General features: G+C 39.9%; 2 protein-coding genes and 2 long non-coding RNA genes across 9 annotated transcripts; all 4 read left to right on the top strand.

Moving 5' to 3' along the window:
• Positions 1–21,368: 21,368 nt before the first annotated feature.
• On the top strand, positions 21,369–82,885 carry klhdc8a (kelch domain containing 8A). 2 transcript variants are annotated; one of them, XM_081607473.1, is made up of 9 exons: positions 21,369–22,148; positions 26,741–26,800; positions 47,778–48,093; positions 49,169–49,379; positions 63,828–63,992; positions 64,088–64,306; positions 76,190–76,291; positions 77,530–77,714; positions 80,158–82,885. In XM_081607473.1, the coding sequence occupies exons 3-9, from the start codon at positions 47,929–47,931 to the stop codon at positions 80,209–80,211; spliced, it is 1,101 nt and encodes a 366-aa protein (XP_081463599.1). In that variant the 5' UTR covers positions 21,369–22,148; positions 26,741–26,800; positions 47,778–47,928; the 3' UTR covers positions 80,212–82,885. The 2 variants fall into 2 exon arrangements, with proteins under 2 accessions (XP_081463599.1, XP_081463600.1); XM_081607474.1 differs by having other exon boundaries at positions 21,375–22,148; positions 77,530–77,678.
• On the top strand, positions 56,148–57,324 carry LOC145551768 (uncharacterized). Its single transcript, XR_014087681.1, has 3 exons — positions 56,148–56,445; positions 56,839–56,911; positions 57,198–57,324. It is a non-coding gene; the product is annotated as an uncharacterized LOC145551768 (long non-coding RNA).
• Positions 82,886–92,688: 9,803 nt separating the features above from the next.
• Positions 92,689–136,310, top strand: slc41a1 (solute carrier family 41 member 1). 5 transcript variants are annotated; one of them, XM_008410241.2, is made up of 11 exons: positions 92,689–92,952; positions 98,727–99,845; positions 109,500–109,607; positions 118,167–118,238; positions 122,148–122,292; positions 128,538–128,684; positions 130,756–130,903; positions 130,995–131,074; positions 131,177–131,311; positions 134,658–134,806; positions 135,967–136,310. In XM_008410241.2, the coding sequence occupies exons 2-11, from the start codon at positions 99,360–99,362 to the stop codon at positions 136,150–136,152; spliced, it is 1,656 nt and encodes a 551-aa protein (XP_008408463.1). In that variant the 5' UTR covers positions 92,689–92,952; positions 98,727–99,359; the 3' UTR covers positions 136,153–136,310. The 5 variants fall into 5 exon arrangements, with proteins under 5 accessions (XP_008408463.1, XP_008408464.1, XP_008408469.1 ...); XM_008410242.2 differs by having other exon boundaries at positions 92,690–92,952; positions 99,503–99,845; XM_008410240.3 differs by lacking the exon at positions 92,689–92,952 and adding an exon at positions 95,503–95,718.
• LOC145551767 (uncharacterized) lies at positions 122,303–122,638 on the top strand. The gene is made up of 2 exons (XR_014087680.1): positions 122,303–122,466; positions 122,576–122,638. It is a non-coding gene; the product is annotated as an uncharacterized LOC145551767 (long non-coding RNA).
• Positions 136,311–140,281: the final 3,971 nt, after the last annotated feature.

Below are 140,281 nucleotides of genomic sequence, written 5' to 3'. Positions count from 1 at the left end.
CTATTGCCAGTCCTGACATTGCTTTGACGTTTTGCTTTTCATCCTCTCTGATCAGGTTGACTTGTGTGATGCTTCCTTTAGTCGCTCTAACAACCGCTTTTCAGAGTTTTAGAGGAAAATAAATGCAGTTTGGTCCAACAGGCTAATTTTTTTTCTCATAGATTAATGGCATCATCCTCAAAGCAAGTACAGAAGTTCAATTAAACCACAGCTTGCTGCTTTTCAAGCTTCATCCGTACATCTCCCAACACCAAATAAACTAGAGGTCACTATCCGCGGGATCCATCCGTTCACAAAGAGGCACCAACTTACTTTACTCTTCACATTCCATGTATAGATGTATTATTTTTGATTCAAACCTGGCTGATCAGCTTATTAATTGAGCCTCAAGATGTTGTTTTTCTCGTCGCTCTCTCTTTCTGTTTGAGGTCATCTGATCATGTGTTGCCATGGAAGCGCGCCAAAAAGCAGCACTGAGAAGTAACTGGTGTGTTTAATCCGCTACACTTGGAAAACTAGAGAGAGGAGATGACTGGGACTGTGTTTGGGTTTAGTTTATTGTTGAGCAGTTCCAATTAAATGTGATAAAAGTGTATGTTTTCTAGACGTTTACCTGGTGAAGGCAGTGTATGTGTGCGAGTAAAGAAAGTGTGAATTTTGGCTGTCATGTTTTTAAATCCAGGCGGCGTGAAACAAAATCTATGTCTCTGATGGTTGACAAAGTCCATTTGCTTTCAAAAATGTAAGGTAAATCTTTTATAAAAACATTAAAAACTCAGAGCTATGTAAGTTTTCATCCTCTGCAATATTTTGTTATTTTTGTATTTATTGTGAGTATATTTTAGCCACCTGGTTGACGTCTCTTCAGAGAATAAATGTTTTTACTAAAATGCGTTTTTGGTAGGGCTTCCTTCCCATAGCCTGGCTTCTAATAGCCATGATGCTCAGGATTAATTGTAGATTTTATTTTTACCTGGATCTGATCACTGGCTTCGTTTTTTTCTTGTTCCATGCCGCTCTTTGATCCATTGGAATAGTAGTTTTCTGTTTTCTTCCATGTCTTCTGTGTGTGGTTTGCATTTTGAAGCATATCAGTTTTTTAATCAAAGTACTTTGTTCCTCAGAAACAACATCTGGAAAAATCCATTTTACTCCGATTTTCAGAGTAAATAATAAAACCGTCATGTCCAACATCTGCTGCCTTCATTCTTAAACAACAGCCACCTGGTTGACGCCATTTTTCTTTGTTTTTTACAAAATAAATGATCTCTTTGACCGAACTCTACTATGCTTTTGCTATGCTTAAGCTTCTGTCAGTTAATTGAAAGAGAAACAACAGCATGCATCCTATCACTGTTAGCATATTGGCTTTTATTACTCTACTACAAATAGCTTTAAAAAGCAAGGGTGTAACTTTGTGTTGCAAGTTGATGGGGATGAAGAGGAAGGGATCGCCTGAACACTAGCGGTGGTTGATTAGCCATTGTAACCCTTGTGTGTGCGACTGAGGCAAACGTAAAGGACTATGGCAAATGATACAAGTTTTACGTGTGTGGGGTCGGTTGGACCCCATTTCTACATACAAGGGTGAACCTGAATTATGTGTAGTTGCGCCACTGGCTAGCATAACTAACCTACTCTCCACTTTCTTTGTGTGTGTGTGTGTGTGTGCGTGTGCGTGTGCGTGTGTGTGTGTGTGTGTGTGTGTGTGTGTGTGTGTGTGTGTGTGTGTGTGTGTGTGTATATAGATATATTTTTAATTAAAGCTTTTTACTGACCTGTGAAATGTGATCCCTTTGGACCTTGTTATCTTGCTATTGTAGTGTTGACAATATCAAAACTTTGCGTCCCCTTCTCAGATTCTTTGCTTGATTGTGTCATTTCCCCTACCGTGGATATGTGTAAGAGAGTTTGTAAGTTTTGGCCCTTGGGGCCTCTCATAGATATTCCTGACTCAATGCACAGCAATAGCGCATGTGGCGCACTGCAGCGCACAGTAAGTCACGTAATGTCCAATCCACTAGATCACTGAGCAGACATGCCATTTGCTTTTTACAAAGGAATTTTAAAAAGCATTACCTGTCTGTTAATGCTTTGAATACAACGTGTACGTAACTCGGCATCTATGTTTTATGTTGTGAAGCTGAGCAGCAGACTTCAGAGAGACTATCTTGGTCTTTACTGCAGGTGTCTCTTACTAAAGGAGCGAACAGTCTGAACATGCTCATCATCTGCCACCTCTTTGACCAGGTCAGCAAGTCTGGTTTTATTGACCAGAAATGACCCAATCAAATAATGATACAAAACATACATACAGATTAAATAAAATATTTTAACAAAAAAGGGGGTCACCATTTCACATGAAACAATAAGAACTCTACATTTCCTTAAAAAGTGGTAGAGCCACTTTTTTGTTGTAGGAATTTGTGACTCAAAGGACAAAGCATTGTCAAGTCAGTGAACATGTTAGCTTTCAGTTTGAACTTTAGAATGGACTGACCACACCAGTGAAGCTAACAGGTTAGCTGCCAGACTAGCACACTGACATTAGCGCTATTCAATTCAACAGAAACAAAGAAAGCTTCAGCTGCTAACATTAGAACAATATATTTTAGACACTATTAAATAAATGTTGATCGGGTATCAAATGAGCAAGTTTTATCTTGGACCTTAAGCGTTGCTGTAGCTTAGCAAGGGCTGCATAAAAACAACATATTTCCATCAGTAAATCACTCTGGGGCAAAATAAGGCTTGTAAATACAGAAGGCAGTAGAGATTAATTATGGGCATGCTGGTATTACGAGCCCACAGTGCAGTCATTAAACTCTGAGGTGTTCTGGGTATTTGATTCGCTGCACTATTTGCTTTTAATTGAATTTAAAAATAAAGAATCATTTAGGCTGTTGTAAAAAATCCCATCAGAACATGAAGCAAATAACTTTAAGTAACTTTTATAATAGCAATCTTACCAGGGGGAAAAAACCCAGCAGACTGATGATTTCTTTGAAATATTTCTGCCCTTTTAATAAAAATGAGGATTTTGTTTATTTATAAGTGCCTCAAATATTTTCCATAATTACCTTGAAAAGCATAGGTGTAAGTAACATATTTTGTTTTCTGGGGACTGTGTGGCCACTAGTCAGCTGTCTGTTTTTTTACAATAAAAATAATCAGAAAAGATATTTGCATTTTAATACCTCTAAAAGAAAATCCAGTTAAACAAAATCACTGAACTGTAAGTGGAGTCCTGTGTGTATTTTAATAACAGTTATTTTCTGGAAATGGCAGAGGACTTCTGAAACACAGCTCAGAAAAGGTGAGTTTAAAGTGGAGTTAGATTCAGCCTGGCCGTCGCCCTCCTCCACAGCTCCACTCGATTCTCATCTCCCTTCAGTGCTTCATCTGGGATTCCACCAGCAGAGCTTGATTTCTCCGGATGCATTCCTTTCTGACCAATCACTGACCAGAAAGTGAGGTTGCAAACGATGACGTTGATTTTGTCCATTGTTTTAGAAGTGTACTCTGCCTACACAGGCTTGTAGTTTGCCAGTGGCGGCAGAGGAAGCGAACGGAGCCGTTCAGCCCCCGCTGGCCGTGCTTCCAAAGGTTGAGCAATTAAAGTTGGAGCAAAAGCAACATTTAAAGACATTTTATTGCTGGCAAAGATGTCATTCGTCTCGGCACTGGTGGCAACAGTTGTGTACAGCTCAACCAATCCCGGGTACGCTTTACAGCACAGCTTCCTTTTAGGAGTGGGAGGTGTCCCATTACGGGGAGCGTCTTGACAGTTCATCCAGGAGGTTACAATGGACCTGAGGATAATAGTGCTGCAGGTTTGACATGCCAGGCTTTGTGATCAGGCTTCTTCAACAACAAGACAGAAACTGAGCAAAAACTGCATCTAGAGAGTTCTTGATGTTCAAAAATAACTCTAAGGCCCATCTCACATCTGGACGATCTAAAAGGCTGTAGGCAAAATATTTAGTGGACCAATGAGACAAAGCAGAAATCTTACATTTACACATTTCAGAAAACCAGTTGGACACTGGGGTGGGAGTGATGGTTTTGGGTTTCTCTTCTACATCTTGTCCTAATTTACTGAGCCCGTAATTCTGCTCTGTAGAAGAAAATCCTGAAGAACATCTGATCTGGCGATCAGATCTTGACCTTAACGATCCGAAGGACCCCAGCAAATAACCCTGTTGGTAGATCCAAAGAAGAACAAAATTATTATTTTTTGTATGCTTGCAGTTTTAAAGGAAAGGCATCTAGTTTTCAAATTGTTTTGGCCTCAACTCAATACATTTATTATCAGTTTGAAGAAAAGGATTTAGGTCACTTTCTTGCTAGTATTTAACCAAGTTTAATAAATTAAACAGAAGCTAATTTGGCTGCAACAAAGTCGTCTTTTCAGTAAAAATCTCTGGATAGACTTTTGTGGAACGTATTGTAAAACTTTGGTAATACAAATATTAATGCATTGTCTGGTACTTAAATTTTTGCCATTGTATTAAAATAATGTCAGTAATAATTTTGTTCACAAATCACCACCTGTGCTGGACGGGCCAAATTTCTATTACTTTGAATTCCAGTAGGCGGGGCCTCACAAATTCTGTCCAAGGGCCACAAAGGACCCTGAGCCACACTTAAATCATCATCATCATTCATGTGTTAAACAAAACAAATCTGTAAGGATGCCAATACTCTTTCACAGCACTGTGCTCTTACACTAATAGCTAACAGTGTAAGATTTTCTATATAAATGGTGAAACATGGCAACAGATCTTTTCTTTAACCAAGTTGTCTAATATGCGTATCTTTTAGTCATCTGTTAACATGTATAAAGTTTTCCCCAGTACTGACCAAAGCTCCAAATAAGAAAAATAAACTGATGAGAAAATGTCAAAATGAGAAGTACATTTTTTTCTTCTTTAATTCTATGAGAATTTAAACTATTATTGCCCCCACCCATCCTCAAGACGTTCTACAGAAGCACCATAGAGAGCATCTTGACCAGCTGCCTCTCTGTGTGGTGTGGTGGTTGTAGCGTCTCCGACTGGAAGAACGTGAGGAGAGTGGTGCGGACAGCAGAAAGGATCATGGGGGCCACCCTTCCCTCCGTTCAAGACCTTTCATCCCGGCGCTGCGTGTCCCGAGGTCGAAACATCGTCAGAGACCCTTCACACCCACAGCATGGATGGTTCTCCCTGCTGCCCTCTGGAAAGAGGTTTCGAAGCATCCGGTGCAGGACATCCAGGTTCCGAAACAGCTTTTTTCCACTTGCCATTAGACTGCTGAACTCCCAACCGTATTGCACTTGAAAATCTGGTCTCCACATTATATCTGCCTCTTGCATAGAACAAAGAACTCTTTTACTGTTATTCCTTCACTCTATATTTTCTATATTTAGATACATATTTACTGTCTTGAGCTGTATGCAACGAAATTTCGTTTTGTATTCACCTTGTGTATGCAATATGACAATAAAGTTTAACTAACTAACTAACTAACTAACTAACTAACTAACTAACTAACTAACTAACTAACTAACTAACTAACTATTATACTGCCAAATGCTTTTGCACCATATTGCACAGAGGAAAGGAGAATAAATCAAAGGGAGAGCAGCTGGATCTCATTTAGACTTCAGTCCATTCACCTGTTCCCCCGGCGCCGTGGGAACGGAGAGGACAAAACCTCATTAACAGGGACGGAGTCCACCCTGGTGTTACTGGAGCAGCAGAGACACCGTGTGGCGGCCGGAGGTACTGCAGCTCAGTCAGAGCTTAGATTTTCACTTTGACACTGAAGCAGATTGATTGATCCAAATTCTTAATGATTCAATAAAGATTACCAATCCTAAAAACCCTGAACCTGTCCTCAGCCTCTATGATGCTTATATCAAGCTACCAATCTGCAGTGTCTGTGTGTTTGGATAACGGTCACACTCTGAGTCTCTGTGAGTGTTATCAAAGTCAGGCTGCCTCTGTTATCCTCGTGCTGCATCAGCCGCCCAAAGCGTTGCCGTAGATACCCAGACATCAGGCCAGAGGGGGTTTCCCCTGGGAGATGAGGCGGCTTGATGGCCAACTTCATCACAGCAGCTTTCCAGCCCAGGTTGAGGCGCCGCGCTGCAAATCGTTCCCCATCAGTAGAGCTGAAGGTCAGAAACTAAAGTTGTCTGCTCTCGTGAAAGGAGATTAAATCAAAACGTGACTGGCGTTCACAAACAGCTAAGCCACCATGGTTGTCTCCCTTGGATCTTATTCAAAAGAAAAAAAAAAAGAATACACGTATATCACTTTGCAAAGTATTCATACTTTGGAAGGTATGAATACTTTTTGACAAATGTTTTATCACCTTTTGTCAAACATAATGTTCTTCAGCTGATAGGCTGACTTTGTAACTGTCTTTATGTGGCTCTGATGGTTCAGGTCAGAGTTCAACCGGATCTCTAGTGTCAGCATAAGTGAGACGTGGAAGATAAAAAAAATACCTGGTTCTATAATATTCTACAATGTTTTACAAAATAAATATGTCATATTTTCATATAAGAACAGGATACAAAATCAGTGCAAATCAAAAAGGTAACATGAAAAGTGTGATTTGACCAATATGTAGCTCTGTAGTCCAACTCTGATTAGCTGTTCAGAAAAAACACTCCCACAGCATGGCACTGCCACCACCAAGTTTTAAAGTTAGCTTCTGGTGGCTGGTTACATTTGGAATGTAGGCCAAATGATTTGATTCTGTTCTCGGCCAATCAGAGCTCATCTTCCCCATGTTTACTGTGTTCCATATATGACTTGGTTTTCTTTCTTCTATGGCGATCAGATTTGTGGAGCAGACAACACTCAGATTCTTCCACTTTGTCTTGTGACTTTGAAATTGTTCTATGCTCTTTTTTCATATTCAGATGGACTGAGCTGTGCTCCATCATTCAAAGATTCTGATTTAGTTTTTTACTTTAACATTAACGTGTTTCTGGTACACTCAGACACACGTTATTTTCTTTCAAAAGACGATTCTATTGAACGTTGGAATCGTTCAAAGGAACTATTTTAGCACAACTTTTAGAAGTTGTGCTAAAAGGAGTTAGTCTATCAGCGAAGCAATTCAAGTCTAAAATAGCATCTCAATGCTAAACATGTAGTGGCAGCACAGAGATCCCCAACGCCACAGCTCCATTAAAAATTTGTATCAAGTCTTATCACTAGGAAAATAAATTAAAGCTGAATTAGAACTAGACCCTGCAACATGCCAATGACCCAAAACATATCAGTACATTCACCAAGAACTGGATGAGAATTAACAAAGTTCTGGACTGAGGCAAAGCCTAAACGTAGGTCCCAGTGAGATGTGGTGGAACCCTGGAGCAGCTGCAACATTCAACACGCTGCTCAAAACTCACACAACTGAACGTCAGGAGTGGAACAAACGCTCTGGAGACTGGAAGAAACATATCACTGAAGTTATGCTACTAAGTAGATAACTACATGTAACTAACTACGAAGCTAAAATATGTAGCGAAGTAGCTAAAATGCATAGCAATGTAGCTAAATATGAAACTAAATATGTAGCTATGTTGCTAACTATGTAGCTAAATATGTAGCCAGTGTTTTGTTCAATGAGTAAATGATTTTTAGTTTGTCATTTACATGCAGTTGAATCACTTTCTTTTCCAGAAATATACCAAGTGAAGATAACTTTAATATGTAAACATTGAATTTTGAAGAACTTTATTGACTGAGACATTCTAGGATTTTCACATGAATGCATTCTGTGTTTAAGGAGGTCATGGAATCTCCTGAGACTTTTGAAAAGCTTTTGCAGCATTTCAGTCATGTTCTTGTTACTTGCACAGCGACAGGGACGCACGATGTTTGCAGACCTCTTCCTCTGACAGCCAGATCCGTCAGCCTGTGGACGTGGCTGATATTTGGATTTTATCATCCCTTTTCTTTCAGCATTTATCAGGATGTTCCACCGCTTGTCACACTATGGATTCCAAGGACATGGAAGAAAAGACAGCCTTGGTAATGGCTGCCTCTGTCCTTTGTTCCACGGCACGCCCAGAGAAAGAAGATTTCACTGTCTTTCAAATTCTGATGCAATATCTTATTCATTACAAGACCACTGCAAGCCTTTGGATCGTCTCTGGTTTCTTTTTGTTTCCTAATCCCTCCAGGCAAATCTGCATCTGATATAAACTTTGGATTGGATTTTTTAATTATTTATTTTTTTCTTCTCCACCTGATGATTCTGTAGCGTTGCATGTGGCTGCGCGCGTTTTTCAATGTGTTAAAATGGAAACCGGTCCCCAGCGTTTCCCTGGTACCTGCCTGTTGTTTTTCCCGCTCTTTCATCCTCCCTCCGTTGTGCTGAGCCTGCTTCTCTTCCATCCGCATCTCTGTTCGTTGCGATAGCGAGCAGAGAGGCACGCGGCCTGCCCGTTGAGAGTGCGGCGAAGGAAAGCAGGAGAGAGCGGAGGGATTCTCTGAGATAGGAGGATCCTGGTGTTTCTCTCTGGCCTGTTGCTAGTGACAATCAAGCTCCAGCAGTCTGTCTGTGATGCCTGACTTACTGTAAACTGAGGAGCATCATCACACGTTTGCATAAATGCTTCTTTACTCTCATGCCAAATTTAATTTAATAGTAAAGACACATTTCATCAAAACAGACAGTTATTAAATTTGATTTAATTTATTAAAAGAAAGAAAATTATCAAAACCAACCTGACTCAGTGTGAAAAGGTAATTGGTTCATGTGTTAAATGATTAATTGGCTGCATTTTAATAGCCTGATGAAAAGCAGTCCCTGGTTCTACACTTTGTTCAGAGGATCTGGACCCTCGACTAGTGAGAGATGATTGCTTATTGGATGTGTGGACCGTTTTGAAGTTTTAAACTTATTTGAACGGATTTTAAACAATTGCTGACGTCTTGGTAAAATCGTTTGGCATGTAACGAGCTGGCTCGACCGGGAAGGAAGCTACGCTATGTGGCTTGCCTGATACAGGGTGCCCTGTGAACAACCATCCCAATAAAATGTCTTTAATATTGTTCTTGCTCCGACTTTAACCAATCATTTCCTCTGCTGGCATTGTTAAAACTACAGGGAAACCACAATGCTACAGTGTTGAAACTCAACCTCATCTACTACTCCTCCTTCTGTGCGCTGTTTGGCTGGGAGGAAATGCATCTTGAGAAATCCAGCTCAATGGAAGAAATCCCAGACCTAGCACAGAAGGGAGATGAGAATCAAGCAGGACTAAAGCAGGACATGTATGACTGTAGAAGGCTTTTCTAATGCTAGGTTGGACCAGATGTCCTCCCAACAAACACACAGATGGACTGAAGAGACAAAAGTGTCATTCTGTTGAAAGGTGTAGAAGACCCTTTTTTAAATTTTTTTTATTAAAGATGATATCAAAAGTCAAGCATGGTGGTGATAGTGTGATCATCTGGAGCTGTTTTGATCTTTCAGCACCTGGGATTGTTTGCAGCAGTTTATGGAATAATTATCTTGGTTTAGGGGGAAATTATTTTAGGTTTTTATTGGGGGGGGGTTTCATGCGAACTTCTCTCAGTTCTGTTGATGTGAACTTTGGTGTGGTTCAAATGCCAAGCAGACCACAGAAAGCAGGAAGCAGACTACAGCACAAGGTATTCTGGGTAAATACAACCAAAACAAACCTTTGTGTTGCTTGTGGTCTTTTGCCAGCAATTAAGCAGAAATCCTCAAAAAAAAAAAAAACTTTAAAATTGAATGCCACTCCATTTCTGCTTGCATTTCATGAAGGAGGAAGTTCAGTATCTTCTTCAGAGGATTTTGTGTCTTTTCCTCCATTGACTCCTGGAGCAGCGCCACCACAGGCGAGGGGAGCAACGGGTTTTCCAAAGGGTTTGGTTTGACACGGTGCAGTGTGAAAGCGACCAGCAGCAGTGTGAAAACACTCTAAAACATTTATGATCAAAAACGTGACAAGATAAGACGTGTGTAAGGTCGTCGAATGCTTTTCTTCACCACACTGAATGGCGCTATGTTCATCTGCCAGCTCGGTGGGGTTGCTATGGGAACAACAAAGGGTTCGCTTAAGCACCAAAGATCCTCTAAATTGTTGCGAGGTCACCTTGTGAGAAACCCCAGCAGCCAGCAAGGCGCAACACGGCCAGTTGCACCGAATGTTAGGAAACTGGTTCATCTGACATTCTCACCAGTTCACCCAGTTTATAACCTTCAAACTTATAACTTTTCCCAAACCACTCAGCTGTCACCAGCAGATGCTCCCATCAAACATTAAAAACAGAACCCTCCCTGCCCCCCGTCCCGGTAGGAGGAACTGTTTTCCACCCAGGAGCTCGGCAGAGTGCAGCTTTCCACGCTCCCTGTTTAATCAGAGGCTGATGGAGTGGCGGTGAAGCCAGGTGGAGCCTCTCTCTCTCTCTCTCTTTCTCTTGCTCTCTCTCTGGGAAATTAGTGCCATTAACCGATCACGTAAAGTAGCTGAAATGGGTGACAGCAGCAGCTGTACCGCCTAATGGAGAGAAACTGCAGATAACTGTGTGCCTGTGCAGTTGTGTATCTCGCCCACCCCCTTCTTGTACACATAGTGTGTGCGTGTGTGTGTATGCGTGTGTGTGCGTGTGCGGGTGGGTGTGTGTGCTCATGTCATGGTGCGGCGGCTCGGAGTGACAAACCTGGCCGTGTGTTGGTGAGGCCTGGTGCAGCCTGGCAGAGGAACTGATGTGACCGGAGGAGCAGAGCCACTTGGAGAAACACCCGTTGGTTTGTTTAATGTCAAGAAATATCCACTTAACACTGATCCCCACTCCTCTTTATCTTGTTCAGGTTGACCTTGTGTGCATCGGTGTGTGTGCGTGTGTGTGCACAATCAAGCGCAGTAGCTTTATTGAATGTGCTGCGCTCTGCTCACCTTTCCCTCCTGTTTACTCGCTTTAATGATTACTCTAACAATGGGGGAGCAGAAGCTCGTCGGCGTACTTTAAAATGGAAATTTGCCGGGAAGCCCTCGTTGTGTGAAGGTCAGGAGACATGTGATGAAAAGAGAAGGGGATGGATGGGAGGGTGGGGGGGTCAGATAGCGGAAAGCAGGAGCGCAGAGAGAGAGAGAGAAGAAGGAGGAGGAGGAGGAGGAAGCGTGAAATCCCATGATGGGTTCTGCTCAGCATCCGGAGGATTTACAGCAGCATCTGCTTCCAGAGAACGCTGCTCCCTACCTGCACAGAGGAAATGTATAAACAATAAAACATAGTTATGAAGAAAAAAATCATGGAATCACCTCAGGGTATGGAAATGACCACAAAATGTAAGCTGTTGAAGTATATTCCATTATAGTTTAGCAAAACCACAACTAAAACCTTTAGTTTATCTTCTAAGTTTTTTGTTCTAACTTTCTTTTTATTTCTTTCTGACTTTATCTCTTTCTATCTTTCATTTCTGTCTTTCTCTCTCTTTCTGACTTTCTGTTTTTAGTTTTTCCTTCTGTTCTTCTGTCTGTCTGTCTGTCTTTATTGTTTTCTTTCTCTGTGTCTCTTTCTGTTTTTCTTTCTGACTTTGTCTTTCTGTCTGTCTGTCTGTCTGTCTATCTTTCTTAATTTCTATCTGTCTTTCTTTCTCTGCATTTCTGTTGTTTTTCTGTCTTTCTGTCCGTCTTTTTATTTATTTCAAACAATTAAAAATTGCAGTAAGACAAATGCAGAAAAAAAGATTAAAACCATAAGATAATGTGTAAAACAAAAACAGAATGTGTTTAGAAAGGAGAGCAGGATGAAGCACAAACCTATCCAACACTTTCCAAAGGAACATATGATCCTGATGAACCCGCCGCGTTCGGACGGAGCGGTGAGTAATAAGACCCCTCTGAGTATAAAGGTCAGAACTAACAGTTTATTCACTGTTTCATCCTTTGACAGAAAAGCTGTTATTGTAATATTATGATCTTGATATGCATCCAGGTATAGTTCTAAAAAAGAAAAACAAATGTAAAAAAACCTCTGAGGGTTTCTTTGAACCAACACAGCACTCCCACAGCAAATTACCATACAAAAGTCTCAGAGTGCGTGATGCTGCAGCGCACCGAGTGGCTTCAGAAACACAGCTCTGCTGGATGATTAAACTCTGCATTTCCTCTGATCGCTTCTGTGATCAAAGTGTGTGAAGTCAGTCAGTGAGGGAGAAGGAGCCAAACGCGCCTGAGGCTCATGGGTCTTTGCATCGAAGAAGCAATTTCAACACCAGAAAAAAAAAAGAAAAAAAGATTTCAGTATTGTTTTGAATGTACATCGCAAAGTTTTTTTGCGGTTATGCTGAAGTAATGAATGTCAAAAAGTGGGAAAAGAGTTAAGAAAGCGGCGTCAGAAAGATTCGGCGGCCATTCAATGAGGGATTTTTCACTATAATGTCTGAAATATGTCTCCATCTCTGGCTTAATATCAAACATCAACTTATTTTCCCAACATAAAGTCATCGGCAATCGCCTGGGATGTCTTACTGTGGAGAAACACAACATTTTACCAAGTCGTTTTGGTCTACTTTCTAGTGCAAATATGCTACACTTTAAATAAGACAAAATACATTTACAAGTAACTTTTCACTAAGGTATTTGAGCTTGTTTTCAATAATTACTTACATGGAATTCAGTTTATATACACTGAATAAAAAATACACCTTTTCTCCTTACTGTCTAAAATAAGAGCCAGCTCTTCTTGTTTTAGATCAGTTAGAATTATTTCTGTTTGCTAAATGCCAGAATAAGAAAAGAATATGACAAAAAAAATGTATCCAGGTCTTCAAAATCTAATGTTAATAAATAAGATGTTTACTATCTCTTTAAACAATTAGGGAAGGCTTAGAGATATTGAAGCAACAACAGGCGTGTCAAACTCCGCTCCTGAAGGGCCGCTGTCCTGCAGTTTTTAGATGTGCCACAGGTACAAAACACTGGAATGAAGTGGCTTAATTACCTCCTTCTTGTGTAGATAAGTTCTCCAGAGCCTTGCTAATGACCTAATTATTCTATTCAGGTGTGGTGCAGCAGAGGCATATCTAAAAGTTTCAGGTCAGTGGCCGTCCAGGACTGGAGTTTGACACCTGTGATCTACAGACATCATATTGACTCTGGAGGTGCAGGGCTTTTCCTTCAGACACTGACTGGTTTCTCTAATATCCCAAACTGATGAGAATGATCTGTTGGAGGACTTCCAACAGAATAAATCAGCAATCTTTAGCCGACAGTGTCAGACTTACCCTCGCTATGGTTATGGTGAAACATGGCGGTGTCAGCATCATACCGGGGATGAAAAATTTTTTGTGGAAGAAACCTTGTTAGAGGCAGCAAACAGACTGGGGCAACCCTGAACCCACAGCCAGAGTTACTATGGCAACACTACTGGCAAGCTCTGGCAAGACTTGAAAGTTGATGCTCACAGACGCCCCTCGTCCAGTCTGGCTGAGAGGGAGCATAAGCAGAATGGGCAAAGATTTTAGTCCAGAAAGACTTTGATGCCACCAAGTGTGTCTCTACAAAGTGTTGACTGAAAGCGAATGAAATCAAAGTCATGCTACCGGAGGTTTGTGATACGACGTTTGGTATCGAGCCGATTCTGAATAAAAACGTGATACCGACACCAATACAGATATTTTTTTAATTTAAGTTTGATACGGTTAGCTGTTTTTGTGACTTTCAATTATATCGTTAAACCCTTAGAGCAAATTAAAGACTTTGACAAGAAAAACTTTAACAACATATTAAAAACATTAAGAAAAACATTAAGTGCAATAAAATTATAATTTGAGTGAAAATCAAAACTACATTTTTTTTAGGTAGAGTTGAGAAACTTCAAAACAAAATAAAATACAATTTCATAAGGGAACCTGAGACTAAACGATACAATTCTGAGTTGTCGATATTATCGATATTTTGCATGCTACATCATTCAAGGCGCTGTGTCTGTAAGCTGCCACTAGGAGGCAGAAAGTGCTGCGTTGTGACTGATGACGGGTGTGGATGTGCAGATTCAGGGAGTAGAGACGGTCAAACTGATGATGTCTTTGTTTTATCTCTTCATTTCAAAAGCTTTTCCTTCATCCGTAGACTCGAAGACCCTGACATTTTTGTATTTGCTACAAACTAAAGCTTTTTCTGTAGCGTAGAAACAGCCACACCAATTACTGGACTGTGTAATGTATTGCCCTCCCACCGGACACAGTTCCTGGTAACCCCTCAAATATTTGCAAAGTCTGATTTGCTGCAAGTTTGCCCAGTAAAAAAAACTAACAAAAAACTGCTGCCTAAAGACAGTTTGAGTAGGACTTGAATTATGGATGGACCAGCAGATTCCTTTCTCCGGTCAATCTTCTTTTCCAGAAAGTGGAAAAGAACGTCTGTGATGGGAAGTGACATGTCAACAGCCCAATTATGTGACTGGCCAGCTGTCGTTGGCGAGTCCCCACAGTCGGCTCGGTCTGACATTCTGAGGGTTCAGAGAGACAGAAAGCACAGAGACAGGAGGAGAGCAGAGGGGCGCACAGAAATGCAAGAGGCTTGGAACATAATAAAACAGTTGAAAAGGCATATCTGATGAGCTGCAAAGAATAGATGTGCACCAAGAGAGCAACTGTGTTGGTCCAGAGCTGAAAGAATGCAAACGATGATGCTGTAATCAGGCTAGGTCCCCAGAGATTGGACAGCAGCGCTGACGGCAAATTGGTAGCCATCCTCACTGCTGGGTTTCTGGGCCAGCGTCCTCGAGTCTGGTTCTGAGAATCAACAGGATTATGGTGGGGGGGAGGGAGAGGACAGGGCGGCATTTATTCACTTATATACTGGAGTGTGTGTGGGTTTATCTTTTTTCAATGGGGCTTAGAGGAACTAAGAATCTGGACATCATACAACAGCACTGAAAGCTTTGGAAGTAGACCGGGGGATGTACAGAGTTACCAACGCTTGGTGTTGAGATTGAGCGTCCAGAAGGAATGCTCTGACCTGGATGCATGTTGGTGGACATGCTGGGAAGCAACAAGTTTGTACATGATTGGATTTACCAGGAGCTGGCAGCTCCAGAACGGCCAGCAGAGGGTGGGGAGGGACACCATCAGGAGTGTGTTAGAGACGTGCTACAATCTGGTAGGCGCTCAGTATGACGGTGAGGGGAGGCCAGCGGAAAACGAGTCTCAAGCAATGGAGATAGGATACATAACCAGTTTAATAAAACTTCACAGCAGCTTAGGCAGTAGTTGCGTTTCCATTTGATGATATTCCGCTAAAGTCGAAAAAACACAATTTTGCAAATGTGGTGGTTTTGTTAAAAAAAAAATGCAATTAGAATCACATGTGAATAAGTTTGTTCCCATGATAAATGATTAAAAGACCCACAGCGCCACCATCTTCGTACCACTTCCTGTCGTCTCCTTCATAATTTCTGTCAGTTGCAGCAGCCGGTTGTTGAGCACGACTCGTGAAATAACCACATCTTATGAGCATTCAGCTTCAAACTCCCATACAGTTCTTTTAAATCAAGGCAAAGACCCACCTGGTCAGAGCTGCTTTTGAACTACAAGGAATGAAACGCTGACCATCAGTCTGACATGGAATGACAACTCTTGGGGAAAATGTAATGTTTCAATTGTTGATGACTTTGTATTTAGGTATCATTTTTATGATGTAAAGCACTTTGAACTGCCTTGTTGCTGAAATGTGCCATACAAATAATGACTAATTTATTTGTGGATTAAAGTGTATTTATTCACTCATAGGTTTATTCCCAGCAGGACATTCTAAATTAAAATACATTTAGACAAGGACTAAATTATACATGTGTAGGCTGAAATTGTTATGTATTGAGAAAAATGTGAATATTTTAGAGCATCTAACATTGTTTTAAAACCTTTACCTGAAGTTTAAATGTTGACCTGTTTAAGTCAAGGTTTGACCATAGCAAGAAGAATGAGAATGACCAGGCTTCAATCTTCTGATTACTCAGAGAATTTATTTGAATATTTCACAGATGATATCACAGATAACATACCTTTAATGCTTTTATTGTTGCAGGTAGATGTAGTGATGTAACCCAGTTCAGTTCAGTTTGACTTTTTCAAACAACCACAACTCACCACACGTCGTCTCAAGGCACTTCACACACAAACAATTCAATCACATACATTCCAACTGATCCTGGTTATCAAACAGTGAATTAATCTCAGTTTATTGTTCAAATCAGTTTAAAAAGTTTTCCAAAGAAGGAAAGTCGCTCTCCAAAGTGACGATGATAATAATAATAATGCCTTCATACTCACTGAACGTTTCAACCTATCAGGCGGACACTTGTGTTTAAATTTATCACTGAAACCAAATAATTCAAACTCTAAATTGTGAAGTTTAAAAGCAAAACTATGGCATCCTCTGTAGCAAATCTCTGTGGTTTATTTTTTTTGCAAACTCTCTCTCTCTTCTGTTACTTAATATCTGTGCACCTAATAAGCTTGTTAGGAGAAAACTTTCTTCTCTCCAATTATCTTCGTCCAGTCGCTGCAGATTCCTGAGCTTTATGATTCTTCAAACCATGACCCGACAATCAGCAGCCAATGGCTCCTTTAAGCAGCTGCCTAGCAACACATGATTATGCCACAGGAAGCAAGCGAAGCAGTCTCTCGAGTTTGTTATCTAATTAGGAAATGACAGTAAACAAGAACGTTGAAGGTCGACTTGTGCATCTCCAGATGCAGAAGGATTTGAGGGGGAAAAGCTCAGGAGGTTTGAAAAATCAGTCTATTAAGAAGGATCTATTGGACTGAAACACCTGAATTATGTTTGAAAAACTAAAGTATCTTCTTGTCAGCACCACGAGATAAACGAATAGTGATGAACTAAAGTTCAATGAGCAATTAGTCGTCCAATCTCACACATGAACCTTATCTAGCATTTACCAAAAGTTTCTCAGGGGGTTTTACAGACTGGTTCTGACTTCACATGCCTAATGTTAACCTAAAAGCAGCAGAAGAAAAAGAAAGCAGTTCAAAGTCTGGTGAGTGATATAGGTTATAGTTTATGTTTTAATTGTGTGTGAGGGAACGACTGTGTGACCGATCTGAAATGTGTCACAGTGCCTGCTTCACTACCTCCACTATACCAGGTAAAGTTTGTCAAGTTCAAACCTGCTTGTGTCAGATACAGACCCTCACCACCGAGCGTCTCTCATCTGTTCCTGTTCTGCTCTGAATCAAAGAGCTTCTGGGCGTCCATCCATCATCTGCCTGCTGCGCGTGCCAACATGAGATATTAGCCAAACTGAACTCCGTCCTGCGGTGGAGACCGTCTGTAGCGGGCGATGGGCGAGAGGCCGGGTCGCGCTGTGGCCAGACCATCACACATAGACAGAAAAGAGACAAATTGCAATCTGAACTTAACCCAACATTTTTTGTTTTGGTTTTTGGACAGTGGGAGCAACGTGGACAATTCAAGGATCGTCCAGTTTCCAAGTCTCCAGTCATGGAAACTGGAGACAGAAGGCCTCAGCTGGGGTTTGAGCCAAAGCCCTGTGACCTGCTGTGAGGTGACCACTAAATCCAGAATCCTTTCCCAAGTCAGACACTCCAACTTTCACTGCTCTGTTTACGTCAAATTTATTCGTGTAGCATATTTCAGTAGCAAGGCATTGTGTGACAAGCAATAAACATTACATTTAGTCAAATGCCATCATCAAAATTATCAATATGCACCAAATATATTAATCAGTTTTCGTTCTAGCCTTGATTTAAAGGGGCAGTATTATGTATTTTCTAGGCACATGGTGCCATTCAAAGCATAGTCAAGGAACTGTGTTTACTCCAGTTGTTATAAAAATGCTACAAACATGATTTGAAAGAAATGTTACTTCCTTATTTAAAGCCATGAAATTGAGCCTCAAGGAACTCTTGATCTTTCTGAAACTCCGCCTTCAGATAGTCATCACAACATGGCTCCTCTGTTAACCCTTTTAACAACGTTTTCACCAGCGTTTCACTGAGAAGCTTAATGACTTCAGCAGATGCACTGTTCCACCAAGTGTTTGCTAATTGCTGCTGACTAGTCTGAAGGAGCTGAGTGGGGGAGGCACTGGGGAGGACTGCTCTGGGAGGGGGAAGCTCAGAAACTGCAGCTCCGAGGAGGAGCTGCGCCTCGGAGGCGGAGCTAAGTCCACCCAGTTGCTTTGCACAATTGAATGGTTTCCATGGGGATGAAAGGATTTCTCTGACGTGCATGAAAGAATTAAAGCAACACTCCACGTTTGTTTTAGATGAAGGAATAACATTATAATGTGATGCAAAGATAAAAAAAAGGTTGATTTTACACAATACTGCCCCATTAAAAGAACTGAGTGTTTCAGCTGTTTCAGCTATTTTGCGGTTTAAGATATGCTTTCAAAATGTTTCAACCACAAAGCAAAGAAGCCAAACAGTTTTTCTATCAGTTTTAGAATGGATGCTTGTTCCAATGACAGATCTGCTCACATGTAGAAGATGTGAGCTAAGGGCTTCTCACCTCATGTAACACAGGAGAAAATCTGCTATTTCACATGAGAGGCTGCACTTACAATTTTTTTTACTCCACATGACATTAGATTCTAACTTTTTTTTTGCTTTATGCAAAAAAACAAACAAACAAACAAAAACAAAAAAACATGACATAGTAGACTTCAGGTAATGGCCCCCTGAGCACCACGACCTAATTTAGTCAACTGGTATCAGATTCATCTTCAGTATATTCTGTTTCGGTTCTGTCTTTTCTCTCGGTGTACTTCCCCTCCTCTTCTTTGTGTCTGAACTTAAGTAGAGTGTTTTATTGGAGTTATATAACTTTATACTGACTCTTATATAATGGTACAGTGAAGAGGACCAGGCTTTGTTTGAGTGCCTGGGTTGATGCAGAGGTTGTGAGATCTAACACTGCACTGGTAGTCTGTTGTTCTTCTGACAATGCTTCATGCTAAGATATTTATTATTGAAGTGTTAATGAAAAGAAAGGGACAAAATATAATCCCAGACCTCAACCATTGTTAGATCAGTGTCAAATGCTTTGGATCTAATGACAGTGGACAGCGTTAAATGTGAAAGGAAGTACACTCTGTGTCAGTTCTGGAAGTTGATGAAACGGAGAGTGATTAAAGAAAAAAAAAATTGGTTTTCCACAACCTACATTCAAGCACATAAAATATTCCACACTCTATTTATTGAACAAAATGAAGCTGAAATGGAGAAGCTGTGAGAGGAAATGCAAAGTGCTGGTTGTTCCCAAAGGACTTAGGACGTTAGCAACGAATCCAGTTCACTTCACTAACTAACATCAGAATATGTGATGACCTCTGTATCAGGGATGTCAGCCGCTTGCTTGTTTTAGACTTATATAGGTGGAAATGGCATCATACAGAGGAGGAACGTCCCAAACAAAGAACCATTGCTGCCCATCCACCTGGAAAGAGTTGTGAGCCCACTTCCAAACTACAACACTCTGCAGTGATGATTCAGAAGAATCTGAAAATTCAACAGAGTTGCTGATTTTCCCAGGAGTGGTCGTCCAAACAAAATCCCTCCTGTGGGTGCCGCTTACACACACTGTTGGTTCGAGTCTTCAGGGGAAGCGACTGTGTGTTCCTGCAAAACGAAGAGTTTCTAGGAGTTTTGGTGTTCCGGTTGTAAGCCAGAGGATGAGTGGGATGTGCTAACAACGTGCGATCAGACTTCTGATATGAATACAAGCAGCTACGACTTGTTCCTCAGCCTGCTGCAACATCCAAGCACTGAATGAATCTATTTTCAGATGGAGGTTGTGCAGTACCTGTCTGTCACACAATACTGAATGAGATGCTGATCATTAAAGGAGCAAACATTTAGCTTTTTACGTCAGTCGTTTCTACACTCTATGATCACACTGCTTTAATGACAGTTGTTTACAAACTAGATGTACATCTACTAACCTCCATGAACACTTTCCAATGTTTTATGAATTATGGAAAAATGTGTAGCTTTAGTAATGTTACGGTTTTATATTTTCTGACATCATGGAGCTTTTACCTGAAACATGTTTTAGGTGTTTCTTGCTTTCAGCGCATCTGATTTCAATTGACGTCTGATTAAGAAGCTCAACTTCAGTCAACTGAAACTTGTGCATTAAAGCAGGGAGACATCAAAAACACGCAAGACCACAGCTATGTTTTCACCCGGTTGTCGTGCTAATTTTAAGTTAACTTTGCAAATGTCGCAAAAAAAGAAAAAAACTAAAAGTAAAATGTCACGTAGGTGTGTTTCCATTGACTGGTTTGGAGCGAATCAACCAGGCTAAGCAAAGTGTATTCTTTGTCAGATGGAGATGTTAGGTTTGGCTGTGATAAACAGGAAGTAGAGGTTGAAAACCAGCATGGCCCTCCCCCCTCCAAGCTGGAGGTTTGGATGGGAGAGTTCATTTACATCCGAACTTATTGGGTAAATGTATTTCCATCTCCCGTTTTGAGCATTGACTCTTTTTCAGAAAAGCCAAAGACGAGAATAAAAACCTTTGTATTTATTTTTATTTTTTTTTTGTGCAAAAATGAGGAAGTTGCTTAAATCTTTACTTCAAAATGCAAATGAAGAACATGGATGGAAACCCAGCTAGTGTGCTAGCTGAGCTTCCATCCTGGTTTTAGGAGCAGGATTGAAGAAAACACTGACCCAAAAGACGTAAATGAAAAAATATCAGCAAAATATGGAGAGGGCAGCTGTTCACTAAAAGAACCCTAAATGTTGAAAAGGTTCCTGCTTACTGTCCGGACCTGGACTATCAGGCTCTTGCTTTGTTCTCCTGGTCCCTGCGTTGCTTCTCATCATTTATTCTGACTTTCTCCCAGTCATGTTACTGCTCCTCTGCACTTTCTTTGACTCTATGATGATATCGGCCATACAGTGTTGTTTTTTTTTAGCAGCTGAGAGGAAATGGTTAAATAAGCTCATCAGGAAGGCCAGATCTGTGTTAGGATGACTTTTGACCCAGTGCAGGTGGTGGGAGACAGGATACAGACTAAAACAACATCACTGGTGGACAATGTTCCCACCTGATGCATGAAGCCGTTGTTGAACTGGAGAGCTCCTTCACTGTCACACTGCTGCATCCTAACTTCACAAAGGAGCGTCAGCAGAGATCCTGCAGACTCTACAACCATCACTGCTCCCAACAAGCTCAGTATGTCTTAACTTTGTGTCTGAATTTCTCCACTGTGGGACGATAAGTTTTATTTCTATTCCATTCTATTGTGTTGTCTTTAAATTGCCTTCAGGTGTAGGTGTGTGTTCATGGTTTGTGTCTCTATGTTGCCCTGGAACAGAATACAAAATTAATTGATTAATCACACGCAGACTGACGTTTCCGAGATTTTATTTCTGTTAATGATGGTTACAACTAATGAAAAGACGACATTTAGATTATTACATTCAGCCAATTTTAACATAATGATAATAATAAAAACATTTATAATGCAGAATTGTGGGCTAATTGGAAAGTATGCATAATACCTGCTTGAAGGTGATTTTCATTATTCAAGCTAGCTAGCTAGATAAAGTTTGCAATTTTGCTCTTTTCACCAGTATTTTTATTTCTTTTATTTATTTATTTTTTTTTGGTAAATAAATTAACAATAAAACTTTATTATGTATCAAAATCTCCAAAGAGCGTTATAATCCTGCGACCTCAGCAGAGCAGCAGACACTCGCTCCATTTAACGAGAAGCTTAATCTCTCTCTCAATTGGCAATCTTAAAATAGTGTCAGTGGGCTCCTCTTTACCAAATATAGGTTATCCAAACACTCCGGCTCGCTCCCTCTCTCCCCGGGTTGTACCATCGCAGGCGGGGAATGAACGGGAACTTGTGCACCGGGAGCCGGAGATGAATACTTCATCCCTGACCCACATAATGGCGATATATGAGGCTCGGTGAAGCGCTCCCCGGTGCAGCGGCGGCTCTCCGCGTCTCGACTCCCATCTTCCTCCGCCTGGATCCGACTCGCCTCTCCTCTCCTATCCTCTGCTCTCCCTCTCTCCATCTCGCTTTCCAAAAGGCAGAGAGGAGGGAGGAACGGAGGAGACTTCTGCCGAGGAAAGGGCGACGGAAACGGAAAAAGTAAGTAGCTCCAGAGGGAAAGTAAATGGAAATGTTATCGCTCTCCTTGATAAGACTCGGTTGTTATTGGCACTTCAGCCCGCAGAAGGTGAGCGGAAGCTGTGCTCTAAACTTAGTGGCTGAGACTGACGTAATGGGAAACTATATGGTCTGTTGACACTAAAACTATTTCAAAGAATATCATGAATTTGGTTTTACTTTTGTGTTTAAACTTATTTCAACAAAAATAAATAAATAAATAAATAACAGAGAGTAGGTATTTAGTTCCTGTGTAACTCAAAGTGTTGTTACACTCTGGTTAAATGGTAAAGCCAATATAAAGTAATTTATGCATTAAAAAAGTAAAAAAAAAAAAAAAAAAAGAATCACAAAACAGAATGAAACCAAGAAGATGAAATATTAAAGCAGCAAACTAAGTACTTCTGCGTGATTTAACATGTCAAATATGAAAACAGAAGGCAGCAAACAACATGAGGCAGAGAGTTGCTACTGCATTTATATTTATTGGGTTATTGGCAAAACAATAAGTGTGTAAAAAAAAAAAAAACTAAGCAAACAAGATGCACAAACATGGTGGTGACAGTATCATACTGTAACTGGACAAATTTGATTTAAATACTGCCAAAGCAAAACACAGAGCAAATAGTGGAATGAAATGTATCATAGGCTAGAAAAGACTTGAGCCTGGGGTCAGGGGTCAATTTCCATCAGGACAGAGACCCTAAATGTACAGCCAGAGACACAACAGCACAGCTTGGATCAAAGCGTCTTCTTGTGTTAGAATGGTCTAGTCAAGGTTAAGCTCAGAATCTCTTTAACAGATACTTAGCTTAGCATCTTGTTTACAGATGTGATCTGACTGAGCTAGCAGAAACTATTCTAATGACTTGCAGCTTAAAGGGGCAGCATCATGGATTTTGCGCTACAAAAATCATTTTGTAGCGCAATCAAGTAACTATGTTACCTTCAGTTGTTATGAAAATGTTGTATATATTAAACATGACTGAAAAGAAATTTGACTTTGTATTTTAACACCTTAAAATCAGACGCCTGTCTCTTTAAAAACTCCTGCTCTACCAAAACACACAACAAATTTTACACTGTAGTTTTATTTACTTTTTGTAATAAAATAAGATCTAAATTTCAAGAACTCTACACTCCCTCTAATTTCATAAGATTCAGATGGAAGCAGCAGCCAAGCTCTGGTAAACAAGCACATAGCTGTGAGTTAACACAATCCCAAGGCAGACTGTCAGCTGCTATTGCAGTTAATCTGATAAAGCTTTAATGTTTGGTTTTAATAAGCAAGAAATGAGCTCACCAATGGTGGAAGCATGTTCATATATAGAACGTACAGCAAAAGTATCAAGATTGACTGTTTTGGGGACAAAAGTTGGAATTCCTTAAAGCGTTTAGAGCCGTCCAAGCTGTCAGAGAGCAAATGGGAGTGACCCATCGAAAGCTAGCCAGGATGTTTGGATGCTTGAGTTGACTACTTCTCATTTAATTTAAAGCATAAAAACAAAGTGAAGTTATTGAAAGCACCAGCATTTGAATGAGGGGAGTGAATACTTTAGGCTGTATTGTGTATCTCAGCTTTCAATATGCACAAAGATTCACCAGAGGCAGAACTAAGTTTAGCACAAGCAACAAACTGGTGAAGACCTATTGATTCTCTCCCCCAGGAAACACAACAGCTCTGCAGTCCACAGTTTGGCTATTTAATGTTAAACTTTTATAAAAACGTAAAAGCCATGACTTGTTTGGAGAAGTTGTTTGAGGAAACCCTTATGAAGCCCATCAGCAGCGACTGAAGCACAGTGGTGGAGGGTGATGTCCTGGGCTTGTCTTGCTATCACTGAGTCAAAAATTCAATTCTTTGTATTCCAAACTATTTCTAGAGTCAAATCTGAATCTGTTGTAAATGAAAGAGAAAAGCAGAATCCACCCACCTCACTGTACTAAGCTCTGTCAGACAGGAAGTGAGCTGCCATCTGACTTTTCAAAACAAACTGATTCTAGCTCTGGTTTAGAGACTCAATATTCCGTGTTGTGATCTCTTCCGTTGAGGTTATAGTAGATTTAAATCATCAAAAGACGTCACTGTACGTCTTGAGACAGGAACACCAGGTGTATTCTCTTTCTAATCCTACTTCCACGTCCGTAAACGTAGCCTATATTGGAAAGTTGATCTATGAGGTAAAGTTTAAAGCTGATTGGACTGTTTATGTCGTCTGCCACAGCTCACTGGCTTCTTACAGGCCCCTGGCCAAGCATGAAACCATGATTGATGATGATGGACCTATTGTTGCAGTCCTTCTGACAGTCATGACTCTGAATATAAAGATCTTTCAAGCCTTATCAGAAAGGTCACTTTACTCAATATTCAGCGCGCACGCCTGACTCCGATGTGCCGCGGTTCGAGTTCGTTGTTGACGTGACAGAAGAAGAATGACATTTCTGTTGCATCCCGTCTCCCTGGGGAAAACTGGCCCAACCTTCCCGCCTGCCAAGTGGCTTCATTTTATTCCACAAATTTCAGAGTTCCATTCAGATCAGACTCAAGTTGTTTCATTTCTACAATAAGACTGAATAAGTTCATTGGTTTGGTGTTTATCAAGAAAAGTTGGGATGACATGAATTTCACTTGCCACCGGCCGAGAACCCTTCTATCTGTTTGAATGGGGCAGGTTGATGAAACGATCTTTCACGTGGCAATAAAAGTGCCATGTTTGGTACAAAAAGGTATGTCATCTGTTTGAGGTCATGCTCTAAAAAATCATAAAAGAAAAGAAAAAATGGTAATGTTTACAAATACGCTTGACATATTAAGACAACTTTTGCGTGTTTGCTCTGAGAAGTAGCAACTATAATGAGCTTAACAGAGGCACAGGTGTTTGCTAATTGCAGTTGGCTAGTCTGTAGGAACTGACCGGGTTAGTTGTCTTGAAGGTGGCGCTCTGTCCCACCAGATGTTTTACACAGTCATGGGAAATTAAAGGATTTCTTAAACATGCTTGAAAGAGTCAAGGCAACACTCCAGGTTTATTTCTGATGAGGGGATAACTATAACATGACGCAAAGCTCAAAAAAAGTACATTTTACGCAATTCTGCCTCTTTAAATGTTATGGAGGCTGAGACTATGCAACAGAGACCAGCATAACTCATTTTGATCAATATGACATGAGCGACTGAAAAGGCAGAGACAGAAATGTACATGATCACATGTATCCACGTACAGAAGCATTTGCAACTCGTACAAAGAAAAGAGAAGCAGCTCAAGTCACACAATGATCTGAAGACTGAACAGGCTGCTTTGACAAATTCAATTCTGATCTGAGAAACGTACCAAAGCGTCTGAGAGAACCTGTAATACAAAGAACAAGTAAAGATGAAAGACATGTTGCAGTGTAAATACACTGACTGCTCAGTCTGTAAGGTGTTCATTGTGTTCACAGCCTGGGGGAAGGAACTGTCTCTGTGAAGGCTGGTTTTTAACCAACAGTACTCTGTAACACCTGGAGGTAAAACTAGAAACAGTTTGTGTCCAGAATGTGCACAGTCTGCAGAGATGTTAACTGCCCAGCTCTGTGGACGGTGTTTGATGGATGCTGTTGTCTTTTTAGATGAATAAATGATCTAAATGGAAATAAAGCAAATTTCTTCCAACTGTATTTTTTCAGACGGGTGACCTTGCTTGTTTTATTCCTCCTTTTTTTGTGGTCACACTTTGGGATTTCCTTATCTACCTGCCGATGGATGCTGCTACTGAAATCTGAAGGCAAACAGCCAGGTTAGGGTTAGGGTTAATACCAGGTTTTTATTGTATTTTTGTAAATTAAAAAAGTGTAGGAGAAGTTTGGAATTAGTGCAAAAAGTTTGAGAGAACATTCAAAAATTATCTAATTGCTTTTATTTAAAACAGAAAGGCACAAAATGTTTCCCACTGATGCTAATATATTACAGCAAATTGACCAATACAGTTGTCCATAACATATTTGTGGTCATGTGTATTCCTATATGTAAACTAAACCAAAAATATAAAATCAACTCCTAACCCTAACCCTAACCCTTAAATGTAGCGTTAAATTGTGAGAAAAAGTATGAAAATCTCCTAATATTTCTTGTCAAACTAAAACTATATTTCTTGTCATGAAGCGCTAGCTGCAGCTTTAGACTCCACTGCTGAAGAAAAGGCATTGTGCAAAGTTTGCTGCAGTAAGTCTGGGAGAATAAAATCTCCTCAAATGGTTTCTAAATGTAAGTTTTTAACTGACTGTTGTTAGTTAAAATGTTGTTCCGGCTGTTGTACAGTTTTTATGTCCGCCATTTTGTTGAGAAAACATGGAGTTGCTTTCATACTTATCAGATTTGTGTTGGCGCTAAAGCAGAACTGGTTTGACGTGCAGCCCAGAGCGCTAAAGCTGTGGGGAAAAGAAACGCTACAGACGCAGCATTTGTCTTCATTTGTCACTATACAATCACTCCACCACACACATGGAATTTTTATTAGTAAGTTAAAAAAAGAAAAACATTATCCAGCATTTGTGGCGCAATTTTTATAATGGGCAATTTTCTGCTATTTTTTTAGGTAAAGAAAAGAAAAGAAAAGAAAGGATCAAAGCTCACCGGTGCTGGATTGAACCTGAAGGTACAGTGTTTTGTTTTTTTTAACCATGCTTCACCTTCCCATCCTCTCGTTTCAATGTTTCAACCTCTATTGATTACCTTTGTCCACACACTCATGAACACAATTTGAGCCAATTACTATGCGTAGTGTGTGGCGGTTGAGAGAGCTAAATCGATACCAGCCTCATTCTAACATTTTCCTGCTCGTTCGCTCGTGGGGATGCCTCTCCCTGTCAGTCTTTGAGAGAAGTTGAAACCCAACTGCGTCTACGTGTGTTGTTCAGATGATGGACCATCACTTCTTGGCAATGCTGGTGTCATTTAAATTGCTCAGATTGGCAGCAGTGTTCCACAGTAACAGCTTGTTTGACAGCTGGTGGCAGCATTTCATCCCATCAGCAAACAGAAAATGACACAACGGACATTTCTTGCCTGCTAACAATTCCAGGGCGGACGGTTTATTTCTTTGCTTGTTTTTATTTAAATTGATTTGAACATCATTTTTTTAATTTTATTTTTTATTTGTGGTAACGAGAAAAACAAAAACATAAAGAAATTCAGGCTGGGTTTTCGTCTGCTTGAAAAGAGGCTAACGTACTGCAAGCTAACTAGCAAAGATGATTCTATCGTTGGTTTGGTTTGAGGCGTTTGGGGGTTGATGTGGGTTTTATCATGTTTTGATAAAGACCGCTCAGGTCTTTATCAAAACATGATAAAGACCTGAAATGTGCTTTTAAATATAAAGGTAAAAAAAAAAATCTAATTGTAGATGATGCCTTTCTTTTGAATACCGCTCAGAGTTAAAAGATGTCGCTAGAACCAAACAGAATGGGTCGGCTCAAAGCATATCCATGTTTTAGAACGGTCCAGTCAAATTCCAGACTTCAATCTAACTGAGAATCTGAGAAACTTGAGAATTGTTGCTGACAGACTCTTTCCACCCAGTCTGGCTGAGCTGGAGCGATGTCTCAAAGGACGATGCTGCTGCTCCTCGTTTAATGAGCAGAGAGTTAAACTGGTGGAACAGTAGAAAGGGGAACACAAATAACAAACCAGCTTATTTATGCTCTAGAGCAAAGGTATGTCTTCCAGTACCTCTAAAACATAACCCATGTGAAGTGAGGACAAGCTGTTGCTATAGTTGCAGTTTGCGTGCAGACTGTGATGCAGTGCTTTGGTTCCAGAGTCTAAATGGAAGGCAGAAGACGATGTGCTGCTTAAACACCTCACGGTTTATGAATTCTTGCTGAGGAAGAACAAAATTGGGTCCAACTGGCTCAACTATAACAAATTACAGAAAGGTAAACAAACTTTAATTGGTTCGGGTCAGCTTCCTCAGTCTGGAGAGTAAAAATTGCCTTCTTGTGCACAACAAACTGCATGCTAAATGACCCAGCAGCAGCGCCGCCCTCCAGAAACACTCAGAGAGCGTCGTTTATCTTCCTCTTCTTAACAATCTGAGGGTTTTCAGGTGAGTGGACTGGCCTCTGTGCATGCCTGCCCTAAAACGACCAGCATACTCCTGTCCAGACCTCCTGCCGGCTTGGAATTCACACACACGCACACACTTTCAGGCGTCTATAGAGTCCCATAAACACACATCAGTTGCAGAGGTGTTTGTTTTGGAGGAATGAAAAATGCCCTCAATATCCACAAACATTCTCCACCCTCCAGTCCCCCCAAAGTCAACCAGTCAGGTCTTTAAAGGGTAGGGGCGCAGCAAACACACACGGTCACACACACCAACATGAAGAAACCATTAGGGAGATAATTCCAATTCTGCTGACAGTAGATAGGTTTTACTACTCACTCTCCCTATCACATAGTAATTACTTATAAGGCCACAGGGATTATGATGTCCCCGGCTACCCGCTGTAATAGAGCCTGTGCTCCATATAACCCTTTAGCTTTGCTACCCAGTCTTTATCACCAGCCTAATAGAGCTGTCCCTCCCTCTCATTATCCCACCATATAATAACATCCATCCATTAACTTAGCTCTCTTCTGCTGCTCCTCACCATTACTTCCCTCTCCTTCATCTTTTATTGCTTCTTTCCTCCGCTCCTGTTCTTCACGAGAGAGCCACGGCAGGGGCCCCACGGTGGTGGTGGGGGAGGGGGGTGGCGAGGGGGCCCGGAGTGGGCACGGCCCTGGCCTAATGTGACTTCTGCACAGCAGTGAGTGGAGGGAAGTCAGGAGTGTTAGCACAACGGCCGGAGCGCTCAGGAACATCCCGGCGTTTAGAGCGGCAGAGCTTGAGGGGAAGCGGTTCGCTACAGCGCTAATTGAATACACACAGGTCTTATGTAATGAGAGATGTTCTCTGATGCATTGTGTACGTCCTATTTAAGTCCACATCAAGCATTCTCCTGCCAGCTCCGCCAGAGTTTCTTTTTTTTTTTCTAAGCCTGTATCTATTTCTGTCTCGTCTCCTCAGTGCAACAATGTGCAAAGCACAGCCATGTTGGGTGATTAGAGTCACGCGCTCTCGCTGACTCTAACGTGCGTTGCAGAGCAAAAGAATGTGTTTCCTTAACAGCCTTGTGCAGGTAGACGTCTGCAGGGAGTGGCGTGAAAAAGGTTTTTTTTCTTTTTTACTTAAAGGGACAGTGTTTTATGTTTTCCAGGAACATAGTTCCATTTTATTGCACAATCAAGTGACAATGATACCTTCAGTTGTTATAAAAATATGATCAAAAATGACTTAAAAGAAACTTTGTATTTTAATACCTTAAAATTGGGCTTCTGTCTCTTTAAAAACTCCTGCTGTTTCTGAAACTCTGCCTTCAGGAAGTCATCACAACATGGCTCCTCTATTAACCCTTTAACAACATTTTTACCAACGTTGCTCTGAGAAGTAGCTCCTATAAAGAACTCAGCAGATTCACAGTTCCACCAGGTGTTTGCTAATTGCTGCTGGCTAGTCTGAAGGAGCTGAGTGGGATTTCTCAAACATGCTTGAAAGTATCAAAGCAACACCCCAGGTGTGTTTTTGATGATGTAATAACCTAAAAACATGATGTAAAACTCAAAAAAAGATTTTGTTTAACACTGCCCCTTTAAATATTTCTTCTGTTGAACCGTTTTAGATCTTTAAACACGTTTTAATATCAGATGACGATGAGCTGTGTGAAAACACAGGCCGTTTTTACATCATTTCATTTGCGATGTGTTATTGTCTGCTTCCTGTTATCCTTGCTGTCTTTGCGAGTGTCTGCAGGCTTCTGGCTTCTGCTGGCCTGTTACATTGCTGCTGAGTTTTCCCACCGAGAGACAATGGAATATGTTTCTGTTCTGTTCTCCGAAGGGGAACGAGCAATCCAAACCGACCCGTCTCCGTGAGAAAACTAATAAATCTCTGAATGATTTTGGTACAGCGAGCCTCTCCTTAGAAGGTTCTGGATTGTGTTTTATTTGTGAGTCAGAGTAGAGCAGGCTGGATATGATGAAAGATTCCAGTTGTTAACTACGACTAGAAAAGAGAGTAAAGACATAAAGTCATACACTGTAAATGGTTTTACATAATCTACCATCAGACCAATTTCTCTGAAGAGGAGGGTTTGATTTTTTATATTTTTGATTGTTTTTCAATAACTAATCACCACACACACCAATGAACAGCTTGACAACTTGACACCTTGACACACGATCACAGCTCACAAGTGGAGAAATCACGGAGCTGGTGGAACGGGGCCTGGTGAGATGTTCCGTCAGGCTCATGGTGACGGTCCAACGTCCCCGGTGTCCTTCTGGGGACAAAGTCCAGACAGCCTTCAAGTTGGGAACTCATGAAAACTTGTCATGCTCCTCTTGGCTTTCACAATATTCCTCCTGATGTCCAGAGCTCCCGGAGGAGGGAATGTGCAGCAGGTGATTAGGAGCCGTTAAACAAAGATCAGTTCCAGAATATATATTTATCATAGAGTCCACACATCCCCGATACAACGGCGGGTTTAAAATGAAACCATGATAGATCGTTTCAAAACTTCTTTGATTTATGATGTATAGTTCAACTGAAAATAAGAAAACAATCGTTTCAGAGGAAAAATTAAAAGGTGCAATAAACTGAATGCTTTGTTAACGTAGTGAAAACCTCCTAACCCAACACCAGCATGACAAATGACATGACAATAAATGATCAAACGTCATTCTCAAATTGATCTGAAAGATCCACGTCGTCAAAAAAACACTAACAACATTTTCACAGAAATTTGTTTAACTCTGAATTACAACAGGCTGCTCCATCACGTGCCTAACCATTCACACACCATTGTTGTTTTAGACAAACAAAACCTGTAAATCCTTTTGAAATACATCTCTGATGTTCTTTCTCTCACTGTCGTGGCATTTAGCAAACAGAAATCATTTTGTTAATTCTAACTGGCCTGAAACAAAAGACGTTTGGTCAGATTTAATTTCAGACAGAGAGAAAAAGATGTGGGTCTTTTTGTCTGTAAACTTCTGGATTCAAATGTACATTTGAATTTTTTATTTTTATTTTTGCTTCATTTTTCAGGTGCTTCATATTGAGGATAGAAATCCGCAAAAGTATCTTTAGCTTCATTTATAATAGTGTAAATTTGACATAAAACTTAGACTAGTCATCAGAAGTCGTATCCTTTATTCTTGTGAATGTTTTACACAAGCCTTCAGAAAAGGGAGGATGAATTTTTTTTTAATACTCTCTGTTGATGTTGGACTCTGAACTTTCAGCTTGTAGAATAATAATACGGGTCAAGGTGAAGCTGTTGCACCATTTTGTCCTCAGACTGAAAGCGAACCGGTCAGCAGGCCCTGCAGCTTTAACAGAAACCTACATAAATATGGAAATGGGTCAGTGGAAACTCTCCAGTTTTACATGAAGGCTTTTGGAAATAGATGTGTGGAGAAGCAAGTTAAAACCTCAAAAGCACCAACACTTCCTTGCCACACTGTCACACAGTTGGGTATCTGCGATGCATTTCAGTTGCATTGACCACAAAAATGCACAATTTGACATTTTAAAAATGAATGTAGACACTGCAATTTCGAAAGAAGTCATTTTTTCACACAAAAAAAGTTTGCTTCCATTCACAAAACTGCAATGGGGACACTTTTTCCACATCACACGAGTCACATGATCAACAACCAGATGTTGCTACTGATAGAAACCACAAGGAAGACAACAGGAAGTAGTTGGAGGACAATGGCACAGTGTGTTTTTTAAAGACTTATCAAGTGAAGAAACTTATTCATGCGTGATTTTAATTGTGGTTCTTATTTAATGGAAACACTGCAAGTATAAAATTGTTGTTTTTTTTCAATATTAGCAGAAAATACATAAGTTAATATAAGTTTTCACATATTTGAAATGAAAATGCAGCTTGTGATATTCCTGCTTGACTTCCTATGTAGCATTTGGATCTTCAGCTTTGCTTTGTGTTATCTGGTATTTTTTGGACAGTGAAAAATTATTACAATTAATAAACAACAGCAACGTTGTGAAGTATAGTCTGTTGTTTTCCCTTACTTTGCCTCCACAATGTGAGGTTTTTTTCCCCTTATCATATAAAGCTCTTTGAATTGCCTTGTTGCTGAAAATGTGCTGTACAAACAAACCGCCTCGCCTCACCTTGAATCTAATAACTGTTTGTACCTCCCCTGTTTATCACGACTGCAAACAAACATTGGAAAGATTTAGATTTTTGGCCTTATTATTATTTTTTTTTTTTTTTTTTGCAAAAGTGTGTGGATTCAGCCACACTGGAGGGTCAGCTGTAAAGACTTTAGGATTAAATGGTACATGGAACATTCTCCCTTTCTCCAGCGACTACACACACTTGAGTTGCTACGGTGACAGTGTTTTTGCTCTTACAGCATCTGCCAGCTGAACATACAGACACCGAGCCACACACACTCAAAATACTAGACATGTAGCAACACAGAAGGGAATCCAGGCGAAGAAGGGAGGGAGAGAGAGGAGCTGTGTGAGCTGTTTGCCTTTTAAAGGCAGATAAGAGAAACACCAACTGCTCCACAACAGCCTCGGCCAACAATCAGCCACAAATGATTCGGTCTCAGCTGTCTCATTAGAGGGCCCGGAGCCCGCGCTATCAGATTAAGTCTGTTAATGCACTTCATCAGCACCAATAAAGACAGAGGAACAGCAGTGCTGGTGCATTTGCCATTTTGGCGTTCGATGCTCAAATGGCAGCAAGTCCTGGCGAAGAGACACGGAGCAGCCATGTTTCATCAGCAGTAGCCTCAGTCTGCAGCGTAACTCGTTGGTGTTTTCGTGTGCAGGCAAGTAGCTGCGACCCAGCAGAGACCCCGTAGCTCAGGTGAGCATCTGTTGGCGAGATAAATATTCGTAATACTTGTTACAAATCTCACCTTTGTGGAAGAGTGTCGAGCACAAAGCCACTGCTGAAAGAAAACCACAGAGAGTCCCAATCAGGCTGCGTTTATGTGTTGTTGGATGTTGATTGGAGAAAAGTTCCAAGATTAGACGGCACTGCCGAGACACCGTGAGTCAGCTGTGTTTGTCATTCCAGGCCACCGGATGGCACTGTGATTTTAGCATGTAGTTGAAACAGGCGTGAGCTTTTGACCCTCAGCTTCAACCTTTTTTAGAAAATGGTAACCAAGTGCTCATGGAACATATCATTTCTTGTCGGAGGTTGTGTTAAACTGAACAAGTCGAGTAGCACACACAGCACAATGATTGCCGCCGTTGTTTTTGTTGTTGCCTGCAGCCGGGCGTTCTGCGCTGTACTTCATAACTCCACAGGAGGTTTTCCCAAAAGTGTTCACTCTGAGACTTGGTTTCCAAAGACTCCCATCACAGGAGATGTGTAAAGAAATGGCTGAATCGTAACAAAAATGAAACACTTTCACCACGGAAACTGTTTGCCACGTAGTGCTGTTTAAAACCATCTGCTCACATCTTCAGGAAACATGTCAACAGAGAGTGCTCCGGTCAGATGACACCAAAATGGAACATTTGGGCCAACATGCAAAATGGCGCTTGGTGAAAATAATACATACCCATGAACATTCCCCTACTGCTTTGAAACTTGGTGGTGGCAGTGCATGTATGATGCTCTGGGGATGTTTTCCTTCAGCAGTAGCAGAAGTTGATGGGAACATCAGTGCAGCACAACCCTGGCAGAAAACCTCACACTGCAGATAAATGTGAGCCGAATCCAAATATTTTTGTCCAAACACGGCCCTTATTTGATCTTTTCACAGCAGCTGGACAGCATAACTCTGATCTCTTAAACCCACAACAATGTGATTTGAGCCACTTCCGATCTTGTGACGATGCGGTCGGCTCTCGTTGCTAAATGTTAAAATCCATCCATTGTTACTGCCGTAAACAGAGCGCTGTTGATGACGTCGACGTTCTTCTCCTGCTCAGCGTTGCTTTGGGATTGTAAACAGAAGTCACACAGAAGTCTGACTGTGGTTACATCATTCAGTAGTATGAACAAGAACAACTACAAAAAAAAAAAAAAAATTTTTAATTGGATTTCAGTAAAAAAATTGAAAATTAGAACCAATACCTGCTGTGTGAATTTGCCCTTAGAGCCTGTTAAAGTCCTGACTCAGGACCTGACGCTCACCTCCCAGCAAGACAACAACCCTATACATGCAGCGAGTGCTACAGTAGAGTTGTTTAGGTCAAAGCATATCTCTTAGTTAGAATGGCCCAATCAAAGTTCAGACCTAAATGTCATTGAACGTCTGTGGCAAGACTTGTCCATAGAAACTGTCCATCCCATCTAACTGAACTGGAGCCATTTTATAAAGAAAGTTTCTAGAAGCAAACCCTAAACAACATGTTCCTGTAACTACAGTTAAAACCTTCCACGTTCATATTTATAAAAAAATGAAAAAGTTACTCATGTAATTTTCCCCCAACTTCAAAGCGATGCTCTCCTTTGTGTTATATAAGTATCACAGTTGTTCTCTGGGAATGAAGGAGCTCTGACCTCAGCAGCTGATGGAGCTGTTCTCGTGTAACCATGGCAGCATTGTTACGTTTCTCTGTAGAGTTTCTCTGCGTTTGCTTCTTTTCATACATGATGTGTTTGTGCTGTGATGGGAAACAGGCTTCATGGACAGAGCGGCACAGGCTATTGTTTGTCCAGAGACCGGCTCAGCTCCACGGGAGACTTTTAGGGGAGCAGCTCTCTGCAGCCCACTGGCTTTCTTCTTCTCCTCTCTGCTAGCGCAGCACTTTGGCCCAGTCCTGTGAGGAAACGCAGATCAGCCGGAGCCTCGTGTTATCTCCAAGCTGGATGTCTGAGCCGGGGCTGGGAACAAGCTGAGCTGTTGGTCTGTCAGCCAGGCGGGCTGAATATGCTAAGGCAGGAATGTTCACAAGGAGAGGAACAGCCTCTGCTCCTCCAGCTGCTGCTGCTCAGAGCCTGTCTGAATGTCATGTACAATATAACAGGTTGGGCTTTAGCAAAGTGCGCAGTGGGGATTTTTTATTTTTATTTTTATCCAAAACCGTTCCTTAGATACCTACAGTAATCATACCTTTTGAGCTTTTTCACATGTATTGAAAATTGAAATGATTTTTTTTTTTTTGTAGGATATTACTTTTGATTAATAAACCACGGATACATCCATTTTAACAAATTTTAACATCCGTTTCTTTTTTTTTTCTTTGTTTTTACATATAGGCCGGACATTTTGTATTTACGTGTTTCAGGTTCGCCTGTAAATCTGATGCCCACAGTGATAGACAGTGGCTTCCCTCGGACTACTGGGAGTTCAGTTCTGCTTCAAAATACAATCTCACGGGACTCTGGAAAAGACTGTTGTTGTGTTCAAGTTGTGCTAAACGTAGCTAGCCTATCAGCAAAGCTATTCAAGCCTAAAAAGCATCTCAATGCTAAACATGTAGCAGCAACACAGATGTCCCTAATGCTAATGTCAGCGTCCACAGCCCACATGTCTAAAGACATGTGGATGTCAGGCTGGTATCAAGTTGCCCTGGTGGTCAGAACTTAAAAGCTGAGGGATGGCAACGTGCAATCTGGCCTGGTGAGGTAACTGTAGGGAGGTCAAGAGGTCAAGAAGAAGGGATCCCTCCAGAGTCCTGCCCAGGAACCCCCCATGCTCTGACATGGTCCCTCTCCATGCAAACAAACATTTTGATTAAAGGGGCAGTATTATGTAAAACTGACTCTTTTTTAGCTTTATATTATGTTATAATGTTTTTCCCTTATTAAAAACATATCTGGAGTTTTGTCCTGATCCTTTCATGCACAGGCACAGCTTCTCCTCAGAAAACTTCCAAACTTCTGCCTCACAGAGCAGCTCTGCCCCAGAACGCCTCCACTCCGCTCCTTCAGACTAGCCAGCAGCAATTAGCTGACTAATTTGGTGGAACTTTGCATCAGCTGAGCTCATTATAGGAGCTACCTCTCAGAGCAACACTGGTTAAAAATGTTGTTAAAGGGTTGATAGAAGAGCCATGTTGTGATGACTCCCTGAAGGCGGAGCTTCAGAAAGAGCAGGAGTTTTTAAAGAGACGGAGGTTCAATTTCAAGGCGTTAAATTACAAAGTCAAAGGAAGTCATATTTGACATATGCAGCAATTTTTCATATCTGAAGGTAACATAGTTACTTGATTGTGCTACAAAATGGCACTAATACTGTCCCTTTAATGTTTCTGCACGTTGACCCACAGCATACTTGGCTGTCAGATCTGCTTCTCTCCATTCCAAAGAGGAAACAGGAAATATATCCTTGAAGTAAAATTATATTCTCAGAAAAAACCCCAACAACTCTGAGTTGTTTTTAAGCAGTGGCTCTTTGGTGCTGTGGTTTCCTCTAGCTAGGGATACCAATTTGCTGAAGTGTGAACTAGGTGTCCAGGGCTTTATGTAAATATTCCACAGCTGTGACGGGACATTTGGAAAAAGATGCAGCGCCCGCAGAATATTTGACACCTTGTGTGTGAGAGGAAGCAAAGAGAAAGGTGTTAAGATGAATGGTAATTATCTCAAGGAAGGAAGAGCGCTTCCTGAGTCTGCGCCAGTGATTGGTCTGAAAATCATTTTCCTGTGGAAGCGTTAATTAATGACCATCAAGAAGGACTGCCCTGCTGCCACAGCAGACCCCGCTGTGAGCTGTCTCCTCAAATTCAGCTATTTTATCTTAAACCAAATTCTTCCGCTTCCTTCCTAAAGTCAGGTGGTTCGGCAGCTCAGACTAATGAGATTTTAGGTTGGTGTTCATGTTTAATCACCATCTGTTCAATATGCAGGGCGTTTTTTGTTTGTTTGTTTTGTTTGGTTTACACAGCAGGTTTAATTAAAAATTACGTTTTTATGGAAGGAGAATTTTACCATGATGATATTCTAGAAACTAAATTTAAGACAAATGTTTATATATTGTGTTTGTATTTTGAGCATCACTCCCAGTGATTGTCTACACTTCACTTTAAAAGCAGCCTCTGGTTCTACAGTCTGGACCCACAGCTCCTCAGAAACAATCACTTCCTGGAGGCCTGGACTCTGCTAAGGTTTTCCCCAGTCCCTTACGTTTGGACGTGATTTATGTAACGTTCAACACTACACTTCGTAAACCCACTTATTTCATTTTTCTCTCACCATTACATCTTGGTGTGAAGGAGCATTGTACCCAGGGCGCGGTGGGTATGCAGGCGCTGCCTGGGCTGGCTGAGTCCAGCTCAGGATGGGAGGTGGTGGCCGGTTGTGTGAGGGTGGGCTGTGGATGGTGAGCCCTCTAGGTTGGCCCAGTCCTGCTGCTGGCCAGTGTGGGTGACTCTGGGCCAGGTGCTGGGTGTCTGTAAACTTATTTTATTTAGCTTTACGTCATGCTATAAAGTTAGTCCCTGATCAAAAACCTTCCTGGTGTTTCCTGGATTCATTTGTGTATGTTGGAGAAATCTTTTAATCTCCATGGCAACCATTCAGATGTGCAAAGCACCTGGACCTAGCGCCACCTTTGAGACAAAGCTCCTCCTCACCTCACAGAGCAGCCCTGCCCCTCGGCTCCCCACTCAGCTCCTTCAGACTAGCCAGCAGCAATTAGCAAACACCTGGTGGAACTACAGATCTGTTGAGTTCATTATATGAGCTGCTTCTCAGTGAAATGCTGGTGAAAATGTATTAAAGGGTTAACAGAGGAGCCATGCTGTGATGACTTCCTGAAGCCAGAGCTTCAGGAAGAGCGGGAGTCTTAAAGAGACAGAGACCCAATTTCAAGGCGTTACATTACGTAGGCAAATTTCTTTTAAGTCATATTTGATATATACAGCATTTTTATAAAAAACTAAAGGTACTTGATTGTGCTATAAAATGGCACTATGTGCCAAAATGTCACACTGCCTCTTTAAACTCAAGTATCAGAACAAGTTTCTAAAAAGCAATAAATGCACGACTTTTAGATAACATTAAGCACTAAATCACTTAATTCTTTGGGAAACTCTTTGTTGTTTTGCTCAATGTTTGACCCAGATGGTCTATAATTTCAGTTGCAGTAGTGAGCTGAGATTTTCTTGTTCTGTCTACACATTTTCTCAGTTCTCACATGAAAAACTACCTGTCTGTTTTACAGAATCGCCCACAGCGCTGCACAAGAAAAGGTGTCTCCATTTTTCTACGTGTCCGCAGTCTTATCCCGCGAAATCTTTATTAATAGATCGTGACCTATGCTGAGGAGCTGAAACTGTATAAAACAGAGCCAGTGATATCAAACGACGGGCAGTGGGGGGGGAGGAACTGCCGGTGGGACTAATGTGGCATTATTAAAACCAGGCTGGTGTGAAACGCTGTCCGTGTGATAAACCTCACCGTCCACGCAACTGCACACGCATGTACGCACACACACCCAGGCTCCGCGCTGATTTTGGCAACTGTAGTTGCGCAGCGAGGTCAGCTACAGACTGCAGCACAGATGCCCCATTTGAATACTGCAGACTAATTAAATAGAAGCCAATAAACGACCCCTTGCTGATCTGTGTGTTCCCCAAAAAAAAAAAAAAAGCCCGGTGAGAGAGGGAGCAGAACAAAGCACACCAGGTGTTTTATCTGACCTCTGCAGGAGGAAAAATAGGTCACCGTGTTTTAGAGTCTGACAGAGAAAGTTACTGCAGCTGTTTTTTTCTTCAAAGCTCATCCGCAGTCAGACCCGTACGACTGACTTGAAAGGAAGATTGCTGGAGATTTGTTTGGGTTTTAAACCATTCAACATGCAGCAGGGTTTAAAGGTTTGCCCCGGAAGGAAAAATAAAAAAACTCCCTTACTTTCAGACCTCAAGCTATTCAACAAAAAAATAAATAAAAAATACTCTATAATAAAATAGAGTAATAAAGTTTTACTGCAGATCTTCCTTACCTAAGCAGGAGCTGGACCAAATGGACACATGTGAGCCACATAATTTTCCCTTAAGAATTTTTTTCTGTTCTTATGCTTGCATTTTTTTAATTAAAATGGATTTTTGTAGAGGTTGATATGTATTGATTGAGTAAACACACCTGCTTCTTTGAAGCTGCAAAACCTTCCTGTGAATGGCGGTAGCAGACAAAGTCGATGTTAGGCAAAGCTATTTCTTAACCTCGTTTGCAGCGGCAGGCCTCTGGGGTTTGGCTTTACATGGCTGGTCCTCATTACCTGCAGCGACTCAAACAAAGCTCAGCCTCAGATGTGTGGCCCATGCTAGTTTGCCACCTCAACTTCCTGTTTATTGCCATGTCAACATCTGATGAAATTGTACTTTCCGTAGCCTGGTTGATTTGCTCCAAACCATTAAATGGAAAAACACCTAAGTCACATTTCCTCTGTCTTCTCTTTTTGTGGCATTTTAAAAGTTTGCTCAAAATTTCTATAATAATTAGATGGAAACAAACGTTATAGTGCCAAAAGTATTCGCTCACCTGCCTTGACTCACAGATGATGCAACAGATGATGCAACAGATGGGCGACTGTGGCTCTGCGGGTCGTCTTGCGATCGGAAGATTGTAGGTTCGATGTCCACATGCCTCTGGGCAAGGTACTTAACCCCAAGTTGCCTACTGATCTGCGTATCGGTGTATATGTATGTGTGAATGTAACTCTAGTGTAAAGCACTTTGTTTGGTCAAAATGACTGGAAAAGCACTGTATAAGTTCAGTCCATTTACCATGCTATTAGGAGACTTCCTAATCCATGGGGTTCAATATGCCTTTGCAGCTATACTGTCCACTAGGTAAAACGTCTTTATGGGGATTTGTGAATTGGCATTCATTACCATTCACAGGTAAGAATGAAACAAAAAATGTAGAATTACTTGAGAAACTAGCTTCTAAATATATTTCCTATGTAACTAAATTGAGCCAAAGTAACCACTGATTGTTATTTTCCTAGCTTAGCTAACTTTTTCATACTGCACAGTTTTATAATGAGATGAGGAACCAATGTTAGAGGGGCAGTGCATCACAGAGCAGAGGATCAGAGCTGCTGTTCTCCAGATTCACCACTGAGCTCCACAATGCTGGTGTTTAACTAAGCTTTAAAGATGCTACAAGTCAATGCCCCAATATGCTGAAAATATATACATTTTTCAGAATGTAAATAAATCACATATGTATTTTCTATTACACTGATGGATAATTTATCTTGTAAACTTTTAAAATATTGACAGTTTGTACAATTCTGTGATCGTATATTCGCAATAAACTCTTGAAAAATGTGAGTATATTGAATACATAATGTAATTTATTTCACCTGGAAAGTGTGTTGTAATTGATCCTTCTATGTTCTGGTAGCCTGGTGTGTTTGCAGTACTGATTACATTACAGGTGTATGAAGCATGTAATGTACAAAGTGGCAAAGCAGAATAATAAAAGACATTAAGTAACTAAAAAGTTACTTCATTAGCAATTATAATAAACCAAACGTGTAATTGTAGCATTCTGTGATCACACTACTAATATATAAAATGTCTAATGCTCATATATTTAAAATACATTCTAAATATATTTTAAATGTAATTCAATCACAAAAACGTACACTTAAGATATACTAATCAAACACTTTTATATGACATAAAAAGCCTTATACTTAAAGTGTATAAAGTATAACGTTAGTTGTTCCAAAAAAGCATGTGATAGTACACTTAGTACACTTTAAATTGTGATTTACTATAATTTAATTACAATTAAAATACATTATGCACAAAATTAGTTGTTTCAATATAACATACTTCAAATTAAATAATCCTTAACTAATTTAACATATGCTGATGATTAATCTGGCTTCAAGTATGCTAAGAGTTAATATGCTTAATATATTTATTTTTCACAAGGGAAACACTTTTTTATTTCTATCAGTTTCAGATCGAATTGATGGTCTGTAAATACTGAAACAGTGTGGCTGCATCACAGCTTGAGGTCTTCTGAGGATAGAAAAAGTTTTCTAACTACAGCTAAAATCATCATTATAGATCATCATCTAGTCTATTACGCACATGTACATTATGGGGTCTCTAGTGGTACTGAGATTTAACAAATGACTTATGACGGTTTAAAATCCCGTCCTCTGATTTGCTTCACGTAAGACTTTAGGTGCTCTATTGTCCCCGGTTGCCTTGGTAACAGTCTAGTAGTGGCGGGAGCTGCTTGTCTTCTCTCTCTACATGCAGATGGTGTTTTGTCACAGTCTAGAAAGTGTGACGGTGAGGACTTCACTCATGTCCGCATTTTGTTGCACTTCACAAAAATCACCAAACTGAATCTCTCCCAGTACAGCGGCTCCTCGTGGCTCACCCTGACCGGCATGTTGTCTGGAGAACAGAGACGCCGTATCAACTTCCTGCAAGTTTGATTAAAAACAGTTGACGTCAAAAGAAGGATCCAGTTCCGTCAGTTCAGCTATTCCAACACATTTATGTCAAATGTTATCTCTCACTGAGCTTTTTCAACCGCTGCTCCTGGGTAAATGGGTAAAATGTTCAATAACTGTTTATATTATTGGAGGTTTTTTATACACTGATAATGTGCTGGTCCCTCATCTGCCTCCACAACAGCCCCGATCTGGAGTGCAAACCTCAGTTTGGGTTCAGTTAAAGTGAACTCTGGTTCGGTTCCAACGCATGTGAAAGCAAACTGACCAGAGACCGCTCAAAAAGTAGGAAGCAGATAACAGTGCAGGGCATTCTGGGTAAATACAACCAAAACAAACCTGTGTGTCTAGCGCTAGCAGGAGAAATGGCAGGAGTGTTTTACCAAAGACAAAAAAGAAATCCTACAACCGCTGACATCTGACACTGCTCCATCTTTGTTTGCAGTTTGTGAAGCTGTGGTGTCTTCTTCAGATGTTGCTGTGTTGTTTCCCTCATTCTGTGGATTGACTGCCACCACAGGTCAGGAGGGAAACAAATTTGTCAAATTGTTTGGTTGGTCTCGACAGTCCAGTGTGAAAGAGAACCGCGTCAGCTGAAAGTGTAGAAAATATTGTAACTTTGCTCCCCAATCGAAGCGAGTCTACTGGACTGTCAGTTGTGAAAACAGCCTCAGACTAGAGTTATCCCTCCAGCCGGTTCTGCTGCTCATCCCGCCTAACGTTCTGCAGCCACTCAAAGCTGGAAAGACGGTTATAAATGTAGAGAAGCTTTTCACTGTGCTTCGTTTTCCAGAGCGAGTCTTCCCCGTTTAGAGCGCGAGCGGAGGGAGGGCGGAAACACGGCCTAATTAAAAGTTGCAACTTGGAAACATGCTGATTGTGAATCACTTCAGAGGATACTGGTGGGCTTACTGTTGATCTCAAGCTGCTCAAGCAGTTAATTAAAAGAAAGAATAAATAATGACACGGCAACCTAAATTGGTTACAGATTGCCGATAAACGCACCCTGCGAGCCGGCTCCCGTTCCTTAAGCTAGCTCCGGCGCGGCCTGTCGGAGGGCAGTCTGTCTGGCTCAGCCTGTCGGAGGGCAGTCTGTCTGGCTCAGCCTGTCGGAGGGCAGTCTGTCGGGCGCGGCCTGTCGGAGGGCAGTCTGTCGGGCTCGGCCTGTCGGAGGGCAGTCTGTCGGGCTCGGCCTGTCTGAGGGCAGTCTGTCGGGCGCGGCATGTCGGAGGGCAGTCTGTCGGGCTCGACCTGTCGGAGGGCGGTCTGTCGGGCGCGGCCTGTCGGAGGGCGGCCTGTCGGGCTCGGCCTGTCGGAGGGCAGTCTGTCGGGCGCGGCCTGTCGGAGGGCGGTCTGTCGGGCTCGGCCTGTCGGAGGGCAGTCTGTCGGGCTCGGCCTGTCGGAGGGCAGTCTGTCGGGCTCGGCCTGTCGGAGGGCAGTCTGTCGGGCTCGGCCTGTCGGAGGGCGGTCTGTCGGGCTCGGCCTGTCGGAGGGCGGTCTGTCGGGCTCGGCCTGTCTGAGGGCAGTCTGTCGGGCTCGGCCTGTCGGAGGGCAGTCTGTCGGGCTCGGCCTGTCGGAGGGCGGTCTGTCGGGCTCGGCCTGTCTGAGGGCAGTCTGTCGGGCGCTGCCCGTCGGGGGGCAGTCTGTCGGGCGCGGCATGTCGGAGGCCTCGCTCCTTTGCTTTTCATCTTTCTTCCTTATTAACAGTGAACCGAGCAGTAAGCAATCATGTGCAAAGAAAAAAAAAACAAAAAAAGATTTGTGTGGGGAAAAGAGAGAGGAACCCAACTGTTGCTATGGCAACCTGTCCTCGCTCGCTGAAAAACACCCAAAAAAAACGAGGGAGATTTTATTTTGAAGGACGCTCTTCTTTGTCTTCCCTCTTTGTTCTTTATTTGGGCGCCTGAGAGGTGATCAAAGGTGCGACAGGTAGATGAAGCGCAATAATAAAGCAGACAGAGTGGGAGGAAGGGGAGCCGGGGGAAAAGGGGAAGTTGGGGGAGGGAGGATGTGGAGCTCAAAAGGACAAACTGCTGAAAGACTCTTCTGTCTAAATCACAGAAGTCCAATTTCAGTCTAAAGTCCTGAAAAGCCGCCCGACTCCGGCGGTCATGGTTAGTGTCGCTCACCGTCTGCGTGACAGAAGGTTTTTTTTCACGGCCACAATTTAAGGTAGAGGCAATAAAGCCCCGCGATGCATTGTGGGTTTATTCTCCACGCTTCCTCTCTCTCATCAGTGATAAACCTCCACCCCCGTTCCTCCCTGGAAATAAAAAAAAAAAGCAAAACACGCATGTAGGCACCAGAAGTGGGTTACGTGCAGGAAACAGAAAGCTCTTGAGGGATGACAGGGTGGGAAAAAAATAAAAAATTAAAGATACAAGCGCCTGACATCACAACAACAAAGATAGGAAATTTAACAGGAGAGATGGCAGATCAGTCTGCAAGGCCACAGCTGCTTTTTATGAGGAGGAGATGAAGACTTCAGGTTGGAGGAAAACAAACAGATTGACGGTGAAAGGGAGAGGTGTGCAAGTTAAAAACACAGCTGCTCTGATCCGTCCTGTGTGTTATGGTAGGTTGTGTTAACTTTTACTGTGTGACGAGATGATTCAGAGTGAAAAGAAAAATGTGTACGAAGATAAAAATTGACGGATACCTAAATTAGCTGGTTAAATAAATGTCGTCAAAGTAACAAAGTTTTCCTGGAGTGAGTGGAAACTCAGATTTTAGCTGGAGATCTGACAGTCAGTCAGCCAGTGACCGTATCTGAGCTCAAATACTGAGAAATTGGATTCTCCTGTGTTACCGAGCTGGAAAAGGATTCATGGTTTTCGATTTCGCACTGTGGCATGTTGTTTCACTCCTGCTGCAAACCTAAAACCCCAACACAAAATCCACAGCAAGCAGCTGCATTCAGAGGTTTCATATTTAGTAGAATTCACTTCAATCCAAATTCAGAAGTACTTCATTGAACCCAAAGAGAAATTAAATGATGTCATAACTCATACATTGCACTGCAAAAACTGAAAATCTTACAAAGGATTTTGGGTCTATTTTCTGGGGCAAATATCCTAGTACCCTGGAAATAAGAAAACACAAACTTACTAGTAACTTTTTAGCGAGATAGGAGATTGGTTTAAGTCAATAATTCCTTAATTTTGATGAAAAGGTTTTTGTTCCAGTGGCAGAACATGGAAAAAATTGGAATAATCTGCCAGTGGAACTAGTGAATTTTTAATCATTATTAAGAAATTATTTACTGCTGCATCTTGCTAAAAAAGAAAGTCACTTGTACGTCAGTTTATTGTATTTCAAATGTACTAATATTTTTACACTAGAAATTGCAACAAAGTGATGACAACTTAGTTTTTGGTTTAAATTAAGTTAAAATGTACAAATCTAACTAACTTAAGTTAAAACCCTCCTGTTGTCCTCATTTTCTGTGTATAGGGAAAACACATACAAATCTCGGTCATTTTGACCCGAGGACAACAGGAGGGTTTTAAAGCAACGTTTTACTTTGACTTTACTTGAAACAATTGAGTTAAAACCAGTTTCCATCCTATGTCTGATCAACTCCGTTTATTATGTTCATCCAATTCAGTCCGTTAAGTTTATCCAACTCAATTTACTAAGTTTTCATAACTTAATTCACAAAGTGTTTAATATGACAAATTTAAGTCACTCTTACTCAAATCATTTATTTGTGTCTAATAAATAATTAAAATCAACAGTCAGATCTGTCTTCAAGCTGAATCTGACTGCAAAAAGTTGCTCTATGACGATAAAATGACTGTGATGACATGATATAGGCTCCGTGTCTCTGCAGCAGAGATGATACAGCAGCGTGTCCTGCATAATGCTGTTGGTTGATGGAAAGCTCAAGCTCTGCTAATCAACCTCACCTGCTTTTGCTGCTCCTCTTTAACAGTGTTCTCACAGCATGTAGTCCGGTGGGCTCGGTTCGGTTGGGGACAAAAATTGCAACATTTGTTACATTTCAGCTGCTGTGGTTCTAGTTCACACTGCACTGTGTGAAACCAACCAAACTCTTTGACAAACCTGTTCCCCTCCTCACCTTTGGTGGCGCTGCACCAAGTGAAAGAAACTGCACAAAAACATCTGAAGACACAGAGTGCAACATCCTGCTAAACAAAAAAGTCAGATTTAAGCAATTGTAGGATTTCTCTTGTCTTTGGTAAAAGGCCATGAGCCATCTCTACTGGCAGCACTAGACTTGAGTGTCTGTTTTGATTGAATTTATCCCAGAAATGCCCTGCTGCTTCCTGCTGCAAAAGGAAGCAGTCCAAGTGTGCATGTGTCTGCTTGGTGTTTACATCATGCATTGGAACTGCACCAGAGTTTGCTTTTTTTCGATCCACATCAGATTTTGATTTTGCATTCACGCTTCCCGAATGAACCGAACCTTTTAGGCAACCAAGCTGGATAATAATTCCTCTTTTGTCTCCTATAACTGCTAAAATGCTCTAAAAGTATTTATTGTAATGCAACAATAAATCAAAATCACGTTTGTGTGTGTACTTCATGACACACAAATGATGTGACATGCAGAAATGACGCCACGCTCCCGTGAAATCGTTAATATTGCTAATTCTTGTTCAATATATCACATAAGTGTGTGTGGGGGGGAGGGGTAGATCAGCAGAGCTAAAAACACAGGCAGACGTTTTCAATTTGATTGTAAAATTCAAAAGTGGAAACAGAGGATGGTGAGCAGAGCGTGAAAAAGAACTATTCCCTCCACTGACAGATAGCTGACAGCCCGCATCCCAGCCGGATGAAGGGTTCCTCCAATCATCTGTGGAGAGACAGGCCTGAGTCTCTGAGGTGAGCGCTGGACGACACAGGCCAGCGTTTCTCTGGCTGACTGGATCAACCTGCTGAGCGTCTGCAGGAGCAAGAAACCAAAGAAAGGAAAAAAGAATCAGTCTTTGTGCTGTTTTAAAAGGACTTTATAAAAGAGTGTTTTGTTTAAAACGTTAAGTTACAATAGTACTTTCATTTACGTTGAATAATTAAAGGGGCACTGTTATGACAAATTGACTTTTTTTTACTTTACATCTTATGTTATTCTCTGATCAAAAACATAGCTGGAGTGTTGCCTAATTTTATGCATGTTTGAGAAATCTATTAATCTCCATGTGGAAAATGTTTATATCGCACCGCCTTCAAGATGAAGCTGCTCCTCTGAGCTGCAGCTTTCAATCTTCTGAGCTTCCACCTCACAGAGCAGCGCTCCCCCAGTCAGCTCCTTCAGACTAGCCAGCAGCAATTAGCAAACACCTGTTAGAACTGCACATCTACTACATTATAGGAGCTACTTCTCAGTGCAACGCTGTTAAAAACATTGTTAAATTGTTAATAGATGAGCCATGTTGTGATGACTTCCTGAAGGCGGAGCTTCAGGAAGAGCAGGAGTTTCTTAAAGAGGCAGAGGCCCAATTTCAATGCTTTAAAATACAATGTCAAATTTCTATAAAGTCATATTTGATAAATACAGCATTTTTATAACAACTGACGGTGACAGATACTCGATTGTTCTTTAAAAAGGCACTCTGTGCATGGAAAACACATAATTTTGCCCCTTTAATAATTGTAGATACTGACTTGTAGCTTTTTTTCAGAATCTTTAAACCCTTTAACATTTTCTCATATTTTCATTCTACAGAACAAATTACCCAGTAATGTACTTAAATGTATTCATTTCCAGTGGTAGTTCAGCTTTTGAAGGCCGTCCTGCTGCAGCTCTGGTCAGTGCTGTCCTGCTGCAGCTCTGGTCAGTGCCGTCCTACTGCAGCTCTGGTCAGTGCCGTCCTGCTGCAGCTCTGGTCAGTGCCGTCCTGCTGCAGCTCTGGTCAGTGCTGCATCCTTATGCTTTTTAAAATACATGTATTGTTTCAGGTGAAGCAACAATTGGACTGGAAGTTTAATGCAGCATAAAGTTGGAGCTCAGATAATGCAGATAATGTCTGAAAACAGAGTTTAAGTAGATCTTCATCTTTACAGAGTCTCGCTGCGTTGCCGTGGAAAGCGCTGACGTTGCATAACGGGAGGAGCCGGAACGTCACACTGTGCCGGGATGCATGTGGGAATACTAACAGGCTTCTTCCTCCTCCTGCTCTGTTCTGCAGGGCCCAGCACAGTGAGATGACAGAGTGTCCAGTCGGCCTGAAGTTCCCCTGACTCTTCAGCAGAAACCTTCAACAGAACCTGAGGTCCAGCTTCGCCCACTCCTGCTTCCTCCAGCCCCCTGTTTCCTGACCCCTCCTCTGGTCCCGGGTCATGGCGCTCCCCAGTGCCAACGAGTTCCACTGGCAGAGCCTGGCACGTCTGCCCTGCGGCCGCGTCTACCACTCCCTGTCTGATGTGGGGGGGCAGATGTACATGCTGGGGGGCTGCGATGCTGCGGGGCGGCCGTGCCCCGGACTGGACCTGTACTCCCCTGAGGTACCAATCAGTACCACCTGGATGCTGATGCTGCATAATTAGACATATTTAACTTTTTTAATCATTTTTTTATGTTCTCTAAAAATGAAGATGTTTTGGTATGATAATCATATTAGGAATGATTTCTTTTTTTTTTTTTTTTTTTTTGCTAAACTTGATGGGTTTTTATGCATATTTTTGTAATTTTTTTACAATAGAATACTGTACATTGAGAAACTTCTGCACTCTTACACTGTTTACCTGAAGTTCTCTGGGTGAAAACTACAGGCCCAACATTCCTACATGTGAACAATATCTGGCAGATGGTAAAAATATAGTTAAAAAAGTAAACCTTTACACTTTTGATGTGATAATATAATTCAGGCGGGGAGGGGTCAGTGGCCACGCCTGCCAAGGGATTGGTTGTTTCAACAACTGTGGAACAAGCAGTTCCCCTCCAAAAAGGTGGTGACGGCAGTGACAATATGACTCTATACTCTTATATTTATTAACATAGCAAGGCTTTAAAGAATATAGCATTTGAAAAACATCCATCCATCCATTTTCTTGCACCCTTGTCCCTTAGTGGGGTCAGGAGGGTTGCTGGTGCCCATCTCCAGCTAACATTCCGGGTGAGAGAAGGGGTCACCCTGGACAGGTCGCCAGTCTGTCACAGGGCAACACAGAGACACACAACCACGCACACACACACACACACACCTAGGGACAATTTGGAGAGGCCAATTAACCTGACAGTCATGTTTTTGGACTGTGGGAGGAAACCAGAGTACCGGAGAAAACCCACCATGCACAGGGAGAACATGCAAACTCCATGCAGAACAACCAGGGCCGGGAATCGAACCCAGAACCTTCTTGCTGCAAGGCAACAGCTCTACCAACTGCGCCACTGTGCAGCTCATTTGAAAACAAAAGAAAATAATTATTTTGAAAACACAGATGTTTGGAATCAAAGTGGCTCAGTCTAGCCTCCACAGGAAATCAGCACAGGTGGTTGATGTAGATGGAGACTTTATTTTTATTGTAATTATTATTTATTTATTAGGGAGAAATGATCACCTCGTTACCTTGTGTTCAGGGGGACCGCTGGATAAGCTTGGCCCCCATGCCCACCCCCCGCGCAGGCGCGGCTGTGGCCGTGCTGGGGAAGCAGATCCTGGTGGTGGGCGGAGTGGGGGAAGACCAGCGCCCTCTGAAGGTGGTGGAGATGTACAACACGGAGGAAGGCAGGTGGAGGAAGAGGAGCGCGCTGCGGGAGGCCCTGATGGGCGTGTCAATCACTGTGAAAGGTATCCACGGTTACGCAGTAACTCCTCTGCATTTATCTTCTTACTTGCTGTGAATCCTGTGAAAATGAAACATCTTCCAAAGAAGAAACAAGTGCAGCTCTTCAATCAGATAATAATGATGAAAAAGGAAAGATGTCCACAATTTTCTCATTTTGTCTAATTAAGGAGCTGCTTTAATCAAGTCCAATTTGATGTGATTAAAATTAAATTGCCCAAACAAAAATCACCATCAATCATCTCACATTTGTTCAATGGGCTTGTTGCTGAGCAGAAATAAACTTGGTAATAACTGCCATGCTAAAGTTTAGCTGCTTATGTTCTATAAAGAAAAGTGCAGACAAACAGATTCATGTAAAATAATAAGAAAAAACAACAAATGAAAGGGGAAGAACTGGATGAAATATGGTGTAGAGCTGTAGCTGAATTGAAGAAGTGTCAGGTGTTTGAAGCCCCGCTGGCAGCAGTTAAAGCTCTCAGTCTTCTTGGATGAGTGTGTTGAGGCTTTTCACACCTGCAGTTTATCCCGTTCATCCCAGCAGATCCTCCCAGGCTCTGTCGCTCCCGTGAAACTGCCGTCTTCAATTCATGTCGAGCCAAACAACCCAGATTTAGTTCCCGTGGAACATCTGTGGACTGACCTGGATGGGAGGGACGCTTTAAATTTTTTACAAATGCTTGTAAATCTTTGATGAGCTTAAAATAAAAAAAAAACAAGGAAGCGTAGGCATAACATGTAATGAAGCCGTAACAGGGGTTGAGGTAATTTGTTAAAATATAACCACAAAGACACATGTGGACAACATTCTTAATGTTTGAGACGCACTCAGTTTTGTTTGCTCATCACTTCTCTATTAATTCTACGCCTGAAAAGTACCGAACATCTGAGCTGCAACACAACCACACAACATGTGAAGCATTTCTTGGACCAGGAGGTCCGCCCATAAAATGTTACTGAACTTTTAAACAAAACGTCAATGTCACTAATGCCTGGATCACACAGCAAGATAATTATGATGATTTTTGACTCAATTCTTTCCCCTCTGAGAGGCTTAAGGACGCACAGATTTATCAGGATGGCTCTTAAGAGACATTCCTGCTGTGTGTGCGTGCGTGCGTGCGTGGGTGCGTGCGTGCGTGCGTGCGTGGGTGCGTGCGTGCGTGCGTGCGTGCGTGCGTGCGTGCGTGTGTGTGTGTGGGTGTGTGCGTGTGTGTGTGTGTGTGTGTGTGTGTGTGTTAGGAGCGTTCACTCAGAAGGACGTCTGAACCACGCCAACCCAGAATGAGACATCCGGCATGCTGAGTTGTGTTTCCCAGAGGACAAATAAAAGCTGTGCATGTTGAATGTCGTGTAGCCAATCAGAACGCGAGGTGACCAAAATACAGCGTATGTATTGTTTTTATCTCTTAAACACAGTCCACAAACTATCACTTCTTCTTCCAACACATTACTCTGAACTCATGTTTGATCTGGAGAGATTTTCCATCTTGAGTCTGAGTGTTGCTCAGAACTCTTACTATGGTTGCCATGTTTTTATGGTCCTGTGTGTGTTTTGAAAATCAGTCAGACTTTTTTCCTCTTGCTGTGTGAAGCAGGCATCACTCTGTGGCCGATGGTGGTGGAGTGGACCGTGGTCTGCTTCCTTTTACACTGCCTGTGTGCTTGTGTGTGTGTGTGTGCGTGTGTGTGTGTGGGGAGGGGTGTGCGTGCGTGTGTGTGTGTGTGTGTGTGTGTGTGTGTGTGTGTGTGTGCGTTGGTAAATGTGGTTTAGCAGGACATTTCGTCAGAATACACACAACACTAGCAGGACATTTTGAATTAACGGGACAGGAGCGGTGTCCTGCTAATTTTGACAAAAATCTAAAAGCGTAGAAAGGTTTCTATTGGTCTAATAACCCCAAAAATGCAAAAAAAACGAGATGTCCGGTTAATACACATAAACCTGATTTTGTGTATAATCTGTGTATCACCACAGCGCCCCCTATGGCAGGTTTGTGTAATAGCAGGACCTCATGAATATTCACACAACCTCTCATTCTGATTGGTTGTCTGCCGGAAGGTCCTGCTAATTACTACAGTGTCTTTCTAATTCACGTGTCGCTGTTTACACACATGAATTGTGTGTAAATTGCCAACTCTTACACTGGGGATGAGATGGCAATATGATTACTCTGTGCTATAAGACTGAATATTTTATAAAGGTTAGTTGGATGCCTAAACCCAACCTTGGAATGTATGTGGCACCTAAAAATATACAGAAATTAATATATATTTTGATCAAATTTTGTTTAATTAAAATATTATGAATAATAAATATGTGGAATAAGTGCATGGATTAAAATAAATATAAACCATAATAAAGCAATTTTTTCACCAAACTATTCCACTGCTAACAGTTTGTTGATTCTGGTCTGCTCTGCATCCCCAGAACCAAGCATTTTGAAGCAGAATTTAGCTTCAATGTACCACAAATCTTGAATAAACTTCCAGAAAATTGCAACACAGTTGAATTCCTTTAAATCAAGGCTAAAACCACACCAATTTACAGTTGTTTCTGAATCTTAATCATTGGTAGATGTATCAATATATTTTATGTATATGATTTTAATTTTGATTTTACTTTGAATTTAATTTCTTTTTTCTTTTTATGGTGAATGTATGTTATTTTTATTACTTTTTAGTTCTTTGATGTAAAGCACTTTGGCCTTGTGGCTGAAATATGCTATACAAATAAAATTGACTTGTCAGCAGTTTTCAGATCTTGCCAAAGAATCTCTGCTGAGTTTATGTCTAGACTTTGACTTTGCCTTTCTAAAACATAAATATGTTTTTATTTAAACCATTCCATTGTAGATCTGGCTTTATGTTTAGGGTAGTTGTCCTTCTGGAAGGTGAACCTCTGCCCCAGCCTCAAGTCTTTTGCAGACTTCAGGTTCAGGTGTGTTCAGGTTTTCTTCCAAGATTATCCTGTATTTGGCTTAGTCCATCTTACAATCAACTCTAACAATTTTCCCTGTACCTGAAGAAAAGAAGCACCCTCAGAGCAAGATGCTGCCACCACCATGTTTGTCAGTGGGGAAGGTGTGTTCAGATTGATGTGCAGTGTTTGTTCTCCACCACAATTAGTGCTTTGCATTTTTGCCAAAAAGTTCATTTTGGTCTTGTCTTATCATTTTTGCTGTATCCCAATTTAGCTTTTGGCAAACTGCAACTTCTCATAGTTATAGGGACTTCTTATAGTTTTCTTTATACCATGGCTTTTCTATTGCCACTCTTCCATAAAACCACATTTTTGCAGTGCATGACTAAGTTATAATGTGGACAGATTCCCCCACCTGAGGTGTGGATATCTCTGCATTTCATCCAGATCCACCATGAGCCTCTTGGCTGTATCTCTGATCAGTGCTCTTCTTGCTCAGCCTGTAAGTTTAGGTGGATGACCTTTTCTTGGTAGGTTCACAGCTGTGTGATTTGCTCTTTCCATTTCCAGATGATTAATGGAACAGTACTCTGTGAGATGGCCTAAGCCTGCTTTAAGCTTCTCCACAACTTTATCCCTGTCCTGTCTGGTGTGTTCCTTGGACTTCATGCTGTTTGTTCCCCAATATTCTCTTAGCCAACTTTTGTGGCAGTCATAGAGGAGTTGAATTTTTTACCATTAGCAGTCAACTTCTGAAGACAATTGGTTGCATTCAGGGGACGGGGGCTGAATACTGGACTTTTAGCTTTTATTTTCCATAAAATTCTGTGAAAATATATTGCAGTTGTGACAAAATATGGAAAAGTTCAAGGGCTATGGATACTTTTGCAAGCCACTGTACTTACAAATAGTAAGGCAAGTCCAATGACAGAAACAAGGTCCAGACAATCAACAGGTATGCACTGACAGCTCCATTTGACAAAGTCTTAGACTGAACCACAGCACAGAGGCAGTATTCATGATGGCACATAAGCAGGTCCCTAGAACCAGAGCAATAACGACCCAGATTTGTAATACCAAGCAAGATATTCAGTGAATGCTATGCAATGAGTCCCCTGAGACAATCTAGTAGCTAACACCAGGATGCAAGATGGTAGCATGATAAGAATACATGGAACGCCACAACCAAGTACCCAGAATAGTGTGAAGAAACATCTGAAGGGAATATAACCTTGAACACACCTCTTTAAAATGGGAAATGCCACACAAGGTGGTAGAAAACGAACAAGCTAAGATTCTGTGGGCCTTCCATATACAGGAAGACAAAACAGGAAAAGCAAACCAACTGAACATGGTGATCATTGAGCAGCAGAGCAAAGCAGTTGTTATGATGTAGCTATCCTGAATGAACAGAAGGTACAGAAAAAAACTAGAGAAATACCAAAGACTAAAAAGAACCATCATCCTCCTAGAACCTGAGAAAAATTTGTCCACATAAGTGGATGACTTATTTTGGACTGTCTAGTCCACAATACTAAATTTTGCTCTAGATGGGTCTGGTGTCCACACGTTAGGCCATTATTTTAAGACTTAGTGGTGGTGGAAGATTATAACACATTACAGGTTAGACTCAAGATGTCCAGTGTTTCTTTTGTTGTGTAAGTTTACAAAAGTTAGCAACTGTATAGCTTTACCATGGTGCTAAACATGGTGATTTAAAATGAATAAGTATTTTTCTGAGAAAAATGATGTCCAGATATCATGTAAAAAGATAATTCTTTGTTTTTGCAATCATTAGGTCCCAATCAACCCAAATATCAGACGAATTAATAATGCATGCCATGCAAGAGTTGGGTCTTAGGTGGTTACAAAGAATGTGGAAGTTGAAGTCAACAGTAGTGCCTGTGGTCACTGAAACCCTCAGGGTAATGACCCCTAAACTGGAAGAGTGACTCAAACAAATACCTGGAGATACATCAGACCTCTTGATACAGAGAAGCACACCTTTGGGAACTGCTAATATACTGTGAAGACCACTCACGCTCCAAGGCTTGTGGTAGAGGACCCAAGCTTTTTTTTTTAAATTTAATTTCCCTTTTAGGATCAATAAAGTATTTTTGAATTTGAAAGAAGGATAACCAGTCATGGAGTAATACAGAATTACAAATATAAAAATAAAAAGCATTTATTTAAAAATATTTAAAGTGCCAAAAATATCATGATTACTTATGTTACTGTTAGCACAAAACTTTTAAAATGTATATTTTGTCGTTATCTCAATGTCGCTACTCTGCATACATGTAGATTGTCTAGGTAGTCTAAATTGTCTATTGGCAGGTACATCAGCCAACCTTTTTCTGCAGGTGTTGTGTCTGCCATTAGACAACAGTTTATGTTGGATCTTTTTATGATAGTGTTTGGAACTGCCCTGCTGCTGAAATGTGCTATACAAATAAACATGATTAATTGATTGAACAGAAATGATTAAAAGAAGTGACAACATTGCTGGTGGGAGATACCATCTAACTGTTGCCTCTTAAATAAAGAAAAATGTATGATAAACTATTTAACTTTGAAATATTGAATGAAAGTTACAAAATATTACTCAAATAGTTTTTTCTTGTTCCTGGAAAAAATCAGACCTTGTGTGCTTCAGAAACAAAATGGAATTCTCCTTTTGTTGTATCCCTCCTCCTCTATCAACTTGGTACAATCCGACAAGTCCAGGTGCAAGCCATTAGTATTCATTTAACTTGTTTCATTTGTTTTGCGTGGAGAAAGAGGTAAGACTCATACAGAATCTCTTAAGACATTTAAGTACATATAGTTTAGTAATTTTGCAGAATGTTGTAGGTTACTTGATGCTTGGATACACCAAAGCATCTGATTTGCAGCAGTTTAGCTAGTAATTACCAACCATGTTAGCCAGTGTACCAGAGTTTAAAGGGAAGGTGGCTCACTCCAGAATTAGATAAAACTGTATTTGGTCATTTTCTGTACATCAGTGAGTGATATTGTTTCACAGGCACAAATTATCCTAGATAGTAATCATTAGTATTAAGATGATGTTTTAATTTTTTTAAGATTTTGAGAACCTGTCAATAGAAAGTCAATTATGTAGAACTGTGTACTTCAGTACATCATTTTCGCATAAAATAACACCAAATCATATTATGTACAGCAGGGGTGTCAAACTCAAGGTCTTGAGGGCTGGTGTCCAGCAACATTTAGATGTGTTTCTGATGTCACATGGCTGGATCAGATGGGATGGTCATCAACTTGACTGCACTGAGAAGCTATTTCAGTAATATACTTAAGGTGTTTTAGACCAGACAGAAATGTAAAAGTTGCAGTACACTGGCCCAGGAGGCCTGGAGTTTGACACCCCTGGTGTACAGTATCATGTTGGAATCATGTTTGCTCTCTGAGACCTCTTTGCTGACATCTTCTGCAAAGATCAGAGAATGTGTTGCTGAGTAACAATTGTTATTGCTCCTTAGGTGAAGATAAAGAAGGATTTGATGTAAAATACCCCAATTCATTTAAAGGTGAGTTGTGACTTTATTATGCATAGGATTCCAGTGTTTATTAAAGGATTGTTTTTTCCTTTGTTTTGCTTTTTCACTTTTAAACTATTTTTATACTACACATTATTAGCATAGATCATGTTCGATGATCATTATAATCAGAATACCTTTCTTTTTCCAAAGGAGACAAGCAACTGCTCAAAATACAAAAGCTTATATTATATATATATATATATATATATATATATATATATATATATATATATATATATATATATATATGAGGACTGAGTTTTGAAATTACAATTACAAAATAATGAGTTGCATTCAGTTGGTTTAAGTAACCACAGAAAGACATACATTTAGATCAATTGACTGATTTTGAAAAATTTTCATTTCATTTGCTACTATTTGATATATCTGCATTGTTTAAAGTTTATCCTACTTATTATGTGTACCTACAGGTAGAGGTGTGTTCAGCTAAAGGTGCTTTGCTCATACAGTTGGTGGACTTTATTTATGGAATAATTCAGTGTACATCCCTTCATTTCAGATTTCCAAAGTTGAACCGTCAGGCTGGTGATGTGGACATGCGGATCCTGTTCAACCAACCCTCCAGAGGTAATTTTGGTCTCCAACGACCAACTTATTCTCTAAAATAAAGTAATTGAAATGATATTAAATATTGTTCAAACACACATGTGTTGTGTAATACTAGATATGTTAGCTGCATAAAAAGGAGGACTGAGTTTTGGAATGACAAATATAGAAGAATGAAATTACATTTAGAAGCGCACATACACACAGGTCCTGTGTAATACTCAAAATGTAAGGTGCAGGAATAGGGAGGACTGAGTTTTGAAATTACAAGTATAGAAGAATGAAAGTTACATTGAGGAGCACACATACACACAGGTCCTGTGTAATACTCAAAATGTAAGGTGCAGGAATAGGGAGGACTGTTTTCTACATTGGGAACAAACTCACATATAGTGAGTGTTCTTTACATTTCAGATTTCTAAAGATGAACTGTGTCAGGCTGGTGACGTGGATGCATGCGGATTCTGTTCAACCAACCCTTGCAGAGGTAATTTTGGTCTCCATCGACCAACTTATTCTCTAAAATAAAGTAATTGAAATCATATTAAGTACTGTTCAAACACATAGGTGTTGTGTAATACTAGATATGTTAGCTGCATAAAAAGGAGGACTGAGTTTTGGAATGACAAATATAGAAGAATGAAAATTACATTTAGAAGCGCACATACACACAGGTCCTGTGTAATACTCAAAATGTAAGGAGCAGGAATAGGGAGGACTGTTTTCTAAATTGGGAACAAACTCATATTCAGTGAGTGTTCTTTATATTTCAGATTTCCAAAGATGAACCGTGTCAGGCTGGTGACGTGGATTCAGGCGGGTCCTGTTCAATCAACCATCCAGAGGTAATTTTGGTCTCCAACGACCAACTTATTTTCTAAAATACAGTTTTTGATATGATGTTAAGTACAGTTCAAACACACAAGTCTTGCGTAACACTTGATATGTAAGCTGCATAAAAGGAGAGAACTGAGGTTTGAAATTACAAGTACAAAAGAATGAAAGCTACATTTAGAAGCGCACATACACACAGGTCCTGTGTAATACTCAAAATGTAAGGTGCAGGAATAGGGAGGACTGAGTATTGAAATTACAAGTACAGAAAAATAAAAGTCACATTTAGGAGTGCACATACACACTGGTCTTGTGTAATACTCATCATGTAAGTTGCAGAAATTTGGAAACTTGAATTTTGAAATTACAGGTAGAAAGAATGAAATTACATTAAGAAACGCACATACACACAGGTCCTGTGTAATACTCAAAATATAAGGTGCAGGAATAGTGAGGACTGAGTATTGAAATTACAAGTACAGAAAAATGAAAGTCACATTTAGGAGTGCACATACACACTGGTCTTGTGTAATACTCATCATGTAAGTTGCAGAAATTTGGAAACCTGAATTTTGAAATTACAGGTTGAAAAGAATGAAAATGACATTTAGAAACGCACATACACACAGGTCCTGTGTAATACTCAAAATATAAGGTGCAGGAATAGTGAGGACTGAGTATTGAAATTACAAGTACAGAAGAATGAAAGTCACATTTAGGAGTGCACATACACACTGGTCTTGTGTAATACTCATCATGTAAGTTGCAGAAATTTGGAAACTTGAATTTTGAAATTACAGGTAGAAAAGAATGAAAATTACATTAAGAAACGCACATACACACAGGTCCTGTGTAATACTCAAAATATAAGGTGCAGGAATAGTGAGGACTGAGTATTGAAATTACAAGTACAGAAAATGAAAGTCACATTTAGGAGTGCACATACACACTGGTCTTGTGTAATACTCATCATGTAAGTTGCAGAAATTTGGAAACCTGAATTTTGAAATTACAGGTTGAAAAGAATGAAATGACATTTAGAACGCACATACACACAGGTCCTGTGTAATACTCAAAATATAAGGTGCAGGAATAGTGAGGACTGAGTATTGAAATTACAAGTACAGAAGAATGAAGTCACATTTAGGAGTGCACATACACACTGGTCTTGTGTAATACTCATCATGTAAGTTGCAGAATTTGGAAACCTGAATTTTGAATTACAGGTAGAAAGAATGAAATGACATTTAGAAACGCACATACACACAGGTCCAGTGTAATACTCAAAATGTAAGGTGCTGGAATAAGGAGGACTACGTTTGAAATTACAAGTACAGAAGAATGAAAGCTGTTTTAGAAGCGATCATACACACAGGTCCTGTGTAATACTCAAATGTAAGGAGCAGGAATAGGGAGGACTGTTTTCTAAATTGGGAACAAACTCATATTCAGTGAGTGTTCTTTATATTTCAGATTTCCAAAGATGAACCGTGTCAGGCTGGTGACGTGGATTCAGGCGGGTCCTGTTCATCAACCATCCAGAGGTAATTTTGGTCTCCAACGACCAACTTATTTTCTAAATACAGTTTTTGATATGATGTTAAGTACTGTTCAAACACACAAGTCTTGCGTAACACTTGATATGTAAGCTGCATAAAGGAGAGAACTGAGGTTTGAAATTACAAGTACAAAGAATGAAAGCTACATTTAGAAGCGCACATACACACAGGTCCTGTGTAATACTCAAATGTAAGGTGCAGGAATAGGGAGGACTGAGTATTGAAATTACAAGTACAGAAAAATGAAAGTCACATTTAGGAGTGCACATACACCTGGTCTGTGTAATACTCATCATGTAAGTTGCAGAAATTTGGAAACTTGAATTTTGAAATTACAGGTAGAAAAGAATGAAAATTACATTAAGAAACGCACATACACACAGGTCCTGTGTAATACTCAAAATATAAGGTTCAGGAATAGTGAGGACTGAGTATTGAAATTACAAGTACAGAAAATGAAAGTCACATTTAGGAGTGCACATACACACTGGTCTTGTGTAATACTCATCATGTAAGTTGCAGAAATTTGGAAACCTGAATTTGAAATTACAGGTTGAAAAGAATGAAATGACATTTAGAAACGCACATACACACAGGTCCTGTGTAATACTCAAAATATAAGGTGCAGGAATAGTGAGGACTGAGTATTGAAATTACAAGTACAGAAAAATGAAAGTCACATTTAGGAGTGCACATACACACAGGTCTTATGTAATACTCATCATGTAGTTGCAGAAATTTGGAAACCTGAATTTTGAATTACAGGTTGAAAAGAATGAAATTACATTTAGAAACGCACATACACACGGGTCCTGTGTAGTACTCAAAATATAAGGTGCAGGAATAGGGAGGACTGAGTTTTGAAATTACAAGTATATAAGAATGAAAGTTACATTGAGGAGCACACATACACACAGGTCTGTGTAATACTCAAAATGTAAGGTGCAGGAATAGGGAGGACTGTTCTCTACATTGGCAACAAACTCACATTTAGTGAGTGTTCATTACATTTCAGATTTCCAAAGATGAACTGTGTCAGGCTGGTGACGTGGATGTATGCGGATCCTGTTCAACCAACCCTCCAGAGGTAATTTTAGTCTCCGACAACCAACTTGTTTCTTATATAAAGTCATTGAAATATATTAAGTACTATTCAAACACACTGGTCTTGTGTAATACTCATCATGTAAGGTGCAGAAATTTGGAGGACTGAGTTTTGAAATTACATGTAGAAAGAATGAAAGTTAAGTTCAGATGAGCACAGACACATGGATCCTCTGTAATAAACTGGATAGGTTCATACATTAGGTGGACATTGTTTATTTTTAGAAACAATCATTCAGTGTGTATACCTTCATTTTAGCTCTCCATAGAGATGCCTTGTCAGGCTGCTGAGTTGGATGCATGCAAATTATTTCTGGCAACTCACCTGACATAAGTTTTATCTCAATGACCTTTTATTTTCTAAATAGTCATGAGAATACTAAGTACTGTTCAAACACATGGTTATTACGATTCAAAACAATTAATCATAACAATTCATTGGTTTTGATACCTACACAAGTGTCAGGATAAAATTCTTATTTTAAGATTACACTTTTTTGGTTAACAGTGGTTAACTGTGTGTGAGATCATGATATCATCCATGATGAAATGTCAAGTTTAGAAAAATGTTTATGTGAAGGACTGTTTTCACCTCTGAAATGGAGTGGTGTGTGATGTAAAGGTCATTTTTTTGAGAATGGGAATTGGGTTCATCTTTGAATATGATCTTCCATGTCTAGTTGTGCTGTATGTTGAAATTGAGTCATAGTGCAGCACTGACTTTTAATACTTATGCTACTCCCTTTGTCAATTCTTACTTTTCTCTGTCTAGTTTGCAACCAGTCCCTGCACAAAAGTGTTATGTAAATAAAAGGAGGACATCACTGGTAAGCTTTTAGTAGAAATATCTTGCTGAAACGCTTTCAATGTATACAAATATGTTTTTAATCAACAGGTCTGTCCAGAACAAAGTTCAAGTGAAGCGATATCATCAGAAGAGGAGTATGCTCCTGATTCCGTAGATGATTCAGACATCTCATGGGATGACAAATGCACTCCACAGAAATATGGACTAGTTATAGTCCATATTTCCATTTTGGACTTCTTAATGCACATAAATTTATGTTTTTGTATGTGTATGCCATGGTCCTGATAAATAAAATTGGCCCTGACAATTACTGTTGGTGTCATGGCGAGCCAAGCACCTCATTATCGTTTGTCCTTTTAATACAGCATTGGGTCACATTCTTGTATTTGAGTTCTGAAGTGTGTATCTAAATTTTAAGTGAGATCATGTTGTGTAGCTCTAACAAGATTTTGACAACTACTACGTTTTCTAGCATAAGTGGAAAGGGGTGTCCGTTAGTGTTGCAAAAAACTGGTTTGAAAAAAGTGTCCTGCTAGTACACCAAAACCAGTATAGGTGTGTGTGTGTGTGTTGTGTGTGTGTGTGTGTGTGTGTGCGTGTGCGTGTGTGTGTGTGTGTGTGTGTGTGTGTGTGTGTGTGTGTGTGTGACTTGTCTCCTGGCCTTTTCCATGACTTTGTTATGGATTGAACATAAAATGTCACAGTTCTTCCTTTTTCCAATCCTCCAAATAACTTCAACCCAGGTTATTAGGCTAATCGAGTTTTGACATTTGTAAATCAATCCTGAATTGTCCATGTCGGCGTCTCAAAGCATTAAAACTTTTTAAAGATTGATCGTCCAGCTCTGCTGGTTCTGGACGTTTTCTAGTCTTTAGGCAAGAATTTTGTCCGAAAGGTTAAACTTAGCATTCAGAAGTGAAATAGGTTTTTATGGCGCGTTTTTATTGGCTGTGGGAGTTATTGATGCGTCACACCGGAGATGTGTGATTAAAAAAAAAAAGTAATGAAAACATTTTGTGTTGAAAGGGAACTGATTTATTTATTAGCCAGGTATATGTGTGAATATTTTAGCATCAACTCAACGCTGCACTGAGCTTTGGTTCACTTCCGTTTCCACCTGAAATGTTGCGTTCGCTGTGTGTTTACAGTGTTTGGTGCTGCATCTGTCAGCGTCTGCTGGAACACAGATAGACGGCGTTCACACACTGACGTCTCGGCGGTGCTGCTCTCTGGCTCCCTCAGTGTGTATGCTCAAATCCTCCTGACCAACAGAGCAGTCCGCTGTCTGACCAAACGATCGGCACAGACAACTGGAAACAAATACTACTTTTTGTGTTGACTAGATTAAGCATTTGTTATTAATATTTTTGAGAATCTTTATTTATATTACACAACAAACTCCAGGTAATTAGGTATTGTTTCTGTTTTCCCCAAATAAATCTAAAGTGTTAAGGAAACTTCTCCCACCCTGTCAGTTGCATCTTCATAGTTAGCAGCTTTTCCAGCCCAACGCAGACACGTGAAAAATGAGCAAAGTTAAAATATAATAAGAATGCAAATTCTTCATTTCCTCTGCCATCTGATGATTAGTGCTGCGTCCTGTCTTGCTCCAGCCCTCTTCCCGCTTTTCCTTTCTGATGCCTGATGTGTCATTCCAAAGTGTCAGACGTTGGACTGCAGCATTTATATTCAGCAGCAGAGCCGCCTGTCCTCCTCCCGTCTGTCACAGGCTCTTGCTTCGTCACGAGTCAACTCACCGTTTCCACCAGCGAATTGAAAGTGCAAATTTTTAAGAGAAGTTGGGAGCGAGGCAACCGGTTTTGTGCGATGCTACGTATTTTGACATTGGTCTCCAGCGCAGTCACCGGAGGAAAATCCTGCTGAAAACAAAGACTGTTCTTAATCTGTTTATACTTTAGCGTCCATGTGACCAGAACCAGATGGATTTCAAGACAAGGCAGCGGTCCTGCTGTGTCCAAAGTGCTGTTACCTCAAAATGCTGCAAGACACGCAAAGGTTCCAAAATCAAATTTTCAGCCGTCTGTAGTGTGACCAAGTCAGAAAACTGTGAGAAACCTTCAAGACACAGCAAAGAAAGGAAGAAAAAAGAACTTTGGATGTTCAATAGGGTTGAAGGAGATTGGGTCCAGCTAAGCTGCTGGCTTCAGGTCACTGCTGGTGAATTTAGTGGATGAATTTGTTGAATTTGGACAGGATGGACAGATTCTGTACCAATGTGGGAACATTGGGCCATCTGTGCTGACGAGATGAGAAATCTGTTTTTTTTTAGAGCGACTTTGTGGTTATTACTGCACATGCAGCTTGTGCAAACCTAAGAGAACATAAATCTACTCCACACAGTTCAGATTTTCAGTGGTTCAGCATATATTTTTTTAATTAACTGATTAATAGCTGGATGGAAAAACATGCTTAAAAGGAAATTTTTTTGTTTGTTTGTTTACATACCGCATTTTCCGGACTATAGAGCGCGCCTCACTATAAGCCCCACCCACAAAAAAAAACTGAAAACGTACATATATAAGCTGCTGGTATCTCCTCCGCTCTCGGTTTTCCATAAGGATGCAGCAGAGGGCAGCAGAGGACTGCCTCCTTAATAATCTGCTATTAAGTACTTATCTGAGATAAGTACTGATGTTGGGAGTGTCATGAATGCTTCAGCGGCCATCTTGTATCCTGGCTCTGATTGGTTGCTTCTAGGTAGAAGGCAGAGGAGCTGGACTGTTTTGTGTAATTCATAACAAACCGTCACAACATGGTGACAATTTCAACAAATAAGTAAACAGATCTTATTTTATTTTATTATTTTAATAAAAGTTACATACCGCAGCTTTACCTCAAAAACAACATTGCAGAAAAACCAACGCTGCTGGATTGTCTTTTCAATATTTTAGACACGCTCCATGGAAACATTTGTGAACACGTTGATTTTCTGGGGGGGAAAAAAATCTGCGAATCAGTGAATCTGCCAATACTGACCAGGAATCTGTTGTACATTGATGCTGTTGCATCCTTTTTTATTATAATGACCAGTTCTGATCAACTAAAGAGAGGTTTCCTAAACCGTCTGTGTGTGGCAGATAGCCGTGCTCTGGCTGTAGGAGGAATGGCCGCTGACCTGCTCCCTCGCAGCGTCCTGCAGCAGTACGACCTCAGGAAGGACGTCTGGGCGCTACTTCCTCCCATGCCGACTCCTCGCTACGACGCCAACTGCCACCTGCTGGGCAGCAAACTTTATGTTGCAGGTAACGCTCCAGAATAAACAAACTTTCTACTCTGTTTTTGGCGTCTTTTCCAGAATAAAAAGAACAAAAAAAAACATGCAATTGTTTTCCTGAAGGTGGTCGCCAGTGTAAGCGGCCAGTGAAAGCTTTTGAGGTGTACGACACAGAAGCACGCTCCTGGACCTCGCTGCCTGTTCTGCCATGTAAGCGCACCTACGGGGGTGTGGTATGGGACTCTGCTGGGAGGCTGTGTCTGCTGGGAGGATTACGGCAAGGCGGAGGACACCAGAGCTCCAAGTTCACCAAGAACGTCAATATTTTTGATACCAATCAAGGTACAGAAACACACCTGTTGTCTTCAGGGGTTTTTGTTTGTTACAGTGTTTTGGCCGATCTCCAATCTTTAAAAAAAACCTGACCTTTAAAATCGCCATTTCCTATTTTGGCCGATACCGATTTTTTTTTTTTTTTTTTTGTCTGAAATGTTGCTAAATAGGGCTGCACAGTGGCGCAGTTGGTAGAGCTGTTGCCTTGCAGCAAGAAGGTTCTGGGTTCGATTCCCAGCCTTTGGTCTTCTGCATGAGTTGCATGTTCTCCCTGTGCATGTGTGGGTTTTCTCCGGGTACTCCGGTTTCCTCCCACAGTCCAAAAACATGACTGTCAGGTTAATTGGTCTGTCTAAATTGTCCTTAGGTGTGTGTGTGTGTGTGTGTGTGTGTGTGTGTGTGTGTGTGTGTGTGTGTGTGTGTGTGTGTGTGTGTGTGTGTGCATGGTTGTTTGTCCTGTGTGTCTCTGTGTTGCCCTGCGACAGACTAGCGACCTGTCCAGGGTGACCCCGCCTCTCACCCAGAACGTTAGCTGGAGATGGGCACCAGCAACCCTCCCGACCCCACTAAGGGACAAGGGTGTAAGAAGATGGATGGATGGATGTTGCTAAATATAGCAAGTGGCTGAGTTGGCAGTGGGGTGACTGTTGTTAACTGCAAACATGTTGACATGACCTGGTGGGCGGGGCTAAATCTCTCAGGGGAGAGCAGAAGAGGACAGAGACTGATTTTTAGACTTTTACTGAGTTAAATAAGATCAGCTTCACATGTATCGGTTGATCACCAATCTCCCAAAATGAAGGAAATTGGTACAGATTGGCCAATAAATCGGTGAACTGCATATGTGCCCTACTGGTCATGCAGTTAACCCCAAATTATTCTTACATCCTGGAAGATTTAGGTGTTAAAGTAATATTTAAATTTTATCAATATATATATTTTTAATGACTAAAAGTAATAATAAAATGTCCCAGTTTGAGTACTTTGAACTTGAACTCAAGCAAGAGTAGCACTATTTAGCATATTTTTACTCTGATCTCTGGTGTTAAAGCAGTATCAATGATATGATAAAACAAAAATAGTTTAAAAAAATACAATTTCTTAACACAGAAAACATGTTTGTAGGTTATTTGTTGGTATTAACCTTCAGATAAATATAAATTTATCTGCAGATTTTCAACACATCTTCACCTTTTTTCTGAACATTCAGTTTGAATCGACTGGAGAAGTGGGATCGTATTGAACATTGTCGGTGCTTTGCGGCCAGCCATGATAACCACGTAGAGCAGCAGAGTTCGATCAGCGGGGCTCCACTTCCAGGAGTCGGTTAGCTTGCTGAGATGTGGGTGGCAGCCTGTCTCCTTCGGCGTTTTCTCCAAAAGCTCAATACGAAGCCTTCTCCCTCACTCTGTTTATTCTGTGAAATGTCTGAAACTGACGTGTTACTGAAAAACGCTGAAAATGACTCTTGCCTTGTTTTGTTTTTTTTTATTGACAATTACAGAATCTTTGGGACCTGCTGATGCACACAGCATCATCTCTGAGTAGCTTGTCAAAATTGTGTTATAAAATAGCTGAACTTAGCTGGGGGCTCAAACATCGTCGTGTTAAGGCTTTTGTTCATGAATGTAGCTTCATTCAAATTCTTACAAAAGTTTTCAGAATTCCCAAGGTTCCATCTGTGACTCACACACACACACACACACACACTCGCACGCACGCACACATACACTCACACACACACATCCAGGTTACCTTGTGTGTCTCTGGGTTGGTAAAATCCTCTGAAGTGCATCAGGAACCTGCTGCTCAGAAGGTCCCACATTTATCAGCATTAATTCCACAGAAGAAAAATTGGGCTGCTGCTGCAGTCCCAGAGAAACGTCAGCTCAAGTTTGGGATTTTCATTTTAGTTGGACGAGATGCAGCCTCAGCAGGAGAGATGAAGACGACCTGTCGGAGGCATATTTACATTGTTCTGCTTGAAGCTGCAGGATGTAGCAGAAATACTGATAAATATGAGGGAAAAAAAACTTATTAAAAGAATATGGTTTGACATATTTGTTAAAATTATCATTATGTAGTGGTAGTTTGATTTAAGACAGATAATCTGAAAAAATGAAAATAAAATAATCAAGCTCCTCTGGCTTCTCCCAGTGAGAACTGCAGAAATACACGGAACAGTCAGAAACAACCATTGGGAGCCAGGGTAGGGGCTTAGCGCTGCCAGTCACTCTCATGTTCATTGTTACAGCTGCTTCACCACAACATTGCCTCCCACCAATGCTAGGCTAGTTAGCATGGCAGCCGATGTTGGTAGATAAATAGCTGTAACAGTAAGTTGTTTCTCCAAATGCCCATTGAGCATCGTGTAGTGTGCTCAAATGTGATTGACAGCGCTAAGCCCCTCCTCCTGGCTCTGATTGCTTGTTTTGCTATCTGCTTGTCTTCAGATAGCAATAGCAGCACTAGGAGGAAGTGGAGGACATAATTTTTTTCACAGATTATCTGTTTCATAGCACACTCTCACAACATGGTGACAGTTTTAATAAATATGGAAAAACCATATTTTGGTTAAAGTTACATACTGCGACATGACACACACGTGCCATCGTTATGCTCTGAGTCTGGAATATCATTGGTAAAAACCAAGAAATCACACAAAGAATATTCATAACGGTCATCATAGCAGATAAAATATCCATTATAAAATGTCAAAGATAGAGAAATTCATTTGGTATCTTAACAGAGATTGACAGAAACAAACCATTTATAGATAATCAAAACACTGCTTTGATTTTAGGCCGATCCTGTTCACTTTACTTTGCCTGTATGGTTTATTTTCAGTCTCGTTCTTTCGACCAGTGATTAAAATGTTGTCATTGTTTTCCTCAGCAGTCAAAGGTTTAAGCTAGATGGTTGAAGGAGTCACTTCCTTCCCCTCTGTAGATTATTTAATCCAGCAATGGAGGCATTTAAGGTGGTGACAGATTGTTTTTTTCTTTTCTTTTCATCTTCTCTCCTTAAAAAATACAGTCAAAGAAGAAATGGGCTTCTTTTTCAGTCAAAGTGTATTTACAAACAAATTTGACATTCTCCTCTCGGTAACGTTTTTAACTCCTACTTACCGTACACGAGGAACGAGGAGAAAATCCCAGAGGAGATGACATTGATTAGGACTCACATAAATCTGATTAATGAGTAAAGCTCTGGGCACAGAGCCATATTCAATTATTTAGCTGAATGTGCCAACAACTCCAACAGTTTCCCTTCCCTCTGATCCAAACTTCGAGCTGCATTTATGCCGTTCGCTGTCAGCGTCTCCCCCAGTCCAGTGCAATCAGCTTTTTAACGTTGAGTTTTCCCACCGTCGTTAATAACGGCGATACTGTGAGCATGGAGCAGATTGAGCACACGCAAGAGAGTGTGTACACAGTTTGTACACAACAGCAGTGTGTGTGTGTGATGGGGGCAGCTCAGGACTTTTCTGCTTTGCAAGATTTTTTTGCAAAATGAACGTGACTTGAGGCGAATTCTCCGACTCGAGATGCCATCTCTGGGAGGCGTCGCTGTGAAACTGAATATTTTTGCATTTTTCTCTGTTATAGCATTCTGAATGTAAGAAAAGGAATATATGGTTGTAAAAAATAAATCTTACAGTTTTCACTGGTGACGGTGTATTTCAAAAGGCTTTGACTATCAGTCTGTGTGACAGACAGGATGGTGTGTTACAGGTTACCATGACACTGACATGCTGGCTGCTAGAGGTGTGTGATACCGAATATTTTAGTGTCAATCTGATACCAAGTAAATACAGGGCTGGCACGGCCGATACTGATACTTTTTAAGTTTGAAATATCATTAATTTAATTCAATTCATTGTATTTATAAAACATCGAATCCCCAACAAATGTGGCCTCAAGGTACTTTACCAAAAAAGATACTTCAATTCAATCTTACATACATTTCCATTGCAGTTTTTCAAAATATTATAATTTTGATATGAGCAAAAAAAAAACTTAAAAAGATTTACATCAAAAAATGAGTTTTTTTGGGGGGGGGGGTTCAAAATCGGTATGTTTTCATTAAGTGGATTTATTTTCGAAATGTCAATTTGCACAATTTTAAGGTTAATGAAAAAACATGGCTGCGACAGACTGGTGACCTGTCCAGGGTGACCCTGCCTCTCGTCCGAAACATTCGCTGAAGAGGCACCAGCAACCCTACTGACCAGGATGGATGGATGGATGGATTTAAAATCATGACAATGACGAATGTAAACAGTTACATAAGATATATTCGTAATTCGGTCATAGTGGTAGTGCTCGTCACCTATCAGCCAATCAGAGGAGACGTCTGTGTCTTATTCAGGCGTTGGAGCGACAAGCCCCGCCTCCTTGGGAGCGGCTATTTATGCAACGTTTTGGGGAATTGTAGTCTGTGATTTTACAGACGTTATGGAGCTATGGGTTCAACACATTCAAATGAAAAACTCAAGTTTTGATGAACTTTGAGAAGCAGTGAGAGTTCTGGTGGAACCAGCTGCATAATATCCAAGGAGGCCAGTGCCGACAAATAAGCACATTGCTGCTGCAAACAAACTGGCATCATGTGAAAAAGTGTTTCTGTTACGTACAACTGTGTGAACAACAAAAAACACACATTTCAGTTCAATGAAATTGAAATACCACCTCAACTAAGCACAAAAATGTTATCAAAAACTTTTTTTCAAAATTGCATGTTTAATTAAGCCTTTTTTTAAATCCCAATTTGTGCAAGTTAATGACCAATTAAAATGCACCTACAGAAAGAACGTCACTAGAATCATTGACAAAGCTCAACTTTATGCTTATGCAAGGTTAGAAACATGTTTGAGAAGCTTTCACATTCATAGTGTTATCATAGTGGCTCACAAACATTCTGCAACTCAGATAACGACATCTGTCCATTTTGCTAGGACTTGATACGTTCTCGCTGATAGTATTCGCCTTGCGACGCAGCTGTTAGCATTAGCCTCATGGTAAAGCGAGAGAGGTTATGGTGCAAACAGGCTGGTTCCTTTAGACTCAGCCGACGCGCCGCAGAGTAACAGGTGAACAAATTGAGGGGGGAATGGAAGAAGAAATGGGAAAGAGAAAATCAATAAGTCATTCCAGACAGCCGGGCATCCAGTCACACTTTGGGATCGGTCGAATGGAAGCCGAATAAAGCAGAACACGGCTGCGATAACGTTAATATATGATAATAGGGGGGGAGATTGACTTGTGTGTTTGGAGAGAGAGAGAGAGAAACGGAAAGGGGAAACGCTTCCCAACACACACAAACGTCCCAGCATGCCCGCTGACGAGCGCACAGCCACAGTCGCTTTCTCCAATCTAATTCTGCCTGAGATGAGATGGGAGATGAGCTGCTGGGGGATGAGGACCGTTTCAAATTACAAGATCCAGAAACAGATTACTTTATTATCCATCTGCAGCAATATTCCTCCACACAGACACACTGCCGTGCAATCTGCCGTGACACATTGATATTGTATTACTGTTCCATCTCTCCAGCATTAAGACGCATGCCTGTTAGCGGATGTTGTATTCTGGGTTACACCAAAAAAAAAAAAAAAGAAACACCCAAAGTCTATTTGTGGAGAGGAAATTGTCACACTTTTAGCTTTTTGAGACCAAAATCACAGTAGAAATATTTTCCAACTTTCTTCTGTTGCAGCTTGTCTTAGTTTATGAGCTTAGATGGAAAAAATCAAACAAAAAAACTATAAAACATGTTGCACATTTTGGTCTTTTTTTTTTTTACAGCAACTTTTTCAGAGACAACTTGAATGTTTATTTCCCGAAGCTTATACTGTTTTAAATTCAGCCAGTAACGGCTGAACAATTCAGAGACAAAAATGAATAACCTTTATGGATTTGAGCGCTTTCCTGTCAGCAGAAAAATCGGCTGCTGAAATAATCATTTGTTCTCCTCCCTCAGTAGGTAGACGTTGATAGATTTGGAGAAATTGAAAAGATTACATCATTGGGTTCAGCGTAAAGAACACTGCCCAGCCTGAAGAAAAACAGTTTATACCATATAAGACCATTCTGATTATTGTCAGCAGAAACACCCAAATCTGCTTTAGTCGTTTTTTCAGTTAATTAGTTTAAAAACATGCATTAAGAAAGACGCCTTTGTTGAATAAAATAAAATTAAATAAAATCTACAGTTGAATAATTAATACAATTTAAAACTTCTTACCACAAATAAGTAAATTAAAGAGAAAAGACAACCCCTACATCTATATGTAATCAATTATATCTAGATAGAGGTGAATGGTATTCTATAGATTTAGCTCAGAGTATTGGTTGTTTTGCACAGAGAGAATCAGGTGACACGTGTTATATGAAGGGATGTGCATAAGACTGACAGGAAACTATGACATAACAGCTGTTATGAACATATAGGAGTCTTCATAAATGTTCATGACTCTAGTCATGAAGTGTCCTTTGGTAAATAATAACACTTTTAATGCAAAGTTTACATTTTTAATTGACTTTTAATGCAAGTTTTAATGGAATTTTGAATTAAATATTTCATTATTTACTAAATAATGCAAAGTTGACACTTTTAATTCAACTTTTAGTGCAACTTAGCGCTAAAAGTGTCATTATTTTGCCGAATGACACTTCATGAAAACATTCATAAAGACTCTTTCATGTTTATAACAGGTGTTATGTCATGTTTATGTCGGTCTCATGTCAGTCTTATGTTCACCCCTTCAAGTGTTGCAGAGAATCGATTCTGATTAGAGGCAGACTCTGCAGAGCAGCAGGTTATCAGTGTGTAAAGTCTCACATGGTCAGTGGGTTGACCAGACGTTTTGTCTTTCACATTGATCTGCTCTCACATCGTAGTCTAAAAGTTTTTATTGTGTCTAACTCACTGACACGTCCCTGAAATCCGAACCAATCATCTGCTCACGAGTTTCTTTTTGTCGTCTTTATGTACTGAAGAAAATAAGAAGAGTGGCCATGATTTGTTCTCTTCAAAAACAAACAAACAACAACAAGAAACCATAGAAACTAAAAAGCTTCATAGTTACTGAGCAAAAAAAACACATCCCAATATTTAATATTGGCTTTGTATCAACACTGAAATGGCTAAAAAGGACAAACAAAGGACTTGAGGAGAAATGAGAGATTAAAACAGTCTTTCTGTACCATTAAGTCCTAAAAACCCACTGAGGTAGGAAACGTTCTGTTCAAAAGCGTCATCTCTCAGTCAGAGGTATTTGAGATTTCACATGTGACAGGCACAATCCATCAAAGCCCAAGAACTAATCACCATCCTTCTCTAGTTTTAATCACCAGGGAGAATTACAGAGGAGAGCTGCGAACGAAATTAAAACCAGGCAGACTACAAAGCCCGGTCTTCAGAGAATTCCTCATCTCCTTCATGCTTTTGTCTTACCTTCTCTCTGCCATCATCCCCCTTTTCCTGCGCTTCATCTCCGTCTCTCTGTTCTCCTCTGTCGTCTCTCCTGTCAGAACGGCACGATGCAGGCTGCTGTTTGGCCTGCGTCACACGACGACCGAAGACCTTAATGTGAAGACTTGTGTGGTTCTTTGGTCCTGCTTAGCAAACCGATGGAGCTCAGTTCTAGAAGAGTTGGGCCGTTCTTATAAAATAAAGATTTACGCAGAGATTCGATTGGATCAAATGGTTTTTTAGACACGTGGCAGAAATCGTGTGATTTAATTAGAGAATACAAGGGAGGTTTGAATACTACAAATGTGGGTTGATGTACATGCCTGTCATACGCTAGAAGTACTTTTATACCATTTTAGAGGTAAACTGTGATCTACTGGTTGCTAATGGTCGGCCGACCGCATGGAGTTTCACTGAAAAACTCAGTAGATAATCTTAGCAATAATGGACCAGTGTGTGCAAAACATAAATATAAAAATACGTAGATAGCAAAGTGGCTTTAAAAAGCAGACATTTGTTTTTATTGGACTAACAAAGCAGGTTTTTGTACAAACCACTGACCAGAATTCAGTACTTGTTTCCTGTGCCATTCTGATTTTTATTTGATTGTTTTACCCATAAATGAATTTGTGCAGTTCTTTTGCTTCGGGTGCATGTGTATTTGGGTTGCTCCGACATGTGGTGTCAGTTAATCGTCGGTGACCCCACGCCGTCAGGATGCCGTGTCCAGATATTCTGTTATAGAAGCTGCCCAGCTTCTCCATGTGGTCCGGCTGACACACCGGAACAGGAAAAGGGAAGAAAAACAAGGAAACAAAGAAAGATTTGAGCAGTTGGAAAAAAGTCGATGTGTTCAAAACTCACTTTACCTGCTGCATCAATTTGTACTAAACTATACATCAACAAATCGGCCCTCATCACGAAGGTGGAAGGTGGAAATAGTGTTTGCTGACATTATACGCACTCACTGAAAGTGCTACACATAATAAGTGCTGATTTTCATTAAAATGCATCCACTGATTGCACATGACATCACAAAGAGAAGCAGCTTTTCCCCGGAGAGGAGCAGAGCAGACAGCCAGCTGGGAGTTCTCCTGGTTCTCCTCGGCAGAACTGAACCAGACTGGAAGACTCTGGGATGACTCCCCATCTGGCCTCTTATCGCTCTCTCTCTCTCTTTATTTATTTATTTTTTCATTCTCTCCACACTTTGTCTGCTGCTGCTGTTTACTCTCTCGCTGCTTGTTTCAGCAGCAGACTAGAAATTAATCAAAAGAAAAGAGGGATGAACTGCAGAAAGGGGTTAGAAGAAAAACAAGGACTGAAGAGCACCAGTGAGATAAGCACACAAAGAGGAAAATCTTCTTTTTTCCACCCCTGCTCTATCGCTCCATCATTCTAATTCTCACTGACTCCCTTACATCCTTAATGAAGTTATCTGTCTTCCCTTGTCACGATTTTCTCCTGCCTGGCTTTCCCTCAGATAAACAAGATTTGGCAGCAGCTATAAGTCTGAAAGTAGAAAGAAAAACTTTCCGCTGGATCTGCTGGAAAAGGAGAAAACTTCATTTTGATGGTTACATTTTCATTTAATTATTATTATTTATTTAGTTAGTTTTTTTAATCATCTGGAGTCTTTCAGGTGGCCGTAAATGAAATGTTTTGTCATTGTTAAACGATGTAGATTTAAGGAGATTAAATATCAGATGTAATATCTTCCACACCTGCGGCTCTGTTCAATATTTTTAATGGGGTTACAGGTATGTTGGGATTTTAGCGTTTGGTAGCTGCTTCAGCGTTCAACAGATTTCACTCCTGCTTGTGACTGCACCTGCGCTTTGCTCCCATTAGTGTGGCTTTACTGGGGCTGTGGCGGCGCACCAGGATGCTGCTGACGCTTCTGATGGTACCTGGTTTTACTAGAGAAGCAGATTCGCCTGTTTGTGAATATATATATAAATATATACATTTTAGAGTGTATCTAAAACATTCTGAATAAGGTACGGCTTGGGATGAGGAAATACCTCAGTGCAATGCTGTTCATGGTATTATATTATAGCAATCCAGGAGAGCTGTTCGTTTTTTCTCAGCTTTGTCCCCAGGAGTGGACGTAAGGCAGACTGTAAATCACATGTCAAACTCTCAAAAGTTTGACATGTGAAACTTTTGAGGCCCTTCAGACTCCAGATCATGTCAGTGAGTCCAGTTTTACACAATCAGATCAAATTTTCGCAAAAATCAGCAGATGTCTGTATTTTTTCACACTGATGCATACTTTATGTAATGCGGAGACAGCTGTTAATACTTTACCAGTTCGATGAAGGGTTTTTATCAATCCACTCTGGCACAACTAGCCCTTGAGAACATTCATGATTTTGATTTGGCCCAAAATAAAAATGAGTTTGACACGTCTGCTGTGGAATGTCTGAATGAAAGCAATCAGGGTTCTCACTTGTAGTCTTGTAGGGCAAACAGCTTCTTCTTAAATTCAGTAGAATGGGAAACTTTTGTTGCTGTTTTAGGGAATTCTGCCAAATCAAAGCTCACAGATTATGGGAACAGAAAAGCTGCCCACATTGCAGCACAGTGTACAGTGCTGCCTACAACTCTGTCAAATTTTAGTCAGATTTATGCTTCATGAACCCATCGGCGCCGTTGTTCCTCCAGTATAGTCTAGGCCCTAGGCCCCGTTTACACGACAACGATTTCGGGGGAAAGCGGAACAGTTTTGTTGCGTTTGTAGTGCGCATTTACACGAAACCACCGAATGTTTTCTCTAACAACGGCACAGATTGAAAACGGGTTCCAGAGTGCGATGTTTCTGATACATAACGTTTTCCGTTGTCGTGTAAACCTAGAAAACGGATCTTTTCTTCCAGAGAATCCCCAGCTCATGCATAGTATGACGCAAAACATAGCTGCTTCCTACAATCCACAGAAGAAACTACTCACAATGCTGGTGTTACTGTTTCCCCATCAGATTCGGTTCCCTCAGCGTCTCTTCACCGCTCCGCACCGCCCAGGTGGCAAAATACACGGCTGCTTGTTCAGCGCTCTTATCTAGAGAACTACGGACCAGGACCAGCCCGGCTCCAGACGAGTTTAACAGGGGGGGCATCGACTTATTTTGGGGGTCAAAATGAATCTACGTTGCTGAACATAGACAACAACATCAGTAGCCTACAGGCTACTTGTTAACAAGCTTAGCGTGCTGTATTGATATTAGCTAGTCATATTTTAGCTATCATCCCCTGCATCCAACAGCTTTACTCAACTCAGTCGGTTAGTTCGGGGAAAAAACTGTGCAGTTATTTACGTTTTGCTGGTTTGCTGCCATGATTCTAACACACACCTGCGCAGCAGCATCAGGTCTCCTTCGCTGCCTCACAAGTGTAAACCCAGTGCAAGCGTCTCAGCGTTCATGTTGCGTTTGAAGGCGGCTCGGAAAAACAAGTTACGACTTGTTAGCAACGGATTAAACTGTTTTAACTGCTGAAAAAGGTAACAGAGGACACCGATATGGGACGTGCGGGAACTCCTATTTTATCAAATTGATATAGGATTAACAGACTGTTGGCCATTCCAAGGTAAAAACAATAAACAGCTTCCAGTCCGGGGCTCGCTACAGACACCGTGAAAGCTCAAAGTTATCCCACTTTTTCCAACTGCATGCGCCCTAATCAGACGCACACAATGCATGTTTTCTCAGCAAATCCACATGCCTTCAAGTACAACTGTTTTTTAAACACATGCGCACTTTCAAAGTTTCAAAGAACCTAGCACCAACTAGGCGCAGCGAGAGCATTACACGTTTTCGATGTGTACCGTTACTGTGTAAACACAGATGTAATTAGAACGTTATCGTGTAAACGATCCAACAAAAACGGAACAAAAGTGCCGTTTTTGTTGTATCGTTGTCGTGTAAACGCCCCATAGACGTGTTCAGGAATCTCAACAGGCATCAGCTTCACCACCACATGGCCATCTTTGACTTGACCTGCTTCCTTCCTTTGCCTGTTTGTTCTAACCTTTTTTAGTACTTGACAGGTGTGTGTATATGTATAAATATATATATATATATATATATATATATATATATATATATATATATATATATATATATATATATATATATATATATATGTTTGTGTGTGTGTTGGAAACAGTGTGCACACCTCTTCTAACTGCAGCTGCCTCATGGGTGACCTGTTTGTGCAGGTCACACTCTGAAAACTCAGCAGCGTCCTGTCTGTCTGAAGGTGGACTACGCTGCCTCAGGAATTCACCTCGGCTACTTTGTGTGACCTTGCGCACACACGCACGCACACACACACACACACACACATATGTACGCGGGCACGCATGTTTGCTCACTCCATCTGTCCTTTTTCTCTCTCTCTCCTTGTTCCATTCCAGGCGCCTGGCTGAAGTCCGAGGAGACGGTGGCGTTGAAAACTAAGAGAGCAGACTTTGCTGCCGCCTTCTTGCGCGGCAGGATGGTGGTTGCAGGTGGACTCGGTAAGACGGAAATAGAAGCTCTGCTGCTCAGCTATCAACAAAATCACCGAACCATGATTGTATGGAGAGTTACCACAAATCAATAACTTTTGACATAATTATTTAGATGTGTCAATTTGTTAAAACTCTGGGTTCGATTCCCGGCCCCGGTCTTTCTGCATGGAGTTTGCATGTTCTCCCTGTGCATGGTGGGTTTTCTCTGGGTACTCCGGTTTCCTCCCACAATCCAAAAACATGACTGTCAGGTTAATCAGCTTCTCCAAATTGTCCCTAGGTGTGAGTGTGTGTGTGTATGGTTGTCCGTCTCTGTGTTGCCCTGCGACAGACTGGCGACCTGTCCAGGGTGACCCTGCCTATCACCCGGAACATTAGCTGGAGATGGGCACCAGCAACCCTCCCAACCCCACTAAGGGACAAGGGTGTTAGAAAATGGATGGATGGAATTTGTTAAAACTGGAAATAAATACAGAAATAATTGATTAAATATCAACACATGTGCATTGAATACATTGAATGTTTCAATTTCAGTTTAAAATCCAGATCAAATTATGTTGGAATTAAACCCGGTTCTATCGTTTTTGCAAACAGAACAGTGCAGGGTTTTTATTTTGTTCCCCCTCCATCTTAATGACTGCATTTTGTGTTTACTTGTGTTGTCTTTGACTCATATTGAAATTGGTTTGATGTTCTAAAACACAAAAGTGTGACAACATGCAAAACAACAGGAAGGGAGAGGAGACTTTTGCACACTACTGTACTGGAACGGACTGAGTCAGAATCTACAGTAACTGAAGAAACCTTTTTGTCATGAATAAAGTCTCCTTTTTCATTATTAAATTTAATTGAACAGAAATACGCTGATAATTAGAGTCTATTTGTTCAGCCTTAAACAAAGAGCTGTGATAACATCCCGTTTAACCCTGTTTATATATATTGCAGGCAGAATTCACACATTGCATCATTTGAAGGAAGGTGGATAAAGTCAAAACAGCAAACGAGCTGTGACACAGCTTCCTCCAAACCTTCACAATAAGAGCCTGAAGTAAAATATGCTGCACTCTAATTTTCAAGTAAAACATTTTAAAACTAGTTTAAAAGGATTACAGCATCCTCTCCTAAACTCATAACCATCATGCATTTAAATACAAAACCATAAATAATAATTAGATGTTTTTTGTTGCTTTTGTTGGCAGATATGGACGCATTAATAAGCGTTTGTCTCTACGTTTCCCCTTTAGGTCACGAACCCTCGGCGTTGGACACGGTGGAGGCGTTTAACCCTCAGAAAAAGAAGTGGGAACGTTTGGGTCCCATGAACTTCCCCAGATGCTCCGCCTCTTCCATTGTCATCAGAGATCGCCTCCTGGTGGTGGGAGGAGTTAACCAGGTTAAAAACTACTCCACACGCTACTCTCCGTCGTGTGTAGGTTAACGGGATCTTCCTGATTTTTTTTTTTTTTTTTTTTTTTAAGCAATGTTTTGTGAAGGTCTTTATCTTTCCTTATCTCGAGTAGGAAGAAGTTTTGGAAAAGTGAGGAAATCTCACAGAGCAGGAAGGCCGACAGCCGGGAGGATTAAAGCCATTTAATGCAACACAAATTGAAAACCTTAACAGAAGCTTTGTGATTTAGCCGGGTTCTGACTCCAGCTAAACAGTAAAAGAGAAAATGTCATAAATCTTCAGCAAGAACAGCTAAACTTTAACCAGATGCAGTATTTTCAATAGTGTGACTTAAAGAAAGACATGAAGTGAAGAAAACTGAGTGTTATGGATTTTTGTAATCATGTGCAAAGTTGAACATTTTGCACACACGCTACTATTTTACAGCTGAACTGTAAAATACTGTTGGAATAATTCCTCTTACTAAACATTACATCAATGTTTTCATCATTATCTAACATTAGATCCAAACAGAATTGGCTGAAAACTTCACCTTTCTCCCAGCAAAGCATAAAATCTTCATCATAATAACCCCAGGATTTATAGTTCAGGTATTTAATTTTTTCTTATTCTGCGATGTCTTCTTTGGTACATCAGTCTTTGGTCAACTTTGGTTATTTTAAAATGTTTTTTTTAATCATATTAATTTGAACACAGACGTTTCTGAAGAATGTCATTTGAAAACTAACGAAGCTGAAAGAATCACAGAAGACTACAAATATTTCTCGGAGCAAGGCTGAAGCAGAAAGAAGTCTTCATGTCGTGACGCGGCCGGTTTGCTCCTAACAGGAGACGCCGTCTGCTGCACGCCGCTTTTCTGGATTTCTGGACATCCGATGTGGTGCAACGCTGTACATAATTTCAATACTTCTATTTATTTTTGTCATTATTATTGAGCTTCTTTTGTTTAACCTTTTGTTTTATCTGCATTTTGTCCTCTTGAGTTGTCGCTGTAAGCAGAACAGCTGAGGCAGAACGCGGCTGTGGTTTGGCCAAAGCTTCTGGCATTAGTTGAGTTTGAAGACATTGTTCCAAGAAGACAGATTGTGGTGTTTAATGCTTGTTGAGGGAAGCTTAAATTCAGTTTGCAGAAGAAAAGAAACAAAATGGAAAACAGCAGGCGAGCAGCAATTACCTCCCAAAATATCATTATGAATTAATACAGATAGTTACGATAGATTTTGACAGAACTAAAGTCATGTTTGCTGATCATTTTTGGCTTTTTTTTTTTGTCATGCTGATCAGCTCCTCCTTATAAACTTTCCTTTATGGCCATTGAGAGTGTTTTTCAAAATGAAATAGGATTGCTTAGAAAGTAGTTAAAACACATTAATTAAGTTGTTTTTATGATCTTTCATTGAATATTTTGTGATTATTACTTTCGTTTTGATTGCTTTTTTCCATGTGGGTTTTAATTCTGCTAGTTTAACCTGATGCCAGAAGATCTGAGTCTCAGTAGCAATAAGGACATTACTAACATGCAGTACCTTAGAAAATCTTAGTTCTTCATATTTTGTCAAATTCCAACTCCCCACATTCAGGGCCTGCCCCGGCCTGTTTGACGCATATCTTAATTTATGATGATTTCATGTGATTTACAGTGCAAATCTTTACAGTTACATTGTGTTAGCATGTAAAAGCGGGATGCAATATGAAAACGTTTGTTGGGTGGGAATACTTTTACAATGGCCATGATGAACAGGGAGGAGTCAACAGCACTGAAGTAGAACATTTTACCTACAGACCCATTTTAAGAAATTAGAATATTATAGAAAAGTTCATTTATTTATTTAACTAATATCAGCTACTGTGCTATATAGGTTAATTCTATACAGATTCATGTTTCCAATTATTTATTTTTGTTCAAATTAACATATATATATATATATATATATATATATATATATATATATATATATATATATTTTTTTATTTTTTTTTTTTTTTTTTTGTTCAAATTAACAAAAAATATATAAATTATATATATATAAAAAATAAAAAACTATGAAAGTCATCATAATTTAATGATTTTTTCTGCTTATGAAATTGTTTAAAATTAGATTATTACATCAGAGCAATAATAAGAAAAAATTTATTAAACAGATTCAAAAGTTTGCAATTATTTTAAATATGTGTTCATCTGAACACGTATTGGAATTTATTGAATACTGGTTTTAAATATATATATTTGTCTTTCGGTATAACTTAGAAACTTTGAAAAAGTAGCTGATAAAAATGTGTGTCACTACGAAACGTTTTTCGGCCACGACAGCAGATAACCTTTAACTACAGCTGGAGCAGCTTGTCGGGGACTTTAGTGTGAGTGTTCACTCATTACAGAGCCGAAATATCGACCTCGGTGTCCGTGGGGAAATATGCGAAGCCCCTGACTGCCCGTCTTTTTCCTCATTTCTGCCTCCGTTAGGTTCCTAGCTCAGCCCATGAGATCCTCTACGTCAAAGAAGAAGAGTATCTGTAGCGCGGTGCGACCGACGGCAGGTGACTGCTGCGGATTCCGCCTCTTTCCTCAATCAGACTCCACAGCACAGAAAGCAGCATGCGATGTAACAGGTAACACTGCCCCCTGCTGGAAGTAGCTGAGCAACGCGTCTGCGCGCGCATAATGGAGCGCCTGACTCCATCTTTGGATGGAGATTTAGTTCCTGTAAAGGTGGAATTCTTCTGGAAGTTTCTGTTTCCCCTCCCCCCCCATGCCTGGTCTTGTAGACGAACCAATATGGGAGATCTGTTTTACTGCTGATATGTATTTCATCTTGTGTCTTCGTTCTTTACTTTATGTGATTTAGGAACAATAGATAAGGTGGATTTTACAAAACATTTGATCTTAGTGAGATGATGTGACAACAATATTTGTAGATTATTTAATCATACAGATAATACAGGGTTTTTTGTTTGTTTGCTTGTTTGTTTAAGTAACTTCCAGGTACTGTTAAAGGGGCAGTATAATGTAAAATCGACTTTTTGGAGCTTTATATCATGTTATAATGTTATTCCCTCATCAAAGTCATACCTGGAGTGTTGCCTTTATTTTTTTCATGAATGTCTGAGAGAAATCACAGATGAATGGCAACCATTCAGCTGTGCAAAATGCCTGGGTGGATCTAGCCTTTGAGACACAACTCCTCCTCAGACCTGCAGTTCCCAAGCTTCAAATCTTCCACCTCACAGAGCAGCTGCACTCTGAATCTCCCCCACTCAGCTCCTTTAGACTAGCCAGCAGCAATTAGCAAACACCTGGTGGAACTGTGCATCTGCTGAGTTCATTGCATCTGCCTGAAGGCGGGGTTTCAGAAAGAGCAGGAGTTTTTAAAGAGACAGAGGTCCAATTTTAAGGTGTTCATTTAAAAGATAAAATGTATTTGAATGATTTGTCATATATAAAGAGAGAGCATTGTTAAACAATTGAAGTTAACATAGTTGCTTGATTTTGCTTAAAAATGGCACTATGCGCCTGGAAAACACATAATACTGCCCCTTTAAGTGTAGTATTATAGTCTTAGTTCCTTTAAGATAGTGTTTTCTTATGATATGACTCCTGTGTGGTGTACCACTTCCTGTTTGTGAGTTATGATCATGTATATGAAATTAACCATGTGTGAAATGCTGTTCTTTTCCGAAATTTCATTGTATATCATTGGGATTTCATGTCATAAGACAATATAAATCAGTGGATAATTATTTTGTGGAATGGAAGTGACATATGCTTTTTATTATCATTTATGTTTATAAATCTGAAAATTGTGGTGTGCATTTTTATCTATCCATTCTTCACGGTGCATATTATTTTACTAGAATGTTACACTTTAGGGTCATATGATCAGATCGTCTTCCACACTTTGGCTCTGTCCATTAAGCCACATGTCTGATTGAAAACTGTAAATTTGGACTTTTTATGGTCTCTTCTTTGTCTCTTTCACAAAGACCAGATTTGTGAAGTCCACAATGAATGGTTGGCCGCTGAGTGTATTTTTCCATCTGACCTGTAGATTTGTTACTCACCAGCTGCTTTTCCATTACAGATGTGCGCCAAACTTTGTTGCTATTCTGCTGTCGGAAAAAGACAAATTTCGCATTTGCAGCGTTTACATCAAATAAGAAACTCAGCTGAAATCGCACTTGAATAAGTTTGTTCATGAGAAAAAAAACAAAAACATGTTGCGTCATCGTCCTCCTCTCTCTTTCTGTCGTCTTCTTTGTCCTGTCCACCAGTGTTGAAACCCGACCGTTGGTCGCAGCTGGTGTGATGTGAAAAAAGTATTTTCACTGCAGTTTTACAAGATACACACATTTATGCGTTTGAAAAACCACTTCATCCAACCGCAAAAACCTCTTAACAAAAAATGTGAGATTTTATTTAAATTGGCGTGTTTCCATTAAGCAAATGTATTTTTGTAACTCCAATTTGCGCAATTTTAAGGTAAATGGAAACGCAGCTACTGAAAACAAACAAACAAACAAACAAACAAAAACTCTAAGGTATTCATTAAACAGATGTGTACATTGAGATTAAATTACACATATCTGGATTCTGTACACTAAATAGGCGACTTCAGAAGAAAACTGCGGCTGCATTGAATTTTCTTTGGGGATATCACAGTAATAGTGTCTATTGAAATCCATGCCACACTTTTCAGTTTTTTATTGGTAAAACAGTTGCAAATCAGACATCCTTTTCCTTTGAAGTCATAACTCGGCACCGCTCTGTGTTGGTCCGTCAGATGAAATCCTAAAGATGTGAAACGGTTCATATGGAGGGTTTACCTGCTCAACTTGTGCCTGTTGGATTTTGGACTCATTTCTAGGCACCAACTTGGATCCTGCTTGACTTCCAGGTCAGCTTTCTGCCTACAGCAATACGATCCCTGTTCAACGCTGTTTACAACATCCTGTGTGCAAAAACTGCAAGAGGGAAATTTTACTGCAGAGTTTTTCCCTTTGTTTGGGATCCACTTTGTGGTGTACGCTGTCAGATGTGCATGTCTTTTATTTATTTGTATGTTTATTGTGCTGACACACAAAAACTAAGCCATGTTTTCCTCTGCTACACAGTCACATGTAATGCTGACTTCATGACTTTCTTTGTAAAATAAATTTTCTTATTGCACTTAGCTTCCACTAGATGGCAGCAGCTACACGTGAGTCCTTATCACTTTGTTGCTCCCCAACACACTCTGGCTCTTCCACAGTGTGCGACTAGACCACTCTTACTTGAATACCCGAAAATTGTACTCAGTTGAGAGGAACGCTACTTCAACATATTTATACTCAAGTAAAAGTAAAAAGTAGCTGTTCAAGAAATTACTCAAGAGTAAAAAAAAAGTATTTGGTCAGAAGTCTACTCCACTGATCAAATTATCAGTCAATTAAGAAGTAAAAAAATTATATCATTAAAAGAGCCAAAATATAAAGTTAAGTGGACATTTTGGTATTTTAAGGACAGAAATGACAATAATAATAATAATAATAATAATAATAATAATAATAATAATAATAATAATAATAATAATAAAAAATCGGACAAAAGAAAACCTTTCCAAATCAGTTTCTTTCAATATAAAACTTATGAAACTTTAACAAAAACTGCAGCTGTGTGTGTGTCTGGTGAATTTTTGGCTAAAACATGTTTGTTTTTCATTCAATGGGTAGAGAATCCAGAAATTGTACTCACGTAAAAGTAAAAAGTAGTAAAATTATCCCTACAAGTATTTTTTTTTTCAAAACTTTACTCAAGTAAATGTAATTGAGCTAAATGAAATGTAATACAGTGACGTCTGTCAGGTATCATCAATAGCGCTAAACTTTTGTCACTTGTTGATGTGTGGGATGTAAAATGCAGCAAATGAAGGTTGTTGTCATACACTGACTCAAACGTGCAAGCATAACTTTTACACAGAATCTGCAGAGCAGCACTTTGTGTTGCATTCTGCATCAAAAGTGATGCCTGGAAGACTCAGTGACTAACCTGATAGAAGGTGGGGAGAAAAGCCTCATACAGCTCAGTCCAATTCACCGCATGAAGGGCTGAACAGAAGGAAATCATTTAGGTAATTTTAATAAAGCTAAAACAAGAAATGTTGAGTTTGATTTAACCTCAGAGAGAAGAAAATATGTTTGTATCTTTTTATTCAGTGTATAAAAAGACACTAATATCTGAAATATCTGCTTTCAGCTGGACGACTCCTTCTGGTTCCCCCAACCTGTCAAAATGCAGGAACTTATCTTAGCCTGTGAGGTTGGATCAATATTTATTTTTATGCTGCCAATTTTTTCTTTCAACCTCATCCTACAAAATAGGCCATTTCCTTTAATTTTCCACAAATTACTTTCAGTTTAAAACATATATTTCTTCTCTTTCTTTCTACAATGTTCATGTTGTCCCCTGGTCAAAAAGCTCGAAATAAAACTAAAATTGTGATTGTCAAACAACAAAAATGTCTTGTTTGTTTTGTTTTGTTGTTTTTTTTTAAAGAATTTTGGGGCTTACAACAAAATATTTCAGTAGGAACAAAGAGAGGGAAGAAAAAAGTCAGTGACCCCTGGATTAAGTGGATTTGTAGGTTTGCTTTCCTCTCCTTCGAATCCACATGAACGTTAACGTTTGGCAGAGCTGCTCCGTCACTCATCAGACAGGATGTGAGTTTGGTAGAATATCAGCAAAGATTTACAGCTTCACCAAAATGTTACCGTTGACCAATCAGTGTCAAACATTTCACTGTGACACAGATTTTAAATCTCTGGTAAATGACTAACACAGTTTGGATCTGTCAAATTATGCCACAAACACCTTGTTGAACAGTTTGTACAGGGTGACTGGAAACAAGTAACCGTTGGAAATAATTAAATACGATGGATGAACACAGAGATGTATAACAGTATTTTGAAAAATAATACATGAATGAAACTTTTCTATTTTGCTTCTTGGTGTTTTTCCAGCTATCAAATCATTTTTGAGTTATTTTAATCAACCATTTCATGATTTGACCCTAAAGAAACTTTGTAAATCTTTTTTCAGATTGTGAGATCTCTAAAATCACCACCTGAATATTTTTCTGAACATTGAATAGTTGACATGGCCTTTTTCCAACAAGGAGATGTCAATTGAAAACACACCAGCAGTGTGTGGTGTTGTGTCCAGACCAGCTGATATCTCTGCCTCTTCCAAGGTTTGGTGTTCTATTAATAGTAGAAATTGAATTAGAATTTTTCCACTTAAAGACATGACTGATACTGCATCCTGTCTTATTCTTTCTAGTTTTCCTCCTTCTAAGGAGAAATGACTTTAAAGCCCACGGCTGACGTCACGGTTCAACCTCAGATTGCGTTGTTGAAGCCTCTTTTTTTCTGTGGAAACATGTGACACTGGTTTGAAAACCTGATGGGGAACCACAGTGGCACCTGTGGTTCGGCTGTACACACCCGCGTACCTTCAGATTTTCCTTTAAATAAAAAAATACTATTAATAATAAAAATTAAAAGAATAAAAATAAATAGTTATTGTATTTTTCTATTGTCTTACCCTCTTTACTATCAACAAAATTGTGGAGCAAAAAGAGAAAAAAAAAATCTTTTGTGTAAAAACATGCTGGACGTAGCCCACATCAGTGTGAGTCTGTGAGTGTGGGCCCATTAAAAGCCTAAATCTTATTGGTCAGTTTACTTTTGCTTATTTGGCGGGGACCCTCGTCGGGTCAATCAGCGTTGCTTCCATGGACAGTTTGATTTCACAGAAGTTTGATTTACTTGGAGTTATATTGTGTTGTTTAAGTATTCCCTTTATTTTTTTGAGCAGTATATATATATATATATATATATATATATATATATATATATTTTTTTTTTTTTTTGAGGCCAAGGTGTGTGTATATATATATATATATATATATATATATATATGAATAAACAGGTGCGTGTTGAAACTGACAACAGTCAATCCAAGTCACACAACAAAGTGAATTGTTTTTTAGAACGGTGTTTGAGACTGAAAGGGTCAAAAAGCAACTTCTTCTGCTAAAGACGAAAGGAAAAAGTCCTTCTTTCTTCTTTGAGGTATTTAAGTTATTCTTCTGAGTATATATACAGTTACTTTCTTCTTTCTTTCTAAGACTATATAAGAAATACACAAGATTTGTTGAAGAACCTGCCAATGTCATTAAGGAACATTTGTTCCACAGAAACAGAAATACAAAACAGAGCATGGGTGTGGACATGTGGAGCTCTGGAGGTTAATGATCCAAACCAGGAAGTGAGGTAAGGGAAAATAAATAAATAAAAAAAAGGCCCCGTGAACGCCTCAACAGAGTGGCTGCCCTTAGCAACACCGAGGCGGTCTGTGCCAGTTTTGGGCCACTTATGTCCTCGGGCTCTTTTGAGCCCAGAAGAATGTCAGGGGGGCAGATTTGGAAACCTTCCCTGAGCTCAGGATGAATGGCTGTCCCCAGCAATTTCTCTCGAGCTCTCCAGGTTTCCTCCTCTGCACTCAGAGCAAAGCAGCTGGTACTAGTGGTTGGTTGGAGATTTCACCCCGACATGTCTGACAAGTCAGAGCACAGTAGGCGTCCTCCAATCCCCTTCTTCCATCTGACTGACGTGAGTAAATGATATTCAAGCTTCAAAACCGTCTTCAGAATTTCATTACTTGAGGATTTATCATAAATCAAGAAAATGATTTATTGTATTATTATATATTACACATGTTTCTAAAAAAAATTCTCCAGTTCCAGTTTTGATTTTATAAGGCAATGTTTGACATTTCACAACTTGTCTGAGGAGGAGGAAGTCAGGAGAAATGTTGTCTGACAGCAGCAGCTGGGAAACCTATCAGTCCTGCACCCTACCTACATATTTAAAGCTACAGTATGCGACTTTTATTAATTTTTTTTTTTACATATTTGTTAAAGCTGTCAGTATGATGACATTATGAAGTATGAGACAGATAATCTGTGAAAAACATTGAACTCCTATGACTGCTCCCAGTCTTCCCAGTGCTAACTAGAAACAACCAATCAGACTCAGGAGTAGGGTCTTAGCGCTGTCAATAACCCCTTCCGAGTGGCGCTGCTCATCCCCTGCAACCCCTTGGCCCCCTCTTAGATCTCTGCCACTATATTTTCCAAATCAGCTCAGCTCAGAAACTTTAGTCGTGACAGAAATTCAATTTAAATCATACACAACCTGATCTAAGTGTAATTGAATTCACATTAAATCTAGTTCTTGCTAAAGTATTTCATTTCCCCTGTTAAATATAGTCTATAAACTTACCTGTCATGAATGCTAGGCTACTTAGCATGTTGACGGATAAATGGTTTTCCAGAAGTTTCTCAGCCATTAGCACATTTAACAGTGAGTCCATGAGATGATTGCCAGCACTAAGACCATGGTCGGTGCCATGGCGGAGCTGAGATGCAAGCAGTGTAAATTTAATTTTCCTCATCAAAACAACTATTATTTTCACACATGCAGTTTATACATTTGGTCTAGAGAAACTGTAGTTAAAATGATTAACTTTATTTTACTGTACAGTTGTGTGCTATGTAGATTTGAAATAATAAGTCACTTATTTCACCGCCAACCGCAATATTTGGCTATTTTAAAAACATGACTTAAAAACATGCCAGGCAGGAGCTATTCAGCTCAATTTATAAATGTTACTCTTGCTATTTAGCTGAAGTGAGTACCAATAACTAACTTCTTTTGAGTAAGAAGCACCATTGGGTTTTACAGTGAGACAAAAAAACATTGCAAGTGCTAGATTTAATGTGACTTTAACAACACTTGAGCTAAGCTGTGTAAGTTTATCAGACAATTGCTTGCATGATTCAAATTCAACTTCTGCCCCAGCTAAAGCTTCTGAGTTGATTTTGAAAATATAGTAAATGTAAAATAACTACTACCCGTGTTCAACGCTGATGTTTTCCAACCCTTAACTTTGACTCTGTGTTTTACTTCACTGTTGTAGGCTGAGCTCATTCATTACAACAGTTAGTGTTTACAGGTCAAGGCAGACATTTTCCATTCATGCTCTGTTTCCAGGTCAGATTATTAATAAGTAGCTCGAACATGAACTAGAAATATTTCAACTCTTGGCTTGCTGGACCTTACTAAATTTAAGCATGGCTCTATTATTATTATTATTATTATTATTATTATTATTATTATTATTATTATTATTATGCACTATTAAAAATAATTGCAATATTTTTAAACCTGTATTTATACAGGGATTATATATGTCATGAGGCAGTTTAAGTGTAATTTTTTTTGGGGGGGGGGGATTTTTAAAGAGACAGGAAAATGTTTTGATAATTGGTCCACCTTCATGTTATCAACATGAATTAGCAGCAGCAGCAATTCATATTTTCTTCAGTGTCTAAGCTAAATGAATGACAGTTTGTATATGACTTCCATTCTAACCACATGTGAATCATTTACTCCACGTAACCTTTTAGAGGCAAACATGTTCTGATCGAAGTAATCAAAAATTTGAAATTTGCATTTTTAGCTGTAGTTGGTGGGTAGAATTTTGCTGAAAGAGAATAATTTAAGACAATTTAGAATGAGGCCATAAAATCAGCTGATTCCCACTTCAGGAAGGCATGACAGCTAAACAGAATGCCAGAGCAAATGTAGCTTCAATGAAGAGGAAGAAGCAAAGAGAAAACATGAAGGTAAGAGCTAAAATAACAGCAGATGATGCAAAATTGGAGAGTAGTAGGAGAATGTAGCAGAGTTAAGAAAAGCGGTCATTGTTTCCTCCAGCTGAATAGTCATATTGTCGGATCAAAAAGGAAAGTTTTAAACCTAATCTTAAGGTTTCTGCCTAACAAACTAAAACTGGCAGCTGGTCCCACAGGAGTGTCACTTCTCTTAATGGGTGAAATCATGAGAGAATTTCTGCTTTCAGCATTTAAACCTCTGTAAATATGTAAATATGTTAATAAAAAGTCACCTCAAAACTGAAGGTGCATGAGAAAACAAAGGGACAACACCCGCATGCCAATTCTGCCTTTGGACAAAAGCAGTGCAAGATCTTGTGATAGCATCTAGTTGTGACTCGCAGTCTACGACAGGCTGACATAATGGTGATTCTAAATCGATTAGCAAAACAAACTTGTCTCTGCAAACTATGCTACAAGATGAAAAACCTTGAGTTCAGATCCAACATGACCGCTGGCAGACAAAAAAGCGTTTATTGTTGCAGCACTACATGGTGATATAAGTACGTTGAATAATAGTTATTTACAAATGATTAGCAGTCAGTATTTTTTTTTTACTAAACCAGATGTATCTGTATCATAGTGCAACAGCAAGAACCTGAACTCAGAAGTTCTTTAGGGAGAAAAACCTGAGAATGTGTTCCTATTCTGCTCTAGTTTCCTGTCAGTCAGGGATTAGACATGTCAGGGTAACGGATCAATCAAAACTGGTATGCATGACTGTTAGATGCTTGAAATAAAAAATCCCACTTATGTTCTTCAGGTACAGTAAACATTTTCATCTTACCTGAACGGCAAAATGGGTTCAACTATTTCAGGTGGCTGAGTGCCCCCGACCCAGACCCCACTTTGTTCCTCTGCTGCTGTGCCAGGGTAAAGTACTTTAATGTGTTAATGTGGAAAAAGCACAGTGAGGTATAAAGGTTTGAGACACTTCCTGGATGCAGTCAGCCATTTTAAGGCTCCATATCTAAAATAGCTGTACGTGAGATTTATAGTCCAAAAAATTAACTGTAAAATGGCAGCAACAAAAAAAAAAGGCTTCACAGAGGAAATCACTGCAAGTGCATTATTAGCCCTTACTAAGCCTGCATCCGGACTTCAGCATTTATTACTGTATAACATTAATACTTTATGAGCCTGAACAGGCGGGACTCCTCTGGTATTCAGGACAAGTCTTTATTATCATTTCTAAAAGTGATTCACAGAAAGCCTGAACCTCGACTATAATCTGCAACAGACATCAGTGTTGATATTTAACATACTCCCTTTCTATACGCTGAGTGTAAATCAGAATGCATTACAAACCTGGACTCATATTCACATAGATTCCCAGACTCATCTCAGCGCGCTCCCATGTCAGCCTAACAATTCCTGCCAAGGAGTCCTAGCTTTAGAGTGATTCACTTAGCTGCTGAGAAATTCCCATCTTAGTGAGGAGGTGTGGTTGACCCCGTTGCTGGGTGTGGTTGACCCCGTTGCTGGGTGTGGTTGACCCTGTTGCCAGGTGTCACACTGTCTTCTAGGGGACATGATTGGTTCCATGTCTCCTACATCTGTTTAATGACAGTTGGCATATAAACATCCAAATATGTAAAACACATATATTTTTACAAAAGTTACATACATGCAGCTTTAAGTACATATGGACAAGAAACAAGTAGGGAATGAAATGAACGTTGATGCATTAGTAATCAAAATAACACTCCTGACTATTGAAGGATCAAAGATACTTTATTTCAATTCGCATATAATAAATACTATGAATATGACACTTTGGTGCCGATGATTAAGATATTCTCTCAAATCTAGAACTTGGTGTTACACTTGTGATCTCATTTGCAGTTATCTGATCAAAGCTGCTTCCTCGACCGGAAAATAAATGGCAGCAAGTTTACTGTCAGACTTCCTGATTTACACCAGAAAATCTGATAAGGAGGTGTAGTTCATCCACACACACACACACACGCACACACACACACACACACACCCGCACACACACACACACACACTCCAGTCTGCTTCTCTCAAATCATACAAAACATTTTTTTTAATCAAGCAATAATCAGAATTTGAGCAAAAGATTTCTTAGCACTTAAACCACATTAAGCTACTTGATGTCACTGCTGTGAGTTCTGACATTCAGCTGAGATGGATGTATTTGCACGCTGCTGAAGCTGAGTAAGAAGGCTTCTGTGTCGCAACAGCCACAAACTTTAATGTGCTATGGAACAGTTTGCAGTCATATCTGAAGGAGTCGAAATGAGAGTCTGAGGCCATACTATGAGAAGGAGGATGAGTTGCTCTCTCTAGTTTGAGGAGCAATCTTTGCCTCGAGCTCTTGGAAGTTTACGTATTTTGATGTATTATTGATGGATTAGTGCCACGTCTAAGCTGAGTCAAAAAGAAAAGTTTTTGATTTGTGATCATGACTGAAAGGAATACAAGCTGATGAAATGAGCTTCCTCAGAATGGAGTGGTTAGACAGTGTGAGGAGCACCTGGGGAGCTCAAAGCCGTTGCTCCGCCACAGTAAAACTGGTTCAGGTATCTGATCAGGACACCTCCTGAGTGAGAGCCCCAGAATGAGCTGAAGGTTGTAAGAGGGGAGATCGATGTCCAGGTTTTCTTCTTGGACATGATGGACGGATAGTCTGAACCTACATGTACACACTTTTTCCACAAGTAATACTTTCATCTTGGTTTATTTAGACTGCAGCAATTCATGAGAAATCTAATCCAAACTTCATGTGGCCTATTTCAGTTAAATGGGTGTTGAAAGCATGAGTTCTTGCCACCTTTCAACTGGTCTTTAAAATTTGATCAGGAGTGTGATTTGAATCTGTATTGGTAGATGGAAAAGCATGTTGACATTTTTGCTACATTGCTACATTTGGTCTTCAGTATACATTTCCTGGAGTCCCTGCATTTGCTTCACACACAGCACCAGTATGAAGGTTGAGCAAAGCCCTTCACAAGGTCTGTAACTGTAAGACCAAATGCAAGAATATTAAAACCAGTGTTAGGTTGACAGAGAAGGACAGAGAACAGAGAAGGACTAAACAAATCTTGTTGAAATGTTATTATTTTTCATGTGTGCATCCCAAAGCTGATTTTTCTTTTCTCACTCTCCACTCCTCAAATTAACCCCTTACTATGAGGCAGAACGCCCGCAAGCAATTTTTCCATTGTATTTTCTGGGGGTGAGGATTAAGGGGTTTTAATCACTCTTACAAACTGAATAAAAAACTTCTTCACATAGCAGTCAAAGAAAGCAACACAGCTTTGAATTGTTTTTGAAACAGTTTAAAATAATGACAAATTAGCTTCAAAATAAAGAGTAACCCAAAAAAATCTGTTTTCTAATTAAACAGCTGAAGGAGCTTCATATTGTTGTTTTGCATTCATAGTTTAAATAAAGGTTTAGCTCTGAACTTATTTATTGTATTTCCTTCTCTGAATGTTTTTGTTCTGTTCGTCACAAGACTGATATCCAATCTGCCATGTAACCGGCATGTGCTCCTTTGACAACACAAATAAAGGTTTTGGAATGTGGAAACTTAGAAAATTACAAACTGCTTCACATTTTACCACAGCATAAAAGTGTTACAGGGTTTCCCCCAGTGTATTTTAAGCCTGACGGGTCACCAGGCTTCATTTGCTCCCCCAACATTAAGTGTTGTTTGTATACTCCAATAATAGTAAAGACGGATATAGCTGACGCGTTGAACTATAGGTGCAAGGGCGTGCGTACCAACTGTAGAGCTGCCCGTTGGCCTCACACACAATTTTTTCCATTTATGATGCCTGCTCATGCATCTTTGAATTTTTGTAACTTTTTTAATTTTTTAACATAAAAAACACAGTGCCTTTGCTGGACTGCCCTATTATCCCTACCGATGGGCTTAACATGTTTTCTGGAGGAAACTATATTAAGAGACAGTAACAATTGTATTGAACTCTGACATTATACAGGCAAGTTGATGGCAAGTCAATTTTATTTGTATAGCACATTTGTAGCCACCATGCAATTCTTTGCATGATTAGACGAAAAATAACATGGCAAACTAGGGAAAATGTGAGGTCACATTTTCTGATAAACGTTGTGTAACTTGCTGTTGATTATATGACGGTAGAATATTATGCTAAATTAGCTTCAGATCAGCTGTATTGAAACTCTGACGTTATCTAAGCAGCTCACGGATTAGCTAGCTAGAGTTGCTATGATACCAACGGCCGCTCGACGCACCATCACGCGCCCAAGCATTCCAACGACTTCGAAACGAAAGAAAGTTTCGCTTTAAAGAAGCTTTAAAACGAGCTAAAGTTTCGTTTTAAAGGAGCTTTACAACGAAACTTTCTTCAAATCACGATGTATAGCAAATATTTTACATTGCTATTGCCAGTCTGCAAGCGTTTCCGTGACGACACAAAACTAACCTGAGCGATCAAAGAAGGCGAACTCAGGCGATGGCGCTGTATTGTCAGGTATGACCCATAAAGACATGACATGAAATATTATGCTCACCCAGGATAGGAGAATATAGTTGTAAACGACCGACCATGCCCGCTGTTTCTCTGTCGCCCACTTCTCATTTCATGACTTTCTATATCGTTTGACTTTGAATCTCATAATTATCACTTAGAAAATTTTAATTATCACTGTGTCTCATAAATCAGTGATTCTTGAGAATAGGGACAAAATGGGTTTAAATTTTCCCCAGTTTTTAAAAATTATTTCTCAACCTTATGTATGCAAATATGACAAATAATGTTTTGGAAATGTAAAGATGCTAAGGTGCTCCCAGTTGCAACATTTTTTTTTTAAATTACATTTTCAATCGACCTAACCCAGAACTTTGTCATCACTATCTGACAAAATAGATATTGAATACATTTTTAATGACCCTATAAGTGTTTTTTTTTTCTCAGTTTTACAGACAAATGCATCTCAAGAAACAAAGGAAATATTATTTAAAACAAAAAACAAAAAGTCCATCTGACGGAGTTGACACAGAACAGAAGGTGGTGACAAACTAGTGAGTAAAAAGAAATACTTGATACATGTGAAGTAATGCAATTTATGTGAAATACATTAAAATGAATTAATTGCACATTTAAGTGAGATTTGTCAACAATTTCACTGAAAGAGTCACAAAAACTCTGATGGAGTTGACATCTGATGGAGTTGACAAAAAGCCAAATTACCTCAATTTATATTATGTTATTCTGAAAAAGGCCATATTGTAGCTCATCAGGTCCATGAAATCTTTACAGTATATTAAAATTAAGCTTTTATTTCACAAAATTTCATCAGAGTTATGTAAATTATCAGTTATGGTGTTGACACATCATGGTTGTGACGAGCAATTTAGGAATAAAACATAAGGAAAAATCTAAAGAATAACATAAGCGCTAACTAGCCCTCAGGAGTTCTGGTGCCCCCCAATAATGCCTGATTTTTTTTTTTTTTTTTTTTTTTTACATTCTTTTTATGTCTGACGGTGTTGACAAAAACTAGGGACACATTTCAATGGAGTTGGAAAATATCTAAAAATTATTTTTAATTCAATTTATTATTACTTTTATAATTATTTATATGAATACTTATACTTAATAGTCATAATATATTATCTTAGTATTCCTTTAATTGTTTTAAGCTATTATAATGTATTGAGTTCTGCTGCAGAACAAGGGATTTTACAGGCATCATCCACTGACTACAATGTTTAAAATAAAAAATATTCAGCAAACACAAGGAAAATATACATTGTTGTGCTCACATGACCCAGGTTAGTTTAGTCAGATATTTTGAAACAATTATATTTTGTGTATAGTTTATTCAAATTTTGTGCTTTATCCATAGGACCTGTTTTGTCCCTATTCTCAAGAATCACTAAAATATTACTTTAAATTTCACAAGTATTCCTTTCTATTTCATAATTATGACTTTGAATCTCATAATTGTGATTTTGTATCATAATTATCACGTAGAAAATCAAAATTATAACTAAATGTGACAAAATCTATATGACTTTGAATCTCATCGTTATGATTATGACTCTCATAATTATGATTTTCTATTTCAGAATTATTTAGAAAATTAGATTTTTAGTCAGAAAATCGACTTTGTTTCTCAGAATTATCACTTAGAAAGTCGAAATTATGACTCTGTCTCATGATTATGACTATCTAAAAAAAATGACGATCTCAAAATTATAACTGAAAGTCGAAATTGTGCTGAATCCTTAATGACTTTCTATCTCATAATTATCACTTGTCACAGAAAGTCGAAATTATATTGAATCTCATAATTATGACTCAGTCTCATAATTGTCACTTATAAAGTCGATATTATTATTGTGAATGTCGAAATTATGACTTTGTATTTCATCATGATTTTGTATATCAAAATTATGACTTCTTGTTTGGCTTTTTTTGCTGGAAATGGACTAATCTTGTAATTGGACTTGTTTATTTGGTATCTATACTGTTCTTACAGTAGATACCAAATTGTTTATTTAACCAATTGACGTTCTAACTTGATCTATTCAAACTATTCTCAAAACCACTATGTAGCAAAATTAATTTTACAAAAAAAATGTATCTATTTTTAGGTGTCAGGCAGGTCAAACCCTCTTGAGTCTAATTTATGTCCCATGTTTGTGGATTATTGACTAAAGGCCGCCCGCTCTCGGTTAGAATGTTCCGAATCTGCGTGAGTGCCCATTCATTTAGTGAATGTGGGTCTATTGTTAAAATAAAACTTGGGTTTGACCGGCTGGTTGTAAATTAGTCGGCTGCCATCGCGGAGTTTCCACTGGCTTTGGGACTGCGCAGTCTGATGTGCGCAGCCGATACCAGACCAGAGGAGCCCCGGCATGTCCCACACTGCAGAGGCCCGTGCTGTGGCCTCTTGGCACCCCCTTCCTGAAGTATTACGGAGGCGCATCCAGGCTTCCGCGGGCGAGCGGCGCTTGGAAGGTTGGGAGGTTAGAGTGGGGGGGAGTGCACTGACTGGACGGGCGCAATGGGACGGGGGCGCAACCTCAGCCACGAGGGAGGAAGGAAGGGAGGGAGGGATGGTTTAACTATTAGCCACCACCAAGCATTAAGACAGCTGTGCGGAGCCGGTGCCGTACATAAGGCGTGCGCAAAGCGGAGGACAGCATTCAGGCGGCCGCCGGGAGGCTTGTGCGCACTCTGATCTTCGCTTCCCCGCTTCTTCCTCTCCGGATCTCTGATAGTTTTAAGGTAAATTTCTTTCTTGAGATTACATTTCATTCAACGGTCTGTAGAGCACAGAAAGTGTCATTTAGTGAACATTGCGTACCGTTTTGCAAATACAAATACAATCGGCATGTTCCTTAATTATAAAGACAAATTATTGAGTGTTTTGTGAGGAAAATGTTATGAGTTTTGGACCCTGCCGGTGATAGCGGCGGTGACACTGTAGCCGGGCATCACAACAGAAAGCCCCTCTGCCCCGGTAAAAACGAGCAGTTTGAACAGAACAGGAGGGCTCGGCTATTCAGCCCTTGACCAGGAGAGCACTAATTTACGCCTTTGCCATGTTGGGTTCGGGCAGCGTTGGTCCTGACTACTAAGCAGAGGATTGCTTCAGCGAGGAAAGCCAACAGGCAGTGCGCGAATGTCGCAACATGCAGCCGGAGAAAGGCTGTTCAAAGTCAGAGAGCAGTGCAGGTCCGCAGACAGACATTTCTGATATAAGTTGTCATTTGTGGATTGATTGATTGATTGATTGGTTGACACATAAAGCGATCTAGGTGGATGTTCGGTTTAGCTCTGAACTGGACAGATCCAAGGAAACTTCTCAAACCTTATGCCTTAAATTCATTGATATCTTCAATATCAAACTGTATTGGCATTAGAAAAGAGTTGTATAAGTCAATATATTTTGCATTCTGTTTTTTTGTTTTGTTTTTGTTTTTTAAAGGACACTAAAATGCCCTACAAACAATAAGATTATATTATTTTCAAATTCTGGACAGTTTTAAAGCAATTTCTCCTGGATAAATTCACAGTAAAAAGTTTATATTTTAAAACACGATTACAAAATGGTCCTCCTTGAAGTTCCTTCTACCCCAGGGGTTTTCAAAGTGTGGGAGAGCTAGACAGTCCCCAAGGGAGCAAATCGGCAAACGCAAAATAAAACCCCAAACATTTACCTCTAAAAAAGGTTAGCAAGAAGTGCAATTAGCAATCAGCAGATAAATCAAATACAGGTACCAGTAATGTTTCAAATTGCCATCTACGTCCTGATCAAATTTATAATTATGCTTTAAATTAATTACAAATAAGTTTTAGTCATTTATTAATCATATTGGGCAACAAACGTGAAGTAATTTATTTAATATACATTCAATGCTATTAGCATAGACCGGAAATAAGCCCAGGCATCATAGGCACTTCACTAGCCATGCTACACATAATGAAAATAATAAATAAAAAGAATTCTTGGTTGGTCGTTCAGCCGAATTGTTAAGAACCCTTTAAACATTAGCCAAAAATAATTAGTAGTCCAATTTCAGGATCATAATTAGTTTTAAACACAAATTTATGCAAAATAACTAAACTCCACAATGGAGTTCTGTTCAGTTAACATGGAAGTGAAATAATTGACAAAACAAGATCTAAAAACAAATCCCGGTATTAAAATTAACAACTTTAAACAAAAATCATCCAAACAACCTGAATGTTGGTAACTACATATCATGTTTTATGTCCCAGTTTTGGGACAGACTTCTAACAACGCCTTTGGTGTCTGGATGAATGGATAGATTACATATAATTGGCTTGGTGAAGTTGGCTAAATGTTTGCAGTTACTTTTTTGGGTTTATGTTGTTGTTCTCATGTGGCGCCCCCTCTCCCCTAAACAACTGTGGTGCCTCCCAGGGGGGACACGCCTCACACTTTGAAAAACCATGCTCTACACTCTAAAACCTGCTGAGTTAAAACAATTCCACTCTTTTAAAAGTTTATTTTTAAGAGATTGTTAAAGTGACTTATGTCTAGCTGACAAAGATTGAAAAAAATAACACATAACCTGGATTACTGAACTAAACTCTAATTTGGTTTAACAAGCTTTTGTTTTTAGTTTGCATTGATCTTAATCATCTGAAAAAAAATTTTTACTCCTTTTTATCCTCAAAACAATTATGTTGTTAGAGCTGCGTTCAAAAATATAAAACAAAAGTAAAATAGAATAGAGCAGAAAAACCAACCTATTAAGAATGAGTGTTAATAAAATACAAAGAAAAAACAAGATGCTCCAATACGACTAAGCTCAAAACGGCATAAAATCCACTAAATATTTTATCAGAATTAGAATCAACATTATGATCCAAACATTTAGGGTTTGAGATTTGGGATGGGTTGGGATGGTGGTGTTTTTCAGTTTAACACTTGTGCGTGCGAGGACTGAGGCAAACGTACAAGGACTGAAGCAAATGATACAAGTGATACGGGTGTGGGGTCGGTTGGACCCCATTTGTAAACACAAGGGTTAAACTGAAAAGCTGTTAGCTTCTTGCTGTAGCTTCTCTTAGCTGGACACAGCTACTGTAGCTTCTATTAACTACTTAAAAGGCTAACATGAACATAACCAGTGAATCAAAGTCACTAGCACCACCTCCTGGCATTAGTATTACTGTACAGCATTACTTGATCATTTCACTTCCTGTTTCATCTAGTGGAAAAGGCTCAATGAAGTTTGATTGGGTCATTGTAAAATTGAAAATGGCGGCCTCAACATACGTGGCCAAAAGTTTTGACTCAGCATTTGGTTTAATGTGACCAACCTCTGCCACAACAGGTTAAAATAACTAACCCAGCATGAATATTCTTGGAGGTTTAAACCCTTTACACATACTTGGCTGTTGTCAATTCTCAAAGGAGAGGTTTCAAATCACCATATTTCAATAAGAGGCATGGTCTTCAAATGCCATGTCTGGTTCTGGATGAAACTGGTTTAGTCTCAACACAACAATCCCAGAATACCAGAGATCAAAACTTGAACTACCAGAAATTCCATGTCCGGCACAATGCTTCCATCAAAACAGTTGCTTGACCTTGTCACTTTTGTTTCTATTCTTATAATTACGTTAATGTTTTGATTGGACTCCATTATGCGACTCGGCGCAATTATTATAAGGGATTAGGATTGGTCGGTTGACTCATTGAAATACTAACAATGTTACTTTGAAAACTAAATAATTGATGGACATGTTCTTTCTCACAGGTGACTGGCAACTCTGGTTTGGGAGGAGCTTTTCTGCAGCTGGTAATTTGATTCTTGTACAGAAGATCTTAAAATATCCTCTTTGAAAGGCTTCCAGCTATCACGTGGCGTAAAAGGAGACATTTCCAGGCTGGTGCTCTGAGCAGGATCCCACACTGATCATTCTCTGCAGAAATCAGGCTTCTTCAGTGTTTCTTCAGCTTGATCTGCACTTTAAAAGGCTGTTTACAATAGACTGGTGGGGGGTTAAGCAGTGAATCCCCGAGTCTACTGTTTTCTTTTCTCTTTTGTTTTGAACCATGATGCCTTTTCTTTTGCCGGCCCACCCCTAGCACCTTGCAGTGAATGGAGAACATACTGGTTCTGCTTCCGAAGCACCGACAGGAACACGGGCTCTGCAGAACCACGGCTGCATGTGCCTTGCTGGACGTCTTTATCAATAGATCGATTTTCTCAAAATCTTTAGTAACAACCCATACTCCCTGTTAGCCTATTTAATGGGATAAATCAACTGGACAGATCAGGTGCAAAACCAGATCAAGCAATAAGTTCCAGTCTGACTTTCCCCCAAATATTAGCCTAAGGCACGCTTACCTTTTCTTGCTGAGTGCACTGTCTGTCTAAGGCCTCCGCATGGTACTTTGGTCAAAAGAACAAGATAAACTCCCTGACATCGAGATGTCCTCGGGGGACATTGAGATGAAGAAGGAGGGAGGTCCCCTGACCCCAACCTTCCTCAATTCTAACTGCTCTGTCCACCCGCTGATCCTCACCAGAGGCCCAGAAGAGATGAGCCCACAAACTGGGGGCGAGTTCGAGCTCACTGAGGTTACGTCTTTCACGGAAAGGATCGGTGAGACTGGGGAAAACGAGGAGAGGTCGGAGATTGTGGTGGCATTAGACTGCCGGGCCAACGCCAAAGGTCAACGGGAGGAGGATGCTCTCCTGGAGAATGCAAGCCAGAGCAACGAGAGCGACGACAACAGCATCAATCAGAGCCCTGAACCACCAGCGCCGCTCAAGGAGACCTCCATTTCCATCGGTCTTCAAGTGGTTTTTCCCTTTCTGCTGGCTGGCTTCGGAACAGTAGCAGCAGGAATGTTGCTAGACATTGTCCAAGTAAGTTACACTGCCACACTATAATAAAAAAGTTATCCTAAAATGAATTGGAATTTGTTTTTACACTAGGTAAAAGACCAGATTGTGTTCTTCTTGCAAGCGGTCTCTTTCCAAATACTATAGCTTTTTACCACCACTCCAGATCATGTATGTTCGGTTAATTGGCCACTCTAAGCTGCCACCTTGAATGGTGGCAGCTTAAGTGTGAGAGTGTGTGGTTAACTGTAGAGTGTGTCTCTGTGTTGACAAGTGTTTTACTAGTGGCTAGCCCAGGACATACTGCGCCTTTCATCCACTTACTATTGGAAATAGACAACAGCAACTGTAACCCAATAAGTATAAGAGGGCATACAAAATGGATGGATGTTTAAGCTTGGAAGGATTAATTAAAAGAGTTTAATCTGATCACTGTATTATAGTAGATGATAGAAAATCTATTTTTACATTCTAACTATATGAAGTTAGACTGGATGCAACTACCCTTGCTTACAGCAGTTGATGGACATCTTTTGTAACCATTGTCTTTTTAAAGCAGACAATACACACCTAGACACACAATGAGAAGGGATTGTCAGTGGAACATAATAATCACCTGGCTCCTTGAGGCATGCATCAGTCATTGCGCTTGCTGGTTTATCTAATGGCCCTCTTTAGGAGATGCTTGGGTATTTTTTCTGCTTTACGCCCATGAAGTCTTCTCTCCAGGATTTGACCATGCTGGTAAATAGCCCTGTCACGATAACACATTTTGCTGAGCGATTAATTGTCTAAAAAATTATTGCAATAAACGATAATATTGTTTCAAGACCTTTTGACACTGATTTAGTGAAAATGACGTAATAATGCATGTGATTTCCTGCCATAGATGGATACACTTTATTTTCAAAAGAACACATAACACTGGAACTGATAAACTAAGTAAACAAAACAACCAAAAACAAAAATAAAATGTATTCTCAGTCTCCATTAACAAAACCCGTACTTGAATAAAAACTAAACATAAAGCCAAAGTGGAAATAAATACTGCATTCAACAAAAGAGTCGAGATTATGAAGTCTGTATACTATATTCCCCTTCAGTAATTTAAATAGAGAAGATGAACACATCCGACTACCTAATGCAGTAGTTCATACTACACGATTTTTTGCTTTCCCCTTAGACAATCTTAGATCGTTGGCCGATCTGAGATTGTCGATGGTGATTTCGTAACCGATCATCCTGTAGTGTATTGTGTGTCACGGTAGATCGTTGTGGCCGCTCCGATCTAAATCAGGGTTTTCCCCGACTGGGAGCTTAACGCTGAATGTGACAGGTAGCCAATCAGAAAGCGCGGATTCTCCTCCGTGTTTTCTGAGGGGAAATTACGGGAATCCCAAACAGCTCATATGACACAACCCAAAATCCAGCGGACATTGGAGATGATATGTGGAAACAACATTAATGTTTATTCAACATTTCGTGCAAAGAATATAGAAATGACAAGGGGAGGAGTTCGAGCCAAATTGCTACTGCAGTTGATAAACCCGGTAAGTTTTCAGCTGTTCTTCGTTAACGTGACATAAATAGGTTATAATGATTTTCATTCAGTCAGGACTTTATGCTGACTCTAGCCACGTGCATCACAGGTAGATTCTAGTAAAGTACTAATTAATGCTTGATTTTAAAATTAGTTAACTATACTGGTAGCCCTTATTTTGTGCCCATGTGGCTGGACACCACACACGATCGAACCCGATCGAACCGTTAGGATTTCTGTCGGCTAATGTTTGATATCTCAAGTTTTGAAAATGGGCGGACAGTCGGCCGACACTAAGGAAATGAGGAAGGGAGGGTCAGTGGAGAGCACCGGAGGTGAGCCTTTTTTCATTCAGTGTCATCAACAGAGAGAAAAAAAGACAGGAAGAGACGATAAAACCGATAATTAAAATGAAGTCGATAGGTTTAATTTATCGTATGATTAATTGATTTATCTTTTATCGCAACAGGCCTACTGGTAAACAAAGTGTTTTAATGACCCATCACACAATCTTTAGTTTGCAGTTAGATGTGCTTGGAAGGTGTTTTATTGCGGTAGGCAGTTGGAGCTAGATCCAATCAGTTTCTCTCAGAAAACATATTTTTCTTAACCGGAAATGCCTTTGAAAAAGTGTGAGTCAAGCATTACTTGGGCTCTTTCTGTTTGATATGTTTCAATTTTCCTGCACAGGTCAAAGTCATTTTGACAGGTCTTTTTTTTTGTAAAAAGTTAGCTTGTAATGCAGAAAAGCTGGAGGTGTTACCCTGCCAGGAAACCAGTACATTGTGTACACGCATACTGATGGCAACATGGTGGACCCTCAGAGACTTAGCACAAAGAGGAGGGTGGGGGATGGAGGGGGACAGGGCAATAAAGTTTACTCTCTTTGAGCACCTGAAATGGCAGCACGGTGCAACAAAGCTAGAATCTGAGGGAAAGCAAAGTACAGTGTGGGTGTCAGGGCCTCCATTATTGTGTGGTGAGGTATACTCACTTAACTAGGAATGTGGAGATTCGAGTGCAAAAAAAAAATAATAAAGTTTTCATGCTGCTTCAGCATAGGCACCATGCTGTTGGAATTTCAGAAAGAACTCACAAAGAATGTTGTGTCGTTTTTGACTACTTTGTCGCACTTTTGTCTGCAGGCAGTCCTGCAACTAGTGTTTGTTCTGAGTTTTCCAGTGAGGCTGAAAACAACTAAAACAACCATCCCAGTGAGTTCTCCTGAGCATCTAGCAGCAGATCGCCTCACTGACTAATTCCTTCCCCAAGACGCTATGAAACGCTAACTCAGCTAATCCTGCCTGCCCTTGGTGGAGGGTAAATGTCTATCTCTAAGTCTCTGTCTCACCGGTTTGGTCAGACAGCACTTCTCAGGAATTATAGTGAACTTAAACACTCCAGAGCCACAGAAATGGCAAGTTCATTCATTTTCATTGACGGTGTATAGAAATTTAAGCTTTGATACACAGATGAGTATGTAGTTTTTTTTGTTTGTCAAGCTTCTTTTACATGTGACTTTGGTTGCTATGACCATCCAGAGTACCTCTGGCCTCATTCCCACTGAAGGTTGGCCCCCAAAGAGCAACTCTCTCTGGTATAGAAGAGGAGACTTCTGCATAGTTTTGTTCAGTGGCCTGGCAGCGGCATGACCTAAAACTGTCTGTTTCTTTGTGTCTGGGCTACAAACTTCTGACTCCAGAGTCGACCAGTTCAGTTGGGCAAAAGTCAACAAATGGTAGCTTTCCTGTGGATACTAGGTACCATGATTAAATGAATAAATTTCAGTCACAATTATTGGTGTGCAAAAATGAAAAAAGCAAAAAAACAAAACAAACAAGGCTGAACCAAGAGGTCTGACATGTTGTCGTGGTCATCTGTCTAGTCGTCTGTCTTTGGCTGTATAAGTGTGGAGTTTGGTTTTGTAGCCATAAAAACCCCAAGACCAGTAAAGTCTCAAAAACAAAAATCTAAAAATAAAAGCACCAGCAAACATGAAATCCTACTTTGCATAGGACGCTGGCCAGCCCTTTGCTTCCCATTATTTTGGTCTAACCACATCCACTTATCTGGTTTTCACTCGGCAGCCAACAGGAAACCAGAATGTGGCTTTAATTCTTCCATAGAAAAGCATCTGACCGACAGCAAGCCTCAGGGTTGTTTAGAGAAACAGAAAGAATGATGATGCAGTTGTGTGAATCTGTCTGGTTATTCAAACGGTGCTTGATCCTGACTGCGTAGTTCAGATTGGCCTGACAGTTGGTGTTATTGCCCAACAATCATTAACATCACCTGAGCTCTTGGCTATGAAATCCTGCTGATATCAATGACTGCTTCTTGTTTAGGATGCGAGTTGCTGAGACTGGAAGGATTAGTCTGAAGTCCCCAACTCTGGCTAATCTTTCACTTTGTTAAGGATTCCTATGAATCCTTGGAAACTGATGTGTTGCCTATTTTCTATTTGTTAGATTGAACAGATCACATTAAATTTCTTTACATCTGTGATGCAAACATTTCAAATGTGTGAAGCTTTAATCTTGTGGAATAGTTTAAAGTTCACTTTGGTGGTTTTGTACAAGACAAGGGATCCGCTGTACCTGAATTTGCAAATGTCGCCACTCCAATAATTGCTTTCAAATTTTCCCACCTCACTTTCTCTCACAAGCTAAACAGTTGTTGTTTGTCAAAAATAATTGTCCATGTGTGATGCCATTCTTTTGCACCTGAGCAGTGTTACATACCTCTGACCTTCAGACATAACATAGTGTCTTTATGCGCTCTTTTTACATTTCATTGTTACAATTACAGATTTAAATGTATTTTATTTGGAATTTGATGAGCTAGGCCCAAACAAAGTAAAATGAAAGGAAAAAAGCAGTGTGATTTTTGAGAGTACCATCCTCAAAAGTGCATTTGTGTTTTTTCCATGTTTGTGCCAGTTTTCTACATCTAGAGATTATATAGAAATTTACACAAAATCTTCTTTACAAAATAAACTAAGCACAGAAAGACAATACAGAATTTCCATTGGTCTTTAGATACCTATGTGACTGGGACGGGCATTTATCATGTTTATAATTTATCGTGGTAAATTTCTTATCATGATAAGAATTTGCATTTTTCTTTGACAATATTTTCTAATTAATGATGTTTAAAACCTGTCAAACATGTAAGGATTAATATTTTCTCCACCGTTTGTTCATTGAAATTATCAATAAACACCAATAAATTTGAAAATACTTGAAAAATATTTGAACATTTCAAGAGCGTTATTTGTGTTATACAGAGTCACAGTCATACAATGACAAACAATTAAACAATTGTTTAATTGTTAATTGTTTTAAATTGGCTCTGAGCCAAACAAGCTCCCCCTCCCTCAGTTCTAGGAACTCCACCAGACAGACCCACTACCTCTGTGAACAGAGAAATTTAAATTTAAATTTAAATTTGATTGTTTAAATTTCATTAGTTAAACAATCACATATGTTTAAAGCTTATTAAAAATGTAATATTGTCACTTTTATCATTATCACAATAGTATCGCAAAATATTGTGACAAAACTTTAAGTTCATGTTGCCCACCCCTGATTAATGGACTCAAAAGACTTCTGAAGAAGAGTATCATTTACTTTTGACTTTGAATTGTGAAACATTTTTAAAAACTAAAACGCTAATCATTCTTGTTCCACTTAATAATCGAGCGCTACTTTGTCCAAACAAATCCAAATAAAATGCAAAATCAATGCAGATCATTTTTAAAGGAGACGTATTATGACAAAATGTGAAGAAGGTATAGTGTTTGGCACAATTTTGCAAGACCGTTTATATTTGTCCATAAGAGTTTACTTTGACTCCATCATTAATTCAAGGAACAGGAAAACGACACAGACGCCTTGCGGTTTATTTTCTGTGACGCTGATGGAGATGCGGTGACAACGTCACATTGCACACCCGCAGGTCTGGCTTCTCTCAGTACAGCAAGTGCAGGGATCACAAATAAAGTGGAGCCATGTTACTCAACTGGGTAACCAGACCCTCGTGGGGGTTGCATACCAGAGCTCCTATAAGTCTGTTCACAGAGGTAGTGGGTCTGTCCAGTGGAGTTCCTAGAACTGAGGGAGGGGGAGCTTGTTTGGCTCAGAGCCAATGTTCTGGGAAGACAACAACATATATCACACCGGGGGAGTCAAAGAGGGAGATAGGGGAGGTAGACAGAAGTAGATTGAGAGAGCGCTTGAGAGCATGCGGCTGTGAAAGAAGAGAGAAGTGCTTCTAGGCTGCTGGGTCTGCAGGGGGCAGCGAGCCAAAGCCAGGGGCTGGCTGTTGGAAAGGAGCACAGCTTGGCCCGACGACAGCTCTGAAAGAGTTAGAACCACACCGAGGATCTGGTGCCACACCTACCGCACATGCAGACACATTGACGACACCACGTATCTGCTGGGAGCATCTGCTGGGAGCAACCCCCAGGACATGCAGAGCAACTCTGCTTCGCTTTCGCTTAGCTTTCCGAGAAGGAAATCTTCTTGACGTCTGACTTTCCTTTCCTCTTCTGTTCTGTTTTAGCCTTACAGAATATTGATTGAACTCAGAGCAAACTTTAGTGTAAGTGCAGGAGTCCCATGGGACTGGCCTCAAAGATAAGCACTTTTACTGCCTGTAGATCGATGGCATCAGCATCAGCCTTCTGGCCAGAATAGACCAAACCTGCTATCACTGCATGAAGCCTTAATAGAGGCAGCAGTAGGGCACAACTGTGACAGGCCCAGGGAGTTACAGGCAACCCAGCTCTGAAGGACTGGCCTGCAGCCAGGCAGGAGGTTATCGAGAGTCAGGCCCAGTAATATCAGCTAGAGGTTTCATTAAAAGGCCAGCCAGCAGATCAAGTCACGTTTCCTGACACATGCTTGACAAAAGTTATGATCCTCTCAAGCTAACACAACTAAGCTGTCTTGTATATTTAGCTGTCCAAGTCTGTAGCTTTTTTTCTCATACATAAGACCTGGTTGGAGTAATGTATACAGAAAAATATTAATTCATTCTAAGGTTTGGAGTATGCAAGGAAGTTTATACAATACCTGTGGAGTAATGTCAGTAACACGTTGCTGACATCTAATCGGACCACTTTTTTCAGTAATGAGTAATCTAATGCATTACTATTTCAAATCCAGTAATCAGATTAAAGTTACTTATTCAAATTACTGCATTACTGTGTGTTACTATTTTTTCTTGTAATTTAATTTTATTTCCTCTGTGTCTTGGGGCGTGATCACCGTTTCTATGCGACGGCATCAGACAGAAATGTAAACAATGGAGAGATGCACATTTTGTTGCTGGAAAAACAGGAACTATTTTAAGTTTCCGTCGACATGTATGATTTTTATAAGTGGCTTTGGGCTTGTTTTTTTTTTTTTTTTCAAAAGTTGCTTGCAAATTTAAAGCGTCACGTGTTAGGGCTTATTTTTTAACGTAAAGTTGCTCATTTGAGCTTGAAAATAAGAAGAGCCAAATAATAAGCCCCAGATGTCGCCTGACATCCAGGTAGTTTTAGTCAGGCTCACCCTGTTCATTGTTTCCCGAATGATGTGTCCCACTGTGTCTTTGTTAATGTCAAGGCAATATTTGCTGTGAATCGAGCTTCACATTGATGATAGTTATGCAGGAGTTAAACAAAGACTGAGGACATGGCAGGTTTTACATCCTGATTTGACAATAACTTCACAGTCTGTTCACCACCTCCACATCCTCCACAATGGACTGGTCACCAGCAACAGGGACACAAACAGGGTATACATGTGTGCACGCTAGAGGTTGAACGACTACATATTTTTTAAGGTCGACTACATCATGATAATAGTCGAGTCGATATCGACTAGTCGCGATGACGCCATAGTGACGACACCCCCTCCCCTTCTCCCGCTTTTACTAAAGGCGCTTTCGCACTGAACGGAATGGTGCAGTGCGGTTCCGAGCGTGTTTGCATTACAACTTGCGACCGGTTCCACTCGGCCCCATGGAACCACGAGAGCTGTGGTTCCAATCAGACCGGCCAAGCGGTTCTGCTTAGAACCAGCAGCTGATTGGCCGCTGGTTGTTATGGAGTCAGACGTTGAGTTTCCGTTGACAGCTGGCTCTCACTAAACTGTATTTTATTTTGTAAAGAGTGCTCTTTTCAATATGTTTATTATTAGTTTTAATTAGCAATGGATTCAAATATCGTGCAATCACCTGGTCTAATGATGAGGTTTTTTTTTTCCTCCGCTTACTCGCTGATGAACGAGTCCAGTCGGCCGCTACATCGAAACCATTGTTTAGTTTCAAAAATAATGACGTCCGGTACCGCTTCGATGGCCCTCAGTGTATATGCAAACACAACAGGGCTGGAACCGTTTCATACCGTACCGTTCCCTGCAGTGCGTCTAGTCTATTATGCAGAATTAAAAGAGCAATAAACAGATCATTCTTCGTGAGCAGCAGAGAAAAGTTCGTTGCACAAAGTTGGGTTTGACTTTTTTTTTTTCCAAACACCGGCTGATGCTGATGATCTTTGGATAGTTACTCGTATAGGAGTCAAATTATCACACTGACCACAATGGCGCTTTTGGAACATCACAAACCAAACGTATTATGAACGGATTCCGTTTGGTTACAGTTGAATTCAACGAAACCACCTGCTGCTTTTCCGCCCGATGCGCAGCAGGGAGCTCTGCTGACTCAGCAGCGGCTCTCTGAACCGACATGCAGACGGCGGCAGAGATCGCCTCTATCAGACCCTCCGGATGAAGCTTGGACTTAGTTTCCAGATGTAGTCAAACCATATTTTTATAAGGTTAAAAACTTCAATACGCAGTGTGACGCTGATCAGTTGGGGGGATAAAAAAGCCTGACATCATGACGCGTTGTCGCACATTACTCCGGTAGGTTTTTTTTTTTGTTTGTTTTGTTTTGTTTGTTTTTTTAAGGATTTTTTTGGCACCAGTTTATTTGACAGCAATCTGACTGTAAGGGGGCAGAGAGAGCGAAGCGGGGGGAGAGAGGCCTGGGCCCAGCAAATGGAGGACAGGAGTCGGACTCCTGACTACCGCGGGCTAAAGTCTCTATATGCAGGGCGCCGCGCTAACCACCTCGAGCCTATGCTGTAATTTACAGTTTGTCTTTGTTAAATTATTTACATTTTTATACAGTTTGAGCTTTCTGACGAACTCACCTAGTCCACCTTCTTTCAATTCCTTGGAAAAATATGTTTTGTCATCTGATTGCGACTAGTCGACTGGCCCAGAAAAAAGTCATTGCAGTGAAAAGAATCGACTAGTCGACTAATCGGTGCAACTCCTAGTGCACGCACACACTAATACCTAAACATAGACCAGTTAACCTGACAGTCATGTTTTGGACTGTGGGAGGAAGTTGGAGTAACTTGAGAGGACCAACCGAAAGTACCAAGGCTGGGATTCAAACCCAGGACCCTGTTGTTGCATCAACATCCAGTCAGTGAAAGAATACTGCTAAACCTGTACAATGAATTTGGCTGGCACTGTCTGATTCACAAGTAGGCTTAGTAAAGTAGCTATTAGCTGAGAGACTTTAGCTCAAACTGCCAAAGAAGTCAATGGTAGTTCTGGTGGAAAGGTGTCAGAATACAGAGTACATGATTGTACATTTCATTGCATATTGAGCTTCATATTGGCAGACCAATAGGATTCCTAAGCTAACCCCCGTCTGCCTATGAAACCCTGAAAATGGTTGGCCTCATCTGAAGAATCATTTTTTTCTTGACATGATGTGTATGGCTGGGTTCATGTGTGTTCGCTTCCCTAGGAAACACATGGCAACAGGATATATTATGAAGAAAAAAAGGCCACACTGCCTGCATTCTTCGTGCTGAGGTCGGTGTATGTTGATTGGTGCTGACAATGTAATATATGGTTTAACAGTTAGATAAAGTTATAATCAAGTTGTTAGGCTCATTGCAAAAAAAAAAACTTTGTGCAAACAAGGTCTCACGTCAGTTTTTCAAGTCACTATATGCATATGCTCCATCAGATGTTTTGTTTAACTGAATCAATTTAGTCTGTTTTACAGAATAGAATCCTTTGAACCAGAGTGGTCTTAACAAATGTACATATCTGTGGTCTTTGCAGCACTGGACGGTGTTCACAAAGGTGTCAGAAGTCTTCATCCTTGTTCCTGCATTGTTGGGGCTAAAAGGGAACTTAGAGATGACGCTGGCCTCCAGGCTTTCAACAGCGGTAAGAACATCAGCATATTTTATTCCACTACATGTTACTGAAAGCTCCCGACCCCACTAAGGGACAAGGGTGTACAGAAAATGGATGGATGGATGGATGGTTACTGAAAGCTAACCAAAAAACCAAAACCTGCTGCCTACCATCACTCAAATGATTTGGGTCTCCAGATATTTGGATAGAAATATCTAAGAGAGAAAGGCACACATTTCTCTCCTGAAGTTACCCATTCTCTCATTTTTAGAACCATTAAAGTTGATTGTTCCTAGGTCAGTGGCCTCTTTGTTGGAAAGTAGATTTTCTGAACTGCATTCTTTACCTCATGGTCTCTGACCTTGTGCGGCATCGTGTTGCTAAGCAAGACTGAGCTAAGTTGAAGGTGGGGGGCGGGGCAAATAACGGTTATTCACATTTGTGAAAATTCTTTGGCTTAACCTGAACCAGTGAAATAGATTCAAAAGTAGGAATCAAGCTAAAAAACTGAATCAAATTTCTCCTATTTGACTTCCACAGTTTGCCTTGCTGGTGTTGCTCTGGACAACACTGAACATTGTTCAGTTCAGATCTGGTGAACTGGTTACATTAAGAGGTTATGAACAGCAAAGTTAACTCGTTTTAAATTCAGCTATAAGTTGTTGTTGTAGTTCATATTTTAGAGAAGTTCTGGTAAAGAGTCTTTATTCAATAAAAAAAATTCTTACCAAATGTATTAGCAGGAGTTGTCATAAAAGTAGATTATCTTTGGTCATGCAGTGGAATGGGGAATCCGGAGACAGTGCCCAATTTAACCCAAACAGGACTGGGAAGTGGGTGCAGAAAAAAAGGATGGATAGAAGAGACTAAAGTTAATGGTTCTTTTTGGGGACCGTCTTGATCTGATTTCATTTTTCACTCAACAGAATTGACTAATTATTGTTCAACATTCTAAACTTGAAGTGAGGAGGCATAAGTGGAATATTTGGGTTGTGATTGAATTCATTTTTTCCAGTATTTCACTCCATTTAATGTCACACGTGATTGATATTTTTTTTATTGCCCTGTCTATCGAGCAACAGATCAGTAGCTTTATTGTGCAAAAACTAAAAGTAACAAACAGAACAAGCACAGTTCCAAATTAAATAAACTAACCAAATTCAAAACCACTATTATTTTCTATTTACTTCAAATGTCACGGTGTTAACATGGGCATAAAAAATAACATTGAAAAATAAAAAAGATGTTCAAATGCACCAGAACAGGACCAGAGTGGAATGGAGACCGCTGCAGAAGCAGAAATCGGACTGTAGCACATGGCATTCTGGGTAAATACAACCAAAACAAACACGCAAGGGTAGCACTAGTGGGGTAAATGGCTTGTGGTCTTTTGCCAAAGACAGAGAAATCCTACAACCGCTAAACTCTGACGCCACTCCCATTCTTATTTGCATTTGCTGAGGAAGGAAGTTGTGCTCAGTGTCTTCTTCAGAGGTTTTTGTGTCATTTTCTGCAGAGGTTTTTGGTGCAGCACCACCACAGGCAAGAGAGTGAACAGGTTTTTCAAAAGGTTTGTTTGGTTTGACGCAGTGTGAATGCCAGTGAAAATGCAACAAATGGTACAAATTTGGTCTCCAGCTGAACATAATCTACCGGATCTTCAGGTGTGAAGACACCCTAAGACATTTCGTTTAAGCTTATTAACATTATGGTTTCCTGCTGTAAAACATATTTTTTCTCATTCGGCCGGACCTCAACAAGCCCGATGCCACTTTAGCAATATTATCTTACCATTTATCTGAAAAAAATTGTGTGTGTGTGTGGATATATTGGATATATATATATATATATATATATATATATATATATATATATATATATATATATATATATATATATATATATCTCAATTCATGTGATGAACACTACCTTGACAGTAGCGAGCTTGTAATGAGCATGAACATTTTTTGCTACCTGGGCGGTGCAGAATAGTAGTAGAAACACATATTGATGGGGAAATGCAGACTGATGTAACACAAGGAAAAGTTCCGGTAAATTTTAAAAGTGCAGAACTACTTAGGCGTACTGACTTACTTAGTTCTGTTTTACCAACATGCTAACACGTACTGTGGCATTTCATGAATATTTCACCTAACTCAGCCAGTCTGTGTGTTATGCTGAAGCCTGAGTGGGCCCTCTTTGCTTGCTGGGGCCCAGCAGGACCACGCTTTTTTCCATTCCACCTCTCATTATGAGCAGATTAAGACCACTGCAAGTTTCATAATGCGCTTATTGCTGGAAATAATGTAATCCCTATTAGTGGCTGACTCTTGCAGTTCATATTTCCTTTTATTAGTTCCTTTAATTTGATTTTCTTTTGATCTCTTTTTCTTTTGATATGTTAATTATTTTAATGGAAATACAGTGCCTTGGAAGACTTTTCACATCCATAAACATTTCCATATTTTGTCACATTAGCACCACAGAAACTTTGAAATATTGCATTTAGGATTTTATGTTATAAATCAGCAGAAAGGAGAGAAAAAAGATGCATGTTTTTTCCAAAAACGTTTTGCAATGAAAAAAAATACTGAGTGACTTTGTGTTTGTATTCCTTCTCCTTAATCAATATTTAGTCAAACTAACTTTTACTGCTACAAGTAATTGCCTGCAATGCTAGCAAGTGAACACAAGCTTCATAATAGACAGACACCTGTTTGAATTATTCATTTTGAGAAAAAAAAAACTTATGTAATGTAGTGAAGGCCTGAAAACATCTAGGAAAGATGGAAGACTTTACAAGGTGCGTCTTTGGTATGCATTGCCTTACACAGGAATTCGAAACCTTTCTGCACTTTTTGTCCTGTTACAACCACAGATGTAAAAGTTTTATAGACCAACACAAAAACAGGGGCCAACATTGGCCAAATGTTTGTATCCCCAGCAGCCACACATGATTGGCTATTTAGCTTCAGAATCACAGTCAGTTGGTGGAAATGTTGTACATATAATTCAGATTATATTTAAGATACACCATTATTGAAAACAGACATTGATTGTGCAGTTTTTTAAATAATGTTTGTAGATTATGTTTAGATAATTTTTTCCCATCCACATCTGGCTGCCGCTAGTACATGAATGGTTTAAATTTTTTACAAATAAAACTTTTAAAAGCATAGTGAGCACTTATGTCTCAACCATATTTGCACATACACAGATGAAAACTTTTGGCTGATATTTTTTCAATACAATAGCACAATAAGATTGGATAATAAGTTTGGCCTCAGTTTCGTAATTAGATTAATAAGTGGTTGTTTCTGATACGGCCACCTTGGGCAACCACCCAGGGCAGCATCTCGTCAGGGGAAAAATGATCGCCTTTCCTAAACTAACCCTGTTTTAAATGTCTCAGAGCTATAATTCTGTCCTGCGTTCTGTGTTCTGTGTTCCTTGGTCTTCATGGTGACTAATGTTCTCTTGAAAATCTCTGAGGCTTCGTTGAAGAGCAGGATTTAAACCACACACAGCTGGATTCTGTTTACTTGCAAAGAATCTTCTACTTCACAAACATGTTGTTTTGTGTTGTTCCGTCACGTAAAGGTTGTGGTTCTAACCCAAAAGAATATGAGAGAAGTTTATAGGGTGTGAATACTTTTGTGAAGCAAGGCCTGAAATGTAAGTCATGACTTTTGGCTTGCATTTCAGAAACGAGCCATTCTTCAGTGAAAGATTGTCCATGTCCCAGTGTCTAAAGTCTTCAAGAAATCACATCATCACCATGTAAAGCCACACTGTGTTTCTGGTGAAATCTGTCTGCTCAAAAACTTGTTTACCTTTTTTTTCCCTTTGCTAAGTCTCAGCCAAGTCCTCTTCTGTAATCTTGAGACAGTAGATTTGGGCGGACTGTGGCATAGTTCACGTAGTTCCTGCTCATCCAAACATCCTCCACTTTTATCTGTCCAGCCTGGAGCTTCTTATCAGTGCCTGCGCCGTGTGTGACCTGTTAGTGACGGATGTGCACATCAGTCCACGTCTTTATCCAACACTGACTCGCGTAGATGACGTTCTTGGTTGTTTTGGTGTGAAACTACGGTGACGACACCTCCACTACGACATACGATCTTGTGATTTTTGTGTCCATGAGCTTGTCATGCTGTTGAATAGGGCGGTGCAGTGTTGAAAAGCCAATCAAATGCAATGCTTTGCAAAAGTATTGACATCTTTTGAAATATTCCAGTTTACAATAGTAAATGGTGAGGTAATGTTTCTTTAGGGAGGATTTGATGTAGCAGACTAACATAAGCAGAGCCAGGTTTTGATGAGGAAAAAGAAAGATGCGATTGTTATTTTCTATAAATCCAATTTAAAAAGTGTGACTTGCTACAACCTCCTCTTAAAGTGATATACCCTACAACAGGTTTTTTGTTTTCCAAATTATGCCCTGCCTCTTCCGTGACACCTCTTATACAGAGAAGTGCGAGTATCTCATTCACATACATGTATTGTGATTCATTCAGTCTAGTATTACTTCACACACACAGACATAGATTTCTGACCTCTCACTCAGTCTAGTATGTCTGATTACTTTAAATTGTATGTATATTTTTCAATCTGGAGAGACTCAGAGAAAGAAAGCGATTAAAGAAAGTTTAATGACAAATAAACATTTAAGTCCTTTGGCGAAAAACAGCTGAAAACTTACCGGGTTTATCAGCTGCGGTAGCAATTTGGCTCCAACTTTTTATAAAAGTTTTATAGCTCCAACTGGCTCCATGTCATTTCTATATTCTTTGCACGAAATGTTGAATAAATATTAATGTTGTTTTCACATATCATCTCCAATGTCCGCTGAATTTTGGGTTGCACCGTGTCAGCTGTTTGGGATTCCCCTCTTAATTTCCCCTCAGAAAGTGCAGAGGAGAATCCGCGCTTTCTGATTGGCTACCTGCCACATTCAACAGGCTGCGTTAAGTTGCCAGTCGGGGAAACCGACTGGGAACTTAACGCTTAGTTCCCAGTCGATCTAACTGATTTAGATCGGAGCGGCCACGACGATCTAAATTTAGATCGGAGCGGCCACGACGATCTAAATTTAGATCGGAGCGGCCACGACGATCTAAATCACATTACATGATGATCGGTTAAGAAATCACCGGCGACAATCTTAGGTCGGTCAATGCTCTAAAATTGTCATAAGGAGAAAATAGGGGCAAAAAATCGTGTAGTATGAACTATTGCATTAGGTAGTCGGATGTGCTCATCTTCGCTATTTAAATCTATAGATTACTGAAGGGCAATATAGTATACAGACTTCATAATCTGGACTCTTTTGGTTGAATGCAGTATTTATTTCCACTTTGGCTTTATATTGTTTAGTTTTTATTCAAGTATGTTTTTTGTCAATGGAGACTGAGAATCCATTTTATTTTTGTTTTTGGTTGTTTTATTTAGTTTATCAGTACCAGTTTTACGTGTTCTGAAAATAAAGTGTATATTTCTATGGCAGGAAATAGCATGCATTATTAGTCATTTCCATTAAATCAGTGTCAAAAGGTCTTGAAACAATTAATCGTCCAGCAAAATTTGTTATCGTGACAGGCCTATGTATATGTACAATTTTAGTCTTGTGTGTGAGTGTGTGCGTGAGTGTGTGTGTGCGTGCGAGTCTGTAGTAGTGTGAGAGAAAACATAGTTTTTGTCCTAAACAGCCCCTCAGAACAAACTGTAGATATTCTATGTCTTATAATAAGGTAAAAGTTTAAAATAAAAGTTAAGTTAAACGATCCTTTTAAGATATTACATCCTGGTGATAGTCCAGGTCTCCACCTATACCTTGTGGAGTTTCTGGAAAGCGGCTAAATGATGTTAAAAGCACTGCAGACATTAAAAAGCATTCTCATAGCGTCGCTGCCTTTGTCCAAATAATATGGTATTGCAACGAGGCAGGATGTCTTCCACAGCACTCACATCTTAGTGGGTTAGTTGAAGGTTTAACAGGCAGTGAAGAGTCCGACAGACCAGCATGAGTAGAAAGCTACAGGTCAATGGAAAATGGGAGGTTTGTTAGCCAGGGGGCAGCAGAGGGAGATGCTGAGTGTGTTCCTGAACCTTTTTGGAGAATGTGTTCCAGCGCTGCTGTCTCTAGATCTTCCTCCACTTGAAACATTCTTCATCGCCTGACCTCACATCTCTTTTATTGCTCTGCTGTCGGCTCCTTGTTGTTTCTAATCCTGACTTTAAGGTACTTTTGTAAACTCCACCAAACTTCCTTGTCTCCCCTCCCTGCGCTCACTTAGCTGTTCGTTTGGGTAACAAATGGTCATGATTTAGGGTTTTTTTCTCTCTTTTTTGAGAAGAACATCACAATTCTGGTGAGAATGGTGTCAGTCCAACAATTAGTCGTAGCATGGATGCTATGCTACTTCTAAAAAAACCATTTTTACTGATCGTCTTTGCCAAGAGGAGGTCTTGCAAAAGAGTTCCACTCCAAAAACTTTCCCTTCTCAAAACACGAAAAAAGAAAACAAGACATTCTTCCCATGTTAAACAATGAGAGAAATTGTCAATAGCTCTTATAGTTTACTGAAAAGTTACTAGTAAGTTAGTTTAGTGTTGTTTCAAGTGTACTAGGATATTTGCACTAGAAACTGGACGTGGTAAGATTTTATGTTTTGCAGTGTGCTTTCCAAAAACGTTTTTTTTTTCTGGTATACCAGCTGAGAAACTGCTGAAACATACAAAGCGTATACACTGCCTGTAGCTAAGCGACAACTGATAAAGTTGTGTGCCATTGCTAAGGAGACGATGGTACAGCTCACCTTGTTGTAATAACTATGTGAGGGACCAAACTCAAACGAGGACAAAAAATGTTCAAAGTGGAAAACGGTTTCAATTTAATTATTCAAAAAATTCATTAACAAAGCATAAAGATTTAAAGCAAGAATAAATCAAAGGATAAGTAACAAATTTGGATCCAAATTAACTGAAGTCAACTGAACTCTAACTGAACACAAACAAAACTGACCTCCAAACAAAGAACAAAAGGCTGCTTAAATAGGGGTGGAGTAACCTAAATCTACCACATGAGGGAGGCCTGACCTAACAAAAAAACAAATAAATACAAAATTAACTAAAGCATTCTATAAAACAAATAAAGCAAAACTAACTTTAACTTAGTGAATATTTAAGTGACAAAATAAAAATCAACTTGAAGTCTCCCCCCTTCAGTCTTTCAGAAAATGGTAAATGGTTTGACCCAGGTTCCTCCTCCAGCTGGTTCCTATCAGCGGCACCTCAAACAAAAACACAAGTGTAAATGAACCATTCAGACAGACATTAACTAAAGTGTGCACCCATTAGAAAATATATGTCTAAATAAAATAACCAACTTAAACAGACTATAAACTATACTAATAAAGAAAAAAAATACTAGCACGATGTGATGGAGGTAGGAGCATCCACCACAAGCTACATAATTAGCTACACATGTCTACTGCATGTTTCCACTGGTATTTTGACAATTTATCTTTGATAATTAGTTTCAGATCTTTGAAGTTGAAAAGACATTCTAAACTTGATTAATATTTATAATACTGCTTCCAGTCATTGATAAAATAAGATTACTTGTAAGTAAGCTTGTCACACTAAGCAGTTAATCAATTATTCGGATGAAAAATTCAAAAGTGGAACGGAAAGAAATATCTCCTTTCTGATGATTTATGTTTCTTGTCCTTTTTGAAGGACAGTTTTGTTTACAGAGACTTTGTCATTCATTTTAATTATTGTCTCGGTTGTGGTTGGTTTTTTATTTCCTTTTTATTTATGGTTTTGGTTGTTGTGTTTTATGTTGGATATTTAAAATGTCTTCCAGTTCCAGTGTGGGGTATTGTATCAAATTAAAGTTAATTTGTCTTGTAGGGGGCAAGCTTGAATTATTATGTCATTATCTATATAATGGTTGAAAATGATCTCAAAGCAACAATGTTAAAGTTTATCGCCATAATTTCTGGGACTATTTATCGTCAAGCAGAATTTGTTATTGTGACAGGCCCACATATAACGTGAATCAGCCGGTTCTATACTTTGTCATGTTCTACCAGATAAAAATCCCAGTTTGGTGTTTAACCTGACAGTTAGTGAAACGTGTGTAGGCTGTGGATGTGTTCACAACTAGTTCTCATAGTTCCAGAACTCCCCCCAGCTCCCTTCCCCTTCCTGTGTATCTGTAAGCGAGAGGTCAGGGTGGAAGAGCAGGCCGTCTGTTTGTATCCTCTCACTGTGAACGGCGTTTGGATCATTGCTCTCCGAACACACAGTGGGACACTGTGGCCAGGGCCACTTGACTCTTGAGACCATCAGTGTGTGTGTTTGTTTGAAACAGGAGATGAGATAAGTGGAGACGGCATCAGGATGGGGGATCAGATCAGAGAGTCTTTGTGCTGACTACTGACACTTTATTGTTCTCATGGGATCAATAGCTTGTGTTGGCTGTAAACCACCTAGCAACACACACATGCAAACACACACACTCACACTGCCGAAGATCCCTCTTGGAAAAGATAATAAGCTGTGTGTCTTTCTCCTTTTCAGGCTAATATTGGTCAGATGGACACAGCCAAGGACATGTGGAAAATGATCATGGGGAACTTGGCCCTCATCCAGGTAAATGTAGCAACGATGTGTCGTGAGGTTAACGATGGTTAACCTCACGATACAGGATGTATGTTCTAAATAGTGGGTTTACTTACATCCACCTGACTGTTCAGGGGTGACTGACCACAGGTTGCTGACTTCCAAATAGAACCAGTGACATTATACACAAATAGGCCAGGATACAGAACCACCTTCTCTAAAATGTTCCTAGTTGGCTGTCAGCTTCTAAGTATCAGACTTGTCTTTAGAATTTGGGTTGCGTTAAAAATAATCTCTGCTCTGAAAACTTCTCTAATAAAACCAAATTTCCCAGCTAAGGAGGGAGTGAGGCAAAGACAAAATTAATCTCGCACTGCTGCGTGGTGACTAATTCATTCATGTGTAAAAAACAATACAATACAACACGTTTTATCCTTGAATATTTTGATATAGTGTGGTTTTTTTTAATAAGAAATTACTGACATGACTAAATAGGGATTTTTAGGTTACGAAGATCTGACCAAGTATTGCAAGCGATTTTCCTCTGTTGCTACATGTTAATCCAGGAGAATGAATCTGATTGGTTAAAAAGTTTTCTTTCTAGGGAAACCAATCTGAATAATAAACAGAAATGAATGGTCACCTGGGATCAAATTGGTGTGTATGAAATTGATATGGAATCAGTCTGTACTGACATTTTTTGTAAAGTATGTTGCGTGTTATGAGTTGGTGCTGTATGAATAAACTGAATAAAATTATTCAGCTCTACATTGTTACTGGTAAACGTGAAGGCTAGTGATGCATAGACACTCACCGAGTGTAAAGGCAGGTACACCTGTCTCACTGTTCATTAACGCAAATATCGAATTAGCCAATCACATGACAGCAACTCAATGCATTTAGACATGTAGACATTGCCAGGACGATCTGTTGCAGTCCAAACCGAGCATCAGAATGTGGAAGGAAAGTGACTAAAGTGACTTTGAACATGGCATGGTTGTTGGTGCCAGGTGGGCTGGTCTGAGTAAATAGAGTTTTTTTACTCAGATCAGCCCTAACCCTAATCCTAATATATATACTTCATTTTTTATTTCAAATTAAGCAACAGTTTTGATCAACTACTCAAAACCCAACATAAAAGTAAGCAATTCTTCTTTTGTCTACATGAAGTATTCATGATAAAAAGTAGCAACAGAAATGCCCTTTTTAATGTACTGTAAGTGTCAAACTATCTAGCTTGCTAACTCCTAGGACAAAATGACAATTTGGAATGGGACTAAACAATTATTAATATTAAAACTGGACATGCATTTCTTCATGATTATTAACTTTTAATTCTGAGAATAAAATCATTGCTGAGATAGTGTGGATAAATAGATGCACATTATACTTTGGTGGATGAGTACACAAGCAACTAGCCACATTATTAAAATCAGACACCAAACTAGCTACATAACATAAGACAACAGCGTTGGATGAAATATTTTGGATCACTTCATGGAAACTGAATGAAGATAAAATCATTCCTTTATTTAAACATATGGAGTTAGCTTAACTTTCTGAGACATTGTTCAGTAATCAACCTGTTTCCCAATCTGGGCACAGTTACGCATACAGTAAACACTGTGAGCAAGCATTACTGGCAGGATCTTTAAAATTATATTTGAGCTTGGGTTCTCCCTCTTACTGTGTGACATGGCTTCACCCTGTAACCTACTGTGGTTGGTCTGCCTTTTCAACTGCAAGAAGAGGTTTGGGCAACCTTAAGCAAACCTCAGTCTATCGATCTACTGCACTGGCAGAAACTGAATACAATAATAGCACTTTTGTTTTATGTGTTTTCCCTATTGAAAACTTAACACATCACTGCAGTAGCTTAGAAAAGACAAGTAAAACATTGGCTACTTGCAGATTCATCCATGTAATGGCATTCTGTCAATACGGAAACAAAGGTCCTCCGTGGACGTTTCAGTCACACCCTGCAAACTGTACAAATTTAATATATATATATTTAATTTCCTGATATTGAGATACTGATACGCTGCAAACCAACTTTTCTCTCTGTCTGTTATTTATGGGCTTTTGTAACAATGCAGAGGACGTTATTAGCAGCAGGTCCTGATGGTAACAGAACTTGATTTGGCAACTCTCGATGAACCTGTTTGCTCAAAATAATTTGTTTTTGAAAAATCATATTTTTCTTTATAAAGTTAGCTTGTTTTTTGGTTTTTTTTCAAAATGACATGGTGACTTACTTTGCTTTCCAAAGGTATTCATATCACACTAGGTTGTTTTTTTTTTTTTTTAAGATTTTGTCAACTTATATCATAAAATTGTAAGTGTATTTTATAGGGCGTTTTTCTTACACAACACAAAATAGTTCCAAATTTAAGAGTAAAAGGAGAATTATACAAAATGTTTAAAAACTGTGGTGTGTCAGCATCCTTTACTGTGATAGTTGAAACAATCCTGTGCAAACAGTGGCTTTTAGACTTTTTCTACCTAAGACAATATTGACGATATTTACTAAGTATTTAAGACGATATTAACACAGCTGCTCTGTGAAGGTATGAGTGACAAGAAAAAAAGTAATGCTTGAGAGGAAAAAGGCTTAGAAGATTAAGTTTGTAGTTTGCTACAAGACATAAAGGGACAAAGCAAACATGGAACAAGGTGTCATGATTATTCGAGACCAAATTTTGACTTTCTGGTTCTAAATGCAGGACCAGCAAATATTTCCTCCATTATGTACGGAGGAAATATTTCAAAGTACCTCACACTGTATCTCATCATGATCACAACATCTCCATGGTGAAATATGATGACGACACCATCATTCCGCTGAGAATCTTTTCTGCAGCAAAAACTGGAAGAAAACCTGTTAGAGGTTTCAGGTTCAGACTGGGACCAAAGTTCACTATCCAGTTGAGAAACTCCTGTAACCGTACAACCAGAGCTTAAGGTCAAAGCATGTTTATGTGTCAAAGTTAAGGCTAAGTACAGTTGACAATTGTGGCACTTGAGAAAAAAAAAGTGAAGAACATTTGTTGATTTGTTGATTGAGAACTTACTGTGTGAGTAAGAACCAGTTGTCTTCGTGATCCTCTGTACAAAGTAAACATGTATTTCCAAACATGATATTTCCAAGTAAGTTCTTTCTAGGCTAGCCTCTTTTTCTTTTTTTTTTTTTTTCTTTTTTTTTCCTGTTCAGCATATTTACTTTCCTGGGTGGAGCATTGCAGCTTTCCCCCTAATGCTTCACTTGAGATTTTAAGAAATTGCTTTGGGTTTATTTCAAGTGCAATGGAGATGGAAAAGAAAGGGGAAAAAAGAAAGGGGTGAAGATGGGACGAAAAGTTAAACGGGACAGAAGGAGAAAAGACTAGAGGAGGTAGAGGAGGAGGATAAAGAGAACACAGTAACACCCTGGAAATCTGCTTCTGGAGGCTGGTCTGTAATAACATAATAAATTGTGTCACAGTTTTGGTTTCTGTGACGTGCTCTTCACTCTGTTGCCACATGATGTAGCTTATGGTTATGTAATATTTAAATGCTAGTCGTGTTTCCCAGAACCTCAATATGTTTCAAGGAGGTGAAACCTCACAGGGCGACCAGCAGGTGCTTGGGTTGGGTTGGGCTGCTGATTTGAAAAAAGATATATATGTATATATATATATATATATATATATATATATATATATATATATATATATATATATTTATTTATTTATTTTTTTTTTTTAGTTGTGGTAATTTCATAGTTTTGGCTCCCGACAGGTTCAGTGTGTGTACTGTATGGGTTCAATTCTCTGCTGTGTTCACGTTGATTGATTGAAAGCTTCTCCAATGAAACGGGATAGTCTCATGCATCTGCACTTTAAATGTTAGCTGAAATAAAATCTACATGAGCCATTTTAATGTGTGTGTGTTTGCATGCAGGTCCAGGCCACAGTTGTGGGGTTCCTGGCTTCCATAGCTGCTGTAATCTTTGGCTGGCTCCCAGAGGGACAGTTCAAGCTGGGCCACGCGGTGCTGCTGTGTGCCTCCAGCATGGCCACGGCCTTCATCGCATCGCTGCTCCTGGGTACGCTCGCCGCACGGGAACCTGCTCGTTGTGTTCACTGTGTGAAAGCGGTGTCCTCAGACCAGTCAGGTTTATTGTCACTTTTTCTGTCCCCGCCAAGGGAATTAGACAGTTATAGTTCCTCAGGGAAGCTTCTGTTTGATCCTTGAGCGTGTCAGAAAAACACTGACGAAGGTAAATGCTTCGAAGGGTTGTCTTGTGAAAATGTAGATCTTTGTGACATTGAAACTCATTTTAGATCTTTATTCCCTTCTGATGTGTTTGAACATTTTGTGAATTTCAGCTGTAAAACAAGCCAGTCTACTGAGAGGAAAATGTGAAAATAAAAAGGTGAATTAATCTGTGATCCCTTAAACTAATACTTTGTTAAACGGGCAGTGTTATGTAAAATCCACTTTTTATAAGCTTTACATCATGTTGGAAAGTTATTCCCTCATCACAAACATACATTGGGTGTTGCCTTGATTCTTTTACATTTGTTTGAGAAATCCTTCAATCTCTCATGGCAATCATTCAGCTGTGGAAAACAACTAGACCCGCCTTCAAAATGAAGCTCCTCCTCTGAGCTGCAGCTTCCAAACTTCAGAGCTTCCTCCTCACAGTGCAGCCCTCCCCCACTCAGCTCCTTCAAGCTAGCCAGCAGCAATCAGCAAACACCTGGTGGAACTGCTCATCAGCTGAACTCATTATAGGAGCTAATTCTCAGTGAAACACTGGTAAAAACGTTAAAGTGTTAACAGAGTAGCCATGCTGAGATGACTTCCCGAAGGCGGAGTTTAAGAAAGAGCAGGAGTTTTTTAAAAAGACAGAGGCCCAACTTCAATATGAAGTCAAATTTATTTTAAGACATATTTAATATATACAACATTTTATAACAGCTGAAGGGAACATAGTTACAATTGTGCCATAAAATGACATAATGTGCCTGAAAAATATGTAAAATTGCCCCATTAAAAAAAGAAAAATCCTTGATTTTAACTTTCACCACGTGTTCACTATCCATTCTAATGAATCTAAAGCCATTTTCGCACTGCAAGGAACGGAACGGCACACTTCAGTCTGGTTCCACCTGTACTGCAGTCCTGTTGTGTTTGCATATAACTGAGGGCGGCATCGAAGCTGTACCTGAAACTAAACAATGTACTTGAAACTAAACAATGGTTTTGATGTAGCGGCTGAAGCCTTTTCCTCAGAGATGCGACGGAAAACTTTCTCTTTCCTCGTTGACCGATCTAGTTCATTCTGTACTCGTTCATCAGGGAGTAAGCGGAGGAAAAAAATTACCTCATCATGGGACCAGGTAACAGCAGAATATTGAGAGGAATTCATCGCAAATTAAAAATAATAATAAAAAAAATATTAAAAAGAGCACTCTTTACAAAATTCAGTAAGAACAGTTTAGCTCACTAAACTGTTCTTACTGAATTTTGCCAGCTAAACCCGATCAACGGCTGACTGCAAAACAACCAGCGGCTGACTCTAAACCAATCAGCTGCTGAATTCTAAGCAGCCCCATTTGGCCGGCCCAATTGGAACCACAGCTCTTGTGGTTCCAAGGAGCCGGGTGAAACCGGGTCGGTAGTTCTAATGCAAACACGGTCGGCCCTACTTTGAACCTGTGCCGTTCCGTTCTGTTCCGTTCCGTTCCGTTCCTTGCAGTGCGAAAACGGCTTAACTAACCTCTGATGAAGTTCAGTCGTCCAAGTAGGATTTTTCTAGCAAGTGTTGCTTTCAAAACACTGCAATGCCCATGCTGCCCAGCAGATGGTAGTAACACTGACATGAGCGACATTAAAATTCAATACAAAACGATTCTGATTAAGAAAAAAGGTTCTTTGACAACTTTCCTTTGACACTGTAGCATATTCTTTCAGATTACATGATATTAGAAACATTCTCAGGATGAAGTGAGACTGATCTGGAGAAATCCATCAAAATATGCTCAGCTGGTGGAGCTTCTGGTACACATAGCCAAAATGGGCATGTTGGCCTGAATGTCACTGCGAGTGTAAAAATATAATCTCCACACACTTTATAAACATCTCACTTTGGAGAGGTGTTGAAAAGAAACAGCTAATCTCTCCAAAACCTCAGTTTGCCATGTTTGCTTAATTTTTCCAAAGCCATAGTTTGTCCAAACTGAACGCCGCCAGGAGACTGAGACCAGCACGTCCTCCTCTGACTCTTTATCAAAACATTCGTAACTTTATTAAAGAACAACAACAAAAGAGTCAACAAAACGTGTTCAAATTAATGACCCAACAAAAATAATAATCTCAACAAGGTTGAAGATGTTGCGCAATTCTGTGCGAACAAGAGTTTAAAATTAGCTAATCAACCACCGCTGTGTTCACAGCACTTATTAATAATCCCAAAATAAATATCAAGCCTGAAAACCCAATATTGTAATGGACTGAATATTATGTTTTTACTTGGAGGCAGGTCCTGACTCGGAGCACGGTAATCTCTTTAAACCTGTCTCCTGATCCGCAGGCAGGTTCTGTCTCGGAGGACGGTCCTCACTTGGAGGCAGGTCCTGACTCGGAGGCATGTCCTGACTTGGAGCATGGTCCTCACTCGGAGCACGGCCCTCACTTGGAGGCAGGTCCTCACTTGGAGGCAGGTCCTGACTTGGAGGCATGTCCTGACTCGGAGCACGGTCCTCACTTGGAGGCAGGTCCTGACTCGGAGGCAGGTCCTGACTTGGAGGAAGGTCCAGATCCGGAGGCAATTTCTGACTCGCAGGAGAGTCCTCACTCGGAGGCAGGTCCTGACTCGGAGCATGGTCCTGACTAGGAGCACGGTCCTGACTCGGAGGCAGGTCCTGACTCGGAGGCTGGTCATCACTCGGAGGCAGGTCTTGATTGGAGGAAGGTCCAGATTGGGAGGCAATTTCTGACTCTGAGGACAGTCCTCACTCGGAGGCAGGAACTGACTAGGATCATGATCCTGACTCGAAGCACGTTCCTCACTCGTTCGGAGCACTGACTCGGAGCACGTTCCTCAGAGGCCGTGCAGGCAAGTCTTGACTTGGAGGCAGGTCATCACTTGGAGGCAGGTCTTGATTGGAGGAAGGTCCAGATCCGGAGGCAATTTCTGACTCTGAGGACAGTCCTCACTCGGAGGCAGGTCCTCTCGTAGGACGGTCCTCACTCGAAGGCAGGTCCTGACTTGGAGGCAGGTTCTGACTCAGAGGACGGTCCTCACTTGGAGGACAGTCCTCACTTGGAGGCAGGTCCTCACTCAGAGCACGGTCCTCACTCGGAGGCAGATCCTGACTCGAAGGCAGATCCTCCAGTTCCAGCAAATTCAAAAATACCAAATCTTGACATTTTTGTCATGCTTTCAGCACCAAGGTTTGTCTGCATTGGGAATATTTTCGTGTTACAACATAAGGCTCATGGTTCATGCTCTCTGCTGGAGAACGTCCCTTCAACACGACACATCCTGTTTCTGTTGACATCAGGCTTTCTCAACAGCAGGCTTCACCTCAACAGCAGGCTTTATCTCAGGCTCTTCATTCTTGTCTAGATATTCGAAGTCTATTGATTTGATGTCTTCCAAAACTAGATCACCTTCTTTCAAATATGGATAGTATTTGTTTATGTCCTGGTCGTCAAAGTCTATTGCTTTCAATGTTTTTTAGTCCTGATTCAGAGGCCATTCTCGACTCAGAGGCCGTTCCCGACTCAGAGGCCAGTCCCGACTCAGAGGCCAGGCCTCTGTCGGCCGGTCCCAACTCAGAGGCCGGGCCTTTGCTGGCCGGTCCCGACTCAGAGGCCGTACCCGACTCAGAGGCCGGGCCTCTGCCGGCCGGTCCCGACTCAGAGGCCGGGCCTCTGCCGGCCGGTCCCGACTCAGAGGCCGGGCCTCTGCCGGCCGGTCCCGACTCAGAGGCCGTACCCGACTCAGAGGCCGTTCCTGACTCAGAGGCCGGTCCTGACTCAGAGGCCGTTCCCGACTCAGAGGCCGGTCCCGACTCAGAGGCCAAACTAAGACTGGACAAAACTCAACGTTTGTTCCACTCTTAGAGGGTTCTTGAGTCTGAGCATCGTCTGAATTATCTCCACAACAGAAAGCCTGTTGAATGTACTAATGTGCCTTTCTGAGATAGTCTTGTGAAAGATTAATTGTCCTAGGACGTGTCGGGGTTCTTTTGAAACACAGTATAACCTTGTAAATAACTATTGGGTTGTCACTTTTTATCATCTTAAACAGCAATTCTCTAACTAAATCATCATTGCCTGAGAGAAGTTGAAAGATATCTCCGCAGAGTTTCCTTTCCATCTTGTCAAACATCTAGGTCTATGACCTATTGCCAAATTATTTTTTCCACCATATTTCTTCTTTTCTCTTCGGTCCCATGTTTGAAACCCATCTCTTTCGCGTCCCTCAAAAATCGTTCAGGGTCCATTCCTGCCTGAGTATAATCCTCACTCAGGCAGTTTCCATCTGAGTACAAGTCCTCACTAGGAAAAAAAGTCTTTCTGATCTTTTGTTTTGTAGATGTAAACATTTTCTTTGGAGGAACAGGATTCTCCAGGTGATGTTTGAATTTTTCCACAATAACTTTATGTCCTTCTGGGTAATCAAGAAGTTCAATTAAATACAGTCCAGAAGCAAAGTGGAGAGCATTTCTTGCGAGGCTTTGGAAAATCTGTTCACTCAGCTCTACTGACACCTCTGAGAGAACGTCCACATTTAATTCTCCTGTTTCTCACAAAAGTAAGATCAAAACCTCATGGTGTTCTTCCAAAAATGTTTCTCTGACAAGATGCAGAGTTGGTCCGTCCGCAGATTTTTCAATCACTTTCTAAAGAAGTTTGCTGAGAAAGTTTTTTTTCCTGTAATCCGGGGTTGTTTGACCAGGATGGACTTTGTTGGAGGACCTTTTTTTTCATCTTTTTCCCAAAAAAAAGTGAGCTGTGAGCTTTTGTTACTCATCTTTATTGAGCTGAGCTAAAATCTCCAAATAAATTCTGTGTTAACTGACCGGAGAATTAACTGATCAGTTGGTCAAGAATGACCAAAGGATGGTCATCCTTTGTGATGACCATCCTTTGGTCATCACAAAGGATGAATCCACATCACACATCCTTTGTGATGTGTGATGTGGCATCACAAAGTCATCCTTAGGAGGGCCTCATGACACAGACAACATTTAAAGTCATGCTGATGACATCATTGTCAGCAGCATGCCAACTGTTGCTAGGGGTAATAATAGCACGCAGTGAGTATGCACTATGAAAAAAAATCGAATCTGTGAGCGCTAAATACATTATTCCCACAAGTCTTAACTGGAAGTGATCTGCGCAGCTTCGCCAGAACAGGGGGGGCCAGGGAACCATTGGCCCCTCCACTTTACCGCCCTACCCATTTTTCTTTGTTATGAGACTGATCTGGAGAAATCCATCAAAATATGCTCAGCTGGTGAAGCTTCTGGTACACATAGTCAAAATGGGCATGTTGGCCTGCATGCCACTCCTAACAGGCATAGTAGGGCAAGTGTCAGTGGGACAGCTACATCCAACCAGTTACTCAGCAAATCCACCGGTTTAACCCAGAAGGGTTTGACCAAAATTCAGTGCATCGGCTTATTTTGGTGGGGGCAAAATGAATCATAGCAAAAAAAAAAGCGTCCAAGCAATAATAATATTACTCAAGTAAAAGAAAAAGGTACAGTGCTGTGAAACTACTCTAATAAGTACTTTTTTTTTAAGTTAGTAATCTTTTAGCTAACATTAACTGCATCCAACAGCATTTGAACTCAGTCGGTTAGTTTGGTTGAAAAACTGTGCAAAGTTCTTCGCGTTGTGCTGGTTTGCTGCCATAATTCTAATATTACATTTTATTTTCAGCCTCTTAATTCTATTTAAAACTTACATTGCTGACAGCCTATCTCATAATCTAAAAAGCTTGAAAACGTATTATTAGAAAAAACAAATAACAATGAAACTTACAAATGTCCAGAAAGAGAAATAGGAAACTCTCCATGAAAGACGTAAACAGGCAGCAGACAATCAATTACTACAGTGATGGAAAAAAACTCTAAAACAGTTATTGCTAGCACTTCATAGCAACCGTTGCCACCATGGATCATAATGATGGCATGTTTATTATCTGTTGGAGTATATTGGCTGTTCACATTAGTTGTATTGTCTGTTTGACACAAACCTTTGGTTGGTTGGGGAGCTAAGAAGTGATGTCTTCCTGGTTCTGACTTGATCGAACTCTAAACTCCACAGGTCTCATCATGATCGGCGTGATTGTCGCATCGAGAAAAGTCGGCATCAACCCAGACAACGTGGCCACACCCATCGCTGCTAGCCTCGGAGACCTGATTACCTTGTCCCTGCTGGCAGGCATTGCAACAGGGCTCTACAAGAAGCTAGGTAACACCCGCTACACACCTCATTAGAAAATAATGTCACAGTTAAAGTCTGCCTGGTTCATGTAAACACTGTGTGACAGAAACTCTGTCGGAGCGCTCATCACTGATGAGAGATTTTCATTGACTTTTTAATGATTAAAGACATTCCTGTCCCAGGCTGCAAATATTTTACAGCTTTAAAGAATTTTTATAATATGAATTGTGTGTCTAAGTTTGCTTTATCGTAGCCTAACCATTGCCTTTCTGCGCAATTCCACTCATTTCTCATCTCCGTTTGGTACTCCATCTGGATTTTCATCCATTGAGTTCAATTTCTCTATATATTTTGATGGGACATTAGTCCTCTAATCCTGGCAATGCTCTTTAGGTGATAGAAGGCTGACTTTGTAACTGTCTTTATGTGTCTTTGAATGTTGTGGTCTGAGACCATAACTACAGCCAGATAATAACTAGTTTACAGGTGCAATAGCCAAAGCTACATCCAAAAATACCTGTAAGATACTACCACCACCATGTTTATTGGGTGGTTAAGAATTTTTTTGACTCCGAGTATTTCCAGTTATTTCAGCTAAATTTTTCAGTCTTTGTTTAGTCTGTAGAGCGGCAGAACATGTCGGCCATGTGAGCAGCAGCAATTTACACCCACGAACAAATCTGTGTTTCTTTCTTACTTGGCATTGTCAATCCACAATGATGAAACTATGGCTTTATTAATGCAACAGTTTGTATTTTGTGGTTTTTAAAGCGGCACACACTATGAAACAGCAAGGATAAATTTTTTCTAATAGTCATTTAGTTTGTTGCAATTTCCGGCTTAGATGAATCCCTTCCGCCACTGATAGAGCCAACTGCCAGGTGGCATTTAAAGACAGAAATCCTCATTAAAGCACAGCTTTCCAAACGGCTTTCAGCGTTCTTATCAGTGAGGAAGTGAAAGGGTACAAGCAGCGTGTGCAGCAGCCTGTGCAGCTTGTGTAAAATGTGGCCCTGCTCCTGCCTGTGTGGGGTAAATAAGATTGAAAGCCCTCCCACGCCTATCTTGCTGTGTTCTTGGGTGAGAATCTATGTGGCGCAGCCATCAGCACTGCGGCGGCGACTTGGCCGGCGACACACCCAGCTGCAGACGCACAAACAGGCTAACAGACAGACCCGCAGAGCATACTGTAATCCTGTAACTCTTGCATCTGTCAGAGACTGTCCCAAAAAACAGGCTCACTCCCTTTAAACGCTGCACTCGGCTGCTATGCTGAGCATATTTGGGATATTTTTTGCTCAGATACACAAACACAGCTGGTGTCTGGGACTTGGACGCGTTCTTGTCTACTCGGATGTTGTGTTTCTTGGAGGGTTTTTTTTTAGGCTTTGGAGTCTCCTGCGGTGTCAGACGAGTAACACTGCATCAGAGAAGATGCAAAACTATTTGCACTTGTGTTTATATCACAAATTTCAATGTATTTTTAAGATTTTAGTTGACTTACATAAATTTGTGCAGAATTGTGAGAAAGAGATGTTTTTCATGGAGTGCCATTTGTAAAGATGACAACAATTAGCAGCAACTGATTTGGCTTATTTAGCCTGACAATGGAGGTTCATTTTTTATGCTTTCATTCACTTATAAATGTTACAGTTTCAATCTAAATATTTTATAACTAAGCAAAATATTTAGCTCCAAACTAACATTTTTGTTAGCAAACTAAAAAAGCTAAATATTTGGCTAGCAAAACTAAATGTTTAGTTAGAAAGATAAATATTTAGCTCCACGTAAATATTTTCTTTAGCAAAATAAATATTTAGTTCCATACTAACTTTTATACTGGAAAACTAGAAAAAGCTAAGTATTTAGTCAGTATAAAACTGAATATCTAGTTACATAGATAAATATTTAGCTCCAAACTAAACACTTAGCCAGCAAGCTAAATAAGATAAATATTTTATTAGCAAACTAAATACCTAAGTTAGGAAATTGAACAAAGAAATAGTAAAAAAAATTGTAGGAAAAAAAAGAAAACAGGTTGTGTTGTCCTTTTATCAGCTGCCTGGTGTTGAAGATAAATGTGTCTCCTCCCATTCAGAGTACAATGACTATGCCAACCCGCTGGTGTGTGCGGTGTTTGTGGCCATGTGTCCTTTGTGGGTCATGATAGCCAGGAAGATCCCGGCTACCAGGGAAGTCCTCTATTCAGGCTGGGAGCCGGTCATCATCGCCATGGCCATCAGCAGGTAGGCACTACCGTCTGATTCCATTGATCTAATCTGGGTGATACAACAACAGGTACATAAAATCTCATCTTTCTTTTCCATTTTCTTTCAGTGTTGGAGGTCTGATCCTTGACAAGACCGTAAGCGACCCAAACTTCTCTGGCATGGCTGTTTTCACTCCAGTCATCAACGGTAAGACAATGGAAATAATCAAAGAAGACATCCATTAAAGCCCTCACTACTGTGTGAAAACAGCTCACTGTGTGTGTGTGTGTGTGTGTTGACGTGGAACAGGTGTAGGAGGCAACCTGGTGGCAGTTCAGGCCAGTCGGATCTCCACCTATCTCCACATGAACGGACTGCCCCTGGGGGACCCCAACCTGGCGCCCAGGAAGTGTCCCACACCCTGCTCTTCTTTTTTCGGCTCCAGTAAGTAACCAGGCGATTTTCTGTACACACCTTTCACCTTAGAGGGATCCCTGATGATCAATCAAGATACATGCACTATGCAGCAGGTCCATCATATCCAGTATTAACCTTGGTTTATTAAGCATGAAAAAGTATTTATCCTCCATCAAATTTCTTCTGGGTAAAGACTTTCCAAACCAACCTGGCCCTCTAAACCCAGAGGTGGGCAGAGTAATAAAATAAATCAAGTAAAAGTAAAAAGCACAGCACAGTAAAAATACTCACTAAAAGTACATTTTTTGGGAAAAAATGTACTGAAGTAAATGAATTTGAGTAAATGTAACTAGTTATTACCAAACTCTGTCTAAACCTAATGACTAGTTGTGCCATTACTGCCATCTGGAGTACCTGGGGTACCAGGCATTTCCAAGCATGAACATCCTGATTAAGGTCATGCCACTGCATTTCATTTTGATCCAGGTCCAGACTTGTACTAGGCCACTCCAAAACCTCAATTTATTTTTCTCTAGCCAGTCAGAGGTAGACCTGCCTGATGCTCATTGGATTAAAGGCTGAAGATCACAAGTGGAAGGCCAGACATTCTGCCATGATTTTCTGCTAGAGATCAGAGTTCTAGAAACCCTTGACCATATCATGACCACCAGCGTGATTGGCTGCACATACTGTATGATGGTCTTTTTCTGAAATATTACATCAGTTGTTTTTTTGTTTGTTTGTTGTTTTTTTCCTTGGATTGGATGCACAACTCCTGCCTCATCATTTCAGATAATATTTTACCAAAACACTTGGGGCTCCTCAGGCTATTTTGTGTAACATTTGAAATGGGACTTTGTGTCCCAGAGGGTTTACCCTTGGGACTTTACTTTAATTGTTATTTAATTACACCTTAACTGAGTCAAGGAAGGGCTGCAGTGATCTAGATGATCTTTTGTGATGAGTTGTCAAGGTACAGTTCATCACTGCTTTATGTGTTTACTGTTCCTGGATAACAACGTTCACTGTGACTCCCTAACCCTAACCTTGTGTCTTGGAAATGGCACTGTGACTTTGTTTCTTATCTATTCTTTCTTTAAATCAGGGTCTGATGTGTCACTGTGTCAGAAATTTCATGTTGTCTGACATGCTCCATTTAACAGATTTTGTCGTTCCATGTTGCAAAAACAAAAAATGTTACCATGTATTTTTGGTCTAGTTTCTAGGGAAAATATCTTAAACTAGCTTACAGGTAACATTTCAGTGATTTGTTAGAGTTTGTTTTAAGACAGAAATCTCATTAATTTGGATGGAAAAGTTCTAATTCCACTAGCAAATTATCCCACTTACAGTATAAAGTGGGCAAAGTGTCTTGCTATAAGTGAAATAATCTGCCAGTATAATTTTGTTCAGCAATATTAAGGAATTATTTACTCGAAACAAGATGCTATATCTTGCTGAAAAGCTCCTTGTAAGTTATTTTTGTCTAGCCATATACAGGTCAGACCAACCTGGCTCCTGTTGGTAAACAGGCTGTGTGTGAAACTGATTAAAATTTCCCAAAAAATTTACTGAAGTAAATGAATTTGAGTAAATGTAACTAGTTACTACCAAACTCTGACTAAACCTAATATTCACAGTTAATTCACAATTTAACAAGGGAGAAATTATACTTTAATATAATTTCTCACTTGCCTTTTCAGTGAAGCACTTCATAAAAGTTTTCATACCACCACCACTAGGGGAGATGTCATATAGTGAACTATTAAAATGTTAGTTCATATGCTGCAGGATGGAAAGATTGCAAGAAAACATTAAAGGGATGAGTATCAGCATCATCATTGAGCACCAACTAACCTGTGATTTATATTTTCTCTTTAATTGTGAAATCTGTGTGGCACCTTTAGCCTTTTCCTGTCTGATATAGCATTGTAAAGTGCGTTCAGGGTCATTTTCTTTGTATCATTTACTCAAAAATATAAAATTAAAGGGTGTTACATTGATGATTCTGGATGTCATCATAGGAAACACATAGAAGAAAGCTATCTGGTTAGATGAGACCAAAGCTGAGCTTTTTAGCCATCATGCAGGACACTTGAACACACAATCCCTGCAGTGTAACATGGAGTTGGCAGCACAAGCTGTGGGGATGCTTTTCATGTGTAGCGACACAGAGTTGATAGAAAAGTATACTCAACTACAGTAAGTACATAACGAAACCTGTTGGAGGCTGTAAAGGGAACCGAGTAGTTTATTTGTAGGAGGTCAAATAATCTAAACCATTAATTCATTGAATTACTATGGAGATAAATTGAGGCCAAAAATTTATTTTAAAAAATTGAAAATGAAAGAAACTAAAAAAATTGTTTTGAAACTGGAAAAAAAAACTTCTTTCAGCTTCATGTTTTTTTTCTTTTTCAGTTTCAGTTCTTTTTTTTTTTCCAGAATCAGTTTTTTTTCCTTTCAAATTTCTACTTTATGGTTCCAATTTACCATAAATTCCGGACTACACAGAGAAAGAAAATCTATTTCGTACTTATACAAGCTGCACCGGATTTTAAGCTGCAGATGTTCCACATTGTAATGTGAGATATTTACACAGAAAGATATTAGACATGAGGATTTTTTAACTTTTCATTTAATCAGTATGGTAACATTAACAAATACATTTTGTAAGTGCTTTGCAACACGTTATGTATGCTTACCGGACACCTCTGGGGCCGCATCGCTTTCCAGGGCACGGGCCCCTCGCTCTTGGGGCCAACCCACCACATGCCCAACGCGTTATGCGCATCACTGTTGCACACCACAAACCTAAGACACCACAAATACTGGCCATATGCGCACAGTTCACAAAAACAGCAGATCTAATCGCTCGTTTTTTAAACAAATTATACAAAATAATAAAAATAGGAAAGCAAAGTTTACAGCTATGATCCACAGGAGGAGGAGGATGGAGATTCCCAGGTTCAGGTGACGTGTCTGACACTCAAAACCCCTTAGAACTGCGGGAGGGTTGAAACTCCGCTTACTCGTTTTTAGATAGCTTCTCTGCTTAGTTATGTAGCTGACAGAAAGAGCGCCAAGTTGCCAACTAAACAAAAGTGAACTGACAAATAACATTGAGGTTTAGGACGAACATGTGGCACCCCCACAGACTCGTGCAGATGTGAGCTACATAGGATAATTTGACACACAATACTTTTTTTTATCCACAATGTTGTTAATGATGGTTTGACCTCTGTGTTGGTCTATGTTAAAATGTTTCAATTTGAATGTTGTGGTTCTAACAGCACAAAATGTGTTTGTATTTCACTGAATGCAGAAAGACCGTGAAGCCATCTTCAGTCATGTTATCCCTTCTCTTCTCCAGCTGTGAACTCTCGCTCTGCCCGTGTTCTGTTCTTCCTGGTTGCCCCGGGTCACGTCATCTTCCTCTACACCATTAACTCCCTGAGAGGGGGTCACACCACCCTGACCCCCATCTTCATCTCCTTCTACCTGGTAGCTGCTCTTCTGCAGGTACACACACACTGCCCTCATGAATGTATCCCACTGTGAAACAGATAACTGCCTTCTGTCCGTCATAAACAAAAGTAGTGTGTTTATGAAAGTTGCATCAAAATGAAGACTGAACAAAAACAGTCTTTTTAATGTCCAGTGAGCTATCTGGATTTGCAATGGAAAATTCTATGCTTTATTGAAGTCAAACTGTATATGTTCTTTGCTGTTATCTTTCAAACCTTAAAGAGATCCATGATTAGCTGAACTAGCTGGCCTAAATATGTTGGAATTTTCCAGTTAACCTGGACATTGTTGTTAGTGATGCGTAAAAACTTGAAAAATTGTGTAACTTTAGTGATTTTTGGTTTTTTTTCACTTACGAAGATCACCATCAGGCATGGTTGGTTGTAATCTATTGTTCACTATGTAGCTAGAGCTAACACCGTTAGCAGGAGCTAAGATCATTACCAGGAACTAACAAAACGTTAGCAGGAGCCAGACCTATTAGCAGAAGCTAACACAAAACAGATTGGAGAATAATAAATGGATGTTTTCAGTGGCAATGAAGCATCTTTATGTGTTTTGCAAGTCACCATTTCAATATATCTGAGAAAATATTGTAATCATGATGCTAACTGTAAGCAGCTTGGGTTAGAAAATGGATCTCTGTGAAGCATAATGTCAGATTCTCATTTCCAAGCAGCACATCCACAAACACCAGCTTTTGTCCCACTCTTTGTTCTTCCTCCGTTTTGTCCTCCTCGTCTTCATTTCCTCTTGTAATTTCTCCATTTCCTTCTATTTCAACAATCTCCCAGTTCAAATTGTAAGAGCTGAATGTTGCTTATTGAGCAAGTTACTGTTTCTGCTGGACGGAACGAGCGCACGTCGTCTACCCAGAGCGTAAACAGTATGGCCACGTCTGTCCTGCGGTGTTACTGTTGCTTTCAAAGGTTTTGTCCAGCAGGAGGATATAGATTGTAGCATTTTTAAACTGGTGTTTCATTAATGATTGAATTCACTGGTTACAAAAACTGAAAGTAGAAAAATAATATTTTTTGGTTGATTTCCAATAATGCAGGTTTTGTAATTGTGTCACAAAAATGCTTTAGCATCTTGGCAGATCGTGCCATATTGTTGAACCTAGGCACAATGCGCTTAAATTGTCTCTTCTGCAGGTCGCAATCCTCCTGTACCTGGCTGACTGGATGGTTCACTGGATGTGGGGCCGAGGCATGGACCCCGACAACTTCTCCATCCCGTACCTGACCGCTCTGGGCGACCTCCTGGGAACCGGCTTCCTCGCCCTCTGCTTCCACATGCGTTGGTTCATCGGGGACAGAGACTCCAATTTAGGCAACTGAATACATGCAAACATAACGCACAAAAAAAGAAAGAAAACCCTAAAACTTTCACATACTGTAAGCTTGCATGCAAAAAACAAAAAAACACTTGATGAACATCACCCGTATGCCTGAGTCTGACAGTGGACATCTACAATAAAAGGGCTGATTTCCCACAAGGCTCTGGATGACGTGTTCTTGGCAGAATCTCACCTTCAGGATATCAGGACGCTGTTTTACTGTCGGCACAGCAGCAGCATGTAAATCCTGCTGTCACCACGGAACACAGACCTCTTCATCTCAACCCCATCATGCAAAAAACACAAAAAAAAACTCTGACCAATGATAGATCCAGCCTCACAGGCTCCAACGCTACTTAATCGTACTTAACACCTGAGTCCTACCACTTTTATTAATATTCTTATTGTTAACAAGCAATGCATTTGGTATGATTTGATATCTGTTTTATGTGCACGGCAAGTCCTCATTATTTTCAATGGGGACGTAAACCTTTTTGTTTAAAGAAAAAAAGTAGCAAAAAAAAAAAAAGAGCACAAAAACCCCACACATCCAAACAAGCCTAGAACGAACGATTATTCACCAACTACTGTTGATTTAACTGTAAAGTCATGTCTTATGTTTTTGGTTAAATGCATTTCTTCTTCTTTGTTGTTATGCTTCATTACAGTAGCGAACGAGGCTCTGGTTTTATTTCAGGGGACTGGACCTAAATTATGTTTTAGCACAGATTTCAGGTCTTGGTTTGAAGATGTCCTCCCAGTGTTTGCTGTCCCTCATAAATTATGTCAAAACTTAACAGATTGGAAGACAGTCCGTCAAGGTTTTGCTCATTCAGTGCAGTGAGAAATATTCTCACCTTTTTCCTAATAATATCGAGCGCGCACGTGCAACATCCTTAGTGTCTACCACTGGTTTATCTTTAACCCCTTTTAGATTCATTGTTGTAAAATTTACCTTCATGTGCCTGTTGATGCATATTTCACTCACACCAAGGATCACATTGACAGCACTTTGCTGCCATTTAGCATTCAGATTTATTCCCAATTATATCTAGTTTAGGCTCGTATTAAATATATTTAGAATAGTAATATCAACTTAATTTATCACCTGCTTGACAGAAAACACACAAATAGCTTATATTTTTTGATGATAAACCGGTTCAGGTAGTAGCAGGTTAAATATTGGAACAGCACGTGTTTGGTGCCTGTATTCTGAAAAAAATCCAGCCTTTCTGAGATAAAACACGGATATGTTTTTGTCGGAGCACCTAAGAGCTTAGTGTGGAATGCTTAAGATCAGGGAAGAAGCTTTTTTATGAGACTAGGTTCCTTGTTTGTTTTTTTGGCCAGGGAAATCCTATAAAACAAAGAAAACTCAATACAATGCTATGCATAGAAGTTAATCTTCAGAGTTCATTTTGGTGATGGGCTCCAAGGTTCAAAGGTAGTTTGATGGGAGCGTTTAACTGCCAGAGCTTGGAAATAAATTCATAGGCAATATCTCCTTCATAAATGGGAAAAAGATATTGTTATGGCAAGATGCAAAACTCATTATGATGAGCTTAATATCTCATTAAAACCAAAATATCTTCTCTTTTAAGCAATAAAGGTCATAACAGTGAGGCAACACCTCTTTTAAATATCTAGAGGAAACAGCTGGAAGGAAAATCAGTGAGCCCTTTCAGGCCTTTTTAGCAAGTTGTAATTTGTAAGAGGAGCATATTTTTTCTTCTCGTTAAATTGGGTAACTTTCTTATTGTAGCTTACATCTTGCTAAAACAAGAAATTTTCTCATCAAAGCGAGAAACGTTCTCATTGTAACCAGATAGTGCTCCTAAAATTATTTCCCTGCTCTGGCAGTTAAAACGTTTCCGTAGATCTGGGTGTTTAATCGTGCCTTTCTTAAATTGCTGGACATGCTGACAGTGGTTCATCAGTTTGACAGCAGATGAAAGAGTTTATATTCTGTATGGAAACATAGGCCAATGTTGGCGGCATACTTATTAGGTTTTTTTTTTTTTTAGTCAATTTTTTACTCTTAAGTAATTTGGTCAGGCATGGGCTGGTCATCAGTATCAAAGCAGACCTAAGTTTTTAGAAAGTAACCGTTTCAAAACCACAAAGATTTCTCATCGTACTGTTGCTATGGCTTAAAGTTCTTATGATACCAGAGAAACCGTAAGTGTGCTTAAAGTTCTTCTGTTGTATAGAGCAAGGAGAAATGCAGAGCTGGAAATCTACAATCACGTAAGTAACAGGCAATTAAAATCTGCACTAAGTAAGCCTGACATAACTTTTTTTTTAAAACAACACTGTTTTAAAACTTCAGCTGTCAAAGTAAATTTTAGCTAAAATGTTTAAACAAAAGCAAATGGATCATTTCACTTTAAAATGATCTAATTACAGTGAAACGATGCATTTTTATTTAAGGTTATCGTACCGTGAGAATCTTGTATTAGCTTTTGGCTAGTTTAAATTTTGGTTTTGCCCTTTGTTTTTGAATTCTCAAAATGAGCAACATTTAATTTTTTTGTAGCTTTTGTTTGAAACACCAGCTGATAAAATGGCTACTCTTCGCTAAATCCATTCGCTCCAATGAAATTGCCTGAAATAGCTTTACTGTGCTACGGGAACAAAGGAAGAGTCCAGCAACGAGCTAGCTAACATAGCTCATGTTGCTCTATGTAGACTATGATAATTCCTTCTGCTGCGATAAAGCTCTTAGCAATATAAAAGATGGATTTTAGACTACTAAAAGACTGCAAGACGGCTAGAAGTAAATGATATAGCAGCTGGGTATTTTATTTTTTAGAAAACTTTTACCTCTTTCAACATTGTTTCTGCTAAGGTGATGTCACACTACCCAACATGCTAACATGAGGGTACATTATAAAATGTAACAACTCAGAACTCCAAACTGGGGGACTTTTTTCAACAATGCTAAGTCGTTAGCAATTCATGTTGTCAAAAATAAACCTGTTTTTATAGAATATAATACATTTTGACACATAAAAGATACTGATTATTTATGCAAAGAACTTACAAGAAGAAACCAGTGATAGTGAAGTAACATTTTATTTATTTAACTCAGTAATGCACAGTTAAATAAATAAAAGCTGATATTTTTGTTGTCCAATTCTAAGAACAGTGCCATTTTTTTGTTGTGTGTGTTTTTGTTTTGTTTTTTCCTCGTCTAAAACATAAATAGGATCTGCTAACATTCGTCTGTTTAGTATCTTCACCAGTGTTTTACTGTTTCACGTTGGCATATATATTCTTCTTCCCACCACCCTACACAAACTGCGTGTCATCAGATCAGCTCTTCCTGTCTTTAATGGCTTATGGTTGTTTTCTATTTGGACAGGCTTCCAAGTAGAAATTATGGCAGAGGAGAAAGTGTCATGTGATGTTTTACTTTTAATTGTTGTTTTTTTTTTTTTTTTTTACGGGGCCAGTAAAAAGCACAAACAGAGCACATAGTGCGGATGTACAAAAATGTATTTTAATTGTTAAAAATCCTTTGCTTTGTGGTCTTAAAGATTTTTTGTTTTTAATACCAGGTGTTTTGAGCTTGGTTATTTTATTTTAGTTTATTTTTTTTTATTGTATTCCATATCTTTGTCCTAATCTTTTTATCTCTGAGATGATTTTGTGTTCTTAAATGAAATCGAGCATACAACCAGTTTAAACAAAGAACAACCTTTTTCTGTGCCATTCAAATGCTTCGATGTACTGTAGTTAGCAAATCCACCACCAGATGGCACTGCAAGGCTTAACTTACATAAAGAACTTGTTTTCCGGATTCAAATTGCCCACCCAGAGAGATAGCTGCCACTTTGCCTTTGGCTTTTCATCCTTCCATCTATCTCTGTCAGTTTGTACCTTTGACACTCTTTATCAAACCGGTGCCAGCATTCTTTCTCTACTTCAACGAAAAGTTGTGTATACTTCTATAAAAAGGCAAGAAATGCTACATCTATTTATTTTTTAGAAGCACACAAAGCAAATTGTACATACTATATTTATTCTGTATGTAAGGTTGTTTATTTTGTCATTTTCTTTTGGCTAAGTCCGTTTGTCATCAGTGTTGTCAGATTTCCTATCTGCAAATGGCTATTGGCCAACATTGT

This window comes from Poecilia reticulata, chromosome 5 (genome assembly GCF_904066995.2).
Source record: "Poecilia reticulata chromosome 5, P_reticulata-male-v2, whole genome shotgun sequence".
In the NCBI taxonomy this organism is placed as follows: domain Eukaryota; kingdom Metazoa; phylum Chordata; class Actinopteri; order Cyprinodontiformes; family Poeciliidae; genus Poecilia; species Poecilia reticulata.
The sequence above is the reverse complement of the archived record's forward strand: the minus strand, read 5'-3'. Positions and strand labels throughout refer to the sequence as shown.

Bases quoted from the DNA above. Each gene is read 5' to 3' on its own strand.
- klhdc8a (XM_081607473.1), top strand. From the start codon at position 47,929: ATGGCGCTCCCCAGTGCCAACGAGTTCCACTGGCAGAGCCTGGCACGT. The intron at 64,307-76,189 runs GTACAGAAACAC...GTTCCATTCCAG, and splicing joins TATTTTTGATACCAATCAAG to GCGCCTGGCTGAAGTCCGAG. The intron at 77,715-80,157 runs GTAGGTTAACGG...TGCCTCCGTTAG, and splicing joins CACGCTACTCTCCGTCGTGT to GTTCCTAGCTCAGCCCATGA.
- slc41a1 (XM_008410241.2), top strand. From the start codon at position 99,360: ATGGTACTTTGGTCAAAAGAACAAGATAAACTCCCTGACATCGAGATG. The intron at 99,846-109,499 runs GTAAGTTACACT...TGGTCTTTGCAG, and splicing joins TGTTGCTAGACATTGTCCAA to CACTGGACGGTGTTCACAAA. The intron at 122,293-128,537 runs GTACGCTCGCCG...TAAACTCCACAG, and splicing joins CATCGCATCGCTGCTCCTGG to GTCTCATCATGATCGGCGTG.